Consider the following 144,179-nt stretch of genomic DNA (forward strand, 5'->3'; position numbering starts at 1 on the left):
GTGCGAGAAAGAAATGAATTTTCTTCTTACTATCTTTGAGCATTACATCAGATTATATACAGCATATTTAGAATGTAATTATGACAGAAATGTATATACAGGTAACAGATACATTGCCAGTAGAATGCAGCTGGAGACAGTTATGTTACAGCTGTCTTCTAACTAATTTTCAAGCCTTCTAGAGTGAATTCCTAACAACATGCAGTATGGCGAAGTTGAGTTCTTCATTCCTTCAAACGAGCGGCTTTCATGTCCAAAGGCTGTTAATTTAGCTTATTCATTTTCAAACTACAGGTTGATGGTCCATCATACGAGTTGCTACTGAAGAAAGAGAAGGCCCAGAACATGGATATAAATTCAGTTCAGTGGCAACCGAAGGTAGAGTTATTGTCTTTTTTCTTAGTCCTCTATCCTTATTCCAGTTGCATTATCAATTTTAAAAAAATGCTACATGCTTCTCAAAAAGAAAAATTTGCAGATCTCTCACCTTCTAGCGTCTACGAGTGATGATGGAACAATAAAGATTTGGGAGTTGACAACTGATCCATGACATTCCCCCAGCTTCCAGAGCTTATTTTTCATGCTGGTTCTGAAACTAGATGCAAGTCATGTGTTTCACTTATGTCATGATAAGGACAAACAGAACTATCTCTTTGTGTGTTCCTATTTATAAAGTTGATAGTCTTTATTTGGCATATTAATAAAGTTGATAGCCTTTATAAAGATGAAATACAATGTAAATTCTTTGGCCGCAAATCGTTTCAATGTAATTTGGGAACAAAAAAACATAGAATGCTCAAACATTGCGCTACTGATACTGAATCAATTAGTAGCAGAAATCTTTCTTCAGTGTTTAACTGGTTACGTGTGGTTCCCATGACCACTTCAGTGGCAAAATTATGATCTTTCACAGTGCAAAACAATGCGGCTGAAAGCTTTTCAGTGGTGAAACTAGTGCACTACAAAAAGTATTCAACAGTGCAAACTTATCGTCACTAACTACTACAAATGATGCATAGACCGTTTGTCACTTTTTGTTTTAGTGATGGGATCTGCAGTGACGCAAGTAGTGGCGCAGCAATTTTGTCGTTGAAAAGTTTTAGTAGCTCACTTTCTGCGCCAGTAAATGTCATCCTTGATGTAGTGTGGGATCATAGTGCAAAGGTCCACATGCTGAATAGTGGTCTTGTAAAAAATTGATGCTCTTATGTTTCCTGTTCTTGAGTAAGCAACCTCAAAAAAGTTTCGAGGGTTTGCTCCTATATCTTTTTGTTGTATTTAGTTCTTTTTCTTTTGTACCATTCTTTAGTCTTTCATTAATAAAAGAGGTGGGTATCCTCTGGGCTGATTTGCATCTTTAAATACTTTACCCAAAAATTGTGTCCACCATTTTATTAAAAGGTGCCAACATAATTGGATTCTGCTAATTCAGGACTAAAATTTAACCAGTCATTGAATAGCTAGCACTCAAGTAGTTTCAGCAAAAATCGGTACAATGCCTACGAATGATTAATCCATATGCCGAATGCACCAATATTGACAAGACAGAATAAAATATATGTGGAACTCATTTGCATAAAATATATGTGTGTGTGTGTGTGTGTGTGTGTGTGTCCATAGAGAGAGAGAGAGAGAGAGAGAGAGAGAGAGAGAGAGAAAGAGATAGAGTGAAAGAAGGGAGAAGCCGAAATCCTCCAGCAATTTTGGGTAAACACACTAGCTGATGCATTGCATGGGGCATGTGTCGTGAGAGGGTAGAGGATTTTTCTATGTAAACTCCAAGGAAAAAAGAGAAAGAGAAGGGATCAGCTGAAATTCTCTAGCAATTTTTGTAAACACACTACCCGATGCATTGCGTAGAGTACTATGTTGTGAGAGGGTAGAGGATTTTTCTATCTAAACTCAAATGAAAAAAACCATATATATGTGTGTGTGTGTGTGTTTGTAAAATCGAGCATTGTGAAGACAGTGTCACTAAGGAAAAGGTGTCTTCCCCTTGATGAGAGAGATACAGAGGCGAGGGGGTTCTCACCCACTGAAAAGAGCGGGGGGTCCCCATAAAATGGGAGGTTGAGAGAGACAGCAAATAAATGTTCATTTAAAAAAAAAAAAAAAAAAGAAAACGAAGGCAACGACCATGTAGTCAGTCTAGTCTTTATGGGCAGTCTAAGGGTAGATGGATCGCCACAAAAATTATATAACAGCATCATATGATTGACTCTCTCTCTAAAAAAACTCGTTTGTGTTTGTTTATTCTATGTTTTACAATATTATATGTATCGATTAGATAATTTGTGAAAGTAAATATGTACAAGGTTTGACATTTCGTATGAAATTGACTTAGATTCATGCCAATTTACTATTGGGCTCGAATTTGGATTCAATTATGAAATTACATAGTGAATTTGAACCTGGTCAGTAATCGCATCAAAAATTTTTCACCAAATTAAGAGTTGTGCAAATTCCATTCATTTACGCATGATCTGAAGCTGAATCAGCCACCCAATGACTTGATCTTGGATCTGACCGCGCCCGAAGTACTGGGTTCTTGATGCGTTTCTTACAATCGGGACCATACCCATGATGTTAATTTACTTTCAGGCCTCATATAATCGGGTTGCGTGGGTAGAACTGGATCTGGTTCTGGAAGCTCATGGAAAAGGTCCACCTTGGATATGAATATTGCATAATTCCACCATTTTATTTTTTGTTCGAAAAATTCTTTTAGGTGGTTAGCTTAGGGTCATTTCGTAACAAGGACCCTCTATACATGAATAATGAATATGCCTTGAAATATGATGGAGATTCATGTGCCAGTAGAACAAGTGTCTCATGAAATTGCCTCAAAAAATAAGTAGATTTATGGAACACTTACAAAGTGTTCATCCTGCCAAACAATCTCTTAATGGAATAGGTTATATGTTATGGCCCTAACAAGGGACTATATAGGGGCGGAGCAAGAAATTTTTCATGAAGGGGGCCAAATTAAAGTTTCTAAATTTTGATACAGTCCAAAATATAATTTTTTAAAATTTTTATTTAAAATAAGTAATTTTTTCTAAAATTTACATGTAAGTTTAAAAGAGAAAGAAATGAATTGATGTGGGGCTAGGGCCTATGCAGGCCCCACTTTGCCTCCGCCCCTGGAACAATTTGTCATGGACTGAAAATAACCAAAATTCCTTGATGATTAATGAAATACCCTCCCCTTATCAGGGCAAAAGTGGAACTCTAAAAGGTTCTAATACAAATTACCAGGATACCCTCTGATGAAAGGTGAGAATATGTCTCTCCCATGTTAGCTCCATAACAAACAAAGCACTCTCCTTAGCTTATAGATATGCACAAACCTTCTGCTTAGTATATTTGACTAATTGCTATTATCTGTAAATGTATTTAGAAGCAATAGGATGCGACTGAAAGGTATTATGAAATGGCATTTTCCAGGCACACTGTTACACGTGTTTGCATGGATATCAAATCTGGATTTGTGAAAAACCGGCCAGTTATGGAACATGATTCATAAAATTAAGTGATTCAACACGATAATGAAAAACGCTATGTGGCTAAATGGGATAATGAAAATGCTAAGTGGCGTTCATAAATAGCCAGTAAAATTGGAACATTTATGTAAGTTCTTATTTTAAAACAAAAAGATCACAAGACATGCAAATTTTATTGAAAAGAGCTATACTTTGCCCCAACCCAGGGAATTGAAAAAAAAAATTACATTAAAATAACTAAAATTCTTTTGTTTGGCCCCTGTAGTATTTGGACTCGGGTTTAGTTAGTTCCATGTAGATCTGGACTGGATCCAACCCACAAAACCCACCCCTCAGCCCTATTTCGAAAACTGAAGGAGGACTTTCAATTTTGATTTTGAAAAATGCAGCCCACAACCTTTCAGCCACCTGAGTCCCTGACTGCTACCCACTGCCATGGTGCTGCCGGACCGCCACCCGCCGGCCGCCTGACTTCTGGTCTCCCTGACTCACTACTACCATCCGTTAATGGCTGTTGTTAGACCCAAGTGGGCAAACGCTGAATGGATATATGAGCTAGCCTTGGAGTTTACTTTTTCTTAGTTGTAAATGTTCTTCGTAAAAGTGCTCTATTCTAATATATCTGGATTGAATTCTCTTTTGGCATTGCTTGTTGTGCATTCCAAAATTTCTCTAGAAGAATGGTCTTTGTTCCACGGTTTTTCTTTTTTCTTTTTTGATTGTTATGCTCGAGTTATAACCAGCTGAAATAGTTTGAGTTTGATTGCTTTGAAACGCTTAAATCTTATTGTCTATATTAAATTTCAGATTTTTAAAGTTAGCTTATTGAGAAGATGATGAAAAATATTTAAGATTATTTCAAAAAAGAAAGTTATTAATCAAGAGGGAGAAAACTAAAATGCTGGTTGTTTTAGTCTGAAAGCCCTTCTTGACTCGGATTCTCCACCTTTTAAGTATTCAAAAATTTCAAACTGCAGAAAGCATCGTGCGTGATCCAGGTTTCCACCTCCTATATGGGACATATCAGTAAATGAGAGAGATAAAGTTAGGTGAGCATATATTAAACATGGGTCATATTAATACAAGCTTCATAGTTATCGAGTGTGAGGTCCTTCAAATCATCCTTATAAATTTCAAACTTCATGGTTTTAAAGATTTTCATGGTTAGAATATTCTCCCAAGACAGATAGTACATATTATTTATCGTGTTATCTTTTTAGTACTGCAGCTTTAAATGACAATTCATTTATTATTGAAGGATTTAGAGCTTTGAAGATAGTCGGTGGTAGTGAAAAAACATGTGCATTTTGTAGTTATGAGAGGTCAAGTCAAAATTCACCCTATAATATGAGCGTGTGAGCATTTAATGCCTTAAGTTGTCAAAGCAAACACATAGATAAAATTATTGAAAAACAAAGTTCAGAGCTTGTTCACAATAACTGGTTGAGATTGAAGGCATCTATAGACGCAGTTCGTTGATTAGCATTTCAAGCTTGTACTTTTAGAGGTCATAATGAAAGTTCAAGTTCATTGAATCAATGTAACTTTATTGAGTTCACTAAAACTTTAGCTAGTTATAATGACAGAATTGCATAAGTTGTTTTGGATAATGCTCGAAAGAATGTTGAATATATATCACCAACAGTTCAAAAAAAAATTTTACATATTTTTGCAAGTAAAGTGAAAGCTAAAATTATAGAAAAAAATGATGATGCTAAATATTGTATTATGATTGATGAATCTCGAGATGAGTCCAAGAGAGAGCAAATGGCTGTTGTTCTTAGATTTGTTAATAAGCAAGGTCAAGTTCAAGAGTGATGTTTAGATGTTGTGCGTGTGAGGGATACTACAGTAATTACTTTGAAGAATGTAATTTCTACTTTGTTATCTCAACATAATCTTAGTATTTAAGATACACGGGGTCAAGGATCTGATGGTGCTAGTAATATGTGAGGTGAATGGATTGCAAGTGTTAACTTTGAATGAATGTCTTTATGCATATTATGTTCATTGTTTTGCTCATATATTACAACTTGCAGTTGTTGCAACTTTAAAAGAAGTTGTCAATGTTCATAATATTTTTGAACGGTTAACATATGTAATTAATGTTGTTAGTACAAGCAGTAAATGAAATGATGAATTGCATGAAGCTCAAGCATATGAAATTACATTTAGAATTGTTATAGATAAACTTGAAACAGAAAGAGGACTTAATCAAATTGGGATCATTACAGTGGCTTGATGATACTAGATGGGGATCTCATTTTTCATTTGTGTGTAATTTGATAAAAAAAAAGTTCGATGCAACATATATAGTTTAGAAAATTTAAGAGACAATGGATCGACATATCAAATACGGGGTGAAAGTAATTCAGCTTACAATATGATCACATCATTTAACGTTGCATTTATTTTGCACTTGGTACAAAAAAATTTGTAACAGTGATACTATTTGTCAGACATTACAGAGGCAAAGACGAGACATTTTAAATGCAATGGCTATTGTTTATAATTCAAAAAAGTTCATACAAGAACTTAGAGAGACTAGTTGAGATTCATTTATAGATATTGGGATAGCATTTTGTATGGCACATGACATCCCTATTCCAGATATGGATGGCCAATATTTTGTCAAATGATCACGTTCTCATCGTGAACATAATTTTATTACAGTGAGGTATTATTATCGTGTCGATATTTTTATTTATGCCATTGATTCTCAGCGAGTATAGTTGAACAGTAGATTTAACGAGAATTTAATAAAAATACTTCATTTGATGTCGACATTCAACCCTAAAGATTAATATGAGTCATTTAATACACGAGATGTATACACTCTTACACAAAAGTTTTATCCTAAAGATTTTCTAAACTCAGATTTTATGGGTTTAAATTATCAGTTAAGACATTATAAAAATGATATTTGTCATCATCCAAGTTTTCAAAATTATGGTACACTATCATATGTATGTAAAACATTGACATGCAGTAGAAAAAGTGAAGGATATCCTTTTGTATACATGTTGCTTAGTCACATTCTAATGCTTCATGTTTTCACTTTAACCACAGAAAGGGCATTCTCTGCTATGAAACTTACTAAAATAAAGTTGTGTAACAAGATGGATGATGAATTCTTTACAGATTATCTAGTTTTGTATATTGAAAAAGAATTTGCTCAAATGTTTGATTTGGATGGTATTATTGACGTTGTTTACAAAATGAAACTACATAGAGCATAACTGCAATAAGTGAAGTATTTTATTGCATCCTTTTTGTGTTAATATTTATTTGAGTCATTATTTAGTTTCAATAATAAATGAGGTAGTTTTTATTTACATTTTATTGTGTAGGTAAATGAATAATGATATGTAACTATTTTCAATAAAAATAGAGGCAAAAATTGATTGTGTTACATGGAAAGAATACAAAACTGCTTGTTTTAGGTAAGTAACATTATTTTTTTGGTTTTGAAGTTTATAGATGCATTGGTTTGCTACATTTTGGGTTGTTATATTTGTATGTCCACTTTGTGCTCATACCTACGTCACTGTAATAGAAATAAAACACCCTACCTATTTAGGACAGACTACGTTTTGTGCTAATGACATAAGTAATTATTAAAATGTGTCGTAGAACCTGTCACGCTTTACGTTCATGATGTGGGCAATTGTATACGACGTATGTTCAACTGTAGCTGGTCGGGCCGATGCCCAAGCCTAGCCTCAATCCTCTTTCCCTAACCTCTCTCTTCTTTCTCTAACCTCCAATGGTTTGTGTCAATGGTTTTCCAATACAGCCCATCAACACAAAGTGGGATGTCGAGGAAAACCCTGACGATGGCCTTTGTGATGTACAGGGAAACTGTTACGTCTGCCTTTGTAGAAGCCCAAAATAGCGACCGTAACCTTTCAAGATCTCATGATGACTATTCAAAGTGGCCCAATAATGACCTTACAAAATTTCCTACCCTACTGGACACAACCCCAGCTGAAATCCCAAGGGTAAGGATACAAGATAGAGCTTCCCATAGCATACAGAAATTATCTCATGCTCACTCAACATACATCATCCATGCATCTACAAACCAGTTGTCCATTCATTCATAGGATGCACAAATCATCACCAGCCCTAGGTGGTCTCGTAGAGTGGGTTCGTGTCCTTAGCTCTCTAGCTTTGGAGGTAACCCGACATCTACCCGCCCTTAGGTAAGGCTGAAGCAAAGGAGCACCCACCCTCGCATCTATAGGGTGATAAGGGTGCTTACCTTGCTGGAGCAAGTCAGCATACACCATGGCTGAAGGCCGAACGTTGGCAATCAGCACTTCATCTTCATCAAGGGCAGGAACTCGACGTCTCCTTGCTGATTTGAGTCTTCCTTGATAACATATTAGCAACAAGTCACTGCAATGAATTTCAGCGACTATTAGGGAGAAGGGAAGGCACTTAGCTGGATATGTGTTAACCCCTAGTGCGCTTGTTGTGTTAGGGGGAAGCAATCGCTGACAAGGTGACAGGGAACACCCTTCTTCTCCCTCGGGTCAGCCTAGCTCACAGCTGCTATGATTGTTTCTTCCTCTCGACGATGGCTAGCTACATACAGAAAACTGAGAGTTACTGCTCAGTATAGATGAAAACAGTTTATTTCCAATGAGTTAGAGTTCGGCACTGTGAAATATGTAATCCCCTGTTGATAGACAAATCCGAGAGGGAGGCAAGCACCGACCAGCCCAGCGTAAGCTATGCCTTCTAACTCAGATGAGCAAGCACGAACAGGGATAGTTCAGGCTCCGCACTCACGAACCAGTTCTTCACCTCTGTCATGTACAGTCCTCCAACCAAAGCACAGCAGTTACCGAAACTTATAAGGAATAAATGCAGGTAATCTCAAGAGGAGAAGCATCACCAGAAGATGAATGAAACCCCCGAAGTAGACGGAAATGGGGTGGAGCAAGCTTCGAATAACACCAAAGCGGGCGTGCTGCTGGGCAGCTTTACGCTCCTAGCTCCTCCTTCGTCTCGTCACACTCAGATCAAGAACCAACAAGAACAGAGCATAAAAGACATGTAATAGAACATGAATCAACTTGAGAGGGCAGAGATTGTCACCAGATTTGGGTGAGAACCCAAACTAATCAACAGCCTTGGGAAGCATGCGAGAATCCCTCCCGCTGGACTATTTTGTCCTCACAAGCTTGGTCCGCACTCTAAAATTCACCAAAAATCAATCGTTGCTCAGAATGGGCTGAAAATTTGTCTATATCACCTTGGAATAGTATGAATGGACGTCCCAAGTTTCACAGCAATCTGAGATGTCTACAAGAAGGTCATTCGTCTGGAAGGTGCAAAACTGTTACAGGCGTTGGCACAAAATTGGGTTCTGTTGAAGACAGGGCTGCCGGCTACACTTCTCAGGACTTATCCACCTTTCGAAAATCGCCAAAAATCAACCGCTGCTCAGAATGGACTGAAAATTGGTCTGTAGCACCTTGGAATAGTTATGAATGGATGTTCCAAAGATGAGCTTCAGCTGAGCTCCCTGTGTGAGACTCGTTGAGCATGAAGGTGCCAAACTGTCGCAGGCTCCAGTTCTGTTTAGGGATAGGCAAAAAACAAGGGAGTTGTCTGCGATTCACAGGACCAGGCGATCTTCCAAAAATCACCACGGATCACTCCGATCTCCAAAAATCCTAAAAATCGGTCTGCAAGCTGCTGAGACACCAAGGTAGACACCAAAAGACCAGGTCGAAATATGATTTCCACAAGTGACTCGCACAATCGTCGGGTTCAACAATGCAGTGGAGGATCTCGTAGATGAACGTCCAGCAATGGCCACCAGTGCCATTCCTCTGGTTGTTCGACTGTAGAACTCATGAAGGCACCAAATCCGGCCAACGGCTCACGGAGATGATGATTCCGGCAAGTTGTTCAAGAGGAGTCAATGAAGCTGCCAATTGGTAACCAGACTCCTCACGGGAGAAATGAACTCAAAGTTTCATTGATCAAAAAGCTTAGGGTTACTGTACATCATTTAGCTTATATAGCATAAGTGTCTCGAGACGTTTCTGAATCGTCCTGGTACAACTACTAAAGCAAAACTGAGACAAACAAAAACAACTGTACAAAGTATTGGTTTGACCGAATCGGTCAACCTAGAAGACCCCGAACTGAGTCTGCAAGTTAGTCTGAGTCACCGCGGGGCAGTCCTGCCTGGGTCCAAACCCACTTCGCCTAGACTCGATCTAGACGACCTTCAACTCTGCTTGTCTTGGTTCCCTCGTCTGTCTCAGTCCTAAACTCTTGAATATCTTCTATTCTCGTCCTACGTTTGTCTGTACCGCCTGTCTGTCCTAATCCTGTCCTGAACGCCTGGACATCCTCTGTTCCTGTCCAATCTGTGGAAGTGTTGTTTGTTCTTCCGAGTCTGGACTGTTCTTGTCCAGAACAAAGTTCCATGGCCTCTTGTGTTGTGTCCTCAGAATCTCCAGCGTGCTGAGTCAAGTGTGTCAAGGCTGCATGGCTCGGTTGGAGTGCACCTATCTCGACCTGAGTGAGGGCGATAACCTCACCTCGCTCAAAGTCTCCTATGCCCGCAACACCATCTGCCGCTGCTTGTGCATTCAGCTGTCGTCGGCCGTGCATTGTCTCGCTCGGCCTTGGACGCCCCTTGCACTCGACGCTTGCTGCCATTGCTGTCACGCCTCGCTGGACAGCCTCCCTTGCGCTCGGTTGTCCTTCCTCGCGCGTCTCGTCCAATCTGCAAGAAACATTAGCCTCACAATAAAAGTATAGGGTTCGTCAGCGGGCTCTTTCCCCGAGCAACATTGGCACCCAACACTCTCGGCATCACTCTCGGCCGCGGCTAGGGTGATCTCAGTATTCGTCGGCAGTCTCGAAGGTTGGCCCGTAACAAAAACCCTCTCCGAGGATGAGCGTTTGCCCTCTATTGGATGTGTTTAGAGGTTCATGGTAAATATTTTTTTTTAAACAAGTGGTGCAAACCATGAAGCCAGCCATCGAAGCAGGCTAGCAACCCGTTGAGACTCCAATGAGCAATTTTCATTCCGGAATTCTTGTTACACCCCTCGGTGTGGGACAAGAATTTCAGAATGAAATTTCTGGAATCAGTCTCCAACAGGCAGATTTTCCATCCCAAGTTTGTTGGAAGTGAGATGAAATCTAAAATTTCAATCTTCTTTCCACTTAAATAGTTCATTTCCTGTGGAGCAAATGCCCCTTAATGAGTTACCAAGGAGAGAAAAATGAGCAAAATGGCATCACCTTCCAAGTGGACCTTAGTCCAAGCGGTGTAAAACGGGGTTAGGACTTAGGATTCAAGGAGTAGGTCACATAATAAATAATGAATCCGATGGGCGCCGCCAGAAAGTTCTGCCTAAGTGACACTAATTATAAAATTGTAAACTTTTAAGGACACCAATATGTAAACCAAAAATCCTGAAATATCAATATGAAAATCAGCATTTTATGTTGGTTTGTATATACAATTGCCCATGCATCCATGCCTGCATCCACCCTTGGTGATTCCTCCAATACCTGCTGGAAACCTGGAGAGAATAGGTGTGGTATAGGATTTCCACCCCAGCGGAAGATTGCTTCTTTGCATATTTATTAGTTAAAGGCTCCTCACTTTGGATCCATGAAGAAAAATCGAGTGGATATGGATAATAGATGTTTTGTACTTTGTATGAAGCAGGAAAAGAATGCATTCCACTTCCTATTTACATGTGCATTGGAGATTTATTGTTAATAAGTTGAACTGAAGGCACATCCCTAACTCTAGATTGTTGGTAGGGAGCTAGGTGTAATGTGTGGTTCAGTTGCAGCTTTAGATGCGGCTGGCAAGAATGAAATAAACTTTTAATAACTTCACGTTCAAGAATGAAGGAAACTTTCAAATGTTTACAATGCAGGCCTCAAGCTACACTCAACCAGTCTTTGAGCCATAAACATCTATTTACAATAGTAAAACTACAATACAACAAAAATCATAATTGTACATGAATATATGGGCCACAGATCTAGACTGCATTGCCAAGTCTCAGCTACATTTATGATGTATTGAGACCACCTGAAAAGTAAGAAATTTGAAGTCCTGATTATACAACTATACAGAGTAGGTAGTCCCCTGGTTTGGTTATGTTAAATGAGTTCGTATATGTCTAGGACTAACTGAAAATAGTCATCATGTCTTAGGTACAACAAACAAGCTTAAGCTAACTCGACATGAACATGATTCACATAAGCATATTAAATTCATTTAGTTTTTAACCTTGATATTCTGCAAGTCACAGTCATAGGACGTTCCTACTAATTGTTTATTCATGTCACTTCATTAGTTTAGATATTATCTTGCTATAGTAGTAACTCCCATGGAATATCAAATCATCAGTGTTACCAGTTCCTACCATCCCAGGTATAGGTGGCACATTTAAACTAAGCTCTCAGGGTGGGACGTTGGAACCTATTGTGCTGTAAGCCTCAACTAGACCAACACCGAACATCCCGTGCATTTAACTCTGGCCTTTCGACCTTACATTGAACTCTGACTGTACAACCACACAGTAAGTCTGATCTTACGACCATACATTACCTCAGAGTTGTGCCTTCCACAGGGGTAACAAGTGTATTTTTAAAAAATGTATGTAGTTAGTACAAAATATATCATCTTCAATAACTTAAATCAAATTAATAAATTTAAGCAACTTTGACTCTCGCCATACATTTAATAAATGTTAATTTTACCCATTGTCGTTACAATTCAACATTCCTTTGCTGCCCACTCAGCTGAATGTTTGAACTCCATGTAGCAGATTTCATTATCATCCATAGCTTGTGACATATGAGATTCATTATAATAATGGCACTCAATAGTTCCCAAATGCTGATGGAGAATACTAACGTTTACCAAATGCACAAGCTGAAATAAATATATAAGGTAACATATCCTCATACTATGGTAACATGAAGTTTTTCTTTACAATTTCTAATGTAGCACTAAATATTCACTAATTCCAAAAATGAATAAATATGACAATTGATGCCAAGTTGCCTAAGAGCAACGATTTAAGAAATCTAAAGAGTGTTCTGGAATGTGGATGCATACACATAAATCAACCATAAAAATACAAACTATATCACACATGTTCAATTAAGTACCTGAAATAAAGTCTATGTAACACCTCATTAGGTAAAAGCCCACCACACAAGACTTGAATGACCCAGTAGATTCTTCCAAACTATGAAGTTGGAAGTAGGGCAACTAAGTTGAACTCATCAATTAATGGATGGTCTGTAAAATCTGCCCATTTAATTGCTGAATTTTAGTTCATATTAGCCTAATCTAACCCATATGAAACTTAATGAGCTATGTTAATCTAAACCCTAAGTGTCTAACCTAATTATACAGAGTTCTTTAAATTAAGTAAAATCCCCCAAGTTAATGAATGCAAAGACTGAAACTAGATGTTTGGAAGGCATGCAACATTCCCAACCCATTCTCGTAATAGAAATCAGAAACTTGGCGCCTCACTTTCGGCTATTTGGAAATGCTGGAAGTGCCTTTCATATTATTGAGAAACAAAAAAATATACTTACAGTAGTGACTTAATCAAAGACAAAATAAACAAATGATAAGAAGACTAAAAACCACACTCGACTATTCACTACCATGAGAGGAAACATTAACAGCCTCTAACCACCACGTCTATTCAAGTTTAGGGTAGCAAAGGAGTGACATATGGGCTGATGTAGGCAGTCGCATGCATCAGCCCCTCAATGTTTATTTATTTTCACGAAATATTTGTTCTATCATATATATGAGTGCCCCTTCAGATATGAAAATCTATAAATGAGTGCTTTCCTAGAAAAATTTTCTGGCTCCGCTACTGGGATGAGGCAGACCACAGCGGTGAAAAACAATAAACCCACTTCAAGGGGAACATCAAAATTTTTTAAAGGGCAAAAATCCTCCTGGTCGGTCCTGTCCTCTTAATCCTCCTTTCCCATCTCCTCTTTCTACTCGCCTCCCTTTCTCTCTCTCACTCACTCACGCAAATACTCTCTCTCTCTCTCTCTCTCTCTCTCTCTCTCTCTCTCTCTTTCTTTCACTGATTGTAAATAAAACAAAGATTGGTTGTCTCTACGTGATATTTGGGAATTGAGCTTTCAAACAGATGATTCTGCCTTCTTCTAGACATGTTATGGTCATCTCGTTAAACTCCCAAGTTAATTACTTGATCTAGAGGGTCATAGGATAGTGCATTCCAAGAACGTATTGGCTCCTTTAATTGGTGAAACATATGAATCTATTTCAAATTAGTTTTGAAATAGATAATTTAAAGAATGAATACCAGACATCGTATCAATAGAATAAAAGATTATTGGTGGCTAGCACACTGTCTATAATCCAAGTGTCGAATTGCAAGAAGGCATCCTACAAAGTTGACAAATGAGGTGGAAGACGAATGGTCTTTCAACAATTGTTTGAGTTACGGATATTCTTTTGCAATGAAGTTGGGAATAGCTTCTTTACCAAAATCCTTAGCTTGTGTATTTGAAACAGCATTCACAGAAGTAGCTTTGCTCGTCTCTATGCTGTTGGCACTTGCAAACCTTGTCAATTTTTACTTTTCTCCCTTTGAAATTGGCAAGATACCCATTTAATTTGAAGCACCATTCTCATGAATGTCCAAAAATATTGCAGTGAGTGCATAAGTACATTTGCTTCCTATTGTAATTAATTATTTTTATGTATTATTTTATATTTAAAAATATTTTTTTAATGTAATCGGGCCGGGCTCAGGCTTGGGTTTTCCGAGTCGGGCTGGGCCCGGGCCTGAGTTTTAGATGTTGGGCCGGGCCAGCCCGATGCCCAGACTTTTATTCTTAATTTGATAATTGCATGGAGTACTGTTTTGCATGAATTATTCTTTCAGATCATTCCACACTTTGCTTGTAGAAGTAACATATATGATGCTGGCATCAAGTTCTTTAGAAATTAAGTTTAGAATCCAAGAGAGTACCATGTGGTTACACTCCTCCAAAATATAAACTCAGCAGAAAAAATGTCAGGTTGAGGCAAAGTACCATCTTTAAATGTGATATTGTTCTTTGCAAATAATGTTATAGTCATTATTCTAGTCTAGGTTGCTTAGTTGTCAACTGTAAGTGGCTAAGGAACTAGCACAACACCTGAATTGTTTGAGTGGAGCAAAAAAATGACATCTCATCGAATTCAAATTTAAATAAGTATATGATCGGGTTAGGATTCGGACACGGATTTAGTTTTGAATAAATATCGTATATCTAGTACTCATCTACTTTGAAAGTCAGTTGTTAACATATATTTATATAATAATTCCAAAATCCATATCAGATTCGGTTTGCAAACATGAAAATCAGTTTCGAATATAGCATAAGACTTTTCTTCATTCATATTTGAATCGGAATACGTAAACATCTAATAAAGCCAGTGCAGTAAAAAGTACACTCAATTTGGGTTCTGGCATGACCTCTACCCACCATTCACTTCCTCGTCGTTGACCGGTGGAAAGTTTTTATTCTAGTGCGCTCATAGAAGAAGGTTGTGAAAAGAAAAAGGTAAAAGACCTTTTACTTGGAACAAACTCGCTCTCCATAGCCACATGTACTTTGTGTGATCATGTTCCTTAGTGATGCCCATGAAATTGAACCATCGATTTATTTCAAAACAGCGACATTCTGACCCATCGTGCCATTCAATTCCTTTGCGTCCATCACTTAAAAGTAGTTATTCAATTAAAAGCAGCACAGCTAACTTTTTTGGTTATTATATTGGTTCATCACTTTGTTCAACTACCTTTTGATGATGCTATAGACATGCTATTTAATTATACTATTTAATGTACATTTAAACGATGTACAAACAAGTTGGTTGCTTCTTTAACAATACAAGAATTAGTCAAGTGTGTTTCTTTGGGTGATGGGAACTTGTTTTCCGTCAATGAATCTCTTCCGAAGATGGAGACAGGTTTATGGGCCACAATGCCACGTGAACCTGTCCTAATATTTGATGTAGAATTATGGAACAGTAATAAAATGTTAGTATTGCCAAACGACCTCTTAATTTTCACACTCGAAACCAATTGGGCATGAGAATTTTCTGGAAGTCACCATGCAGGTTAATTAATGTTCACTTGCTCACATAGGATTTGCTTTGGAAGGGCTTGGTGAAGTTCATGACCTGGCCGTTAATGAAGCTTTGTTACTAAAAAAAGAAAGAAAATGGACATGAATTTGACAAATAAATTAAGTACACTATTAAATGTTGCAAAAAAATGTAATGAATTGTTGCATCTGTCACACACAACTCAAAAAGAAAACATGGAATATATATATATATAGTTGATTACCTATACCAAAAGAAATGAAGGCTGCTTCACGTGCGATTACTATTTGGATTCAGATATGATGGGCAGTTCCATAACTTAACCCCAATCCAAGCATGATATGTATCCAACTAGGATCCGATCAAGGTCCAACTCAATTTTGTATAAAATTTTATGCTAGTCAGATCCAAAATCAGCTTTAAAATTAATAGTGCCCAAATTGAAACTCAAATGTGAATCCAAATATTATTAAGTCAAATTCAATAATCGCTTGACCTCTAAGATCTGAATAGGGATGTCATCATCTCAGATTTGAATCGGATATTCAACCGATCCATTTTGGAAAAAAATTGGGTATGGTAAAAAAATTAAATATCTGAATATGAAAACAGATTGGGTTCAGATGTACATAAATATCTGATCAAATTTAGATTCGAATCAGATTTAATTTTGAATAAATATCCTATATCCATTGCTTTTACAATTTGAAAATCGGCCAATTTGGTTCCAAATTCGAACTCGGATTTGGATATGAATGTACAAATCGGATTCACATTGTGGAATCAGATTTCTGGTTCAGATTTGGATATGACTTTTCTGTATTCATGTTCGAACCGAATCCAAATTCAAATATGTGAATATTTGAAAAAGCATATACAATTAAGAGATTCAAATTTGAATCTGATTCATTGACACCCCTAGATCTGAATGCTTTGAATCCCTACTAATATCCAACCAAAAATGTCATCTGCCAAGAAGAGCTTTCTCCACCAACTTGGGAAATGGACATAAGAAGTGCAGGGTGAAAGATGGCACATGTGAAATGCGTAGACCTTCAAGCGTGTGTCCTTTTTATTTGGATAATTTCTTAAATATTATTTTAATTAGTTTTAAATAAATGATTTTCTTAAATATTTTTTTAATTAGTTTTAAATAACTTACTCTTGAAATAGAAAAGTAGATAGAACCTAGGGCCATATGGCCTTCTATGCTTCTTGGCTTCCATATCACCAATTATAGAATTTAGAGTTCAAACCCAATGCTGACATCCCTGTAATAAGTACAAAACTGAACCATTCAAAGTTAGATCGTTGGAACTCTTAAGAGGTGTTTGGTAACAGGAATACTATTCTTGTACCAATGTTTCATAAATCTGTCTAAAAAATTGAAACGGATTTATGGTCCATTTACTTATTAGCGTATCTTGTTTAATTAATTAACTAATTAAAAAAAAAAATTTACATATCAAAAACCTTACTTGAAGTTCCCTAATTAATGTTGTTTGGATAATTCAGAACCAGTAACTGGCTTGCGAAGGGTTTTGGTATGCTTTGCTCGGATTTTTGCCATGTTAATTGTGTTCTCGATATTAAGTTTATATTTCTATTAATTAGTTTTGTTTCCAAGATATTAGTTTTTTTTTTCGTAGTAATGTTATTTTGATATAATTAGTTCTCTCCTACAATATTTTTTTATTTTGAGATGCTTTATATAATTTTTAATTATTTGGTAAACCAAACATTTTCTATTTATTTTGAATAATTAACTGGATTAATTAATCTTATTTTAGTTTACTTAATCTAATAATCCAACTACTTATTGGAGTATGCTTGTTTAATTAATTTAATTCACTAATTGAAAACTTTGTTTACATAACAAAAAACTTTTTTGAAATTTATTAACTAAACTTGTTGTGCACAACACAATGCCCACAATCTGCTTACAAAGGGTTCTGGTACATTCTATCTTGTGGTTTATTGAGTTTTATCTGGGCAAACACTTTCATGTATATTTTATGTTCACTACGTATCAGAGCATTAAAGTTGTCACTTTGGCTGTCGGTTTGATGTTCAATTACCAAAACTAATTGAAACGTATTAAGATCGGATATTATTTCTTAGGATACCATACGGAGCTATTACTTCTAACGATGCTACTCTTCATATTCGGATATCAAAACTCCAGTTATCCACATTTGGATTCGGATCTAGATATTAGGTTCGGATACTCATATAATGTGTTAATCATTATCTGATTCAAATTTAGATAAGTATCTGATGGGGTTAGGATTCAGACTCACATTAAGTTTTAAATAAATATCCTATACCTAATATAAGTCCACTTTGAATGTAGGAGTCTGAATTCAGCTTAAAGGCCACATTCGGCAAATTTGAAAATTGGATTCAGATCATGAATTTGGATTCAATTATGGTGTAAGGTCTTTCTTCATTTGTATTTGAATCCTAATATATGAACATCCGATACTTGAATCCGAATATATGAACATTCGCTAAAGTGGACATAATAAAGAGTACATATTGAATTTGACTCTGACATCTCTACCCACCATTCACTTTCTCTTTACTGGGTAGAAAATTTTTATTCTGTAAAGAAAAGGTAAAAAGCGGTAAAGATCTTTTACCTTGAACAAATTTGCACTCCATAGCCGCAAGTACATTAAATTGAAAATGCATGAGATCATGTTTCTAAGTATGCACATGAAACTGAACCATCGATTTATTTCAAAACAGCGACATTCACAAATTGGATCTACAATTAAAAGCTGTATAGCTAACTTTTTTTTGTTATTATATTGGCTTTTTTACTTTGCCCAACAACCTTTTGATGATGCTCTATGTACATATTACTTAATGTACATTGAAACGATGAACAAACAAGTTGGTTGCTTCTTTAACTGAATGCAAATTAATCAAGTGTGTTTCTTAGGAACTGTTTGGCGATGGGAACAAGTTATTATTCAATGAATATGTCCCAAAGATTGGGACAGGTTTATGGACTTACCATGTACTATTAATTTGTTTTAATCTTTGATCTGGATTCATGGAACAGTAACAAAATGTTACTATTGCCAAATGACCTCCTAAGTTTCACAGATTCAGAACCAATTGGACATGCGAATTTTCTGAAAGCCAGTATGCAAGTTAATTAATGTTCATTTGCTCACATAAGATTTACTTTGGAAGGGCTTGGTGATGTGCATGGTCTGGGCTGTTAATGAAGCTTTCTTTTGCTAAAAGAAAATTTGACATCAATTTGACCAATGAATTGAACTTCCAACAAGCACATAATTAAATGTTCATGAAGATGCAAGGAATTGTGACATTTGTCATATACAACACAAGTTTGGAGTTCCCACGAGAATCTTCATGTGTGTGAACTCCCAAATCAAAGAAAACATGGAACATTTAAATGGGTCAAATATATATGATACCTATACCAAAAGAAATTTAGGCTTCCTCTGATCTATACTTTATAGTCTTCCCTAATTTCTGCATGGTTTCCTTTTGCCTTTTGTGGGTTTCCTCTAATCCCCATGTTTAAGAATGGGGGTGGCTTCTTGTACTCTTTTATTCTTAGGTGGTAGTGAAAACTCTGTGTGGCCGTGGACATAGGAGAACTTGTCTCTAAACCATGTCAAATTCTTGTGTCTTCTTCTTCATTTTCTTCTTTTGGTGTCATAAGAGAGAGAGAGAGAACATCGTTCCTAGCTGCAGCCGCATGCATGATTACTATTTGGATTCAGATCTGATAAGTCTGATATGTATCCAACTAGGATCCGATAAAAATCCAACTCAGTTTCGTCAAAGTTTTTATGGTTGTCAGATTCAAATTCAGCTTTAAAGTTAATAGTGTGCAAATTCAAACTCAAATGTGACTCCAATTGCTAGCTCAAATCCAATAATGGCTGGATCTCCCAGATCCGAACGCTTTGAATCCCCACAAGTATCCAACCGAAAATGCCATCTACCAAGAAGAGCTTTGTCCACCAACTTGGGAGATGGACTTTGCAGGGTGAAAGAGGGCACCCATGACTGCAACTACTTTGTCTCTTAGCATAATCTCATATGTGAAACACATAGACCTTCAAGCGTGTTCCCCTTTTGTTTGAACAACTTCTTAAATATTATTCTTAATTAGTTTTTGAATAAAATGCTTTTAAAATGGAAAAGTAGAAGCTAGGGCCATATGGCTTTCTATGTTTATTGGTTTCCATATTAAGATGGTCAAAATTCACTTTAACAAAAAATAAAGACGTTCAAGTTTGTTAACCAAGGAATGAGTGAGGGTCATATGGCTTTCTATGTTTATTGGCTTCCATATTACCAAGGAATAAGTGAGAATCCAAAACCAATGCTGACATCATTGTTATAAAAACAAAACTGGCTAATTTAAAGTCAGATTGTCGGACATGGTTTATGAATCTGCCTCAATCTTCAAGATTGAAAAAAAAAAAAAAACACAATATTCAACCACTTCATACAATATTATAAGATGGTCGAAATTCACTTTAACAAGAAAATAAAGACGTCAAGTTTGTTAATAAAGTGGAGTTCATAAATAATGAGTGCAAAAACTTCTTTAAGCTACATGGAATTCCACTGCAACTGACCCGTTCAAATACCCCTCAGCAGAATGGCAACTGTGGACATAAGAACAGGCACCTGCTAAATGTCACATGAGCATTAATCTTTCGCAGTGGCAACTTCATGCTACCTAACCAATATAACAGTGAGGCACTTACTTGGTCAATAATAAGTTCATGCAAAACATATATTAGGTTAATCATTTTTTTTAATTTCATCATATTTTTATATTAAGTAAAACCGAACAGCTCATATAGTATCAAAACTTTAACCATGGACGGATCCTTATTTTTCAAAGAAACAGCTTAAACGAAAGTGCGTTTCATATCAAATTAATTTTTATAAACATATTACAATGTTTTTATCTTGTTTAAAATATTTAATGGTTCTGGCTATATATATATATATATATATAGCCATAGAGAGAGAGAGATCCCACAATGAGTCGCCAAGGTGTTGTTTAGCATGTCTAATTTCTCCTTCACAAATCTAATTTTCAAAAATAGACGTGGAATATGCAGTTTGTAGAACATCTGAATGGCTTTTACGCACAAGACATGAAACTCTACAACGTGTCGCCAAGGTGTTGCTAACTTGCTTAGCATGCCTAATTTCTCTTCCACGAATTTAATTTTCAAAAATAGACTTGGAATGTTTTGTAGAACATCTGAACGGCTTTTTGCGCATATGACGTGACAGCTGCGCGCACTGAAATTTGTGTATTTAACAGTTTTATCAAATCTAACACCGTCAACATGTTCTTCACGGTTGTTTGGTAGGCAACTGAACCCTCCTTATTTTTATACGACTTTTGAGGGAAAAATGTTTATGAAAATTTTAATCCACTGATGTCCAGATCCTTCTAAAAGCTTAAGCAATGTAATTAAGCGATCTATGGTACATAAGATCTTCACCATCACCTTCGGAAAAAGTAGATAGAATCACCAGGTATTTCGATATGCATGTCTATACAGATTGTGTGTGCGTGTATATACAAATAAAAATTTTGTTCATAGATTTTGTACATACATATATAATATGACATTATATATATGTAATGTCATATTATATATGTATGTACAAAATCTTTTATATGTATATACCAATAGGCAGCACACTTCGCCTATGGCAAGGAACTATAGCATTGTCTGAGTTTAAAATAGGTAGAAATTGACAACTCACAAATGTTTAGCAAAATTGGACAGTTTTTTGGCTGATAAAATTTTTCAATCAGTGCCCATGGAAAGAACAACTCATCAACAGCGTTCCTAGAGTTTCGATTACTGACAAGCTCCATGGAACTGTGATTCAAAAACATACAGATGCATCTGCTGCTGATGAAGCATTACCTGAACCTCACCAAGGACCCCTGCAATGCTCCTCATCAAGAGCACCTATGACGTTGGTTGGTCTGTATGGACCAATAACCCTTGACTTTGACTGCCTAGCATCATCATGATGTTGGTAGCCAAGTTTCAACGTATGAAAAGAAAACTGATACTTCACATTTAATTGGGCAGCAAGATTATGACAGCTTGTGTTCCAATCAAGCACTCGATCCATGCTAAGGAAAACGCCCAATATTCTCAGGGCATCACTGAACACAGAATGTATGGCGTTAATCTTGAGTCATGCAACTAAGGAAATGCTAAACCTGATCATTATATATAATAGTGCTGCAGAAAGGAGAAAAGGAAGATCCGAAACAGACAGAACTTTTGTATTTGTACGAGACTAAAAGGCAAAGAAAGCTCTCATAGCGCCAGATCCATCACATACCGAGACAAAACTATATACGATCACAACCTGATAAGGTTTGAATTGGACAGAGAACATGGTAGCAGCCAACTTTAGATAAAGCATCTAGTTGAATCAATCTATAGTTCAAACTCCCGTTAGGTAACAAATGTCACTGTACACAAGAAGCAGAAATTGCATATTATTAGTGAAACTCAAATTTGTATGTAGATGTCAGACTGACTTCTTGCATCAGAATAATCCAAAACCAACTTGAACATTTGGAGTCCAAGACTGTATCATTTAGTGAACGATTCTCGTCATGTAGAAACAATGACCAAATTTGCTGGTCTAAGCTATTCACTAGAGTTATAAATTGCATCACCTCTCATAAGGTTGCATAGAATCACTATGGCCATGGTAGGACCGTAGTCAATGTGTCACGAAGAGGCCTACAGCCATTCAAGTCCTAGCTGTCAAAAGAGCCAGACTGTAAAGGAATTGACTATGAAGGTACAAGCAAAACACATCAAGATGTAAAGGTACAAGACTTGTAAAACAATATGATAAAACCAGACTCAATGTGGAACAAAGAGGCCAACAGGCAACAGCAATGCATGCCCTAGCTTTCATCGGAAATTCTGGATTCCAGTACAAGGAAATTGACCATCAAAAATGCTTCAAACATAATGCCTCAAGACATAGAGTATATAATTCATAAAACACTATAATGACCAGCTGAATTTGCTCTATAGATCTGGCCAACAATCAAAATTTAGTAGTTTTCAAAAGAATGTGCCTCCTAGTAGAACATTTTAAGGTCAAGCCACTTGTGTATCAGCATAATTAGATCCCAGATGTAGTCACGTACTCAGCATTAGAAAACAAATCCTAAGCATCTAAGTACCCAAATTTACACTGCCCAGAGTTTGCAGAATCCATGCCGACAAACCATTGGTTTGTGAGTCACATGCATGTAGCAAAAAACACTATGTACTTGGTACAAGTGTAATGTACGCATCTAACCAACTTCTTCTTGTATTTTGCTGCATTAAAAGTAATGGTGATATTCAACTAAGAGATCATTTGTACGGTCACTAGTTACTCAAATGCAATCTCTCTCTCTCTCTCTCTTCATGCTGACATACATACAGATGCATACATACATACATACATACATACATACATATATATATATATATATATATAATATTATTTATTTTCAAAGAGAAATGGATCAGTATGTCTATGTGACCTCTCAAGATTATTAAAACATGAATGCTCTTCATCTTCCCACTCAGTTCACAAAAATACTTCCAGAACATTGCACTAAGACAACCAAATGCACGAGCTGCTGAAGAACTGTATGGTCAGCAATTGCCACAAATATTGACATTACAGATCAGGCATATGACACAACAAAGGCAGCAGGACCTTCATCCTGGGGTAGAGACAATATGAAGCTGCAGTAAGCAAAGGAACAGTTAAAGGGTATAGGCCATGAACTAGGTTCTGTTTCCATGCTATAGGGTCGCAAAAGCTTTATATTTCCTTGATCATTACCTTGCCTTTTTTTATGGGATTAAGACAAACTAAAACACAGTACCTGCAGGTTCTGCATATAAAACATTTGCTACACCCTAAGCTAAATCAAGAAAAGGATAGATCATAGAAGCCAATGCTAACTGCTACTGCTTAAATCAAAAACAAATTTTGCTTGCACTTGCTCAATAGGTTAAGAATATAAAATGTCAATTAGAAGCTTAAATTAATGAACTGAAGCTGTCAGGCATATGCTGAATAGGAATGTGCGCAAGACTCCACCTACAAATGCCTAGCCTTTTCCAACCTTTTCAAGGCATGCTTTGCTGTGGGCATGATCCACTGTATATATAAATATATATGTATATATTTATATATATATAAAGTACCCTAACAGAGATCAACCAATTCTCCCCTTTCTCCCCAGTCCCCACTTTAATGGATGGGGGGCCACCAGGTGTGAAGGGCAGGTGACCGAATGATGGGGAATTCAGTAAACTGAAAGTGCACTTGCACTGAGTGCAGATGACAAGTTCGTGAACTTGAAAGTTGAAACTGTGGGTAACACAAGGATTGGAAACACAGACTTTTAATTATGAAGGAAGTGGCAATATATATGGATCAGATAACCTCAATAATCAGACTGTCAGCCCAGCAGGCAAAGTTTCAAGATGACATAGCAGCAACCAAGGCCTTGACATCACCATCTGTGTCGAAGTTGTAGAGTAGGACAGAGCTGGATAGATGGTTGTATTATAGAGATCAGTGATGTTGGTGGAAGGATGAAATGAATCTAATCTACCAAAAAGGTTACCTTCTGCATCTAAATAATGCATATTCTAAAATCTTTTCCATTGGTGGATTAATGTTTTCATCTCTGCCAGTTTATATATAGATATATATATATAATCATGAATTTTCTATAAATCTTCTCACAGAAACATTGATAGATCTTCAAAATAGCTTTGGCAAGATTATCTTTGGGAACTTCTTTTTAGATGATGATTTTCTCCAAAACAAAAATTCAAAATAAGAAAGATGCAACAACAAAGAAAAAAAGAAAGCAAAAAATTATGAGCAGTGTTGCATATACAGTACAATACAGAGGCATATCTTATGATACATATCGTATCTATTAGGAAATAAGATATGGTACACCATCCATATCTTCAAAGCATAGCCACAAATATCATTCTCGGGTTTGTATCAGCAAGGCCTTTATCATGCTCCTTTTGGGAAAAATTGTCTTTTATGGGAAAATGTCAGAGATTTTTAAACAAAATAAAAAAAGCAAAATGTTAGAAAAAAGTACAATTAAATGAGAAACTAATAAGAAGACATAAAAAACGCCTAGTTAAAATGATACAAATGTCAAAGTAATAAGCATTCTACCTAAAACAAGAGGAAATAAAACAATGAAAACGTTGAAAAAAATGAACACAGAAATTGAAATGAAAAATAAATGAACAAATTGCAAAAAAATATAAATTGTTTTTTAACACTTCTTTCAAAAGATCACGATTTTTTCCTCTTTTCATTTTTTCCATTAATATTGCGATATTTTCACATGTATCACAATATTTGTGGCTATGCTTACAAGATGGTACGTCACATGTGTATCTTATGTATCATATGATACATACCACTGTATTATACGATTCAGGGTGATACACCCCATATCTTACAATATGGGATCAACACACGAAAATGGTGGTCCCAGCCCCACTTTTCTGAATTGGGATTTAAAACCTTTCTTCCCCTCATTTGCAAACATTTAGGAGTTGAAGGGGAATGAGTTCTTAGCAGTTTCAAGGAGAAATGATCCATTTGAAAGACAGTCTGAATATGTCGGTGAGGATATTCAAATTTTAAAAAGATGATGTAAATGACAATTAGAATAAAAATGAAGATAAAGGTGATGAATGATTGTGATGACATTTCATTCGTTATTTGCACTAAAGAATTTCATCTTATGATGTAGTACACTTTAAGTTATTTTTTGATGTGTTTGGTTTATGACATTAGATTATGCTATATTAAATACTTAAATTGAGAATGTTCATAGCTACAAATGAGCTTATATTTATGTATGACATGTTTTTCATAGAGAACATATTTTTCTTGATTTTTCCTGATTTTTTTACTGCATTTTCTTTTTCTTTGTTTGATTTTTTTAATTAAAATGATAAATTTACGATATGTTACAATACATTACGATATGGTGTGTTTATTATTCCAACTGATACGGCTATGATGTGCACTTTATGACATCGGTTATGAGATTACAAGCTTTTCCAAGAAATAAGTAGAAAGGCTACTTGGAAACATAAAAGAAACAAAACAAAAAAGGACAGGGCTTTAAAGTATGAAAAAGCAGATTTTTTGAAAGACTTCAAAAATAAATATCTCCAGACAATATAACAATATTTTTAGTTTTTCTGTGATGTTCTGAAGATATTATATGTGTGTGTGTATGCATGTGTGTGAATGTTATATTGAAGAAATCTCAGGCAGTTTCTGAAAAGAAACTGAACTACATAAAAACATAATGATCTCCATTTCCCATAGTTTCACATGGTTTAGCTGTAAGCTGTAGTAGCCCTATAACTGTAAAAGGAAACACCCACTCTAAAAATTGAAAGACCGCAAATACGAAAACTATCATGAAGAAGCAAAGGTTGACATTCCAGTAGACCAGCAAGGGAACCAACTCAGTAGGGGAGATTGCCAATACAATTATCTAAAGATGATCATATTAATTGCTTTTTAAACAACCAAGTGAAACCATTAATGCCACAGATATTTGAATCTGCATTAATTTACATGCTATGCTTGTTAGAATATAGGCACAAATGAAAATTAAACGCAATCCTCACAGTTTTATATGGTTTAGCACTAAGTAAGCCTGTAACCATAACGAAGTGACACGCAATCTGCAAATCAGAAAGACCACACTCAGACAAATTATCATGAAGTAAAGGTTGATGTTCCAGTAGACTGCATTTGCATTTTATGACCAATCTGTACAAACTTTTTTTTTTAACTCCAAGAATAAGGACAATGACAATCAGAGAAGCAGTAATATTCGCAAAAAAAACACAAAAACCCAGAAGCAAGAAAATTGTCATCGAGTAAAGGCACTGTACTGCCTCATAAGAAAGCGACTAACTAAGAAGGTTAATTTCTTTTTTCCAAATGAGCTTGTAAATTGCAGGCTTCATCTGTACTCCTGACAACAATCACGAGGACATACACTTGTTGGGGTTCAAATGCAGTAGTAGACTGAATAAACTAATGTTTAGTGTACAAACTGATTAAGTCAATGTTCAGGATTATTAGAACGCATCATTATACATATCAATGAACTTATGCACGGAATCCATGAAGATACACTAGCTGGTTTAGGTGATCACGCTGGTTTAGGTGATCACACAATGCACAGGCAAAGAAGCAGAAATGCAGGAACTGTTAAATACACCAGCTTATGAGTCTCTGCAGATCGATGCAGTGATTCCCTGCTGCATATGAAGAAATATATCCTTGAGTGCAATGGAGCAGGTTGCCAAATATGAAGTGATGGAAAGAACTAAACGAACAAGAGAAAGAAAAAGAATTATGGTTTATATCTCGCATCAAATATATATTGGGACAAAAACAAGGATTCATTTCTGACTTCATAAAAAATCAAAACAGTACATTCTCTGCAAATTCAAGATGAAGCCTCTAAAGCCAGCAAAAATAGAAATCAAACAAAAGAAAGGAAATATGAAAACAAAACGAAAATGTAATACGAGACTAGGAAACAGCGGACTCAAGCAAAAATTAGGTGGAGCAAAAGGAGCAGTCAATCCGTATAAGAGCACCACCAACCATCAGTTGCACTCAACAACGGCCTCAGCTGCACGGCGTGGCTTGCTCTTCCGCCTGCTCCCGTTAAGACGAAAACCATTTGGCTTCACGACGTCGTCCTTGCCCGATCTTGCGTCGCCGTTTTCCTCAGTATTCGGATCCCCGTTATCTTTGATCTGAGGGAATTTCTTCCTCTTCTTCCCACTCTCTGTAACTGACGGCACCTTCGTCTCTTTGCTCTTACCCAGCGTCTCAGGCTCCTCATCCTCGACCTTCTCAACTTCGTCTTCTTCAATTTCATCCTTCAGTGGCTTCTGTGGTCTCCCCCTCCTCTTATAAGCAGGGATTGAATCTTCTCCGCCACTCCCTGGATCTTCATGACTGCTCACAGTAGTTAGTTTCTTCCCTTTTCCTCTTCCTCTACCCATAGTCCCGACTAACCAACCACCCAAAAACACAGAAGGAAAGGACTAAGGATGACAGACGTGAGATATTAATGGTCGCCGAAGTCTACCATTCACCATCCAAAAACAAAATGAAATGACCGAGAAATCGAAGATGGCTATGCTAGACGTAAGATTTTAATAACTTCTGGATCGTTCTGTCCGGTACCAAGGAGACCAACTCCCGAAAAAACAACAAAAACCGAAAAAAAATTGGGTAGAGAATGAGAATACAGCCACAAACAGAGGGAAGAAAACAAGGTGAAAGGGCTAACAGCCCATCTTCCTACTGTGAAAAGGAAACAGAGAAAAGAAGAAGGACTCTATAGAAGACTCGCCACAAATAGAACGCTCCCTTCGCTGGATCATGATAGCACAGGAGACATCAGTATTGAGAGAAGCTACTGAACAAAGGAGATCAAAATGGGCACACAATTGGCATGGTTTTAAGAAGGTGAGAAATCGAGAGTAGAATTTTCATTGCTGAAGCAAACCAAGAAAGGCATCCAGGGAGAGAGAGAGAGAGAGTGGTTGAGATTGGTTGGATTAAAAGAGCTGAACGGCTTTTCTTCCTTTTACCATTTTCTGTTCTTTATGCCTATATGGCTTATGGTTTCGCATTTTTTTTTTCTTTTTCCAAAAGAAACATCTTTCGATTATAGAATACCCATTTGCTCTTAATCACTGAAAGGTTCTAAAAATTTTATATTTTCTAATATATGCTTATGCCTTTTTATATTACCAATCAGAAGCGTTTAGACAACCTTAACTAGGGCCGGTCCGAGGCTCAGACTCGGGCAGGCTTGACTGTGTTGTTGGCAGCCTAAGCCCGCCCATTGACTTATGGGCTCAAGTTTGATCATCACCTTCATGTCCATGGAAGATTTGATTTGATGTTTATTTTTATTTAAAACTTTTAATATTTCTTTTACATCAAAAGTTTTTAACCCACTCGTATTAGGGTTAGCCTGACATAGCGAAACTTTTTTATCGGGCCAATTCAAAGGTCAATTTATCAGTTCAAACCTGACCGATTGCATGTTAAGTACCCAACTTACCTATAGAATACCAGGTCTCAGGTGCACCCTTAATCTTATTAACATCTAGTTTTTTCTAAAAGTAGATGCACAAGATCTTCAACTTTGGAAGAAGAATCTGCGCCCAGCATTCCATCCGTGTCTCCATGTGGAAGGTTCATTGCAGAAAGGTGCCTTTGGGTTATAGTTATCGGGTATAAACAGTTCATCAAAAAATTCAAAAAAGTGAAACCACGTCGTGGAATTATGAAATTAATAGTGCACCTAAATGAAAACTTTCCTCGCGTTGCCGGAGGTAAACTAAAGTTAGTAAATTTAGCTGAAGTAAAGCGGGGGCAGGTTTGTTCTCTAAACTCCAAATCCCTGGAATAGACCATTCCACCTAAAGACAAAGCAGGTGGGGCCACGGAAGCGTGTGACCGACCACCCCGCACCCACTATCAGGTGAAGTTGAAGAAACCAGGCCCACCTGGCCTAGTCAGCGTCTCATGCCAGGTTCGAGCCCACTCTCAAAGCCAAGCCTAGCGCTTTGACCGAGTCCGAGTTGATCCGCTTGGCGCGGTACGCAATCCCACGGCGGCAGCTGCAGCAACGGCCAGGCGAAGCGAGCGACTTGACCGAGTTTAGGTGGACTAGCAGGGGAAGGAATTAGTTGCGGCTTGACCGAGTTTAGCGGGGGAAGAGGCTTTGAACGCAGCCAGCTAGCAGCAGCACATGTTGCAGTTTGGGCGTTGACCTCGTAAACCCTTGAGGGGCGTGGGCCCCACGATGAACTTAAAATTGGTGCTACATCTCCAATCCCGATACCTAAGTTTATCTTTGTGCATCGTTCTAACCAAATCTAATTGCACAGAAGTCTTTTCTTTTTAAAAATTTTTGTCCTTTTGTGTACCAATATGCATTCGTACGAAGTGAATTGAATTCGATTGAAAAATATTTATGTGAATATGAGATATTGAATGAGGTGGGAAACTTGAGGTGTGACGATATATATATATATATTTTTGAAATCTTTCATGCATCGTTCAATCATCACTACTACTTGATGTATTGCATCAAACAGACATGATTAAACATGCAAACCAAATGGTTGGAGGATTTCTTCATCCAAACCTGAACAAAGAACTCCACAAATTTTATATAATTTGTTCGTATAAGCATATGAACGTGATCTTCGTCCTCAAAGTTTTAGAAATCAAATCCTACGCTTCATAAGTAACGTGGGAGTGGTTGGGCTGGCAGGGGCTTTACTTAGGGCCTGGCGTCAATAGTTTGGATTTACTTGTGATATTTGATTTGTTGCATGCTCATGAATTTGGATTTGAATATAAACCACAAAAAAGGGGTTTTTACCATATCCGGATCCGAATTTAAATGTACAATCTCAATCTGGTCCGAATTTAACTTTTATGTATACAACGGTATTGGAACTCCATTATGATATGGTAAGAGCCGACTTTCAAAATGCATAGGTATTAAATATAGGATGTTTATTTGAAGCTCAATCAAGTTCGCATCGGATCGGCTTCACCCAAGTCTTATCAATTGTGATTTCTTAAATTTGACGGTTTGGTGGCAGCTGATTACTAGTACTAGCTCGAATGACATGGGCAGCTCATCCCTTACATTTGATATAAGGACAGACACTTTGAGGAGACCGAATCCCTCCTCATTTCTCCTATCGAGGTTTAGGATTACTTTAGAACCCAAATAAGTTTACGGTTAATGGGTTACTTTAGAACCCAAATAAGTTTACGGTTAATCTTTTCAACTCCAAAGTAGTGTCTGTCAATATTTGCAATTAATTAAAAGAATATTGCTCATAGAAATCAAACTAATGACCAAACTTTCATCAGCTACCTGCTTGACGCTATGTCGTTTATGCAAGGATCAACTCCTGAATACATAGTTAGTGGGATCAGTTTCCATAATTATTGTTGGGAACAAGAGATATAGAGCATTGCGCAGTTCAGATTAGATCTAGCGGTTCACTTTTCTTCAATTTCCCCATTTTTGTCCTTTTCACGTTTCTTTTTGCATAGTGATAGACATTCTCATGAACCGGTCGATTTTATACTTGCACTTAGGGATGTCACCGATCCGATTAGATTTATCATATGTTCAAATATTTGGGTTCAAATTTGGATTTGAATACAAATTATATCTTATACCATATCTGAATGTGATTTTTAAGTTCACAATCTGAATCCGACTTTTTCTTTCTAATCCAAATGATTTGAAACGAGTTTAAATATACAAACCGAATTCAAACAGCGTTAACACGTGTTAAGTACTGCCTTTCAAAATGAACATAAATTGAATATAGAATATTGATTTGAAATTGAATATAAATCCTAATCCGATTCTGATGGATATTGGCTTAAACCGAATCCAAATTAAATCACATATCTTTTTCTAAGTTTATATCTATTTCAATATTTTAATCGAATAAACAAATTTTTTTATACCCGGCATTTGTCTAAGCATTTGGGTTAAGATATCAGATCCATTGACATCCTTATACTTGTACTTGATTCAATGGGGTTGGTGAGCTCCAACCAAACCTCCAGACGAGGAGGTGTAAAATTTTTAGCGCTTAATTCTTTCAGATTTTATCAAAAGGGCGCGTTTGAATGGTACACCCCATTTTTGATACCCATCAACAGAAAAGGAGCATAATTTTCACCAAAAAATAATCTCAGTTTTTGTTGGTTTATCTTAAAATGAGAGGGCAAGTTGACCCTAGCTCCATATGTGGAGACACTTTTATTACCCTCAAATAAATAAATAAAAAGTTACCCAAATGAAACTTCTCTTGGACAAGTTTTCCGATGCAAACATGAGACCAGAATGAGACGATAGACTCTTTCGATCACCCGAGAGGTTTTCCCTTGAGGGACAAGCGGGATGGGGGAGTATTTGATAAACTTGCACCTCCTAAATCGACAATTCATTGACTGCATCATGACATTTGCAAATGGGTTCTGACATTTGCAAATGGGTTCACAGCTATATTCGAGGCCATTTTTGACATCCCAGGCCCCGCTTTGGCCCAATCCGGGCTGGGTACTCGAAAGCCCGTACTTGGTCCGACGCTCACTCTTATTAATAGCATATATATATATATATATATTAGGCTCTAACTCTTAATCATTTTTTTTTCATATTTTTAATTAATTCTGAACATTATTTCAATTTTTTTAGAAAAACATTATCGCTCTCTTCCTAATGTTGCTGCCGCTCTTTGTTTATAACCTCTTCATGTATCTAAGTCCCGATACTGCATTTTTTATGAAGATATGAGAATGAGATGACTTAATTTTATGAAGTTTCCAACATGACTTCTATATAAAACACATAATATAGAAAATAAATCAAATTTGTGTATCTTTGCAACACATGCTAAAGTTTTCTCACCAATATTTAGTAAAATGCATATCAGTCAAGCCACAGAATTGAGAGAGACAGTAGTGAACTTCACCATCTATCCTGCATTCCGCACGTGAGTTGTTACAATCATGCATCCTTAGATGATAGATACTTAGATGGTAGATGAATAACGAACAATCTCAATTTTGGGTCTTTTTCATATTGGTGGTTGAAAGAAAAATAATGAGAAAAAGGTGGCATGGCATTTTAGTCATCTATTATTAATTCACAATTTTTCTCCTTGTTTTTCTTGTAACCAGATATTAAAAAAAAAAAAAAAAAACATCAAGGGCCTGACAATATTTTTTATTTGTCTATCATCTATTAGTTTCTTATGTATATATATGTGTGTGTGTACGAGAATGAAAAATCAGGAGGAAAAAACACAAGACACATAAATTTTAATGTGGTTCGGCTAGAGGTCTACGTCCACAATATCTCTCAATCTTTATGATTATCTCACCCACTAGAGATTGGACAGTGCCACTATGTAAGCTCTTTAGGTAACATCCATGGCTACGGTCTCCAGGATTTTAATAGACAATCTCTTGGCTGTTACATTTGATTTGTTTATAGATTTATCACAATCATTTCCTTCAATATTGTTGTTCTTGCCGTTATCTCGGTTGGAGAGCGTTACGTTGTAATCACAATCCTTGCCTTCAATATTGTTATTCTTGCCATTATCTCTGGTGCCTTCATCCTTATCCTTAACATCCAGATCGCCAGTTTTGAATGTGATCACAAACAAAGTGAATGTCTATTTGAATGTGTTTAGTTTGCTGATGATGTTTAACTGTGTTCTCAGCAAGGTACATGGCACTAATATTATCACAAAAGAGCTGAGGTAGTCGGCAAGTAGGCAAACACAATTCGTGTAAGAAATGTGTGGCAGAAAGAATTTCAGCAGTAGCAACAGCTAGAAACTCGGCTTTAGTGTTAGAGCGAGGCGATAGTTTATTTTCAAAATCATAGATATTTTTGAAAATAGTAGAAATGAGATAAGTTGAAATTAGCACATTGTGTTTGATTTTTTCCATTTTAAGATGGATCATATTCATGGGTTGAGTAGATCCAATCCTTGGTGGAACCATTTTGACAAGGTTGTGAGATCCAATCCATCATACGTTCAAAAGAACATCCATGCTTCATTCCTCTCTCTCTTCGAATTCATTCATTCAATCAAGTAGATGAAACGAGGACATTCACACACAAACCATGGTAGTATTCTTTCAATATTGCAAGAATGGGACCTTTTTAAATTAGATTTTGAAAGTATCATCTTTTTTATTTTTGAAAAAAACAGAATTTTAGTTCAAATGGGTTAAGATGATATTGGGTATGCATTAGATGATATTGGGTATGCATTAACATGTATATTTTCTTCATATCATCCCACCTGGACATCATTCCCAGCTGTTTAAAATTAAAAAAAAAAAAAAAAAAATCCTGGCCCAAACCCACGATTCGTTTGTCATTTCCATCCATCATTCACATGGAGAGGCACTCATGGAAAATAATGCTTAGGAAAATGCCAAAATCATGAAGATTAGAATGAGAAAAATCATGCATGACAGTCACTGTTTTAGAATAGTTAGATGGATGCTATTTTGAGTTAAATAGCTTGGCGAAAAACTTCAAACTGTGGGACTGATTAGGGTCTAGATCATGGTGACGAATCACCACGATTCGGCAAGCTAGAAATCAACTTGTTGAATTTAATTGAAAGCAGAAATGAAACCCATTGATTTAGCTGTTAGGGAGTTAAAAACCATGGGTATTCGACTCCGGCCTGGAATTTTTTTGGAAATTTGCAAATTTTCCATTGCAAAAAATTTGGAAAATTTTGGGTGTAAATAAGTTGGGCCCTAAACATCAGAAAAAATTAAATCTAGAAGTTCTTTAATATCAATCACTACAAAATCAAACGGTTGAGCATGAGCTTTTCCAACCTCTAGAAGATGAGCAACGTAATGCAAACCAAATTTTTTCATCACATGCTGAACGATTTTTGAAGGATGGGTGTCCCATCCACTGGTATACATACCTTGCTGTTCATCCTTGACTCCTTGGTCGGCTTCACATTTGTAGAGACCCCTTTCATTTTTGCCAGTGAGAATAACTTGTCATGTGTTGACATCCTTCATTTTGTTAGGATAAAATTCAAAATTGACATCATTACCTTTGGAAAATTTGTGCCCAGACATTACATTTAGTAATAGAAGGAACAACCAACACATTCTTCGTAAACAAATCAGATTTGGGAGAATAATTACATTCAGTAATAGAAGGAACAACCAACACATTCTTCATAAACAAATCAGATTTGGGAGAAGAAAGAGTCATATTTCCAGTACCCTTTGATGCACAAAAAATTGTGCACTACCTTGCTTAATGACCAAATGCCCTTGGTAAAAAAAAAAGGAAAGTTTGTCTATAAAGAGAAAACAAAAGGTAAACCTAACGAAAAGTTAAAAGTAAAAAAAAAAAAACGTTTATTTTTTTTTTAAAATTCTAAAATTACCCTAACTACCACCTTTTCTTTGAGAGTGCATATATGTCCCATGCACCACCCTGGTGCTCTCGTTTCTGGTGGTCTGTAAGATTCTATTTGGTAAAAAAAGACAAAAGATGCTCTTTATAAAGAACAAATAGAGAAAAAAGAAAAGTTACCTTTTTACAAAAGATGACGCTACGTTTAACAAAAAATTACCCTGAAATGAAAAGGAAAATGCCCCGAAAGATTGACTTTAGTCCATCAAACATTTTATCCACTATGCACTAGAAAGAATTATGTATTTGATTCGCACCAATTTCAATTTTGCATGTGGAATGTGAACTTGTTTGAGCTTAGTGACATAGATGACAACTAATAATCTGACATGATGTTGTGAAATAATATACTGATTGCAGCCAATTTTGAGTTCAAATAACTACTTGGATAATTAAAAGGGTGCAAACTGTATGTTGACAAATGGCTTAAATAGTTAAAACTACAGACAAGCAAAAGCAAGTCAAGGAAAAACGGGAAATATCCCAAAGTAACATGAAATTTTAGTAAGTGAAGAAAGAAACTCATGAGATGAGATGTCTTTTTTTTATTATATTACTAATTTTAGTGCATACGTGCACCAAGTATGATGTTTGTGTGCCTTTTCTAACAGTTTTGGAGTTGTGGAGGTACGAGTACTTGTGCGTTCAATCCACTCAATGAAGTCAGTTTTTAATAAATTAATCTAACGGTCTAAATCTATGTCATATAGGTATGAAGTGCAGTTGCAGGTGTAGTTGTGGCACATTTAGAAAAAACTTTAAGTGCAAGTGTGTGACCATATGTATGCACATGTGTGAAAGTCAAACATGAAAATAAATATTTTTAGAAACTTTCTTTTGTAATAAATGGGAAATATAAAAGTAAAAAGGTAAAATAATTAAAGGAAAATTATGAAAAATAGTATAATAAAGGAAATTAAAAAATTTAACCCTTTACTTTTAAATGAATATAATGATCTTTAACCCCTTTTCTCTTCCTTTTGTAATACGTGTAAAGCAATTTATCTTCTCTCTAATCTTCCTCTTTCACTTCTCTTTCTTCCTCCTTTTCTTCCCTCCTCTGTAACGCTTGGCACGGAAGGTTGGGTCAGATCAAAATCCAAACCCGGAACCGATCTCCACTAAAGGGAGGCCCGACGCGGCTCCTTCTTCCACGGCTTCCTCTTCGTCCCTGGCTCTACTACGACCGCAACATAGAGAAGGAACAGGAGGCGAAGGGTGTGGCAGCGAAGACGGAGGTGAAAACCGCGGTGGCGACGGCGCTCAGGTGAGCCGTCGGTCTCTCCCTTTGTCTTTTCTTTTTTCTGTTAGGATTTCTCTCCTTCATGCATACACAAACGATATGCCCTAAAACAGGATCATGCTCATGCTAAATCATTGAATTAAACAAAATAAACTTAACTGTAGTGGAAGCGTACCTGAATCCATTTGAGGAACTGGACGGTAGATCGCGGTAGGATCTTTCAGGGTCTTTGCGGCGCGCTTGAGGTCTCTCTCAGAGGGGAAAAGGAAAACCCTAGAAACCAACGTTTCAGGCAACCATTGCACGACCTCAGGGACCACTACCATTTTATATTAAGAGCAATTACGGATTCCACCCATCAAAGAGTCCATAATTGCGTACTGGTATCTATACATTTCAAAATTACCCTATACCATCTAAAATGACGTAATATCTCAAAATGCAATCACTTAAACGGATATTTACCTTAAGACAACCATAATGTCTGAAATTCCTCATAGACATATGCCGGCCCACCAAATTATCTTACAATCTCCCACTTGAGTTAAATATGTCTTTATACATTCAGACATTACATAAAACTTTAGGAGCTCATAACTGTTATCTTATTAAACGTCATTTTCACCAATCTCGTCCATGATCATATCAACATAGAACCAAAGCGGCTTTCGCTATATCAAAATTAGCTAAACATTCAATGATCACAAATGTTAACACAACCTATGACATAGATCTAATATGGATGTATAGTATGAGAATTACATGTAATGTGATTACAACATGTCTATTCTCAACTGGTCCAACTTTAAAACCTTATGGAGATCAAAAACACATAAATACATAATGGAACCAAAGAACTTTAAACTTTATTCTACAGAAAACTGAATATGTGTCCATACATAAGAGCAAACAAAATACAAACTCTCACTAAACCAGCACATCATCCATGGATAACACTCTCATACGAACAACATGTTCGTGAAAGACCTTATGTGTTAAATCCTTGGTAAGCGGATCTGCAATCATAGAGTTTGTCCCAATATGCTCTAAAAACACCTGACCATTGTGTATCATCTCTTTAACAACCAAAAACTTTATGTCGATGTGCTTCGACTTTGACAAACTATAGCTGTTATAAGGGTACATGACTGCTGAATTATTGTCACACAACAACCTTAGTGACATTTCTATACCACTCACAATGCGCAGCCCCGTGACAAAATTTCACAATCACAAAGCATGATTGGATGCCTCGTAACATGCTATGCTACTATCTTGACACCCAGCAAAGTCAGAATCTGAATACCCAAGGATCTTCAACTGGTCTGACTTCCTGTATGTGAACATAAAATCTTTTGTTATTTGTAAGTACCTCAAAACTCTTTTGGCTGCTTTACAATGATCCATACCAGGATCATTTAAGTGTCTGCTTAACATTCCAATGATAAATGCAATATCCGGACGAGTACAAACCTGAGCATATATAAGGCTTCTCACAACAGACGAATAGGGAATCCTTTTCATTTCCTTAGATTCGATTTCACTTTTAGGGCACTGTTTGAGACTAAACTTGTTACCAACTGGAGTATCTCTTGGTTTATAATCTTTCATGCTATATTGCTAAAGCACCTTATCAATGTAGGCCTTTTGTGGTAATCCAAGAATACTCCGAGAACGGTCTCGAAATATTTGGAAATTCAATACAAGAGATGCATCACCAAGATCCTTCATGTCAAACTTTATTGATAAAATTTCTTAGTTTCATGCAATATGCCCACATCATTACTTGCCAACAATATATCATCGACATATAAAACCAGAAAGATAAATTTGCCCCACTGAAGTTTTGTAACTTGATAAAATTTGTAATACCATTGACGGGAAGCTTGTTTTATCCCATAGATGGATTTCTTAAGTTTGCAGACCATTTTCTTTGCATCTCCTGAAACAAAGTTGTCTGGTTGCACCATATATATCGTTTCATCAATGTATCCATTTAGAAACGTTATCTTTACATCCATCTGATACAGCTCTAAGTCAAAATGAGTCACAAGTGCCATTATGGTCCTGAAAGAGTCTTTCGATGAAACTGGAGAGAAACTCTCTGTATAATCAATGTCTTCCTTTTGAGTAAAGCCCTTTGCAACAAGACATGCCTTATACCTTTCGATGTTTCCTAATGAATCCCTCTTTGTTTTAAATATCCATTTACAACCAATGGGTTTCACACTTTCAGGCAAGGAAACAACTTCCTATACGTTATTATTCATCATAGACTTTATTTTCTCATTCATGGCATATATCCACTTATGAGATTTAGAACTCTTTATTGATTGCTGGAAGTTAATAGGATCATCTTCCATTAAGCCCATATCAACATCATGTTTTTGGAGATAGAAAAATTCATTTGAAATTGTATTTCTCCTCTCTCTAGTGGATCTCCTCAGTGGCACCTCTACTTGATTTTTTTGAGGTTGTTGAGTTTGTTCTTCAGTAGAAAAATCGACATCATTGCCTTCTCCTGAATATGTTGATGGAACAATGACAGGAACAAAGACCTGACTATTGCTTACAACATCTGTATGAGTGGACTCAGACCCCTCTTCAAAGGCAATGCTCCTAACCTGATCACCTCCCCAAACTCAATACCCTCAAAACTTAAATCGCAAGGATACGGGTCGGGTCCAACAGGAACCGACCCGATCCGAAAAATTTTAACGCAAGTGGAGCAGCAACGATTTTTTTTTTATAACTGATGGATCCGGATCGGGTCTGTCAAGACCCGACCCGGTCCGACCCGCGATCACTCGACCGCTCCACCGGCAGGCCACCCAACGCCGTGGGTGGCCGCCAGCGGGTGCCGCCAGGACGACCGACCGACGCCACAGCGATGGCCTGCCATCGCCCCCCAGAAACCGGCCGATTCTGGCCGGTTTCCCTTCTTTTACAATCTGCCCCTTTTGCCTGGATTTGGGCGGTTGCAATGGTGGCCAGAAAGCCGTCGGTAGGCTGTGGGTGGGCACCGGTGGGTCACACGGTGCCGTCTGGCGACGGTGAACCCGCCGGTGGCCTCCCTTCCCTGCCGTCGCCCTTCAATTGGAAGGCCAATGCCTTCCATCGCCTTCCCCTTTCCCTCTCCCTGTCCTTCTGTTCTGGCTGCGACGAAAGCCCAATGGCTTCCATCGCTCACAACGGAGGTCCGACGGCCGGTGGGTCGCACACGGTCCCTTCCGGCGACAGCGACCTCACCCACCGTCGCCCCTCCCTTTGCCTCTATCTGCTGCTGCGATGGAAGCCGTCGGGCTTCCATCGCCCACTCCTTCGATTGCGGCCTGTCCACGTTCCTCATCATGTGGCTTCAATGGAAGCCCCACGACTTCCATCTCCCTTCGCCCACAGCAAGGGACAGGCGTGGAAAATCTGAAAAGGGAAGAACGCACGAAAATTTCACCCAAAAATCCAACGATTTAACAAAGAACATGAGCTCTGATACCAATTGTTGGGATTTCTCCCCTTCATGCGTACACAAACGATATGCCCTAAAACAGGATCATGCTCATGCTAAATCATTGAATTAAACAAAATAAACTTAACTGTAGCGGAAGCGTACCTGAATCCATCTGAGGAACTGGACGGTAGATCGCGGTAGGATCTTTCAGGGTCTTTGCGACGCGCTTAAGGTCTCTCTCAGATGGGGAAGAGAAAAACCCTAGAAACTAACGTTTCAGGCAACCATTGCACGACCTCAGGGACCACTACCTTTTTATATTAAGGGCAATTACGGATTTCACCAATCAAACAGTTTGTAATTGCGTACTGGTATCTATACATTTCAAAATTACTCCATACCATCTAAAATGACGTAATATCCCAAAATGCAATCACTGAAGTGGATATTTACCTTATGACAGTCATAATGTCTGAAATTCTTCATAGACATATGCCGGCCCACCAAATGATCTTACATCTTCTTCTTCTTCCTAACCCTTCACCGCACCTTTCTCTCTCTCTCTCTAGACTCTACCCGTCTCTCTCTGCCAGCGCCCTCTCTCTACCAGTGCCCTCCCTCTACCCACGCTGCTCGACCTCCCTCTCTGTCTATGCTCCTCACTCCCTCTCCCCATTTCCTGTTCTTTTCTTCTTCGACCCGAGTCTTCTCCCCCTCTCCCGAACGTTCTCTCTCTCTGCATTCCCTCTTGCTCTCTCTATCCGTCGCTTCTCCCTTTGTCTGCACTCTCTCACTCTCTCTTTGCCCATGCTCTCTCTCTGCTCGAGCCTGTCCCACTCTTTCCTTATCGCCAGCCTCCTCCCACTCACATCTCTCGTGTTTTCTCTCTCATCTTCAACCTCCCTCTCTCTTGTTGTTCCCCGCCTCCCCCAACCAAACCAATCCCTCTGAGCCAAACTCCTCCTCTTGAACTCATTTTCACTTTTTCTCACTAGTTAGTGGCTGTTGGATTGGAATTGCAGCTTGGGAACACATCTTTCTCTTCCTAACAACAAATAGAAGGTATTGGTCGTGGCGCCATTGCATGATTTTTGCCGCTTGGGAATCAATAGAACATTTGAGGTGGCTGTCGGGAACATTGCAGGAGTTTGGACATTAAGATTGGGGTGAGCGAGACTTAATCGAGCTTAAATTATCTAAAATTTACTGTTAGTGCATGTATAATTATTATTTGAGCATGCTAGACTTATGATTCAATGATTTGAAATGTATATTAACGATGTTGCTATTTTGAGAAAAGCTTATGACTATTTTGAGAAGACGAGGATCTACGTGTATAATTTGTTTTTTAATATGATGAGTTGATTTTCGAAGCGATTTGGACACATGATAGAGATTTTGATGATGTTGAGAAGGTTTAGAACCGTTTTAGCGAGCTCGAGAAATATACTTCTATTGATGTGCATATATGTCATATATTGAGAATCTTAATTGCGGGATAGACGTCTTAACTAAGAAAGCAAGGGAAAAACGGATTGGTGATTGGTTCGAACCGAAAGCGCGGAACTTAAATCATTTGGTGACAACCTCAAAGAGTTGGGAAGAGGCCTATTCAAGGGCTTTGTGGGTCAACACTACCCATCAACACCCTCTTGAGGTGATGACCTATGCCTCAATGATGATATTTTATACTTGTATAGGTTCTCCCTTCAGGACCGACTAAAACAAGCTCGTGACTCTAATAGAAACAAACAGTCGATTGTAAAACCGAACGAGTAGAGAACTTATTTCTTGCTTATGTTTGCAGGTACACCGGGCACATCGAATAGACCTTGAGCAACAAGACTTGAAGCTCGGGGCATTTTGGGTGTTTTGTTGATGGGCGACAAATATGGCAACATTCCAGGCAAATCCCTGCCTGAGGCCAAATTTTGAATGTATGTTTTTAAGATCGTTGGATCCTATGATTGTGATGTGATTGAATGAATGTATGAATGAGAATTGAATGCTTATGTGATTAGTTTTGTTTTTAAAATTTCTATGCAATTGTATTTGCATGCTAGAATTGATAACTGCTTAAGACAGATGAGGTGGGGTATTGAGTCGAGTATCTCGTCGACCTCGATTGTGCATTAGAAAGCATTTTAAAATGATAACTGCATAGGACATCTACAAGCCAATCACTGATCGAGACTACTCTCTGTGGTCTCGCTAAGTTTTGAAAGATGTGATTGATGTGTGTAACTAATGGGAATGTTTTGTGATATGTTGCACATGCATTGTTATGGACATGAATGCAAACGAATGAAATTGAAGGGTAATTGTATCCGTAATGTTATGACGGCTAGTTAAGAATGTTAACTATATGTGTAACTTTTTTGTGGAGGCAATAGGAGGTATGAGTGCACTCGTGAAGTGAACCAACCTCATGAGCCAACTAGTCATTTTGTAAATGTGCTTTCATAATGATACGTAAGAAAAAATAAAAAATGAGAGGTCAGTGGGTTGTGGCAATGTGTTTGGGAGTTATCCCGCCTTCGCCACTGGTTTCACCTGCTCGGAGCGCAGGCAGTGCAAGGCCCCACTGGTTAGCTCTGACAAGACTTGGTGAATAGTTATACATTTTTCATTAGTTGTTAGTAGGGGTGATGCAAGTCATATCAGTCAATACCATTAGCGAGTTAGAAATTTTGGCTGGTGAGAGCACTAGTTCAATAACCTTAATGTTTTGAGGGGCACCTATATATATAAACAACCAAATATATGAAATTATTAACATAAAAATAAGTAAAGTTTGTTAGGTTGGTGTGGGCAACTGCCACACTAGCCACCATGTGGCTTGGTCAATACCTTGATACTCCACAACTAAGCACATATTAATCTGAAAAATACACTACAAATGATGCCCTCATATAAATTCCTTGATTGATCAAGGAAGAGCTACATAACTCCATTCTCGTCAAATTTTCACATATAGTGGCCAGCCTTTTGAAACTCAGTGCTTGGCCATGTGTGATCAACGGTGGTGGTATATCTTCAAGTTCAAGGGGTGAACACGAGTCAAGCTGCTGATCAGCTCTATGAGTTGGCTAAATGAGTTAAGTTCGAGTCAAAAGCTAAACTGGTATGCTTCTCAATGAGTTCGAATTTGACTCCCAAATATGTGGACATCCTATAAATAAAATATAATAAAAGACCTTTTAACAAGTTAATTCGAAACGTTATCTATAGTCGTCAAAAGGCGGGCCTAGGCGCTGGGTGCCGTGTGTGTCAACCAGCACCTAGTCCCACGCCTAAACCCGTCCGACTAGGCGCCAGGGTTTTGATTCGAGGGCAATATCGTAAAAGGGAAAAGCTGCTGAACGCGCGTTCTCTCTCATCTTCTCTCCCGCTCTCTGCCGTTTTCTTCCTCGATCTCACTTGTTTGCCCTGCCTTCCGTTCCCTTTCTTTCTCCCGCCGTCGCTGCCCCTACCGCCTCGATTTCGGCAGCCTTCGTTTCTCGAACCCTCAAAAGGTACCTCTCTGTGCATGTTTATTTCCCTGCACCAGTTCAAATGAGAACCAATTTAATTCTCTGGCCTTAAGTGCATGCTTGCATCGCAGCACATGAGAAGCAGATTACTTGAGCATCTCCAATCTTCTCGTTTTTAATATCACTTTTGTGGAAAAGCTGTCTTAGTTCTCCGACGAGAGACAGATGTTAATTAATTATTAGGGACCTGAGGATTTTTTACTTCTGCGGTGTTTTATTTTTGTTAGTTCTTTTCCTATAGAAGCGTTATAAAGAGTGATGCGCTAAGCTGTAACATTCAAATCAGTGCTACATAAGTTCTTTCGTATTGGTTTGAGTTTTTTGATATGAACTCAAGTTAGGTTGGCATGATGTTGGGTATATGAGTATGAATGTGAGGGGACTGCTGGCTTTTCTTTGAGTGTTGCCATTCCTTTTCATTGGAACTTTTTGTGAACGGAGAGGTATAGTCATCCTTTTGATTAGTTGCCAGAACCTAACAACATTTCACATGGTCCCATGATACACTCAGTTGCCTATCGAATTTTTTCTGCAGCCGATGCATTTGCTTTTACTGTTGAATTGTGCATTTGTTAACTGATCCTCCACATTGATTCCATTGTTCAATCTAGAAAATGGATCCACCGCTGACATTTGACAAGAGCAAATTTGATGTGAAACTTCAACTGTTTGCACTGAGAATTCCTCGTGAGCAATGCGTCAATGTTGGTCGGGCTTTAAAAGGGTAGGTGATCATTCCTTTTTTTTGTTTTTGTAAAAATGCTCTTTATAGTAAACTCTAGCATTGGGGAGTGGGGACTGGTGTGGTGCCTTTGTATTGGTTTGACACTCCATGGTTCTCATACTGCAGACTTGAAATCTCAGTTTTACTTTGTTGGAAAAGTGTTCCATCAAATGGTTCAGCAGACATTTTTTTTCTAACTGGTTCTCTGTTGAAAGTTCTATTGTTGCCTGTGCAATTTAAGATAATATTCTTTTGAAGTGGTTGTTTCCAAGTAAAACTGGAAACTGTCATTAGTGATCTTTTTGCATTCAGTTTTGCAGATTTAATTTTGCTTTTCATGGGAAACAATTTGGCCAGAATATATTTTACCACTTTTTATTTCCGGTAAAAATTCTCACAAAACAATTACAAAATGGAGAGATGGTTATTCAAAGTGCATTTAACTTTTTCTGGTAGGATTTTCGCGCACTTTGGTCTTAGAAATAAACTAGAAATTAAAAGGACAGAATGAGATGGAAAGAAATACATGTCATCTGTGTACAAAGCCTCAAAATCTGAGCTTTTTTTGTTTATTCTATCTGCCGTATTTTTTTCTTAGTCCTGTTCATTGGCATATTTATTGTTGAAAATAGTAGAAGTGTTGCAAGCGTCAATATCTTCTTGATGTCCCATCCTCTTTATTCAACACCAGTCAACAATAATCAATAGAGTTTGCTATAGTTCTTTATTTAGTGATTGCTAAGATGTTGGTCCTCACTAAACAGGTATCTGATAGAGAAGGATCGGATAAAACCTATAGCACAAGATCCATCATGTGAAAAAAACCGCTTGATGATCTTGTCAGAAGAGGTTCAGGATTCTGGTAAGATAAGTTTCACAATATTTGAACTTCAAGATAAATTTTCTGCTTTTCCCTCTGACTATATTTGTATTAGTTGGAAAAGTAATATCTATGTCATAATATTGACTTCCCATCTGACTTTCTGTTGCTTAGGCTTTTGTCTTGTTAAACCAAGTTTTAAATTCGAAAGTCCCTTTCTAGGTAGGTATAGGTCCTATGATATATGATAGGACCCCATGGTTATATAAATGTTTATGCTTATGCATAAAAAATGTTTTTTGTGTATTTTATCAATTCCATCTGTTTGAACATCATGGAATTGTGCTAGATATCAATAGCGAATCTTTTACAAAATACAAGTTTTTCCAAGGCCATGCTCCTGTGTGCACTGACAAATTCTTTATGTAGTTGAAACTGTTATGATTTTGTCCCCCGATGTTATCCAAACCTGAACCTATCTTATTGAACTTTCATGGGTGTTAGACAGCTTTTGTTCATATTTCGAATTTGAAGCCTAGACATCAGCTTGAAGAAGTGCATCATTGCCTTAAAGCACAGAGAGTCAGTTGGGCTGCACTATATTTTGAGTTGCTGGGTTTTAGTTCTCGGAAGAAGTTGTGGAGTGGCATCTGTACATGGACCAACCTTACAAATCAGTCATTTGGAAACCACTTGATTGTGGTGCTTGAATAGTCTGATGCAGGAGACTCCTGCTTTCTTTTCTGCCTACTTCACATTCATAAACCAATAAACAAGCAAAGTAGTAGACATGTACAACTAGCTATAAGCCTATTACCAGGGGTGGTGTAAACTGTAAAGAGTTTTTCTTATGGCGACCAAACTATATTTTTCAAGACTTTTATAGGAGCTGAATGCTATTGGTCATAAATTTTTATGGGGGCTAAGTTACAATGAAAAAAAATGTATTAACAAATTTTTTCCCCCAAAATGTCATGTGCTGCCGTGGCCTCTGCCAGCACCCCCTGGCTCTATGGCCTTGCCTATCACAGTAACACAAATACATAAAATGAGCATACATTCACAGCATCAATAGTCAGACTACAGTAATACACAGTCTTAAAAGGATGGCTGTCCAACTGAAATTTATGAAATTACTGGCATGTACTGTCCAGGACTCTGGGAAAAAGAAAAAATGACTGTGGGCTGCAATGCAAATTTCAACTTGCGACTTGGTTTCAGGGTAAACACTGCGGAAAAAGAAAATGCAGGAGGGAAGAAGAAAGAATGAAGGAAAATAAATGGAGATTGGAGATCTGGTTGCATCCAGGTCTGCATTTCTCCGCGAGAGAGAAAGAGAGAGAGAGAGAAATTCATGTAGGCTAAAAAATGCAGACTTAGTCTGCATTGTGTTTTATCTATATATATATATATATATATATATATATAGAGAGAGAGAGAGAGAGAGAGAGAGAGAGAGAGAGAGGTTCCAAATCCTTAGGTGCTAGACCTATAAGAAATCATTTTGGCTGTTCATATTTGTAAGTAGTGTCACAAAAAATGCGTTTTTTTGTGAAAAAGCGACGAATGAAATTGCCGTTTAAAACTTTTAAAAAACGTTTTTTTTAAGTTAAAAACATTTTTTCTTTGTTTCATTTTTTTCATGTTTTTTTTAATGCCAAACAGTTTTTTTTTTCATTTTCTATTTTTTATTTGTTGCAAGTCTACTTATTTTTTGATGTTTGTGTAATTATTTTCTCACTTATTTTATTTTTCCCTCATTTTTAGCTTTTTAAAATTTGTAAAAGTTTACCATATTTTTCCTGCATTCCCCCCTTTTTTTCAAGCTTGCCCTATTATACCCGAGGAAAACCTCGCCTTTTAAAATTCCAAAACGTTATTTGTAACTATGTTTCTAAGATGGAGGGTTAAGAGAAAAATGAGATAGCTCTATCTTGGAAAGATTAGCAACCAAGATGATTCTTTATAGGTCTAGCTATCTGGTAAGAAATTTAATGTAGTAAATTCACATTTACGTGGTGTCCAATGTCCATCTAATTCTTTTAATGATACTTTTAGGAATATAATTTTTCAATGTTATCAATATTATAATCTCTTTTGTGGTTTTAAGGCCGTAAATTTCTAACTGCAATTAGCTTCTTGGTTCTAATATGTAAAACAGAGCTGCTTGAAATCCCTGGGGAAAAGCTGGATGCTGTGAGGAAGATATGCAAATTTGAAGTCATTCCGTACTCAATGACACTTGGATATTCTTACTGGGGTGCTGGTTGGTCTTACACCTTTGAAAGCTGTTCCTTTATGCTTATCTTTCAAATCTATATGATTGAAATTTTATGTGCAACTGATGGTAGATAAGTGATGTTGATGTTGTTCCCTTTCTTTGCAGTGGTGCTAGGTAAGTGATGCTTGAATTATTTTTAGTTTTATTTACTTGTTTATTATCTTTTTGGGGTAGGCAAGCTGTGACAGGCTTCTATCAGACCACACTGAAACATCCCAGGTGCTGAACTCTTGACCTTCTTCAACTTGAAGGTCTTCAGTTCAACTCCTTAGCTAGGTGAATGGAGCTGCTGTTGGCGCTGCTTGATGAATAATACATATAAATTCTTATGTTTAAAATGGAAAATAAACTCTTGAACTCTTGAAGTTATCAGTTATCACTTACCACTGTATCTGCTTCAGATTAGACAAACTATTTCCACATGCATCGGCACACAACAAGTGTGTTTTTTTGGGGGAGAGGGAGGTGTTTCTTTTGGTGTGGGATAGGGGTTGTGGGGGTTGGTGGTGGAGGGAGATTTCGTATGGTGTACTTGTGGAGGTATGTATAACCTGCACCCTAGCAGGAGGGTGTGTAGTTGGTGCATGTGTGAGTATGCCTTGATGCACATATGTTTCACCTGTATGTGTGCACATACAGTTGTGCATACAGTGGATTCAAGTTCTCTCTGAAGCTTCATCTCTTTTTGAAAACCCTCTAATCAATGATTTTTGTCTTTGATGCTAGATCAAATACTAAAACAGATATTACCTCCTGGAGTAGAAGTTCCTTCTTCTTTTGAAACAATAGGTAATATCTTGATCTATTATTAGTACTTTATTCTTCTTTTGAATCCATTTTTGAGAGTAGAAGATGTTACATTCTGGACATGTACTTGACTTGTTTCTATGAACAATTTATTATTCGTTTCAGGCCATATTGCACATCTAAACATTCCTGGTGAACTTCTTCCTTTCAAAGAGATCATTGCAAAAGTTATCTATGATGTACGTGAAGAGCCTTCATGATAATGCATGAACTTTTTGTGTTCCTGGGAAGGTCTGTGGTTGCTTCATTTCAACAATAAATAATCTCATGCATGCACATTGGCACGTAATGATAAATTACCTGCTGGATATAACCTTTGCATTTATTTTTATGCTTTGGCTTAAACATCTATTTTTTCTTATCAGAGATAATAGATTTCAATACTCCATGCAGTTACATTGTACATCCAGACACTCTAAAAGGACCTTAGGATGTATAATTAACTAAGTTGTCAAAATTGGAGAAATGGTATGCCCCAAGTTTTATTGTGCCTTAGTGTTCCTGGCCTTAAAACCATCTGATTGAATGATTGGATGTTCGAAGGACACGTGATCTACGTAGTTTATATAACAAATAACAAGTTTTGAGTTACTTCATTTCAATGCATAACAAGGAAAATCATGTGCATAAAAAATTCAATAGATTACAATGAATGAAAACCTATGTCACACGGATACGGGTACGGGTATCCTATGGATACGGGTACGGGTACGGGGACACGACATTTTCAAAATTTTAGGATACGCGGATACGGCGAATATTATATTCAAAAAAATTAAAAATGATAATAAAGAAAGTCTCAAACAAAACATTGTTCATCACCAATCTCAAAAGTGATAACTACTAAGACATAAGCAAGAAAGTCTCAAAGAAAGTTACAAAACATTATTCATCAATCATCACAAAACATTGTTCATCATCATTCTAGTCATCATGAACAACAGCTAAGGCAAAATCCCCAAATCGGTTATACACCCAAAACGGCAAAATCCCCAAATCCCAAAATCAAACAAAAACAAGAAAACATCGCACATAGCATTGAAGAATATGATTCTAAACCGTCCAATCTTCAAACCAAAACATCCCCAAATCAGATTTTAATACCCAATGTAAAAAATCCCCAAATAAAAGTTGAAACCCTAACTTCTATTATCGAAAATAATCGACAAAACACCTACCTGCCTGTCGCTGGCTGCCGCCGGACGCCACCGGAAGTCGCCGTCGATCGCCGGAGCTCGCCGTCGCCCGCCATTGGCTTACTGTGCTGCCAGCCTGCTGCGTTAGCCGTGGAGGGTAAACGAAGGTCGAGCGTCGAGGGTAGATGTTAGTGCGTAAAACAAAACGCGGGTTAAAAAATCAGTTATACAAGTGGTTTGGATCGGGTCTGACCCAGACCCGATCCAAAACGTATCCAGCCGTATCGCCGTGTCGGGATCCCCGTGTCCGCGTGTCGACACCGGTACTCGACCCAGTCTGCCGTATCCGTGTGACATAGATGAAAACTTTAAGGGTCAGAAATTCATGATTTAATTTCTTAAAAATATGATCTAAAACATGATCTTAATACAAAGTTCTGTTCAATGGTTCAGTCTATCCATATGTGTAAAATGATTGTGCTTTAGGCTGGGGCAAACAAAGCATGCCAATTGCCAACATTTCAGGGACATCATTCAGTTCTCTTATACAAGTATTCGTACACACACAAAATACAACCACTCACATACGCATGTTAGGGCCGGGGCCAAAAATTGGGGTTCTTGATAAATCTTAAACTCAAGAAAGGAAAAACAATTTACAAAGATAGGGAGGAAAATAAGACAGAGATGAAAGAGAAGGATTTGGACTTTTATTCATTGGATGCCCTTTTGAATACAGTTCTACCTATAGGACTTTAAGAATGTTTAAATAATGGCCTAATGGGTTATCTAGTAAACGTTGCTTCATAGGTGGTGTTCTGACCCAATCCAGTTGTCTGACCTTTCAGTTTCCTCTACAGAGTTGTATCAGATTCCTCCTTCCTTCAAATGGCATCTTGTCTACATGGTGCAAACTGCAGAAATGCTGCTCTAAACTCTGAACCTCTTCCCATGTGGCCGACTGTTCATCATCATCACTCCAAAGTCCAAACTACTAGCCACCTTGTTTCCCATGTGCCATTTGGTTTCCTGCAGTGTTCATGGATAGGATTGAGAACCAAGAACTGGTCATGGATGCTGTAAAGATGACACTGGATTACTTGAAAGGATCTAGGAAGATTTTTTTTGCTTTTGTTTTTTTTTTTACAAGAAAAGAAGTCAAAATCATGATATACTTCTTCTTGTGGGATATTCAGATGAGGATTGGGTTGAAGATCCTGATGAATGAAGTATTAGGGAATGGTTATTGCACCATCAAGTACATAAGCAGAATATCATACTACGGCTTCTGTTATGTCTGAATAGTCATGGATCAAATACCTCTAGGATGAACTGGAAGATGTTTCGTGAAAACTTATTCTTTTTTTGTGACTGAAATTAAAATTTTCCTGAATTCTATACAATGGAAAAATAAAGCATATTGTGATAAATCAACATATTACCAGGAAAAAGATTGAAGATACTAAAAAGGCATGTTGGGCTGAAAATAGAATTGCAAATCCTTTCATCAAAGGATTGATATTGAGGAAGTCTTTGTTTCTTAAGGTCAGGTTAAGCATAATTCAGAAGTATTTGCAACTTGAAGGAGGCTTTTCAAAGGTGTTATTTGGTGTTTTAATGTACCAGGTCTGGATCTGATATGAACTCAGATCCAGTCATTTTATAAAGAGCCTTTTAGACATTTGGAGTCCCAACGAGTTAATAAGCCTCATTAAGTTAGAGGATTCACTCATGGAGAAGAGGCTGCTAGTGCTGCATGACAGAGAATACCCTGGTTTTCCCAATGTTTTTGAAGTTACCATGGTTCTCTTGATCTCTTTCTTTCAATTAAGATGTTTGCATATTGCATAGGATATTAACAGTTATCCAATAATGTTTGCTACTAGCAGCTTGTAGTGTGGATTTGTCTGGCTATATCCGATGTCATTGTGTGTCAATGATTTCTTTTTTCTCTTCATTCTGTTTCAGTCTCTTGTAGACACACATGCAAGATGTGTTTATATATATAGCGACTTATTGCTTTATTCTCTTTGAATGAGGACAATAGGCATAATTCTCTCTGATATATGACTCATGACATGCTTCTCCTCAAATAGAGACAATAGGGGTTTCTCTCTTTCCCTCACGCACATGTATAGTTCCTGTCTGTCTGTTCTATGTTCTTCTATACTCTATGATGTTTATTTATTCTGGATTCATTTTATCTGTTATTGTAAGCAGAAAAACCAGCCGAGAATCAGAACTGTTGTGAATAAAGTTGGAACCATTACAAATGAGTTCAGAGTGCCAAAGTTTGAAATCTTAGCAGGAACAGATGACTTGGTTACAGAAATAAAGCAGTATGGGGCCCGATTCAAGCTGGATTATGGCTCTGTTTATTGGAACTCAAGGCTGGAGCATGAACATGTACGCCTCATTTCAAAATTTTCCCCTGGAGAAACCATCTGTGATATGTTTGCTGGAGTTGGGCCCTTTGCTATCCCTGCTGCACAAAAAGGGTGTATTGTATATGCTAATGACTTAAACCCTACCAGTGTAGATTACCTGCAAATGAATGCTGTTCTGAATCAAGTGGGTTCACATATTCATGTGTATAACATGGATGCGAGAATTTTCATCCGCCATTTAGTGTCTCCTGCTTACAAAGAAAATGCAGACAAGGATGCTGTTGCTGGTAGTGCTGATGGAGCAAGTGCCCAGGAAACCATTGGAGAATATTCTGACCGTCAAGGTGCACATTTTTTATTCAAAATTTAGATGCTCTGTTCTATGGCAGTTCTTTAGTTCCTTAAATTTTTGTTGGCAGGAGCTGTGAAAGGAGCATCATCAAATGGTAATTGTAGAGATGACAAGAATGAGGTGGAAACGAATCTCCATAGATCAGGTAACTTTAACGGCTGCAAGCTGTTAGGTCTTAACAGTCGACCATATTGCAGAAATTGTTCTTTTCAATTTGATTTGAATAAATATGCTTTCCAAATAATGTTAGCTAAATTTTCTGATATCATAATTAGAAACAGTGTTAAGCTTGCAAGTACAAGATCTTTAAAGATCCAAATACCTCTAAACAAACTTTCCCAGTCGATTTAACACATCATTATTGCTTAAATTCTCTTTGGCAGAAGATTCAGATGTGAGAACTGCTTTTGGGTCTGGAAAGAGAAGAAGGAAGGAAGCTCCTAAGAAAAAGATGGAAGGATTTAAAGTTCCTAGTTCTAAACCCTGGGAACATATTGATCATATCGTAATGAATTTACCAGCCTCTGCTCTGCAGTTTCTAGGTGGGGTCCAGTTTGCTTAGTTGGTATGCATCTAGTTTATGTTTAGTCAACTTATGATTTAACAGTCTTCCATATGAATTTCTTTAATCTGGTAGTCGTCATATTTACAACATGATTCATGATCATCTTTTTCCTAACTCACTGCATTCATGATTAAATCAATTTGAATTCAAAAACTTTTCTTTTGCAACTTTTGACTTCAATTATGTGCTTCTATTTTTTTGCCATTTTATAAAGATCTGGATTTGGGTCCTTAATGCTTTGTATGGCTCACAGGGATTAGAGTTCTTTTTTTGCCAAACAATACTGTAGTGATTATGTCTTTTCACAAAATTGTTACACACACACACACATATCTTCATGTTAACTTCCTACACAACTCTGATGCTCTAGAACTTTGACCCTATGATTTCCACATTTTGGCGCTTTTCCTATGTGTACAGGCTGAGCCAGAGAATTTTCTTCTAGAAGGCCATTAGTACTTTTTACAAATTCTAGGGGAGACTGTGGGCCTATTTTCAAAAAATTTATATGACGAGATTTAATTTTAGAAATCCAGGGAGAGCCAGGTACCCTCTGGCTCTGCCCCTTATTGCCCTTTATTGCATATGCTCAAGTCAAATTGAAATTCATTGTTGTGATGCACTGCATACTTGTAATTTTGCCTTTGATGTCTCTTAAATAGATGTCTTCAACGGGCTCTTTCAAAGGAGGTACTGGACTGGATTATTGCCATGGGTTCATTGTTACTGTTTCTTGCGCTCAAGTCAAACTGAAGAATCAATTTTATCTGTAAGTAGAAACCTACTTTTTGGCTCAATCACATTTTGGCAATGCCTCTGCCTAATTTTCAGATATTCATAATATGTTTTATGTAGCTATATGTAATATTGAACCATCTTCTCTCGTACTTTTTTTCAAAAAGACAACATTGGTGTATGAACACGACCGATATTGGTTACATCACACATTTTACAGCATTGGTTGAACCTACTCGAATTTTACTCTTCATTCCAGAAGCTACTTACAAAAGATTTTGGGCCAAGGAAGCTCTTGCCTCCATTTCTCCTACAAGTTCACTAACTTTGTAAGCCCTAGACAATATACCACCTTTTCTGGAAGTTCTACAAAATAGTTAGTTACTAGTTACGAAAGATTTAGAATTTTTAGATATAAATGTTTTGTTTTCATTTATAGACATGGTAGACTTTCACTTAAAACTATAACTTGCGCTATTTTTTATTATTCTAAAAGTCCAAATGTGTTTAGATGTTACGATATTCTAAATGGTAAATTGTATGCATTTAATCTTTCTAAAGAATGAACTTGAAGAATGTAAACCTCATTATTGTGTGGATTATTCTTGATGGAAAATATGATGAAGACAAGGAAATAGAAATAGTATTAATTCTCAAAGCATAGAACCTATGTCACATAGGTACGGGTACGGGTGCCGGTGCTGGTATGGGTACAGACCATTTTTAAAAAACTTGGGTACGGGGGTGCGGCCGTACACACACATGCACATATACATATATATGTAAAAAATTTCAAACAAAATAACCTATTCGCACATATGTATATCAAAAATTACAAACAGAACAACATATTCATAAGGATATGCAATATTCTTGAAGTTTATGCCTTCAAGAGCATACAAGAAATCCACACACAAAAATTGTATCAAAAGATTCAAAACATTCAAAATTTAAAGAACTAGCATTATTCTGCTGTATTTTGCATAATGACATCTTCAAGCTCAAGAAGAAATTCAAATACAAAAATGTGTATTCTTAAAAATGAGACAACAAAGATAATAAAAGAAGGAAGCACGCAATGACAGAGACAAAAGAGTAGGCTCTGGTTGAGCTTTACAATTCTAAAATTGGCAGGAGAAAACAAAAGAGGCATGACACGTATTGCATAAGGAAACAGGGAGACACAGAGACAGAGAAGGTCGATCGAAAGGTGAGAGAGGCGACTTCAGTGTGAGGGTTTCGAGCAGTAGGAGAGGGAGACGGCGAGTGTGCAGGAGAGTGAGGCAGCGAGAGAGACGACTTCCGTGTGAGAGTTTCGAGCAGCAGGAGAGGAAGACTGGCTGGAGACAGAAAAACAAATGTTATTGAAAACAACAAAAGGAAAGAAACAAGAAGAACACCGTGAACACAGAAAATAGAACAGGGGTGGCCGTCGTCGCTATCGGCGGTCGTCGCCGACGGCGAAGGCAGGGGTGGAGCCGATGAAAATGAAAAGAAAAATGAAAAAAGGAATAAAAAAAACCATGACAGTCGCCTCCTACCGTCTGCAGTCGCCGCTGCCGTCGCTCAGTGAGAGGTAAGAACAGACGAACGAAAACTTTAAGTTTTAAGGGTTTCGTTTCTTTTTGTTTAACGTTAAAATGGTTTTAAAAGTTAAAATCAAATAATCGTTAAAAATAAAAACAGACGGATTTGGACTCGGTCAAATTTGACCGTGTCTAAAAATGGATGGATACGACCTCCAGTGCGTTGACCGTACCCGGTACTGTCAACGCCGCACCATCAGCATACCCAAGCCCGTACCCGTACCCGTACCGGTACCGGTGTCGTACCGGTACTGGACGGGTACTTCACCTTTACAGGCATACCCGTGTATCATAGCATAGAACATTATGTCAAATAGGAAAAATCAACGGAATCCATTACCTACACCTAGAGAACTAGAAATACTCTTAATCTATGGCACATAGGTACTCCTTTAATGGAGCAGTACCTGTACCTATGTTGGGAGTGTTGGGTTACTTGGGTATGGGTATGCCCCGGGTACGGTCAACATACACAGGTCTGTGCCTGTCCTTTTTTGGACTCGGTCAATGTTGACCAAGTCCATTTCTGTCTAAACATTAGGTTTTCTTTGTTGTGTGTTTTTTTTTTAATTTTTAGTATGTTTGTTATTTTCATACTTTGTTCATTAGTTTCTTCTTCATAATATATACATTTTGAATCATGAATGTATTGTTTTGTTTGTCAGAATTCTTACTTTTGTTATATATATATATATATATATATATATATATATATATATATATATATATATATCCCATACGCAAGTTTTTTAAAAATGGTCCGTACCCATACTGGCACCCGCACCCGTACCTATGTGACATAACTCTTAATAGAGGTTTTCAACAAAGTGAATCTTGCCATGGACGTACCCAGATGTCTCAGGCAAGTCACTCGAATTTTCAGAGGTCGGATAGAATTAGGACCCCACAATAGGTTTTCCCGTTTGAAATGTTTTTGCTGAAGCTATAAAAGTTAATTAAATGTTATTCTTGGTTATTCTGAATCAATAAACTATGAATTCTAGAATATTTGTGAACAAAATGATGCCATAGGCGAGGAACCTGAAGCCCTAAATATAGCTACAGTGTGGGAAATACAAAACATACCTATTATAGAGAAACACAATTGAATGCAAGTAGGTCTATGAGGTTAAAAGCATAGGTGATGGTTTTCTTGAGATAGAAAGCCTCATTAGCTGCAAAAAGATATTCTTAAGAATATGATTATGGTGAGACCTTTGCACCCATAGGTAGGATGGCCATTGTCTATCTCTTATATAGTTGCTTCAAGCCTTCAATAAAGAAGGGGAGTATTTTTCCATATGGATGTTTAGAATAATGCTGGGCATCAGCCTGGGTACCTGACCAGGCCAGTTGGGTATTGGGCCCGAATGGGCTGGTTTCGGGCATTGAAATCAGCCTTGATGGGCTGAGATTTGTTTGGCTGCGCCTGGCCCAACAAGTTAACGGGCTGGGCCCGATAAGTTTTTTTTCCTTTTTTTAATTTTTTTATTTTTTTTTAACTTTGTTGTTCAATATTCAAGTGTTTACCAGCTGCCCCCTTTTTATAACAATTTTTTTGGTTGGCGCTCATAAATTTTCGGTACATGACTATTCTTTTACACCCTTTTCAAAAAGTTTCTGCTTTCAACAACAGTACATTGTTCAAGAAATCAAGGTTGGCAACTTTGGAAACTTTACTCCTGTATCGATGGTGTTGAGAAAGGCTTCCCATGGAGAATGATTATAAAAGGGGCTTGGGTTGGGTGCGGTCCAGTGCTCAAGCCCAAAAATGTCCTTGTTTACGTTTTTTTTCTAGAACTCCTGATGATTCTTAGGGTATTAGTCGAAGCTAAAATCCTACGTGTCACACCTGCGTCTTCTCTCCATCCCTGCGGTTTCTCTTCTAACAGCGAACGCTGATCTCTTTGACGATGACAAATGGCGGTAGCTCCCACGATGACCAGTGATATCTCCGACGACCTCCAATGGCAAGGTTTCCACTTTCCAGAAACAACATCATTATTTGTCAGGCGGCAAGGTGTCCAGCAATTGCAGCTCACCGTTCGGCAACTTCTCCTATTGGGTGGCTTCTCCCGTCCAGCGACACATGTCCATCGACACGTCCGGCAAGGCCATCTTAACCATTAAATTTAGACAAAAGTTTGGGCGTTTTTCATGATTCACTGTTTTTTCATTATTATTAACTTATTTATGCTTTATGATGAAATTGTGTTTGCTTAATCTAGTTTCTTATCGATCTTTCTCAGAAATTTATTTATGCTTCATTTTTTCGTAGTATGCATTTTCATTTTCTGAATGTTCAGACTTCAGAATGTTTTCGGCTGTCCCGTTAAGATATTTTGTTTTTCACTTCTTCGAATTTTCATTTTTGTTATTTGTTTTTGTTCATTTTTGTTATTTGTTTCTGTTCGAGCCATGCTTTTTCTGTTGAGTTATTCTATCCGAGCATGTTTTTTCTGTTGAGGAATGCTGCTCTTAGTTATATATTAGTTATTAGTTATAGAGTAGTTATTAGCTTTCATGTTTGTGCTTGGTGGAGTTTTAATTTTTAAATCTAGCAACCGTGCAGCTACGAAAGTCATGCCAGATGCTGTCTTTTAGTTATATATAACATGATTATATTATTTTCTTCAATTTTTTGGTTTTTAAGGAATGTTTTCATTGATTAGTTATGCTTAGATAACTTATATTATAACGTTGTCAAATTTGAAATTTGAAGGCCAAGGAAAAAGGATAGCTAACAAAGGAAAAGGAATGACTGTTGTTTCAAAATGTTCACCAATAGGATTAGGATCTTCTTCATCTAGTGTGAATAATGTTTCAGATACACCATCAAGTACAAAGTTTGGTTCACATCCAGGTGCAGTTTTTGTAAGTGAGATTCAACCATTATGAAAAGGAACTGAAGTGGTCACAAATGATGCAAGCATTGGTGGCAGAATGTACGTTTTGTGTATGCATTTTGTAGGGGTTCATTTGTTGGATCTTATAACATCTACTGAACATATCAGGATGTGGAATTCGAGCATGCCAAAAAATTCATGCTGACAAACATAAAGAGTTCAAGAAGTTACAAGACTGTGCTGACGCAATTCAAAGAAAGAAATTGAGTGCTACTACAAGTGAAAGATCTACTTCCATGTCTATTAAGGGCATTGATAAGAAAAGAAAGTCATGTGAGAATATTTTAGAGGCATGTTTCAAGTCACATCAAGGCAAATTTAGATAAATTGGCTTTTAAGTTTTTCTATTCTAACTGTATTCCTTTTAATGTAGCTAGAAATCCCTATTGGAAGAAGTTTGTGCTTGCAGTTGTAAATGAACCCCTACAAAATGCATACACAGAATGTACATTTCCGCCACCATTGCTTGCGTCTTTTGTGACCACTTCAATTCCTTCCATAATGGTTGAATCTCACTTAAAAAAACTGCATCTAGATGTGAACCAAACTTTGTACTTGATGGTGTATTTGAAGTATCATTCACACTAGATAAAGAAAATCCTAATCCTATTGGTGGACATTTTGAAACAACAGTTCACTTTTCCTTTGTCAGCCATCCTTTTTCCTTGGCCTTCAAATTTCAAAATTGACAATGTTATAATGTAAGTTATATAAGCATAATTAATCAGTGAAAACATTCGTAAGAAACCAAAAAATTGAAAAAAATAATATAATCATGTTATATATAATTTAAAAAAAGCATCTTGCATGACTTTCTTAGCTGCTCGGTTGCTAGATTTAAAAATTAAAACTCCTAGAAGCACAAACAAGAAAGCCAATAACTAATATATAACTAATATGTAGCTAATATTTGCATTCCTTAACAGAACAAGCATTCTCGGACAGCATAACTCAACTGAAAAGGCATGGCTCAAGCATAAACAAATGACAAAAATGAACGGAAAGAAATAACAAAAATAAGATTCGAAGAAATGAAACAAAATATCTTAACGTGACAGCCGAAAACATTCTAAAATCTGAACATTCAGAAAATGAAAATACATACTGCAAAAAAATGAAGCATAAATAAATTTCTGAGAAAGATCGATAAGAAACTAGAATAAGCAAACGTAATTTCATCATAAAGCATAATAAGTTAATAACAACGAAAAAACAGTAAATCGTGAAAAAGCCCCAAAATTTTGTCTAAATTTAATGGTTAAGATGGCCTTACCGGAGGTGTTGATGGACGTGAGCTGGTGCCAGAAATGAGCTGTTGTTGCTGGATGGGAGCAGTCGCCGGGACAGAAGTCGTTGGATGGTGAGCTACAAATTGCTGGACACCTTGCTGCCTCACAAATAATGATGCAGTTTTTGGAAAGTGGAAACCTTGCAGCCAGAGGTCGTTGGAGATATCGCCGGTCGTTGTTGGAACTATCATTCTTTATTCCTTGTCTAAAAGATCATGTTGTTGTCGGAAGGTAAACCACAGGGGCAGAGAGAAGGCACAAGTGTGAGACGCAGGTTTTAGTTTCGACTCCCTAAGAATCATTGGGAGTTTTAGAAAAAAAAAAAAGGAAGGACATTAACAAGAACATTTTCGGGCTTGATGCACCGTGACCGCACCCAACTCGCCTTTGACCTGAGTTGGGTATGTCGCGAAAAGTGGAAAAAAATAGGCCAGTGCAGTCAGCCGCACCAGACTCGTCTCTTGCCACGTTGCTGTCGAGTCGGCAGCGCACCTGCACACGCATGACAGGGGTGCGGGCACTATTTACACGAGTCTGGGTGACTTAGCCAAATAAGGACCTTGGTGCATGGACTGCACCTGACATGGGGTTGCTGTGTCCTCTGCCAGTCCAAATTGCCCCCACCTTGGCCATGTAAACATGAGTGTGGTGCTGTCTTAGGCTAGTCACTGTGGCATAGCATGCATATTCTCTTTTGTATGTATTTTTCTATTGGCTTCTCTTCTATGCTTGTTTGATGATTTTCTGTGTGACCTCTAAGTACCTTATGTGGCTTATATTGGACACTGTTTTCATTAAAACTCAAAAACTGAATCTGTTTTGATGGGTTTGTTTTAAGCTTATGTTGATTAATGTTGGATCTAATTCACCATGCATCATCTCCAGCTAAGTCTTTTTGAAATGTGCATACACATTACCACCACAGCCCACCACGCACAGTGCCGCACCACCCCACCTCCCTCCCCCCCCCCACCTTTGAAATGTGCATACACATTACCACCATAGCCCACCACGCACAGTGCCGCACCACCCAAAAAAAAAAGAAGCTGCCTCTAACGAGGGATCCCACTCAACTGCTTGCTTATAAAAAGTGACCACACAACGTACATCTTGAAAATGCAACTTTCTGACATCTAACCTATGTGAAACCGTGAACTGTTCTTTTGTCATCAACACATGCTTATCAACTGCTTTACGGTGGTAACTTTTGGATGTTTTTAGGTTCTTTCATAAAATTGGTGCATTGGCTTAATATTTTGTGGCTTGTATTCTCAGTGCATAATTGTCATGAATATCATTCTCTGATGTTTATCAGCAAGGTTTTCTCTGGCATTAATCAGGAAGTTTGTTTTTCTCAGGAAAGTATTGGGAGTGAAAATGATTGGGAAAATTTGACATTCCTATTAATTTTCTTGCAGAAACATTGCCGAAAATTCAAAAATGTTACGACAATATTAAATGAAACATAAAAAAGTACATTGAAGAACATTTTTCTGAAGAAAGGGAAAAAACATGATAGAATGCAATATTTTCATTTTGAAATTCTTTTCCAATTATCATAATTTTTCAATTCTTTTCTTGTCTTTGCTTCCCTCTTTGTATTTTTTTGAAGAAAATGGTTCTGCATACAGGCATTGTGACATTATGTTTTTTATGGTCATCTGCTCATGTCTGTTCAAGTTTATTCAATTTAAGTGACAAGGTGAGCACTATAAAACGCAGTAGGCTTTGCTGGCATTGGAGTCAGAAAATTTGTAAAGGAAGTACTCACTGTCGAATGCCCTAAAAACTTGTATCAGAACTTGAAATTTGAGAGGGAGCCAGGCCGATGCCTTTGCTGTTTTTTAATGTTATGGTTGTAGGTCATGTTTATCCAAAAATGAGTGATCATGCAGTAACAATATGGCTATTCTGACTTCTAAGACTAATTTGGTCTAAATTATGGTTTGTCTAAGTGGGTCAAAGATTTATCATGTTACAGGCTTGTTTTATTTGTTCACAGTATTCTTGGGAGTGATCAATATTTCGCTGGTTGTTGACTAGTTCATTCTTTTGGGATCATACCAATGTCTTTTGAATTAATCACGTGGAGATACTTAACTCTTTATTTTGCAAGTACCTCATTGCATTTTGTTTATGTTGCACGTAGGATGCTGAAACTGCTTTGGGAGGTCGAATACAAGATCCAATCATCCATAGGGTTAGGGATGTGGCCCCAAATAAGGTATAACTAGCATTCCCTGACATTTACATATATCATTGCCTCAAATTTCCTCCTATGTATAAACTTGAGCTTGAAAATTTTGCTCTTGTTTGCTGTCAAACATTAAGAACTATCAAGAGCTGCAGTGATAACTGTTGTTGGTTATGTTAAGAACTTCATGTTTTGTACTCCCCTTATTCGTTCTTTGTTTTTCTTCAAGTCAGATTATCAATATTCAAATCGAATGGGCCCTTCCTGGATGTGTTTTATTTATTGTCTTAACAAATATAAATGGGAAGATTGGAGAAGGATCTCGCTTTCTTTGAGTTTATTTTTTCCTGTTACTTACAAAAATAGATGAAGTTGTAGTCTTTTGTTCACAAACTTGAAAGTAGTATTTGAAAAGAAAGGATGATAACAGGTAGTGATTGTGGTTGTGGTGGTGAAAATTCTGATGATGATGGCGAACATTGAGTGATGATATTGATAAAGTTAATGTTTGAATATGTAATGTGATGGTAATGCTGAAGGGTGGTGGTGATGGTGATGGTGAACAAAAAATAATGATGTTGATGATGATATCATGAAAACGACCTGAACTTATGTGGACCAGAGAGCAACCATATTTTTGTGCTTTCCATGGCAATGTGGAAAGCAAGACTTATGCTGGTCATAGTTTGTTATTGCATGAGCAAAACGATGCTGGCTAGAAGTGCTTCTAAAGTAGCATTGAGAGTTACTTTAATCTCAGGAACATCGAGAATAGCTCATCTTTTCTTTCATTTGTTTCTATTGACAAGTGGGTGAGAACTTGCTTTACTCTCGGTTTGTAATAAATAAATTACAGATATATGGAAAGCCAATCAGAAGCAAAACCATAACAAATGGGAAAACAGGTTGAGTAGGTTTCTGTCAATTTTGGTTTGGTAAATTATATAAGCTTGTGTAATTTGAGTGTTTTTTTTTTTTTTTTTACAGTACCATGTTCACAATTGGATTACTCTTCTGAAATTTTTTGTACCAGATGTGCAATCTGAAGAAGTTTGGGTTAGGATACTTTGTCAAATCCATCTATGTTATATGGCCCCAATCATGCTTAAGCATTCTTTGTTTGTATGCTCAAGAACTAGAAAGCTCTTTTGCATTGCTCTTTCATACTTTTTTTTCCCCTTGGTGGTTGCAGGAGATGATATGTCTAAGCTTTAGGTTACAGGGAGAAACGTGCTTCCAAGAGGATGAGACTGACCAGCGTGCCTGAATTGTAGTGAAGTGGCTATTTAATCAATTTTCTATTGCTTGTAAATCTAACTTACTAAGTCTCAGTAAACACCTTGGTTCCGTGTTCCATTTACGGATATTTTAACTTAGTTGCTTTCAGATTAAGAAATCAGAAATATGTTATATGTATATTTTTTGTATGATACTGATTTATGCCAAATTGATCGGCTAACTTTTATTACATAATACATAGTAGACAGAAGAGCTTTGAACGCCCTTTAGAGAACCAAAGAGTCAATTGTGCAACCTGATGTTCTAACATCCCCTAGGGGATCTCATTGCCCCTAAAATTTCTTAAATTGGTGGGCGATTGGGGTTATTGTGGTTAACAAATATTATCAAATTTCTTTTTTGGGATGGTGATTTAGGGTTGGACTTTGAAAGGGATTTTGAAACAACTGTTTGAATTTTGAAGGTTTGTTATGACATCAAAGGTTGATTTGGTTTGATAGAAGGGGTGGTGACCTTAAATCCATGGATCTATGACCCTAAGATTTTAGATCATTGCAGATTTGAGATCTACGGTGAAACAAATATAACCTTCAACCCTAAATCTATACATATAAAATTTTGATTTGCTTTGAGGTTTGGATGAGATTATGGTACACCTTTCAACTCGAGTGTCGAACTAAGCAATGTTTGCAACACAAAAAAAATAAAACATTAGAACATGATATGTTTGAATTTGGGTCAGTTCAAACGTCATTCTCATTTGTATGATTTTGAAGCTCTTTATAGGCAAACTAGAACCACAAGTGGGTCAACTTGGTTACCAGTCCTAGCCTGAGAAGGGTTACCTTGAGAAGCTTAACAAGGCCATGCTAAAAATAGTGTTGGAGCCAATCAGACTCTTGTGGATCCATATCCAAATGATTGACATTTTCCCTTTGGAATTATTGAACTTAGGACTGCATGAGTCGAGCTAGCTTGAGTTTGACTTGAACTCGCTTGTTAAAACTTGATTAAAAAAAACTTGACTCAAATTGTACTCGTTTATAAATAAGTCGAGCTTGAGTTCCAATGTATGCTTGAATTGTTAAACTAGTCAGTTGAGCTGTAAAAATTTGACTTGTTTAAACTTAACTGTAAGAACTCGACTTGTTTAAACTTGACTCTGCTTGACTACATAATAAATGCGGAAATGCAATGAGAGAATAGTTAAACATGTAGCAACTAAACGAGTTAAGAGAAATGAAACATGCTTAATAAAAACAAGTTATATGAGTTGAGGTCGAGCTGGCCCAACTTGTGAGGCCTAATTGAACTTGCCAGAGAAATCTGTCATAGTTGATACCTCAACTCCTTCTAATTTCCCTTTTAGTGCACTTTTTGCAGCCCATACTGAAATGTAGGATCTCTTTTCAGTGAATGACTCAATCATAACAACCAAAAAGGCAGCCCAACCATTAAAATTTCAGTTTGGTTTTTGTTTTTTAAGTTAATTGGGAACGAAGATTTGGTGCTGCTTAAATTGCACAAAAATTGTTGGGCGAGTTGGCAGACTATTTCATCCTACCCTCCCTCCTTCTAATCAGCGTATCGGCATGCTTTCAATGGCTTGCCCCTGGTTATGCTACAACTGACATATTGATGTTCTCCCTTTTACAACCTAAACAGTTGATATCTCCGGAGTTCGAAATACAAACTAGCAATCTACCAGCCCTGCCCCAGCCATTGTGTCAACCTTTTCGGGAATGTAAAATGCACAAAGATGAAGTAATTACACTTTACAAGTCATTTTTCTTGATTGACTAATCAAGCTTCTAACTGCAAAAAAAAAAAAAAAACGAGCACAGGTTTAAAACTTGCAAATGTAATCAGTTTGGTAGGTAAGAGCTTGTTATCTATGAATGTGTCAAAATCTTTAGATGGGTTGAAAATTTTGGCAGAGCCTACAAAAACAGATCCAAACAAACCGTCTTGACTAGATTCCTGGTTTTGACTATCCATGACGTCAGAAATATGAAAGGAAATTAAATGTTTGATCCTCGAACACCCCATGTGGGACATGTGTCATGGTTCCATTCTCTATCATTTCCAGACATTTCAACCTGTTCAGTTGTGAATGTATGCCTTATTCATGGTTAATGTACTGTTTACACTTTGCATTGAAATAATATTTAACATTGTTAGTAAAGATTAGCTTCCATTTTGAGAGGGTTGGCCATGGGAGGACTCACAATGTTCTCAAACTCTCCATAGATTTTTTTGCTCCAAGGGGCATAATGTACTGATACGCTTGGGAGATCTGTAAAGTCTAGTCGTTAGTTCGATTTCCACGGGTGCTATTCTTTTAGATTGTAAATGGTTGATGTATGATACTCTAGTCAACAGGTATACCACTTCCGACCCAAGTTTCGAAGCAACCCTGAACCTCAAGGGTTGGGGGGAAAGAGGAAGGGGTTTCGGCTGTCACACCCCAAACTTTTGACCATCAAAATTTTTTTTTTTTTCTAAACATATTTGTATATAGATTGTAAATGGTTGATGTATGATACTCTAGTCAATAGGTGTACCACTTCCCACCCAAGTTTCGAAGCAACCCTGAACCTCAAGGGTTGGGGGGAAAGAGGAAGGGGCTTCGGCTGTCACACCTCAAACTTTTGACCCTCAAACATTTTTTTTTTCTAAACATATTTGTATTATTATTTTCTCACTTATTTTATTTTTCCTCCATTTTTAGTTTTTTTTAAAAATTTTAAAAATTTACTGTATTTTCTCCATATTTTCCAAGCTCGTCATATTATACCCAAGAAAAACCTCACCATTTAAAACTCTGAAACGTTATTTGTGACTATGATGTGTAGATACTTGTATGTAATTTTAGATTTTATGATGGCTTGATTCTGAAATTAGTCTTAATATAAAAGGTAGTGGTCTCCTTAAGTCATGTGGAGAAAAAAGAATTTTCCAGGGTTTTCTCTTTCTTACTTATGTGAGAGCGACAATGCAATACATGGAGGCACCAGAAGACTCTACCACCAGATTCTATTGCCGCTTTTTTGAAGATGGATTTATGTACACTTCCAATTGAACTCATATTGTGATTCGATGATTCAGTGTAAACATATGCTGTTTTTGGGAATATTCGGTTCCTTCATTGTATACATAGTTTGGTCGACAGATGTACGCTAAACAGTCATCCTTATACATGTTAATTTGTTGTTGAAAGGACACCTAAGTAAAATTGCTACATGTTCATGTCGTTAAGTTGCTTTATTTGTCCTCATGAACATATTACACAAACATATTAATCAATAATCATATGACTAATTACACAAAAATATTAATGAATAACCATATAACAAAGATGACATGATATGGTGAATTAGGTGCAAACACAGGGTAGAATTTACATAGCAAAGTATGACACCAACAATTGTTGGGTGAACTAATTTCATACCTACGTTGTAGCATTGAATTTTAACGTAATAGCAAAAAAACTGACGTGCACAACAACAATTACATAGTAAAATACATATTGCTCAGTAGCCCCACACTGAATAAAAAAATGATCTATGGAGCTAAGGAATTAAAGCAACAATTACATGCAACAAGAAAGTGAATCACATGGTGAGGCATATAAAGATATAGCAGTAGTTGCATGACATTTAGTTTACTGAATTTCGTATTTAGTTTCATGAATTCTATATCTAAGATGAATTAAAGGTGACTTATGTAAGATTGTACTACATGAGACAAATGAACATGTGATACTAGTGTATTATGTTAAGGATACAACAAACTATCACATTGCACAAATATCAACTTAATTTTTTTTCCAAACTTATTGCATCAATAACACATTAACCTTCAATGTGTTAAGGCATGGATGTTTGATAAGATGAGCCAACCTAGACCTGACTAAATCTTGTGCCCACATGAGGTTGACTCATTTAATAAACAAGTCGAGCTCGAGCTTGTATTAAAACTCTATGTATCAATGAGTCGAGCTCAAGTTACATGAGAGCTCATTTAAACTCAACTTGGCTTGTGTCTTCCCTGTTTATTTATAAAGTTTCACACACAGAGAAAGAAAAACAGAATGCAAGACTTGATTTAACATGGTTCAACTTTTAGAAGAGTCAATGTCCATGGTGGGAAACATACTCTCAATCTCTCAACCATATTCATGTGATTGAGAGGTTTCTTTTAAATATTCTTCTTGCTTTACATTTGGATCAGATACTATCTTTATCAATTTTTTACAGTTGCCAAACTTGTAGGGATTGACTTTCCTTATTCTGATCCATTTGAAATTGTTTCAATTATCAATAGATTGTTGTCATCATCAAGCTGACACCCTTGATCTTCTTGTATGGTGGTTGTATCCTTAACATCCCCCCTCAAATTGAGGGGAAGAGGGCAAATGCTCGAATTACTTCTAAGAGTTTCAACTCGTGGAAAGAGGCTCAGTGAACATCAATTTCTATGTGCTTAGATCTTCAATGAAACATTGGATTTGCTGAAAGGTAGACTCTGCTGATATTATCTCAAAGAAGAGTGTGCACACATTGAGAAGGAATGCACAATTCTTGAAGTAAATATGTTAAGGAGATAACTTTGGTGGCTGCAAAAGTGAGAGCTCAATACTCAACCTCACTGTTAGAATAAGCAACAACGGTTTGCTTTTGAGCATACCATAAGACAAGCAAACAACTAAACAAAACCTCTAGTAGATTTACAATCATCAACACTGCCAGCCCAATCAACATCGGTATAAGCTGTCAAGGTAGTAGACGAAAAACATGGAAGCCTTTGCCCAAGAATGTGCTTGATATACCGAAAAATTCTTTCAACTGCAACCCAATGCAAATTGCAAAAAGAATGCATGAATTGACAAACTTTATTCACCACATAAGAGAGATCAAAATGAGTGAACATGAGGTACTAAAGTGCACTGGCTACTTGCCAGTAGGGAGTAGGATCAGCTAGAGGCTTCCATTAAGAGCAAAGAGGCAAGCACTAGAGGCCATCAGCTTGGATACAGGCTTGACACCAAGCATGTTCTGGTGTGAAAGGAGATCAAGCATGTACTTCCTTGACAAACAATTACTTGAGAAGTTCGATGCACCTCAATGCCCAAGAAATAATGTAAAGAACCAAGATCCTTGACAGGAAAACAAGGCCAGCTTAGAAACAAAAGCATCCACCATAGTAATTGGACAAGGAGATAAACAAGGATATCTAGCCAATCATAGACAAAGAGTGAAGTATCAATTTTCAAACTAGTGAACTCAAGAGCCTCAAGGAACATAGTGAGTTTATTAAACCACACCAATGGAGCTTGTTTGAGGCTATAGATGGTTTTGTGAAGGCGGCACACATAGTCAGGGCATTGGAGATCAACATAGTCTTTTCGGTTGTGACATATAAACAGCTTCAAACAAATCCCCATGTAGGAAAGCATTGTTGATGTCTACCTGTTGAGTAGGTATGTTGCAACTAAGATCAATCGTGAGCACAAGATGAATGGAGATATGCTTAACCACAAGACTAAATGTTTCAAAGTCGTCAATACCTGCCTCCTAAATGAAACTCCAGGCAGCTAAGGTTTTGTAGTATCCAATCGATCCATCAGGTTTCTGTTTAAGTTTATGAATCCATTTGGTGTCAACAAGATTATAATCATGAGAAGGGGGAACCAACATCTAGGTTTGGCTTTTAAGGAGAGCATGAAACTCATGGTCCATAACTTGACGCCAAGAGTTGTACTTCACGACTTGAGAAAAACAGGTAGGCTCAATTTCTTGATCCATTTGAGAAAGAATAGCGGTGGGAATTGGGTGCAAGGACAAAGTATATGTTCTGGGTTCAAGAGAGCTGGTTTGAGACTGGGTGAACATAGGATGAGTTCAAGAGATTGAGGAAGGCGGTGGTGGGGACTGGGAGAGGGAGGAATAGTAGGTTTGGGTGACATTGAAGGTGGGGAGTCAATTGGCAGAGGAATACTAGTGGAAGATGGAGGGTTTTATAGAGGAGCTTTAGGGGGTAACATAGTAGTAGGAGTAGGTAGGGGAGTGTGAACCTGTAGGGTGGGGTTAGACGAGTATGGAGCTGAACTGGGAGAGGTTGGAGCCGCCTTAAAGGAAAAATCTCCTTTACCAAAAATGACGTTCCTATTCACCATGAGTTTTTGAGTTTGCCTGTCATAACACAACATTTGTGCTGATTGTTGCAACCCAAGAAAACACATTTAATGGAGCGAAACTACAGTTTGTGATAAGGTGGCCGTTTAGATAAGTTATAATATAATGAGTGCATCTTGGCGTTTGGACATGATATTCTATTGATAAAATAAACAGCTATAGAGAACGAAAAATCCCAAAATCATTGTGGTACACCAGCATCAGCAAGAACTGTGAGCTCACTTTCAACCACATGACAATGTTTCGGTTCCACACATCCATTTTGTTCATGAGTATGTGGATACAAAACCCTACGTCCAATCCCTTGAGTTTTAAGGTAAGAGTTCAAGGGTCGGTATTCCCTATTCCAATCACTTTAGGAAGACTTAATCTTGGCATCAAACTTGTTTTCAACTTGCTTCTTGAAAGACTAAAAAGCTGACAGCACATCAGATTTATTTCTTAAAATAAAAATCCAAATATAGAGAGGAAAAACATCCACAAAGGTAACATAATATGTATAGAATCAACTGGGGCAGGTCCCCAAACATAAAAAAATATCAAATCAAGAGGTTTTTCCATAGTATTCTGAGACAAAACAAAAGGAACAACATGACTCTTTCCTAACTAGCATGCTTCACAAAGCTTATTGGAATGTAGATGATGTACCGACAATCCAAACTTAGACAAAACATGTCTAACTATTTTTATTGAGGCATGTCCCAAACGACTGTACCGAGTATCTATGGTAGTTCTCTCTCCAACTAGGGATGTAGTATGCATGACGTCATGTGTTGCTAGGTGCGATAAAGCCTGTATTCAATTTTTCCATGAAAGAGAGTTCGCCCGGTCTTGTGATCCTTAAGAACACATTTTTCATAGTGAAACTCAAATATGGCATCATTATCTTTAATAATAAGTGGAGCCAAAAGTAAATTCTATGAAATAGATGACACAAATAAATTTTAGTTTTTATGGAAATCTGAATTGGAAGCTTTAAAACAGGAATTTCCAATAGATGAGATGAACAAACCTGTGTCGTTACCTATCTTTAGTTGTTCCTTGCCCTTGTAATGTGAACTCATGGATAAGTTGTTAAAATCAGTAGTGACATGGTGAGTTGCTCTCGAGTCCGAGTACCATGCATTGTCAAGTTCTTCGAAATTGACCATTGCTGTATGGGCTTATGGTGTCTCTTACTTAAGAAATTGATATTCCTTACAATAGACTGCACTGTGTCTTTAGTGTCAGCAATTTTGACATGTGGTGCGGCTGTTTGCAACAATATGACCTGAATTACCACAACCATGGCACACAAATTGACGACTTGCTCCAGCTCATCCTTGAGTGTAGTTCCTATTGTTGCGGCCCTTTTGATATTTGAGTTGGACTTATTTGGCTACTGGTGGTAATATGCAGTATTAGCAGTGTATTTTGTTTTCATTAGCTTCCAATTCACTTTTATGAATAAAAAGAAGACTAAACAGCTCGACAAGTTTGATTTGTTCAAGTCTGGCGTTCAACAATGTTCTCACGGCTTCATACTCATGGGCTGGTAAACCAGCAAGAATATATTATATGAGGTCATCTTCCTCCACCGGTTTAGATGCCAACATCTACTGATGAGCGATATTTTTTGTTTTGTGGAAGTATGCAACAATAGAGTCTGCTCCTTTCTTCATATTTTGAAGTCGGGAACGAAGGTGTCGGATCCAAGGTCGAGAGTGGGCAGCATACATGCGTCTCAACGCACTCCAACTCCAGACTTCATAAGATATCTTTAAACCAATGATTTGACTATGCACCACATAGGTCAAGGAAGAGATGAGCCACCCAACAGCAACAAATCGATCTTTTCCCATTCTATATATGCTGGATTCAATTTTGCATCCTTGTCGACAAGAAGAAATTTTCAGGACACATGTTAGTGCCATCAGCATATCCCACCATACCTATCAAGGAGGGTAATGAATTGAGATTCCCATAATAAGTAGTTGTCTGTAGACAACTTCACAACAAAAAAATGTTGAAGGCTCGTTGGGGGGCTAGAAGAATAGAGAGAGAACTAAAGATCGACTGTGTCGAGTGAGAACCAGTACCATTTCTGTTGGCCATGGAAAACAAAAGCAACAACCGAACTTTTCCTCAAGGATCAACTGGATGCTTTGATACAATATAAAGTTTCACACATAGAGAAAGAGGAACAAAATGCAAGACTTGATTTAACGTGGTTTGGCTCTTAGAAGACTCTACGTCCACAGTGGGCAAAATACTCTCAATCTCTCAACCACATTCATGAGATGGAAAAGTTCATTTTAAATATTTTTCTTGCTTTACATTTAGATCAGATTATATCTTTATCAGTTTACAGTTGCCAAACTTGTTGGGATTGAATTTCCTTTATTATGATCCATTTGAAATGGATTTCCCTTATAAATAGATTTGTTGTCATCTTCACGTTGGATCTTTGGTGTGGTGGCCGTATCATTAATATTATTAATCTATAGTTGGCATGTCAGTATTTTTTGGTGACTTTTAACAGCTTTTTTGTAGTTTTTATTTTCATTTAGAGAAAAAAAAAAGATGTGAATCAAGTGACACGAGCTTAACCGAGTCAAGCTCGGACTCAGTTTTTTCAGTCGAGCTCAAGCTTTGTCTCATAGAGCTTGACTCAAGCTTGAGCCGAGCAATATGTGACTAGCTTGACTCAAGCTTGAGCCGAGCAATATGTGACTTGAACTGAGCTCGAGCTGGCCAACCTCTAGCTCAGCTCGTTCATTGTACATTCCTAACAGGGGGCGTCATGGCTCCCCTAGGATTTAAAAAAAAAGAAGATAATTGTTATAATTAAAAAAAAAGATAATTTGGCTCCTATAAAAATTTTCAAAAATATCATTCAGCTCCTATAAAATTTTTGAAAAAGATAATTCGATCCACACCCCTCCCCCTTACCTCTCTTAGAAGAGTGATGAATATGCAGATTCCTATTGGTGGAAAGATGTTGGTGAGGCTTATGTGAGCTTCTTAAGCATCAATATATGGCTGATTCACAACCTTCTATGTTTTTGTTTTCAAATCCATATCAATTCTGTTGTCATTTTTCTAACATTACGAGGGCATTTCGTTATTCAGTCATGACAACGTGTACAACTTTAAAGAAAATTATAATATTGGAGTTCTTCTCTTCTTTAGGAAGATGGACGAGAGTGACCCAAGCTTGAAAACATTCTACTCTCTCTCTAAGATGCAAGTTAGTTTAACTAGACGTACATCCATTGCTTCCGGCCAGCCAAAATCATCCTTTTCCGGACTCAACCGCAAACCAAGAAATCTCTCTTCCCTCCTCTCTCTTTCTCGATCGATGGTAGACTTAGAGAAACTCCACTCTGTGAGAATTCGGTTCGTATTCATGACCCTCATTGTAGGCGAGGCAACGCTGGCTGCAAATATTGTTGGCGTCAACTGGGGAAGGATGGCAACCCATCAACTCCCTCCATCTCTCGTGGTTCAGATGCTGCGGGATAACGGCTTCAAGAAGGTGAAGCTGTTCGATGCAGACGAGAAGACCATGAGGGCACTCATGGGCTCCGGCATAGAGGTGATGCTCGCCATCCCCAACTACATGCTTCAGTCCCTCGGCGAGGACTATGGAGTTGCAGAGGATTGGGTCGCACAAAATGTCACCCGCTTCATCCGCAATGCTGGTGTTAACATCAAGTATGGTAACTCATTACTACCGTGATCGCAGTCGATCTTTAGTGGCTTTCAAGTTATTTGTTCCCCACTGTTTCTCTTCTTTAGTTTCTTTTTCTTTTTCTTGATCTCTCTTCTTTTCTTTGGAAACTTTTCCACGGTTGGAAAAAAATGTATCCGTAGATTGGTTTTCTTAAGTTTCTGAATTTTGGAATCAGAGATACGGTCCAATTCTTGTGGGTGTTGGAGGATCAAATTTATATATAAAAAAAACACGCTAAGTTTTAATGGCACGAATGAAGAAACGTTTAAAGCTTGATTCTTTCAGTTAACAATTTTGTTTTTATTTGGTAAGAAACGAGTTAAGTGAAAGAAATCAATAATCAAAATTTGAGTGTCTTTTTGTAAAGTTCTTTAAAAAGATTTAAAAAAAAATCTTCTTCTATTTTTTACTTTTTCTTGATCAAAAGGGATGAAATTATTTGGACCCGGGATCATAAGCATATATTGACCAGACATTCATAGTATAAAACCATATTTATTCTTGTTTTAATGCAATCGGATTTGGACAACCGTTGAATTTGGTTAGAAAATCCAATATCGAATTTGATATTGGTCGGATTCACATCTCTTTATTCAATCCGATCAATGCAATTCAGATTAGGAAATCTCCAGATCATTGAGAATCCTTTCAGAATGTCGCCCTTAGACATTTTGTTGAATCTAAATGAGTTTCATAAGATAATCAAAGCTGAAGCATGAAACGTTACCTTGCCCCAAACTAAATTTTGTTCCTTTCATCTCCTTAATTGGATATTTCTTGCTTGCTTGTTTCCTGGTGATATAACTTAATTCTAGTTAGTTTGGGACGTTGAAAAATTCAATCAAAATTCTGTTTCAAATAAACAGGAAAGTAAAACTAATATGGGAATGCCTGCGACTAGTGACTCTTGGACAAATCATATCAGAATGTGTCAACTGATAGAAATGATATTGTGCAGTCGCGGTTGTGCATAGAATACATAAAATTCCAAAAATTATGTGCACCAAACATAAGTTATGGAGAGATTCAAGTCCAGTTTCTTTATGAGCACCATTAGCTAGGCATTCTTACCATTTTCACACGAACACGCGCACGCACTTTTTAAGATTTTCGACAGAGTTGCTTATAACGACAAATGGACTAATTTCTCAAGGACCACACTTTGTATTCACAATTGAAACTGCTGCAAAGAAATGCTGCCAAACTTACGGCGATGCAATTTACAGGTATGTCGCAGTAGGCAATGAACCATTCCTGAAAGCATATAACGGTACCTTTGCCAGTGCAACTCTTCCGGCGCTCCAGAACATACAAGAAGCTCTCAACAAGGCCAATCTAGGGAACCGTATCAAGGCCACTGTTCCCATCAATGCTGATATCTACAACTCTCCAGCTTCTAATCCCGTACCCTCTGCCGGTGAGTTCCGGCAGGAAGACCGTGGCACTGTTCTCCAAATCGTTCGTTCCTTATCAGAGAATAATGCACCTTTCACCGTGAATATATACCCTTTTCTGAGTCTATATGTCAATCCCTATTTCCCCGTGGAGTTTGCCTTCTTTGATGGTCGTGCAGAGCCCATACAGGACGGTACTGCACTGTATACCAACGTCTTTGATGCAAATCTTGACACTCTTGTATGGTCGTTGAAGAAAGCTGGATATCCAGACATGCCAATTTTGGTTGGAGAAGTAGGCTGGCCAACTGATGGTGACAAGAACGCAAATGTCAAGTATGCACAGAGGTTTAACCAGGGATTGCTCCGCCATGCCATGAGTGGAGAAGGGACACCTCTTAGGCCTGGCAAAATTGAAGTTTACCTGTTCAGCCTTATAGATGAGAATGCCAAAAGCACTGCACCAGGAGCATTCGAACGGCATTGGGGCCTCTTTGAGTATGATGGAAAACCAAAATATGAGTTGGATTTGTCTGGTCACCAGGAGAACAAGGCTCTAGTGAGTGCAGTGGATGTGGAGTACCTGCCTAGGAAGTGGTGCGTCCTGGATCCAGACCAAAAGGACTTGATAAGCAGTAGGGAGGCAGTAGAATATGCATGCAGTCATGCTGACTGCACTGCCCTTGGATATGGGTCATCATGCAACCACTTGAGCCTGCAGGGAAATGCTTCTTATGCATTCAACATGTATTATCAGATGCGGGGTCAGCATAGTGATGATTGTGATTTCTCTGAAGTTGCAGTGGTGACTGATCAGGACCCATCTGATGCGACTTGCAGGTTTCCAATTATGATAGCATATGGATCAGCAACAGCACAAGATAGTAACCTGATTAGGACACTACTGAATTTGTTGGGAGTCTTCATGGTTCATGGCATGTATCTGTAATCACATGTGGATTGAAAGCAATGACAATTTCAACAACATAATTCTAGAATTACATGAAGACCAAAATTTGCAAGATAAATAGAATGCATTAAAAAAGTTAACAGTGAAATTATTATCTTTGGCACAAACTCCTCTTCCAATCTGAGAAATAGCCCTACAAAAAGAAAAACGGGACACGTTTGCTGTCAATCTTGCAGCTCTCTCACATTGGCATGTAAAAGCAGTGTTTAAAGGGGGGATGTTGAGTATTGCCGTGGCTTTCACAACAGTTCATAACTCAAAGTTTTGTATAAAAAGTAAATAACTGCAAAAAAAGGAAAAAAGTTATAAAGGTTTCACAAAATTGTAGAATAAAGACCACTCATATTCAAGGAAGGGCGTCATGAGAATATTGAGTCCCCATATAATCATTTTTCTCTTTCTTCCAAGGGAGGTCTCAGAATTTTAAAAAGTGGAAAATGGACTAAATGAAAAACTATCAAAAAACGTATGTAACCATATACCCTGTTCAATAAGTGGTAACCAAAAAAAGATAAATCACATACTAAAAGATATAAACGAGAATATGTTAAAAATCTCAGGCATATCTTAAGATAGTACTCTCAATGAGCAATATTTTGAAAATAATTGACAGTGGTTGGCTTCAGAATGACAATAATATTGTGGTACTTTCAAAGAATCAGCAGCATTGGTGACTGTCTAAAATATTGATTTCTGTTTCAACATAATAAATGTTTCTCATAGCTCTCCATGTTTCTTGTCTTCTTTTTGTTGTACCTAGAATACAATGTCTTAACAAAAAAAATCACTCTGAAATATCAGTGGAAAATAATTTAAGGAAACAAGAAAAAGACAGTAATTTCCTATTTTGAAATAACTCCCAGCCCAAGGTAGTTTGTCCATAACATAGCATATCACAAGATATGTTAGATTACGAGAAAAATAATATGATACACCCTGAAACTAGTTCAAGGAGATTTAACCATATTGTCCAGGTGCAACTTATGATAAGTCTCTGAAGCATAGACTACAGTAATGTGTATCTTATGTTACACATTCAAAACATTAATAAGCGAAAAGAAAAACCTTATTTTTAACTTAAGACTACACGAATTTCTTTAGGTTGAATATTAAGTTCGTCATGGAATAACACTTTTACATATTTAAATAAAATACAAAAAGAAAAGAAAAGCTAATTTATGCAACAAAATAATAGCTTTAAAGGTCTTTCATGTAAGAGCATGCATCTAAGACTCTAACCTCTAAAATAATAGATATTAAGTTTTATAACCATTACGTCATCTCAAGACTCCAAGGAGTAAGCCATAAAGAATAAAAGCATATCCATTTTGATGGTTTCCAAGTATTGAGAGTAATTTAAGCATTCAAATTTAATATAATGAACTTGAGCATGTTATAGGTAGGATATGTTTGTCACTTTGTTATGTTAATGCAATTCATGTTTCCCACAGAGAATTTTTTGCATGATGGGCAACTACATCATACCTGTTTTTCCATCAACTTTAAGCTACAAAATCTATGAAAGGGTATGATCAACTAAATAAACTTTTAAGTTAGGGAAATGCAAGATCATTAACATCCTTAAAACTGTTGTATTTGAATATACCATCCTATCCATTCTAAATATGTCACTGCTTCTGTTCTATCAGCTATCCTCATGAGTTCATAATACGCACTACCAATTAGTTGCCATACAAAAATTGTGGGAACTGGGTACAGAAGTTCCAGGAATTGTTGAAAGCTTTATATGCTATGAACCAAAATCCAGGCCTGCTGCAGATAGAATGCAATAACCAATCCAATGCTTACTAGATCTAGGACAGAACATGATGGAAAAATTAGAACTGAAAATGAGTAGCTCATCATCTGGATAATCCATCGAACATTCAAGGAATTAAGATCAGTAAACAAGAACTCGAGAGTCAACAGATCGGATTTGAATCAGACATACCCTTAACTGTGACAGCTTTTTCGAATATTCACCAAATACAAACAAAAAAAAGGTCATATCCAAATCTGAATCCAAAATCTGGTTTCACAATCTGCATCCAATTTTTACATTCATACCCAAATCCAAATCCGAATTTTGAACCAAATCTGGCTGATTTTTAAAATGTAAGAGAAGTGGATATAGGATATTTATTTAAAACTAAATCTCATCCGAATCCAACTCTGATCAGATATTTACGTATGCCTGAATCATAATCTGATCAGATGTCATTTCTCAAATCTGAATCCAATCCAATTTCTTAATCGGATATTAAGTTTTTTTCCATACCCAATTTTTTCAGAACGATTCAGTTGGATATCCAATCCAAATCGGATAGATTGACATCCTTAACAAGAACTAACGATTTGATATAAGAAGCAACTTATAAAGGATGGCTGTCTTCCTCAATCAATTATTAGTTTTAGAATAATTTCATATCCTCATCTGATCATAACAAGGAAAACTGTATTTCAGTCACAGAAATACTGTTTTCCCTTCTCAGTGTTTCAAAATCCATTTGTGAATATGATGTCAAAGGTTCAAACATACTTGTAGACAAGTTCTAGAACCTGTCAAAATAAGCTATTTCAAGAAATGGTTTATAGCAACGTTCTACATATCATACAATACATGTATCATAACTTCTGTCATGGCCAATGTATTAGTTACAGGGGGTCATGTACCCATACCACATCCATTTGTGTAATTCAGTGCAATGCATAGGGGTGGTAGCACAAGGGGCAGTCAAGATCCAATTTTAGGTTTTGACTTTTGAAGACCCCCTTACACCTGACTCTTAGACACCCTTAGGAGTTGAGTTTGAGAGAAACTGCTAATTTTGAAGGCAGATTTGCGTGTGGAAGATCTATGTGCTGGGGAAGATGTTAAATTTGAAGAAGATGATGCGAATGCCACTGAGAATGATGAATGATTATATTTTCATTTGTTATGTGCATTGAACAAGTTTAAATTGAGAATGATGAATGTTGAATTTATTTCCTGTTGCATTATGACATTATTGTATGTTAAATTGATGAATGTTCATCGCTATATTTAGGTGTGACATGTTTTTGTTAGAAAAATATTTTTCTCGATTTTTTTAAATTTTCCTGGCTATTTCTCTGTTCTTTCTTATTTTATAAACTTTTTAGTATTAAAAGAATTATGAGTTTTTATGGTACGTTATGATGCACATCTAACCATTGCCCAACCAATACACGTCACTTTACAACGTTGGTTCATACACAATCTTTTACCTATACTTCCATCTTCCTATGGCAGCTCCTCCATATGCCACACCATCTAATTTCATTGTCAAACATAGTGTTATCCATACTGTACAATGCAGACATGTATCGTGTGATATCATACAGGTCAGCATGACCTATATGGTACGCCTACCATACACAATTTCCTTGTGTATTGTAGGTGTATCGGTCATATCATACGATGTGGTTGTCGTGCCAAAGAGTATGGTCAATGCTCCTCATAACGTATAATATGGGAAAATTTAAAAAAAGTAGCCCCATGCCTCTTTATGTCAATTTTCTTTAGAAATCATCTCCCCTCTATTTCTGAAACTTTTGTGCTTTGGAAAGGAGAATTTGTTCCCGTTAGTTCGCGAGAGAATGAAAATGATGATGAATAAGATGATTATCGTATTATTGATGATAATCCTGATATTAATCACAAACATATTATCACTTCAAATTTGGCAGTGAACCATTATATATTCTGATTTGATGTAAAAGAATTTAAACTTTATATTTATTAAGTTATTACTATGTGTTATTAACATATTATGGATTGTGAATGATGAATCATTAATGTTCATTATGTGTGATCATTTTTTTTATATACAACACAAGTTTCATGATTTTCCTGTTTTTTCTGAATTTTCTCTATTTTTTATTTTTTATGAATTAAAAAATAATTTTGCAATGTGTTTACGATTTGTTACAGTATGTCATGATACAACATATAGATCAGCCTAACCGATACATGATATGATAACACTTCCAAGCATAATTTTGAAACCAAAAAGAAAAGTGGCAATTTTATTAACTTCTGACCTTGAGACGAAACATTGCCCAAAAAATAATTACATGAAGAAGCCAAGGTAACAAAACTCTAGCATGATATTAAGAGCTATAGAACTGACAGCAATTTGCCTGCACGTGATCTTCCAGAATTTTAGAGCAACTCATTCAGTTCTGTCAATCCTTCTATGTTAAGGTAAGAATTTGGCTCCTTCCCCAGCAAAGAGACAGGAGCATGATAACATCCTATGTAGACCATCCACCCCTTAATTTTCCCAAACCGAAATCTCAAATCCAGAGATGACTAAGAAAGTGATGGAGAAAGCAAGAAGCCACAAAGAAGCAATGACCTCATGAGAAAAAGGAAAAGATAAAACAGAAAAAGAATCAGTTTTTCAATTGAAATGCAGCACAGACCTCAAGAATATAACTTACTTGGGCAAGCAAGAAGCACTTCAAGAATCAACATGGACACACCTGAGACTAAATGAATCCTACGGTAATAAACAATGGCACCCTTAGATAGAAGATGTATTACCTTTTAACCTTTCCCACACTTGTAGGCCTTCTGGATGAACGTTTACAAAATGCTTCACAAATCGTGCATCTGAACAAGCAAGAATTGTGCTTAAAGACAACATGGGTCTGACAAAACCTCTTTCTGTGAGCCAGTTATACATTGAAACCCTGAGTTTAATCCTTTCAGGATCATAGCAAAGAAGTGATGGAAATGTGACTATTGTCTGCAATGGATAATTTAAACTATTTACAAGAATGTCAATTTTCTTCATAATGACATCAGAAGATTGATTAAGCACTGGAGGAGATACTTTGATCATTTTAACAACGTCTTGGCAATCCATTCCCGCTTTCACAAGGCAATCAAATCTTTCCTGCAGCTCATCTCCCCTTCCACGGAATCGCCTGAAGGCTACTGCCATTTCATCTGAATTCTCTGGAAACCCAAGTCTCAGCAAGAACTCCGTCTTTTGATATCGAGCTTTATCCTCCTCACCAGTCCCAGGGAGGGGTCTCACCTTTCTCCCCTTAACCCATTGACTCAATTGATTAGGATCCTCGAGAATAATTGTGCATAGCCTCTTTCTTCCCACGTTCAACTCTGACAGCAGCACACAAGCTTTCTTGAAACAACATGAACCCAGAAGCTGTGGATGGCTGCGAACAATTTTAGCAATGTCCTCTCTTTTCATCTCAATTTCATTAAGGAAGTGAATACCCTGCCAGAAATTCTTTACAAAATTTCCAACTGCAACTTCAGGGAACTCGAAGAGAATGCTCATTATCTCGTTCATCCTAAGGCCTGATTTCAGAAACAGAGTAATGAGTGTATAAGTCTTACTTCCAGAAGCGTCAAATAAAAATTCACAGTGCTTCCTAAGAAGTTCACCCAGATCCTTCTTGCTGCAACCAAATTCTTTAAGATGCTTCATCAGCCGAAGAATGTTACTCCAATCATATGAGCTCTTCTCAGAAACACACCCACCAAGCCAGTCATATTCTATCCCCATATCTTTGAATTCTTCAAGAACCTTTGCAAAGCTCGAGTTTACATCACCGACCAAAAGTAAAGGGCATGAGACAATAAGCTTAATTATAGTACTGGAGTTCAATCCTAGCATTTCATAAGATCTTATCTTGGACTGTAAGATTCCATAATCATACCTAAATACCTCCCTTGCTTCCAAATATACCCTTCCCAATTTAATGCGAGGGACACCATAGTTGCACAGAACATGATAATTTTCAAGCAATAGCCGATCATCACAGAGGAACAACAGACCTTTTGGAAGAAATGGAGCAAATTCCGAGGGCCTCAAGCCTATACTTTCAAAGAAAGGTTCAAATTCATTGATGGGATGGTAGCGAAAGAACCTAATCAAGGCATGTTTTATTTCCTGTTCATCTCCAACAACAGAAAGGAGTTTCCGAATGAAATCCGGTGAGTTCTTGCTCATGTGATCTGCATCAGTAAAATGCAAACCTCTGGTGCAGTGTAGATAGTCCAGAACCGCATCTTGAGCAGCATCCCGTCCTTTCCGAGAGATGCGGCCAGGGTTTTGTTCCACAGAAATGGTGATTTCACGTGGAATATTCATCTGGGCGGCGTCAAAAGTGTTGGTTCGACGAAACAAAAAAGCGTTTCTACTAAAACTCAAAGCTTTCCCAGGAAACAGCATGCTGCCCGAAGCATAAACTTGTGACCTAATGCCCTCTACATCATAGACAGCGAAGCCAAGCAAGCAGGCAGGCCTAAGATTATTGAAAAGGCTCAGTGTGAGGGCCCTTCCAGGAAATAATGTGTTCCTGGAGAAACTGTGAAATCGTCTCGGAGAGTTTCTGCCTTCAAAGACAACCCTTTCAACAACACGATCAGTCCTAGTATCATTAATAACAAAAGGGGTTGGCTTCAAGATTCGTTCGCTATTAGAAAGCACGGCCGTTCTAGTTGCCTTCTCGAGCTCTGCCGAGTAATTTCTCTCACAGGAAAGTGACTTCTCAGCAATATAGGCGGCTCCGACATTGTGGTAAGAACGTGACCAGCCCATCGAACGAGAGAACACAAAGCCCATCGAAGGAGAGAGCAGAAGGAAAAAGAGAAAGGCATGAGCAGGCGGTTTACCAATCAAGAGCTTGAAAAGCAGAACGCCCAGACTGTAAGCATCTGCTTTCTGTGAAAACCACTTGGGGTCAGTTACCTCTGGCTCGTGCTCGGCAGCCGATTACAAGGTTGGCAGATGGTGCAGCAATCGTGGGTGCGATCATTCAGGTCTCTGCGACAGGGAGAGAGAGGGAGAGGGGCACTCAGAGAGTGTGCAGAGAGAGGCGAAACGGGGAGGGAGGGGCTCGGAGGTAAGGTTCGGGGAAGGGAGGGCGGGAAGAGAGAGCGGGCGAGAGGACGGACCCGACAAAATCAAAGCCCGGTCTTGCCGCTGATTTCAGCTTCTTTGGTGAGCCCCAGAATTACAGAGCAAATTTATGTGTTTTGTTTTCTAACCACTTGTATGGTACCCTCGAGAGTCTGGTTAAAATGGACGTACTTATTCTGATTTGGCATGGCAACGGCATAGCTTTTGATCCTAAAACTAAAGGAAAGGAAGAGGCCACCATATATATGGTAGATATTTCATTTAAGACGAGGGTGGTATGTATATATACATATGTATGACTTTATGCATTTTTCGTGTAAGTTATGGAGTATATCATTATCTAGAACTATTTTGCATGTCAGTGGAAGGATATGATGATGTGATATTCTTATGAAGGTATGCACACGCACGATGAGTCCTAAATGTATGGTTCACCGGAAAAGTCTAATGTATGGATCATCGTATTTGATTTAGATAATTAACTTATGTATTCCCATTGCAATGTTCAAAGGAACTGGGCAAGTAATTCCGTCTCCTCGAGTCAGTCTGACTGGTCATTAGAGAGTGAAGCCAAAGTATTGTTTATGCACAACTAGGTTAACATATATGTGAAAACTACATGTTTCAATTTGGGTTTAGCTATATCTGCAATGCAAAAGCTTTTAGTATAAGGATACTTTCTTGACTTTGAATAGAAAATGTAATCTCATTAATCGAAACATTGTATTCATCATTATTAACTTAATTGACTATTGTAAATACTAAGTACTTTCTATCTTATGCAAGTTAGAGAGGGCAAACCGGAGCCTTTATGTGCTGAATTTTATTATGACAAACAAGTTATAAAAAAACAACTATCATAATATGGTAACAAGTGGTTGATATCCCTTGATTCATAATCTAGTTTCCAATGTTTTTTCAACATTTTTAGTCTCGAAATGCCAAATTCCTAACCCTTGAGCAAAATTGGAATCTCTAAATTTTTTCCTAGACTCGAGATCCAAATCTCAACCATGATTCTCTCTATTTCAGATCCATTCTAGACCCATATTTTATTTTCAGATCCACATTAACCCAATTCTATCTTGGCATTTCATATCCAAACTATGTCTTCTTATCAATTCTGGATATGTATTCTATTTTCAGATGTATTTTCAGCTCCATATCATGTATTCATACACATTTTGGATCTAAATCATACTTCTATATTCATTTCTGATCCACATCATGTTTTCAGATTCATTTTTCAGCTAAATCCATCCATCAAGTTTGGTTCTAGCTGATTTCTCTAGATTAGGTCCACATCTGGGCTCTTCCATTCTTTTGATCCAATCCCAACCTAAATCCCAGATTCTTTGACCTATATCTAGCCTTGATTCCCAAGTCAAATCAAATCCTAGCCTTTTTGTCCATGTCTAGTACCTCTAGGATCCAAAACTGAGCCTTAGATCCAAAAGTTCGACCACATATTCAAAACTGAGCCTTAGATCCAAACTCTCTGTCCAAAATCCAAACACATATCCAAAATAGAGTTCAAGGTCCAAATTCAAATTCCATAGTTCTATCTAAATCCAGATTTAAATACAAGATTCAAATCCAAATCCTTATTAAAAAAAACAAACAAGTTATTAAAAAATAATTCCATGAAAATTGCAAGATGTGCATAAACCTACTCTAGTCTTTCCTTTTGAGTTTTGATTTGAGTTTCTATAGATTAAATAGGAAGTCAACGAGCTTATGGAGAATACAAAAGATTCTGAAACTTAACATAATCATGGAAATATTTAACAAGATGTGCCTTGAATCCCTCAATCCTTGGAACTCTCACCTTAAAAATCAATATAAACCCATGTTTCTTCTCTTTGACACACATGCTAAGTGTTAGAGCTCTCCCACTACACTTTAACTCCTTGAGCTGTTGAACTCTTTCCTCCTTCAACCTCTCTCTCTCTCTTACTCTTCCCTCTTTTCATCTCTTCTATTTTGATATTCTTTATCTTCAATTTCAAGCATCTGTTTCCAATAGGAACAACCTTGAAGGAGTTTGTGGTGGACTCGTTGAGATCGTCTTTAACCCATCAGAGCCACTCTCAAGAAGTCTCTTTGCGTGGAAGAGCAAAGGAGTCATCTCCTCTTCAAATCCATTGTCACAAGGTATGTAGACGTTATTTTTTTGTCTCTCCCTACTTAATAGCAAGTTGATGAATGTCTTAGCAATTTTCAGATTTCTCTGGGGCTAAAGACCCTCCTTGGAGTATCGGGAGCATGACCATCATTCTTTAACTAGGCATCCACAGTAATATAGGTCAATTTATTATCTTCAATATGCTAGTTATGGAACATCCATCATATAAGAAAAGAAGAAGAAATTTTATCCATCATATAAGAAAAGGGGAAGAAAAACATAGGCATGGAGTTCCCTACAGGACTACACAATGGCAACTCAGATAGGCATGCTACACTGCAATCTAACCAGTGAGCTCAATCAAAATTACAAGCTAAATCTGATGAACAAGGAACTTTGGCAGGAGTACCTTCCTCTAAGTAAAGCTAATCAACAAGGAATCAGTAACAACCCCTTTTCCGGTATATAGACAAATGAAAATCAGTGCGCCTCATTACATATGGTTCACTAACAAATCTGAGTAACCCCCTATGTCTGCCAAGATTCTGTAGGAGTTGACCCGTACCATTTCAGCCCCAATTACTATCGGGTACATTGGTTATCAGTTATAGTAAAGCAGATAAGCAAATATTTTGCAAGAAAAATGCGGAGACCAAGAAGTTTAAAGAAAATAACCATGCATCCTAAAAGGAAATTTCAAGTGAAATAAGCATCTCACAAGTACTATGTCCAGTTGCATATGCTGAATCTAGAAACCAACTTGCCCCAAAAGGTGCCTTCTTCATTCTAGCAAACCACCAGAAACAAGCTGAACTGGACATAAATGACACAGTTTTCATAAGTGAAAATGGTACTTTCAGAAATTTGCAACTGTAAAAGCAACTTATCAGAAGCACTTGATTTAACATGCCTTGAGATGTCATTACAGAATGAACATATCTAATTTCTATGATGAATGCAAGCATTTACTTCCTCAACAGAAAAAGCCTCAAGCTATTGACACCTTTAACTCTTCTTTTTCTTTCAAGAAAAAGAAAAAGAAACATAGGTGACCATTATCAAAGAAAAGCTATTGTAACCATTTTTTTCCATAATCAATTAAAGATTGATGATCAGCGGCAGAATTTCTTGTAAAATTTGCAAGGCCTTTGGGGGTTAAAGAGTCCAAGAGAAAATTCTTAATTCAGACACAATTAAAATACTCATTAGACAAAAGTGCCATGCCTGTGTGTGCATGTGTGTGGGTGCACGCATGCACCTGTGACCTAGTAGGAGGGCCAACATTATGGGTGGAAGTGCACCAAATAAAACTGGTTTATAAGAGACACATGGTCCCCAAAAACAAAAAACATGCCAAAGAATAAACAGTAAATTGAAACACACAAAATACAAAAGGTTTGCCACAATGAAATTGAATCATGCATTGAATTATCATTTGTCACCAAAAGATTCCTCCTTGCTTTCAAAACTACAAAAAATACATAATCACAAACAAACTACAATGCTAATATGTTATGAAAAACAAAATGAATGATTAAACTTTAGCATTAAACAATGAACATCTTGCATTTCGCATGAATTGTCTTCATCATGAATTCAACTCTTTGTACAAACTAGTGCTTCAATAGTTTAAGAGTGGTTGAACATGGATAGTCATTAATGATTCTTCCAGTTATACTGAATGTAGACTTAGATGCAACTGTGGATATAGGAATTGCTAATATATTTTGAGTCGTTTTGGATAAAGCTCTACATTTACTTTCATTTGCCTTCTACCAAGCAATATATTGAAGTCTTCATTAGGCCGATGTCATTCTATTGAATCAATTAAATATGGTTCCAGATATGTGCAAGGTACTTGAGGAGATGTAGAACTCATGTGATATGTGAAAAAGACATCTTTTAAAAAATCTCTATCTTCTTCACTTTCTAATATGGTGTTGTCTGCATTTTCATTTTCTTCATCATTTGTACCATACATATTTTTAGGGGTGCACAACGAGTCGAGGTACATGAGCTCGACTCGTAAGCGAGTTCGAGTTGGATCATTAGTTAAACAAGTCTAGTTCCGGCGGGAAACTTCTTTTTCAGCTTTAACTTTTGTTTTAGGGTTTTCTTTTTTGTTCTCCCTCTCTCCGACTCCGACTCTCCCTCTCTGGCTCTCTCCTACTTCTCCTTCTCTTCTTTGTCTACTCTGCTGCAGCCTCGCATTTCACCATTTTCTCCTCTGGCTGCCTCCTGTTTCGCGGGCGATATTTTGTTTCTTCGTCGGCATTCTGTTTCTCCAGTGACATCCAACTCAAAGGCCGTGCATCCTGCTCCGACGGTGTCCCATTTCTCTGGCGTCGTCCTGCTTCTGCGACGTCCTTCTCCTCCTTCGACCACCTTCTCTGTTGTGGTTGTTTCAGGTATGGCTCTGCCGTCCATCTCTCTCGCTCTCTCTCTCTCTGTGTGTGTGTCTCCGTCTCTCTCTCTTTCTTTGTTGCTCTTTCTATGTCTAAACCTGTGTTTGATGGGTGATTTTGGTTTCTCTGGTGTCATGTAGCTGTTCCGGAGATCTGTCGCCATTCTGGTGACCTGCTGCTTTGATCAACGTTGAGCGTCTTTCAGGTACCTTCCTTTGAGCTCCTACCTTTGAGCGTCTCTCATATATTACCCTGGTTTTTCTTTTACTATGCTTTTATTGTCTTTTCTTCTTCTTCTTCTGTTTGTGCTTCTCTCTATTTTTTTACATTTGTTTCCTATTTCATTTCCCTAATCTGTCTAACAGATGCGCTTTTCCCTCTATTATGTTCATTTCCCCCTTTTTATATTCAAATTGCACATCAATGAACTACGACTGGTTGATTACCATCATCCCCCTATTGTGTTCATTCTCCCCCTTTCCCCCTTTTTATATCATCATAGCATATTTTCTTTTATTTTCTTTTATACTCTGTTTTCAAGCAAATCGGTTGTATACATATTAGTTTTAAAGGGTATTATTTATAATTAAGTTTGATATGCTATGATTAGTCTTGATTCACCAAATAATATCTTTGTCACAAGATGTAAGTATATGCCGAAGGCTCAATGAAATAAATAGAGTGTGTTTCTCATTCTCTACACATGGCAGGACTTTCTTTCCCTCTTCCCATTTTATTACTTGCAACATTTTTGCTCTGTTTTATTCTACTGCAACTCTATTCTTTCAGAACGAAACTAAGATAAAATTGAGACTATCATTTGTTCTCGTATCAATTGAACACAAACCAGAATTTTGCTGGTCAATTGATAATAGTGAAACTTAGTTTGATGATGCATGAATTGGCTCACATGATTAACAATAAGGCACCTTCTTGGTTTTATGGAAACCAAGTTTTACGGAATCCTAGTTAAAGACTCAGTTTTAAAAACTTAGTTTAAATGTATGAATAACAAGGTACATGGGGGAGGGGCAAAAGTTAGTTTTCTTTAAAAACATTGGAGAGTTTGGTGTATAAGACCCTTTGCGATCTCATCCAAATGTGCCTCAAATGCATATTTTCTTTTAATTGACTATATGTATTTCTTTCAGGTTGATGATGAATCAAGTGAATATATATTATTAGAATGATTCAAGTTGCCTCTTGATAATGCTCGTTTTTTCTCGTTCTTTTGTTTTCTTCTTTTTCTTGATCTAATGTGATTCTAGTGATTGTTTTTGTTGCCTCTTGCAGTTTTCAGCTTTGATTTATGATTCTAATATATCTGATATGTTGCAGCTGCCTTCTCGTATTGCTCTAACTGGCGACATTGTATCAATTGGCAATCATAAGGTATTCCTCTAGTCTTGTTCTAAGCTACTCAAAAATTGTTCAATCTATACATGTGTCTGATGCTGACAACAATTGTTGCATGGTTGGCTTGGACACAAGTGTGCTGACTTCTGAGCTATATGATATGGTTATGAGCATTCGTGTGGGTATATGGTCATGAGTATCACTGGAGCTGCTGACAAAAAAACATTGAAGAGAAATAAATGCACAAGAATATAGTGTACATGAACTTAAAAGTGGATGGGAATGGTGATAGTTATTGGAGACAAATAGGTTTCATTCTTCTGTGCAAAACTTTTCTTGTTGAACTTGTTACACGGTTTTGTGAATTGCATATTTTCAGTTCGAGTGGTTGATTCCCACGTTACATTAGTTTGTGTGCAACTAGTCTCTTGTGCCTATATTCATGAGCAAATTTTCTGGTAAAACAGTTTTATTGTGGGATTATTGGTGTTCGCATCTTGTAGTAAGAAACAACTGCATTGCTTAGACTTATCTTCTTCTAACAGTGTCAAATGATGACTAAACAGGTCCAACTTGTCAGGGATTCTCTTCAGGAGGCTATATGTTTGGAGCAGAAAGTCCTTAACCAATGCAACTATGCGGTGTCTGACATTTTCAATTCTTCTAGAATTAAATGTAAAACAAGAAGTAGCAATCTCTAGGAAATTTTAGATGGAAGTGATAATTAAAAAATCTGTAGATTCAATTTGAGTTATGGTTGTGACCAATGTACTTGTAGGTGGTGCGTATAAGCATAGTTTTGAGCTTAAGCATAGTTTTGAGCTCCATTGAATTTTCAATGGTTGATTATTTTTATTTGACCAACCACACGTGGTATGAAAATAATTAAGTTAACTTTTTTCCATAGTTTTAGTATGGAAGATTCTGCAATACGCTTACTGTATGTTGTACTTGAAATTTTCAGTATTTCAGGTTCACCTTCTGATTGTGTTGTCAGTTGAAGCTTGAGGAGTGTCTGCTTCTTAACCCTCTTGAAGTGAAAATTATAGAACGTTCAATAATCGTAGCTAGGAAAATGAGCATTGAAATTTGAATTTATTGGATAAATGATCTAAATATTTTGGCTGCTGATAGGTTATATTTACACTTAAGTAAACGAGTTTATTAAGCTCAACAAGTAAACGAGTTTATCGAGCTTAATCGAGCTCGAGCTCGAGCTCGACAAGTGACTATCGAGTCGAGTTCGAGCCAGTATAGTTGAGCCATATTCGAGCTTGAGCCGAGTCGAGCTCGTGGTCTTACTTAGTCGAGCCGAGTTCGAGCTGACTGAGCTCGGGCTCGACTCGGCTCGTGTTCAGCCCTACATATTTTTGTACTCAACATACAATTCATGAGGACTGCTCTCTATTTTTTCATATTATACCATTGTATCAACTTCATTCAAAGTCCCAATCGCATACTTCAAATATCTCAATTTGAACCTAGGATCTAAGACAAATGCAATTGCAATGAGGACATTGTAGTCATTTTTTCAATATTTGTCAAATTTTTCTTGCATTTTCTATGTTAATGACCTTATATAATCATTGTCTTCCACACGATGTCTACGCAAATGTTTGTGTACCTTCTGTATTTATTCAAAAACTACATTAACTGTTACACATCTAATGGCAGAAAAGATATTTTTAACATTACAAAATAACTTCAAAAACTAGCACAATGAAGTTGCATAAGGCCATTCATCATTAGAAAGTAAATTTATACAATTGAGATCCATAGAAGCCAAATGTTAAAAGGCGTCTTTATAGAACATGCATCTCTCAACATAACATATGTAGAGTTCCATTGAGTTGGAACATCATAGGTTAATTTCTTTGTGCCATTCAAGTCCAGTGTTCTTATACAATTCTTAAAGTATATAATCGCTTTGGTGGTCCCTTTACATATTTAACACTTTCACGAATTTTTAAAATTGTATCATGCAGATCGAATATGCACACCACAACGAATATGCAAATGTTGCCCTTTTACTGGAATAAGATTTCTTCTTCCTAAGTTCTTTTTCAGTGTAGTTAATGCACAATTATCCTTCGAACAATTGTCAGCAGTAATAAAAAATAACTTTGACTGAATGTTTCATTTAGAGATGCATTTTGATAAAACTTCACACAAGCTATTTGCATTATATGGTGGAGGTACATGCATAAAATTGAACATATGAAAATGCAACTTCCAATATCTATCAATATATTATCCCATCACACATAAATAACCCAATGTTTGCTATGAAGTCCACATATCAAATATCAATAAAACTATTGCATAATTATTTATAAATCCTTCAAATCACATTTTCTTAACATTGGCATAATATCTGTTTTCAATGTTCTTCTAGAAAATGGAACAAACCTTGTATAACAAGCTTAAAGAAGTTTGTTATGATATTTATATTATACCAAATTGCACGAAAGCTCATGTACTATTACACACTTTGACATTAGCTTTCTTAATAGAGTCAATGTCAAATTTTTGTATATATAGAAAAGTTGCACTAGAGTCACAGTTCTTTGTTTTTTTCATTGATTTTTCTATTTAAACATGATTTTAGATGCCGACTTAAATGACTAGTTCCAATAGCATTGCATCATTTCAGTTGTTTTCTACAATGTTTATTTTGGCAAATTATTTTCTTTTATATTTAACCAATGTAAAATCAATCTATACTTTTGAAGTCATTTTTCTCTTGGAGACAACTTCTCTCTTAGTAGATGAGTATGATTCGATTGATTCCATAATAGGAGTTGGACAATATTCTTTATCAAAAAAACTAGAAGACATAACTAACATAAGTTGAGGTGACCCATGTAAATAACCAAGACAATAAAAAGAACCATAAGATGCACGATAAATAAAATTAAGATAAAAGAGAAACAATATGGTTGTAGTAAGATAGAAATTATTCAAAAAAAGAAGCAATGTGCAAAAATGCTCCAATATTTGTCCTAGTAAAGAATATGTTGAAGAATTATGATAATGCTCCAATATCTAGTTGGGTGCCAAATCTGATAAAAACAACATATGATCAGAATTCAAAATCATATTATAGGTGCCAAATTAGTTCATAACTTCAATTCGTGATGAAACAACACTAAAGAGAGTTCTGATATGGTGCAACACTAAAAACAGCTAGCTAGCAAACACATTTCTATGACAAAGACTTGTCCTATAGGCAGAGAAGAAAATTATTTATCAACGATCCCCATGACAAAACTTCTATGTTGTTCTTATAAACAAGTAAATTTCGTTTCCATGATCTTTAACAGCCACCACCCATGAAAAAACACAAGGCAGCAATAGAAAAAATCGATACAATGTTCGCCTCAAAGGTCATTATATTTTTTAAAAGAGTTGAAGAAACACAAGAAGACAAAATAAATAAATATTTAATAATACATTAACATAACGACAAATCCTTCAAAGGCACCTACTTAGTACTGAAGCTCCAAATCTGTATAACATGACCCATAATTATGCAAAACTTGCAAATATATACAACATTGTTGCCATTAAATAAAAGAGTGAAACATCCAATGTCCTCTTCTTACTGCATACACATTGCATGGCAAAATAAACTAGCAGACACAACAAGAGTTTCTTGTCGGGAGCACAAGGAATGGTGTTCAAGTATAAGCTATATTCTTCAATCACGATGAAAGCTGTGACTTCTTTCTGAAGAGAACATTTCTCCTTCCTTTCAAAGGGAATAGAAATGAGCAACTTTGAGTAAGCCGATGTAAATATAAACTTGTACATTGGTACGGGCAATGACCAGCTAAAGAAGTGGGCAATTTTTAACCAAATACCTCCTTCCTGAATACCACAGGAAACAACCTAAAGGATTAGAATTAGGACAGTTCGTGTTTGTAACTATATGTACGCCAATGCTAAGAGGGTATACATCTTCAACATTTTGATCTTCATTGGAGCTTAAACTGAGCATTATAATTAATAAAACTCAAGGAACAAACCTCAAATCATTCTTATAACCAATAAAAAAAGATGGCCTCTGGTTGGTTTCAAGTCCTCGGGATCTTGCAAAGACAACAATAATCTATAATTACATAAATCCCCAGCAGTCTTAACATTATCATCTAATAAAAAAGGCATACAAGAGGGAAAAACCATCTAACCTTTTGCCTCATGATTTTGAGCAAGCCGACATAGCATCTGCATGCAAAAAAGGAAAAAAAGTACATGAAAACAAAAGGTTACTCACATATATTAACCATTCACCGGACCACCAGAGCGTTCGGGGTCTGGCTACCAGAGGTTGGGCGATAGCGAGGTGGTCTGCGTTTTAGGTGTTTTTGCAATGGTTTGGGCAGCATGCAGTCCGGCGACAACGATGGCGATTGGAGAAGCAGCGACAGCGGTTAGCGAGGCGGTGACAGTGATGGAGACTAGCGAGGCGGTGACAGCGAGTCAGTGACTGAGCAAGGCAAGAGGTCTAGAATGATGGCCGATGGTGAGGAGGCAGAGCTATAGAGGAGCTTCGACACTCCATTCGTTCAATCAAAAATGAAAAGTTGGAACACTTACACAACACAAGACCTAACCTAAAAATCTGTTTTTGGTAGTGTCCGTCGAGCTTCTCAGGCCCTTGACTGGCAGAGTTCCAAGCCTGAGCCCCGCCTATTAGAGTATCGGGCCAAGTTGGGCCTGATATGATAAGCCCATTAAGTCCTTTTATGGTACCCGGGCCCGGGGCCGAGTCGGACCGGGCATAAGGTACTTGCGGGCTGCTCAGCCCAGTGCCTAGGCTTAGTCATCATGAGGGTAGGGGATGAAGGTTCAAAACTAATCCATAAATTGAAAAACATTCATTTCGAGAGAGGCCTAAGTAGTTTCCCAATAAGCTAATTACATTTGCTAGGGGATAATTAAAGATCTTCATGCTCCATTGTTTGTAACTTTCTTGGGCTAGCCAATATATATATTCAGCTTAGCCTGATTATGTGGGTGGTCTAGGCTATAGCTGGCATATATTCTTCACTTTTAAATGGTGTTTAGGACTAGTAGATAGAGTCTCAAATGCATACTTTGAAAAATGACTTTACTCAGTGGGGGCATCCATGTGTTTTGTTTGGAGGAGGCAATGGGGAGGGAGATTGGTGTTTCACTAGTGGTCTCTTACTCAACAACCTTGATTGATTCCTAATCTAAGTTACCATTAGAGTTACCTTGATATCCTTATACTTTTTAATCAATCTAGGGTGGTGAGAATGCTATATTCTCCAATCATTTTGTTGATCCTTGAGGTCTTACTTTCGTCAAAACTCATGCCACAACATTTTAGTTGATCCCTAGCTCTGCCACATTACAAGTGATAGGACATTTTGTCATCTCTTCCCTTTGAGGTTTTCATCCTCTTGGGATGACATCCTAACAATAAAATTTTTTGGGCACCTAGCAACAATTGATTGGTGTTTGAAGAAGTTAGAATCTAAAGAGTCATAAAAATGAAGAAGGGTTGGATAAATTAATTTACCAACCTCTTCATGACATTGAGAATATTAGAGACCATTTGATGAAGCAGAAAATTAAATATTGCTTTTTGTTCGTAGTTTATCATTAAATTTTTTAATGATCATGTTGTAGACAACATTAGTTAAAGAAGAAGATAGTTATATGGTTCATTGAAAAGAGGGTTCCAAATTTTCTTCGGAAATTCATTTAAGCATTGTTGTCATATGGAAGGTATGAGACATGAATTCAACTCATTCTGTTCAGTTCTACAAAATAAGCTCTAGTTATTATTTCTTGAGCCATTATCCATTTATGTGCTATGCCTTAAAGTACTAATAGGAAGCTGGTTCTACCATTGAGTGGACACTCTATGACATGGTAACTATGATATATGTTGAACAATTTTGAGTAAAAACTTTTATGCAACACATGTATGAGTTATTATGAAACAATAGAGCCTAAGATAGTGATTAAAATAAAAGATGGAACATACACTTGCATTGATTGTTTTCATGCAAAGTAGTCAAAGAAGGTAGCATTTTGTTAATTCTAAATGATCATATTTCCACTCTTCCTTATTGAACTATGTTGCGATAATGTTTTGCATTACAACTTAAATTTGAGGGGTTGTTTTTTTGTGGTCAGTTATTTGTCATGCTTAAACTCCTATAAATTTTATTTGATATGCACTTTGTTGGCTATGTTCCTTTCCTAAGCTAACATGGGCTTTATAGAATACATACAACCAACATTACTTTGAAGCAAAAAAAAAGGGAATCATTCCTTATAGAGAATAGGCCAACATTATGCCTTAAACAAGTTTAAAAGACGAGTACCATCATGGTTGCCATGTGCAGATATGTGAGTTCAAAATTTTCTTTGGTGAATTAAAAGATAGATCAATTTACAATTATTTTGAAAGCATTACTTGAAAAGGATGTGAAAAGAAGTTTTATAACTCACCTTGATTTTGAAAATTCAGGATTTAGAGGAGAGACTCCTCTCATCAGTGTATGAGGTTCAAACATTTTTTGTGTGTTTCCTGTTAATTACCAAATCAAGCTTTGATGCTAATATTGACATACTTAATGTGCTATGATCATCATTTTCTCAAAAAGAGTTTTGACATGTGATTAATTTGCTATAATATGATGACACAACACATAAAATATGACTATAACATGTGTGCTGGCATTTGAAACATTGGCTTTATAGCAATTCTTCAAAAGAAATGTGTGTGTGTGTGCGTGGGGGGGGGGGGGGGTGGGAGGGGTCTATTCTCATATCAAATCATGTCATGCTAAGCAAATAGACTAGTGTATATTTATCTATATGGGGACTGTTTGATTAAGAACACAACATTTTCTTGTCATGAGCTTCTAGATCTAGATCTTAGGTGAGCTTCAAAGAAGGGTGTAATCCTAGGTTTTGGGAGAAGGGATAGTTGAGAAATTCTGTATGGGCAATTGGACTTCCTCTTGAAGAAATGGAAGATATCTAGTAGATTATAGGCTAATATTAATGAAAATGAGACTTTCAATGTGCATTTTGATAAGATACAACCTACTTGAAATTTTTTTAAAACCAAGTTTGATACGTAGGTCTATGGGTGCCACATATATGTGGGTTAAGAGGATACATTATAATAGGCTATATGGTGTCTGTAAACAATCCTATGTTGTCATATATGTTGAGAATCTTTGAGGAGGGGTTACAAGTATTGCTTTCAAAATAGTGATTGTTTTTTATTCGTCTTTTTATATTACCAAAGTGCCAGCTAAGGTGAGATGAGATCTACATCTAAGCCAGGTCAATGCCATCGATAAACCCCTTGTAAGAGAGAACAAAAAGCAATTGTATCATTAATGATATTAAGAACCCTTGAAGGGTTTATCCATGATTACCCCATACTATAAGCTGTCCTAGTTTTCAGTATTTCAGATAATATAAACAAAATGTAAGGAGGTGGGTTGGGATTTGTTAGACTAGACATTTAAGTTAGTTTTGAAATAAGTCATCTATTATTGCACCGTGCATGAGATGGACTAAAAGTAGTCATATATTGGTGATATTGAGAACCTCAAAGGAGTTGATGAGGTGTCTCATAGTATAACTTATCCTAATTCTCAACCTTTTTATGGCATGAACCAAAGCCAAGTGGTGGGCATGTCAGCTTATGTGAAAAACATATATTTGAGTCAATATTTTAAGAATATTGTCTCACTACGCTATATACTCATATAATCTTAGTTTACAACCTTCTTAAGTGTGAACCTAAGATAACTACAAGTTGGGATATTGAGTTTTACTATATTGAGTACTCGTGTTAGTTGCTTTGAGCATAATAGTTGGTCGGCTTGGGTGCCATGCTAATCATGTATACTTTGTTCAATTTCTTATGGATGGTGTTCTTCTGGACTGCAAACAGTGTAATATGTGACACTCAAGTTCAAAGGTGCATCGTAAGACTACACAAGTCCCAAAGTAGCCTTGGACCCTAGAAGTAGGGGAAACGGGGGTGGCTTCGCCTCTCGCAAACCACCAAGTAATCACGCCCATTTTGGATTTAGGTTCAACATTCAAATTTGAGGCCTAAGATTCATGTTCTTTAAGAGCTTGCTCGAATCCATAGATCAAGATGTTCAACAAAATGTAGTGTCTCATGAATTTGTAGGGCCCATGGATGAAGCATTTTCATCTTATGCATTCAAAAAAAAAAAGAAAAAGAAAAAGAAAAAGAAAAAGAGAATTAAACATGCTCTAAGGTAGCGTTTGATGGCAGGGTATATCTTTGGATGGTAAACTTTCCATGGAATAAATTCCAGGAAAAGTCCATACAGGGTAAAATTTTGCGTTTTCCAAGTATAGGCCATGTTTGATGGCTTGGAAGTTTTTTTTCTAGAAAAACAACTTTGTGTTTGTTGCAGAAGAAAAGGTTACCACTGATAAATTTTGTAACAGTTGTGTTTCTAACGGTTACAAAGCAACAAGAATGCGTAGATCAAGTACACCAAAACAACAACCAAAAACTAAACATTAGAATAATCACTATCAAAAATCAATGAAGAAACAAAATTTTAAACAAAGTGGCACAAGAGGAAAATGGATAAAGCCTGCGATCGATGCTCTAACAATCAAGTTGAAACCAATTGCATACAACTAAAAAATGCTGTTGTTGAGGTCAAGAAAAACCTATCAGATTATAACAAAAAATAGACAGGATTTTTGACTTTCAAACTTGTCTCCTTTTGAACTTGCAGATATTATGAAGTAGAAAGAATAGACAATAGATCACCCGAGAAGCACAAAAAAAGTAGACACAAGTTATCCCACCATAAGACAGTGCATATGTTAAATTAGATGCACAAAATAGAAACTAAAACACCAATCCTTAAAAAATCTAAACAAAAGAAAAGGGAGAGGAAATAATACCTAAGAAACAATACAAAACAGCCAATACAAAAAAAGATACCGTGGAAATGTTTGCATTAATAGGTTTAATGCCGCCTATGAACATGTGTGAATGGTGAAGACACTTGGAAGGAAAAAGGTTGCGCGTGACATATGGCCCTTGGGGATTGTGCAAGCAAACATTCTCACCATGGCAAGGTTTGACGCATCACCCAAAGCCCATTTCATGACAAAAAAACAAGCAAAACATATCAAATTGCCGATGCCAAGGGGCACAATTTCATGAAATGAAAAAAAATCCCCCAAAACCAACCATAATCTTGATTACACCAACTAGCTCATCATCTACGACCTGCAAAATGGAATGAAAGAATGAAGGGGCCAACAAAAATGAAACAGAAGATGGCAAGATGTAAATAGAGGCATGAAGAAGCAGTACCTAAACTGGATGGCACTGTGAGTGTTCAGCTCCACAGCAGGCACTGCAAGAAGATGAGGAAGAGAAGAGACGCAAAGAGAGAGAAAGCATCTGAACCAAGCCCCAACGGGCAGAAAAATTGTCGATAAACAGTAGTTTTCCTACACATCAAACGGGGCCTAAGAGAGCATTTGATAGCCTCAGACTTTACTATAGACTATAGAGGGCAGCTAAATGTCTGTATTTTGAAGAATTGATCCCTCCCCATCACACACAAGTAAAATATCCACGCTGCCGACACCCATCCCTCAGACTTTTATCTGCAGACTTTTGTCCATGGATTTTTTTTTTTTTTTTTTTTTGTCCGTTAGACCATGTGGTGAGAAGCGCAACTTCCGGCTTCTCCCTCCACAATGGATGCTGTCTTTATGTTCAGCGCAGCAGCATGACACCACCATCAACTGTATTGTATCACATGCCCCCCTTCTCCCTCTCGCTTGATATCCCCTCTCTCCATCTCAACCTGCTGACCCCCTTCTTTCTACCCCGACACAAATGAGATGAAGAGGGCGTTCTGTTCCGGTATGTTCGCTTTACTGCTCAACCCTGTGTCTCCTATCGTTAGGTGTTTCATTCCATGAGAAATGGCTACATGTTGCAGTTACCTACCTGATTCCCTCATATCCCTATCTTGTCTCAATAGATGGATGTTGTATGTTGCTGAAAATGGGAACGATGGTGCTGTGTGAATTGATGAAGATGGGAGTAGGTGTGTTGCTAAGAACGGGAATGGTGGCCCGCAGGTTTATGTGACTTGAACCTCTATATGATGTTCTGATAAGTTATTAGATATACACACCCCGATAGTTTAATACATTGATACATGGATGTCATAAGAATGAACTCAAAATGTAGCCCTTCATGAAACAAAAAAAAAAGAGTGATTCATTTGCATCGCTATATTTTATTGAGATGTCTTCGGTTGTTTTACAAATTTGTTTTTGTTTTCACCAACAAAGAGAGAATTTGTGATCTTTGTGGCCGCTAGGGGAACCAGAAATTTTGACTGGTGTACGAACTAATTCAATAAGTTTTATGTTTTTAAGGGCACCTATCTATATAAACATTAAAATATATCAAATTGTTAATGTAAAAACAAATAAACTTTGTGAAGCTGGTGTGGGCAGTTGCCCACACCAGTCACCATGTAAAAACAAATAAACTTTGTGAGGTTGGTGTGGGCAGTTGCCCACACCAGTTACCATGTGGATCCGCCACTGTTTGTGGCTAAATAAGGTTCTGCTTTTGTTATGATCTTTTATCAATTTTGTAAATGTTAAGTTGTCTCCAGGTTTTAAGAAATGATGGTGTTATATTTTTGCTGTGTAATGTTTTATTAAGCTGTCTTCAGGTTCCCTTATAACAACACTGCAGAATGCAACGGTTATTTTTTCTGCCTGAGGATTTTTGCCCCCGTCCATCATACTATAGACATAATTTCATGGATTTTAACACATACCCATCATGCACAATACAAAAATTTTATCCGTGGACTTTTGTATCATGCTCATCTATGGAAAACATTTTGAGAAGTCTCGAGAGATGTATATGCCTGCTTACTATACCACTTAGTGTTTTGGTCCATTGCTTTTTCAAGTGCAACATGAGACTGACCTTGGACAAGTTGGGACCAATTACAATGAATGCTCAAATCAGTTTTGAGCATGGACAAAGTTAGAAATTTTAAAGTTCCTAGATTTTGATTAGGGCCAAAATATCATTTTTTTAAATTTTTATATAGAACAAGAGAAGTTTTCTAAAATTTAAATGTAGTAGTTTTTAATTTCTTTTTTTTTTGAGGTGGGCCAGGCCTTACCTTGGCTCTACCCTACCCCTGGTTTTAGTGTAGGTCATTACTAGGGTAAAGTCAGGATTTCATCTTTAGGGTAGCCAGGTGATACGAGCCTTAGTCTGAGTAGGCCTAACCAAGGCCAAAGGCACGGCCACAGTGAGAGATTACGGCTTAGTGGAATTAAACTTCGAGCCTAGAGCAAATGCAGTGGGAGGTGCGGGAGGATATGCAACGGCTCTAGAACATGAATGAACTAGGTGAAGACCAGCAATTGGGGGAATCCACGAGTTAGGATACTAGATCCATAGGACTTCTCCGGTATAGGCCATGGTCCATTCTTGAGTCGTGTCGAAACCCAAGTCTTTAGAGTCGGTCTAGGACGAGTCTAGGGAGGTCTCTTGGCAGAATTGAGCTCAGCTCAATGAGGTTAAGGGATGTGTCAAGTCCGAAGTTTGGGCGGCAACCCGGACGAGGTCCCCACCTTGAGCTCACAAGACTCAAGGGGCGTCTAGCTAGGACTTAGCCGTTTTTCACTTCTTGATTTGCTTTATTTGAGTTTGCGCCAATTCGGTTTTGGATTCAAACTTACCAAGGCGGGTTGTGCCTTGGATCCGTTTTGCTTTAGCATATTCTGGATTTGGATTTGGGCTGGTTCCATGCAAGGGAACCAGATTTATGTACTCATGTATATAAGGTTTTGATTCATGTGTAAACGCATGGAATTTTGGGAATTTTAGATCATTTGATTTTTGCCTCTCTCTCTCCTCACGTTTCTCCTCTCTTCACGTCAATCCCTCTCTCCCTTGTCTTTCTTCTCCCCTCCACTCTCCTAAGACCAGCGTGCTGGCCCCTCTTCCCCCTCTTGTCTCCCTCTCCTCTCTTCTTCTTCCATCATCTCTCTCGTCATTCCCTCTTAGTCACATTTATCTCCAACATTGAAGAAGAAGGAGCGGCAATTCCTCTAGGCGAGCCACGGCCCTAGGGGGATTTTCAACACTTCGACTTCACCTCGGATCTGCATGCCTTGGGTGCAATTCCTCTGCCATATCAGAGGAGTTAGAGGCTCTAGACGCACAAAGGAGGCTGCGGTTTCATCTCTAGTAGCGCAGCAACCCATCGTGAATCAAGAAAGAAAGGTTAGTTCGTTCCCGTTTTGGAATTGTCTAAGTAACGTGTTGGCTTAGTTTAGTTTTGGATCCCTCGAGGGAGGGGTTGGAACTCTTGAGTCACAGCCAAGATTCCATCATCTTCTTTGCGAGGAAGTCACTTCTAAACCAGGTTTTACAAGTCTTAGAAGGATTCCAAAGGAGACGCGCTTGCCAACGTTGAAAGAAAGTTCAAATTTGGTCTAGTAAGGGCCAAGCTTCTTCAAAGAGAAACACAGAACTTGCTGGAGTTTTCACTAGAAAATCAGTATTCCATCAACACGTTCCACGGTGAAATACCATCAAAGCCAACAAGGAAACATATTTGAAAAATCAGCGCGAGAAAAGAAGAAGAACGCTGGTGGTTTCGCGTGGAACGGCCTAGGCGATTGCAAGCTCCAAGCCCCGAGAACTTCTGGTTTTCCGGCGACCTCTGCCATAATTCCGGCCACATTTTGGGGATTCTGGTCATCATCACCCAAGGACCAAAGTGCCCTTACTTGCCACGAAGTGGGATCATCCTTGTCAAGGGTAATTCCGTCCAAAGTTACTCCAAGGGGATATCGCATGAAGAGGAGATTTTCTAGGCGAGAATTAAGGGGAAACTCCTACATTCTAGCTTCAAAAAGTGGTACGAGCTTCATCCTTACCCATCTAAGTCTCTCCTAGCCCTTCATCCAGATCCTTAGGAGAAGATCTGACCCTTGATTTGCACGTGATTTGGAAGAGAATCCCCACATTTGGAATCATCATTCCACAAGGCGCCACCTCGCCACATTTGACTACATTGGAGGAGCCGGCGCCACTAGTGCCCACATTTGGAGGGATTTGCTCTTTAGTTTAGGTGATTCAATCATTAACCATCCCTAGATCCCAGCCACATCACATCCCACTTACCACCTTTGAATTTTCAGCCTTAGATCTAGAGGATTATCCTAGGTTCAAGTGTAGGAGTCCACCTTTTGATCCCACGTCAAACTCACTCACGTGATCCCTAACCCTCCTTAGTTCCTCATTAGCTCTCTCATTTAAACCCAAGCCACTCGTTCAATCATCCTTGAACCTAACCACCAGTTCCTAATCATCATCCCACATTCCCTTGTCTTAAGCCACCTCATTCCAGACCTCACACCCTTAGATCATCTTCCCTTACACCGTAGCCGAAGCCGTCCAAGCCCCTATCGCTCCTAACCGGCCCTAAGCCAGCCACACTTAGGATCATTACCAAGCTCTACGGCCGAGCTTTCCTCTATTGACTGTAGTTAGGTAATTCCTCAGCTAAGACCAAGCTGAATCCACCCATCCCCAGCCATGACTACAGCATTTGGTGTGCACCCTTGGGCATTTCATCCACTCGCCCAAGCGAATTGAGGTTGCTATCACCAAGCAACCGGATCCCGTGTGCTACCACGGCACTCAGCCAGGTGGGCTGAGCTAGGAGGCTCTCTCTCAGCTATATCTAGAGCCTACTGCCACACCCGGAGCAGCAGCATTTGTATCAGCTCCGTCAAAACCAGCAGCAGCAACCGAGTTGAAGAGAAGACATCAAAGACTTTACCAGCGATCTTCTCCAACTTGGCGTCTTACTTGGCGTTGCAGCACCTTCCACCTTGGTGTCCCGATTTTCTCAGCTGCAACCTGACGTCTGGAATTCATCCTCAACAGCACCTACAGCAGATCATCAAAGAATTCCAGAAGATTCATCAAATGAACCCCGAGCAAGCCTTGGGGAGGTACTTCATTTAGACTAGTTAGATTTGCTATTTTCCTTGCATAGTTTTGAATCGCTTCCGCATTTGTCTAGTATTCCTGTAGTTTTTCGGTGGCCTAGAGCCTAAGATCCGGCTACAAGGAGTGTGTTTGGTCTGAGTCTAGCCTTAGTTTCCTCTTTGAGTTGTGTTGGTTCAATCTTTAGGCGTCTTTAGACCCGTGTGGACCCTCTACGAGGATCTTGGGTGTAGGATCGACTCTAGGACTGGGCTGTCACCTATACTGGGGTTAGGTCCTACCAATTTGGTATCAGAGCCAACGTGGAGGATTCCGTTGCTTGTTTACATCTTGTGAATTCAAATTCTAGAGTTTATGTTGCTCATAGGTGCAAGAAAGATCGATTTTGGTAAAAGCGGGTGAAAGTTGGAAAGGAGAGTTCCAAACTTATCCGGCTGATACCAAACCTATCAGTTTGGTATCAGAGCCATCTTGAGAGGCCGCCGCACTCAGTTTTCAGATTCCAGCAGTGTTAGTTTGGTTTGATGGTAGCATAGCAGAAACTCATCCTCTTCAGCCTGCATTTTTTTCAGTTTCTGAAAAACCAGAAACTACGCCGGATTCCGGTGGCCGGTGCTGTCAGCTCCGGCGTCAGAATTGGTCAAGGTTAGGCTCGTTGGAAGCGCCTACGTCTCAGGAATCTCCAGTCCAAATTTCAGATTTTTTTGAGTTACGGGTGAAAAGTTATGATTTTTTGAGTGGACCCCTATCACTGGGGGAGTCCTGCGCGGTTGAAGAGCAAGCCCAGGCGTGACTTTCAGAAGAACGAGTGCTTTCCTGGAGCAGAGTTAGAGCTTGATCTTGGTGGCGTTGGATTCCTTATCGTGTCTAGTATTTTGCTACCAAGTTTCGTGATTTTTGGACATCGAGTTAGAGAGTTACAGAATTTACAAGTGTCGTGGTTTTCAGCTTTTAGTAGTTCAGTTTGGTGTTTGAAATAGATAGCTTAGAAAGTTTTTAAGCATTTGTTTTGATTTAAGAGAAGGCAAGAATGATGGAAGAAGGTGCGTATCCCAGAAGTTTAGATGTTGATTTAGTGTTTAGCACCTATTCTTACGGAAAACTCGTGGAAGAGAAGATTTTAGTTCACAGAGAAGATTGGAGTTACGGCCCACAGTTCATCAGTTTCTTGATTGGGCAAAACCCGAGATGCGACATCATCCTACGAGATGTCAGTGTAATGGGTTATCATTGTGTGATTGAAGTGGACAAGGGGACCTGTAACATTAGGATCACCAATAGGACCTTAGTGGGTCGACTTAGGGTTGCAGGAAGAGTAGTCAACCTGGGTGAGCTTTTACAAGTTTATCTAGGAGAAGTGATACAAATAGGAGACATGAGTCATAAGTTTGTGTTGGAAGAAATCCCAGCACCCAAACCCGTCCAACAAATAGGGAAACCTGGAAATAGTAACCCAGGAAAGTCATCTCCTAACATTGAAGGGATGATACGACAAGCGCTCTCAAAGATGGATGAGATATTGGACAACGTGAAACAAGAGAAGCCTCACGTGGAGTTAAGGAGCAACACGTCCAAGGGCATGGTTCCGACCAACATGAAGAGCAAAGAGCTACTCGGACCAGCTACTCCGCCACCTCGCACGGAGCACATGAGCAAAGACAACGGAAGCAAGAACCAAGGCATCATGAGTGCGGTGTCACAACCACCTCCAAAGAAAACTGACAACACTAAAGCCTACCGCAAGGCCTACTCAACTAAAGGCCTTACTCAAAAATCCGAGGTCCCTTAGACCAATTATCAACCTAAGAAAAGGGACGAAGTAAGCAGGAACAAGAGAGATGAAATGCACCAAGCGGTAGAGACAATCAAATGTGAAGTGCCGAACAATAGCCTCAAGGGCAAGGGTGTTCATGATCAAGCTACAGTTGATGAGCCATCCAACAACTCAAGTGATGGCGAATCATTGAAGACATGGACTACCAATGAGTTATTGGCTGAAATAGAAAGCAAGTGTCAAGAGTGCGAATCTATTGAAGAGACACTTCCAAGTGAAGATTCTTTAGGATCACATGAAGAAAGAGCTTCAATCTCTACAAACTCAATGCACGCGACTAGTCCCAACCAAGCATTAGATACGTACAAAGAAGAATCTTTAGTGTGTACAGCTCTAGCTTCACCCAACATGATGGAAGTGGAAGAATCAAGCGAGCTTCAACCTCTTGAGATCATACAGCCAGAAGACAAGGTGGAGCTAATCCGTTGTCAAATGCCAGAAGATCTTAACCTTGAAGATCAAAGGAATGATGTAGAAAAGGCAAGCAGCATGGACTCTAATGATCCCATGGAAATAGAAGGAGATGAAGAGTCCAGCCAGCGAAGCGAGGATCATCCATCATATCCCTCCACAATAGAAGGTAAGGCAGATCATAAGGAGGGTGGAGCGGATTCAACTGACTGCTCACAGATTGTGGAAGAGTTACAACTACAAGCAACCCAAGAGTTAGCATGACGTGCTCACACCAAGACCAAGGTATCGGACCACGGGTGGAGCAACTTGAAGGAATACCCTCTTGTCAGAATCATCCACAGAGCGAGGATACGTGGTTAGCCCCTATTGAGATGAGTGAAAGTGATCAACATGCTAAGCTTCGTTGCATCCAAAAGTGGCAAGAGGAAGTGCAAGAGGAATTAGCAGGATTCTTCTCTGAGTTTGAAGATGATTTCTTGTGCAGTTCTGATGATGATCACACTATTACTTTGGAGCCAAGACCATCATTCAACCAATATAAGGCTCCTCAAGAAGATCCACGAGTGAATCGTGAAGGCCCAATGGCTAAGAGCGGGCACATTGAATCGTATGAGAACAAGGAAAGATCTTTGTCCACCCATTCTCTATTACAACAACAGATGATACATCCTAAGGAGGGTGGACAACAACAAAATGAAGAGGTGATTCACAGAGATAAGAATGAAAAACTCTACCCAAAAAGATGGAGAGCATTCCAGTACTCAGAGTCACCAAATTGCAATGAAGAGATGTGGAACCCCTCGAGTTCATTTGAGGATTACAAGTCAGAGCCACCAACATCAATTGACTCCAACAACATGAGCACAACTGAGGCGCAATGGGCAGTAAAGAGTAATTGTAAGCAGAAAGACTACATCATCAACCAACAAGTACTACAAGCAGGTGGGCGCCTATGGCAAGCCCACGACAGAGGGAAAGCCCTCGCACATCAGGAGGGCACTACTGAGCAGCTACAAGGGCTGCAAAAGAGGGCTATAGGGCAACTCCCAAGGGATTATGGCCCTAAACAAGTGCAAAAACCACTACAACATGGTGGTAGAAAGTGGCAACCACACGACCGTGGTAAAGCCATGTCAAGGAATGAGATCCAGAATGATGAAATGTTGCTTAGGCAACCAATGAAGCGAATTGGACAGCTACCTCGAGACTATGGTCCAGACACATTGGCCATAGCTAAACTCAGAGTTAAAAGGGCCACGTTCAAGGTTTATTCAAGAGGGCCAAGAAGATGTTTCCTCCATCTTAGGAACTCATTGAAGGTGTTACCCAAAGACTATGGACCAGAGAAGAAACACAAGATGAAAGCTGACTGCGTGGGTCAGAGCCACCAAGAAACTAGTTCACAACGAGCTTGGGGACAAGCTCGATTTAAGAAGGGTGGATCTGATACGAGCCTTAGTCTGAGTAGGCCTAACCAAGGCCAAAGGCACGGCCACAGTGAGAGATTACGGCTTAGTGGAATTAAACTTCGAGCCTAGAGCAAATGCAGTGAGAGGTGCGAGAGGATATGCAACGGCTCTAGGACATGAATGAACTAGGTGAAGACCAGCAATTGGGGGAATCCACGAGTTAGGATACTAGATCCATAGGACTTCTCCGGTATAGGCCATGGTCCATTCTTGAGTCGTGTCGAAACCCAAGTCTCTAGAGTCGGTCTAGGACGAGTCTAGGGAGGTCTCTTGGCAGAATTGAGCTCAGCTCAATGAGGTTAAGGGATGTGTCAAGTCCGAAGTTTGGGCGGCAACCCGGACGAGGTCCCCACCTTGAGCTCACAAGACTCAAGGGGCGTCTAGCTAGGACTTAGCCGTTTTTCACTTCTTGATTTGCTTTATTTGAGTTTGCGCCAATTCGGTTTTGGATTCAAACTTACCAAGGCGGGTTGTGCCTTGGATCCGTTTTGCTTTAGCATATTCTGGATTTGGATTTGGGCTGGTTCCATGCAAGGGAACCAGATTTATATACTCATGTATATAAGGTTTTGATTCATGTGTAAACGCATGGAATTTTGGGAATTTTAGATCATTTGATTTTTGCCTCTCTCTCTCCTCACGTTTCTCCTCTCTTCACGTCAATCCCTCTCTCCCTTGTCTTTCTTCTCCCCTCCACTCTCCTAAGACCAGCGTGCTGGCCCCTCTTCCCCCTCTTGTCTCCCTCTCCTCTCTTCTTCTTCCATCATCTCTCTCGTCATTCCCTCTTAGTCACATTTATCTCTAACATTGAAGAAGAAGGAGCGGCAATTCCTCTAGGCGAGCCACGGCCCTAGGGGGATTTTCAACATTTCGACTTCACCTCGGATCTGCATGCCTTGGGTGCAATTCCTCTGCCATATCAGAGGAGTTAGAGGCTCTAGACGCACAAAGGAGGCTGCGGTTTCATCTCTAGTAGCGCAGCAACCCATCGTGAATCAAGAAAGAAAGGTTAGTTCGTTCCCGTTTTGGAATTGTCTAAGTAACGTGTTGGCTTAGTTTAGTTTTGGATCCCTCGAGGGAGGGGTTGGAACTCTTGAGTCACAGCCAAGATTCCATCATCTTCTTTGCGAGGAAGTCACTTCTAAACCAGGTTTTACAAGTCTTAGAAGGATTCCAAAGGAGACGCGCTTGCCAACGTTGAAAGAAAGTTCAAATTTGGTCTAGTAAGGGCCAAGCTTCTTCAAAGAGAAACACAGAACTTGCTGGAGTTTTCACTAGAAAATCAGTATTCCATCAACACGTTCCACGGTGAAATACCATCAAAGCCAACAAGGAAACATATTTGAAAAATCAGCGCGAGAAAAGAAGAAGAACGCTGGTGGTTTCGCGTGGAACGGCCTAGGCGATTGCAAGCTCCAAGCCCCGAGAACTTCTGGTTTTCCGGCGACCTCTGCCATAATTCCGGCCACATTTTGGGGATTCTGGTCATCATCACCCAAGGACCAAAGTGCCCTTACTTGCCACGAAGTGGGATCATCCTTGTCAAGGGTAATTCCGTCCAAAGTTACTCCAAGGGGATATCGCATGAAGAGGAGATTTTCTAGGCGAGAATTAAGGGGAAACTCCTACATTCTAGCTTCAAAAAGTGGTACGAGCTTCATCCTTACCCATCTAAGTCTCTCCTAGCCCTTCATCCAGATCCTTAGGAGAAGATCTGACCCTTGATTTGCACGTGATTTGGAAGAGAATCCCCACATTTGGAATCATCATTCCACAAGGCGCCACCTCGCCACATTTGACTACATTGGAGGAGCCGGCGCCACTAGTGCCCACATTTGGAGGGATTTGCTCTTTAGTTTAGGTGATTCAATCATTAACCATCCCTAGATCCCAGCCACATCACATCCCACTTACCACCTTTGAATTTTCAGCCTTAGATCTAGAGGATTATCCTAGGTTCAAGTGTAGGAGTCCACCTTTTGATCCCACGTCAAACTCACTCACGTGATCCCTAACCCTCCTTAGTTCCTCATTAGCTCTCTCATTTAAACCCAAGCCACTCGTTCAATCATCCTTGAACCTAACCACCAGTTCCTAATCATCATCCCACATTCCCTTGTCTTAAGCCACCTCATTCCAGACCTCACACCCTTAGATCATCTTCCCTTACACCGTAGCCGAAGCCGTCCAAGCCCCTATCGCTCCTAACCGGCCCTAAGCCAGCCACACTTAGGATCATTACCAAGCTCTACGGCCGAGCTTTCCTCTATTGACTGTAGTTAGGTAATTCCTCAGCTAAGACCAAGCTGAATCCACCCATCCCCAGCCACGACTACAGCATTTGGTGTGCACCCTTGGGCATTTCATCCACTCGCCCAAGCGAATTGAGGTTGCTATCACCAAGCAACCGGATCCCGTGTGCTACCACGGCACTCAGCCAGGTGGGCTGAGCTAGGAGGCTCTCTCTCAGCTATATCTAGAGCCTACTGCCACACCCGGAGCAGCAGCATTTGTATCAGCTCCGTCAAAACCAGCAGCAGCAACCGAGTTGAAGAGAAGACATCAAAGACTTTACCAGCGATCTTCTCCAACTTGGCGTCTTACTTGGCGTTGCAGCACCTTCCACCTTGGTGTCCCGATTTTCTCAGCTGCAACCTGACGTCTGGAATTCATCCTCAACAGCACCTACAGCAGATCATCAAAGAATTCCAGAAGATTCATCAAATGAACCCCGAGCAAGCCTTGGGGAGGTACTTCATTTAGACTAGTTAGATTTGCTATTTTCCTTGCATAGTTTTGAATCGCTTCCGCATTTGTCTAGTATTCCTGTAGTTTTTCGGTGGCCTAGAGCCTAAGATCCGGCTACAAGGAGTGTGTTTGGTCTGAGTCTAGCCTTAGTTTCCTCTTTGAGTTGTGTTGGTTCAATCTTTAGGCGTCTTTAGACCCGTGTGGACCCTCTACGAGGATCTTGGGTGTAGGATCGACTCTAGGACTGGGCTGTCGCCTATACTGGGGTTAGGTCCTACCACCAGGCGACTAAATAAAAGTTTTTGAAAAATTTTAACTGTAGCTAACCCTATTTTTTCAAAAGTTTTACAAAAGCTGAACTAAAATTTAAAAAAATTTAACAGCTAAAATTTAAATTACCAAAACTTAAGGGTGCCCCGCGCCCTTAGGCATTGCGCGCGTGTGTACTTTTTTTTTTTTAAATAAAAATCTTAATGAAAAAGGAAGAAGAACGTCTGTTTCATTCTTATTTTCGATGGTTTCATCCAAAACATTAACTACGAGCCAGTAATAGTATTACCAAGTAATGGAACAAGCTGGTGAAAGGGCATGTGATACGCGTACTATTACAAAATGATACACACAGTCAATTCAGAAAATTCGAGCTCTAAATCAATTCAAATTTGAGTCGAGCTTGACAGAACAAGTCAAATCTCAAGTCAACAATCGAACTCAACTTACTTAACTCCTTGATGTTAAGCATGTTTTGTTTCTTTTAACTGGTTTAACTCAAACTCAACTTATTTAACTCGTTGATGTTAAGCATGTTTTGTTTCTTTTAACTTGTTTAACTCGATTATAACTTGCTTAACTCGGTTAACTCAATTAACTTATTTAGTTGCTACTCGCTTAATTACTCTCATTCTAATTCAATATTCATTGTGTCGTTGGGCCAAACTCTTTTAGTTGCTACTCGCTTAACTATTTTCTCATCATAATTCAATATTCATCATGTAGTTGAGCTGAGTTGAGTTTAAACGAGTCGAGTTCTTATAACTGGAAGTCAACTCAATTAACATTTCAAGCATACATTTGAATTTAAGCTTGACTTGTTTATAAACAAGTTGAGTTTGAGTTGCGTTTTAACGAGTGAGTTAGAGCTATGCTGGAGCTGGCTTGACTCTGCAGTCTTAAATATCGAGCATGATATGGCTTAATAGGAGTGCAGATGAGTAAAAACTTTGTTAATCAAACAAATGCTAGCTCATAGGTGTTGTTCTAGCAAGGGATAGTGGTTGAGGGGCTACCGTTGTGGAGGATTGTGATAGACACAAAGCTGGAAGCCTTTAAGGCTGTCGAGCATTCAAATTCGGAATTTGGAATAATTGTTTTTCACAAATAGACATAAAAATATATTTTATAATGAGAAGAAAATGGACGGAAAAAAGTAAATAGGCAAGGCAAGTGGGGGGGGGGGGCACCTCTTTAAAAAAAAAAAAAACGTGTGCGGGGCACGTTGCCAAGACAGGAAGAACGCACGAGAAAAGGCGTTGTTTGGTCAGGCCGGGCAGCCTCGTGCCGGCCTAAATTCGAAGCAGCTAGGCGTTGGCCAAAGGGAATGGACGATCTGAAGAAGCGCAAGATCGAAGGGGAGGCGGTGGTGGACATGTATCCCGTTGGCAGTGCAGACTCCCCCGAGGAGCTGCGGCTCCTCCTTGAACCCCTCAAGAAGGAGCAGCTCGTTGATCTGTTAATCAAGTTGTGAGTGGCAGCGGCTTCACTTGTTCCCTGCTTCTTCTTTCTTTCTTTCTTTCTTTCTTTCTTCTTCTTTCCTTCCTTTAGTTTCGTGGGGTTTAGTGAAATTAATTGGTTGGTTTTCTTTGTTTTGATGAATATTGTGCGTTCTTCACTTTGAGGAAGGCGTCTTGTTTGTTGGTTTTTCTTCTTCGCGAAGTGTGTCGTTATGGTTCATACCCGCGTCCTGTTTTCTTTTTGCCTCTCTGTTCATGTGTATTTTGGTTGGTTTCTTAGATAACCCTCCTCATTTTGGTCTGTTGGACTGTCTATCTTTTTGCTGATTCTTTTTTTCTTGCTTTATAACTATTCATTTGCTCAATTTCATGTCCTTGCCTTTGTTTGTCTTGATGCATTATGGGGTGCTTTGTTGGTATGCATTTTTTTTTTCTCTTTGCTGATAATGATCAGTTTTTTGGTTCTTTCTTCATACTCCACGACCACGCGCTCTTCTTTTCAGTGGTTGCAGTTTTTTTCCCCTAATTCTTTTGGGGTCAAAAGGGGTTCAAGTAGAAACGGCGAATTTCTTGAACAAATATCCTGAATGCAAATAAGGTAGATAACCAGTAAAGTATGGAACGGGAATGAGCATTATTGTGGACTCCAGCAACAACCAGACGCAAGTTATTGCTGTACAGACTCTGCAGATGAAATGCCTGAAGCCTTTTTTCTCCCTCTTTTGGACTGAGCTTGAAACACCGTAGAAAAGTAATGTAATAAAAAAATAGTTGGTTAACCGCAACAGTTGCTCTTTATTTATTTATTAGTTTATTTGATTTGTATTTTTAGCCCATCCTCTGTTTATCAGCTTCCGTGGCCTAACTGGATCCTTCAATAGAGATGACAATATAACAGTCATAGAATGTATAACTGTCATAGAATGCCCCTGCTTAAAACGCTGAAATTGATGGATTATTATTGCAAAATAACGAGGAAAACACAAAGGTCTTCAGTAGATTTGGTTAGCCATAAGGAACTCTCGCTTTAGTTATCTAATTTATATTTTACTATAATTGATGAAGATTCCATCTTTTGCTATAAGCATCTACTCGGGGGGAAGTTGAAACACCCATAAGCATCTCTCCTTAGAAAACAACAACTTTAGGTCTCTTTGGTTACACGTGTATGAGTTTATTGCTGTAACATGGTAGTATCATTTTACCTTTATATAGTTATTCACATGGGGGTATGTTTAAATTTCTGATTTTGCTTTTTATGGAATATTGCATCGAAGTATTGCAGAAGCTTGTAACAAGATGCTCAGTATATTTGTGATTTTATATTCTGTAATTTTATAGTTTCAAAAAGTTGTTTTTAGTGAAAAATTTGCTGAAGTTCGTAACGTGATTCTGGATATTTGTGTGATTTTATACTCTGATATCATAGTCACAAAATAGGTGGCATCTGAAGCCTACAGGTGTATGTGTTCCCTCCCTTGTCTATAAAATTACGGTCACATATAGGTATGTATGTCTGGAAAGCACATGAAAGTTCCATTACATCAAAAATATGAATTAATGCTGAGTACCTAAGGACATGACAGTGCATTGGTGTGACAAAGTTACAAACAACAGACTGAAGCTTCGTTGATGGTGATGAGACTATCTGCTGTAACCCTGGGTATGGTCGAAACCAATGAGAAGCCCACCATGTGATGGGGTTCTTTTGTGATGCTGTAGACCACATAAAGGGAAAAATGAAAATGTCCTATAATGGCCAGAATGAATGTGCACTATATTGGGAGACGATTTACAAGGGGTCGACGATGCAGTTTAATGATCCAGTGACAAAACTGGGGAGGGCTGAAATCCTTTAATGCATGAGACTTGTCATTTCAATATGAAACAATGTTGGAAACTTGGAAATAAACTGCAAGCTGGGTATTATAAGCGAAAAAATGTGAGCATGCCAACTATATATTAGGTTTTCTGTTCTTATAGTCTTCACCCTTCGAAGTGGGTCTTGCGTCCCAGAGAGGGACAAGGAAAGACACTCCAAAACCCTTTTTTTGTTTGTCTTTATCTGTGACAAAAGAACAGATCTTCCCTTTGTACCCAAAAAGTACTTGATACTCTGCTATATATGTCAATTGGGTGGTCCTTTGTTGGGAATGGCTGTTTCATTTGGCAAAGGCTTGCATGTGATTCTCTCTAATATAAAGTTACATGGAAGTCTATTTTCCTGGTTATGGCACTTGCTGATTTATGGAAAGGTAAATGGAAAAGAACTCAGCTACGGATAGGATTTTTATTCTTAGTTATATTCTATATTTTGCTATATAATACAGCGTATTAAGTGGCAAGTTGTATTTGTGGTCAATCTTTACATTTGGCAAATTCATGCATGTTATTTCTCTACACTGTTAAGTTATGCAGGTAAAAACTGTTTTATTCGATGTGGCACTTTTGTGTTTTTTGTTATTGAATTTACTGGGATATTCTATCAATAGATAATGAGAGGTAGGAATAATCATTTCTTGACCTGCGGTCAGGGTATTTGCTTCAGCAGGTTTCTTTTGGTTCTTCTGCTAGAGGCAAGACAGAAACATGCCCTTTTTGATGCTGGAACTTTGTTTGTTTTGATGCTGGGACTTTGGCTTTGCATTATAACACTTCTCTTTGTCAGTGCTATTTGATATGGTAATTACCAGGAGGGAATTGTTTGTACATTGTCCAACCTTACCCATCCAATTTCCATGAACGTTGTTTTCTTAAAAATTAAAATCAACAGGTTGAATGCGTTTAACAGTTTTTTTTCCATTTTTTGGTCTTGATTGGTGCATGAATGTTTGTCCTGATGACTGCTGTGTGCATTTGCATGTGTGCATGTTGAACCATACAGTGGGTCCCAAAATCCTTCAGTTGCAGAGGGCATTAGAAGTGCTGCAAGTGCAGATCCTGTTCACAGAAAGCTTTTTGTGCGTGGATTGGCATGGGAAACTACTTCGGAAACCTTGTGTGCTGTGAGTGTGTTGCTTGATTGTTGGGTGTGTTATGGCACTTACCTAAATATTTTTGAACCCATTTCTAAATTCTAACCGTAGGTAGAGAGAGGTAATATTTGACAATTTTTAAGTTCACTATTGATGAAATTTCTCATAGAATGTGTGTAGAATAATGTTTCTAAACATTCTGAAAGTCACTGGCAGTTCAAGCATGCTAAAATTGGATGCTATGTAATCCAGGCTTTTGGAGTACATGGGGAAATCGAAGAAGGAGCTGTTATCATAGACAAGGCTACTGGAAAATCGCGAGGATATGGATTTATTACGTATCGTGATATGGAATCAGCTCAGAGGGCATTGAGAGAGCCTAGCAAATTGATAGATGTAAGGAAAAAAGGTTGTCAGAACCTTTTCAGTGACCTTTCACCTTGCTGCAACTTTCAATTCATCATATCCTTCTTTTCAACAGCCTCTTTGCTCAACCAGCAGGCCTTACTTCTTCAAAAGTTCTTTCTAATTGTTGGTCGATCCAAGTGATGCTTTCTGTTTCTCATAAGATTGGAACTTGCAGATAGCTTTCATTTGTTGTTCCTCGTGATTGACAATGGTTCTTTAGTTCCTTTATTATCTTACCTTTTCTTCCCAAGCACCTTATTGCGACTGTTGTCAAGTGGGTTTTAACTGCTTGGCTGCCTTTTTCATGGGAATTTCAGGGCCGCATGGCGGTTTGCAACCTAGCATGTGAAGGTTTAAATAGTGGCTCTGCACCAGTTGATCAAGCACAAAGAAAGCTGTACATTGGAGGCTTATCTCTGGAAACCACAAGTGAAACATTACTAAATTTTTTTGCCAGGCATGGGGACATAGAAGAAGGTTCCGTTGCCTATGATAAAGAGACCAATAAATCACGGTAGATCGTGACCTCTTCCAAGTTGCAATGATTTGACCATGAAAATTTACATTTTTTATTCTAGTATAATAAGTTTTTTTTTTGTTTTTAGTGGGTTTGGTTTCATTACATACAAGACAGCAGAAGCTGCTAAAAAGGCCATTGATGACCCAAATAAGATTCTCGATGTAAGGCAGTTTGTCCAGTTTCTGTTTGTGCAGTTTTCTGTCCTTATGGTTTCCTTCTTGAACATGAACCTTTCATATGGCTGTTGGATATCTGTTTCCAGGGGAAACTCATCACTGTGAAGTTTGCAGACAGTCAGAAGAACAAGTTCGGCCCCACACAACTACCCGCAGCTATGGTTCCAGTTGCTATTTCATTCCCTGCTGGGTACACAAAACCTGGGACAACTCATGTTATTGGCACTGCACCCATTGGATATGCTGCGTACCAACAGCCTCAGCCTGTAGCTTCCTTTCCCACAAATTATGCTAATACTGCAACGGATTACTCGCAAGTATCACAAGTTGCATATGCGTCAATGGCTGGAAAAGGCACACAATTCACGTTGCCTGCTGTAACGTCACCAGGAGTTGGTTCTTATCACTTCTATGCAGGAAAGCACTGACGACAAATTGTTTTCTTACCATCATCTTGCAGACCGTGCCAAGGAGGTAACGTTCTTTCAACTGCATTTATTTTTCGACTTGTTTGTTACAGTTGGAAAACTGGTAATCTTCTCATATGGTATCTTTTCGGCAGTTCTGGTTAATTCTGGGACCAAATTCAGGGAAAGGCGGTCAGCAACCCTGATACCAGGAAGCAGAAGCTGTAAATCATGAGTTAAATTTTTTCTTGCACGACGGTTGATTCTGAAGCTGAGTTGTGAACGTGCATGATAAAGTGTTCTTTTGTGGGGGGTGCCATGGGAGGCTTTTGTGAAACTTTGATTGCCTATGGGTAGACTAGAAAGTTGCCTTGTTATAAGGGTTCGATATTCCATCCAACCCTTTATTCAATGATGTAAGGAAATGCCGATGATTGAGGTGATTATCATGTTTGTTTTGTTTTGCTTCGGAATTCAACAGTGAATCTGAATTTTTATTTGTTTCTAAAAGGAATTTTCTTCCATGGAGTTATTATGTCACAGATAAGCGGTTATATACGTGAATCGTGAGCATTATTTGTTTCAGTAGGCATCTAGAATGTGCATGTGTGAAACTTGTACTCTTTTAACATTTACTGGGCGAACTTCCTCTTCTCACTGAAAGCAAGGAAGAAGAGCCTGATAAGAAGAAAGTGCCGCCACGCAGTGGAAGCCTATTAAATGCATTTCCGATTTTCCACCGTGAGGGGAATAGTGGTTAGTGGGTCTACATCTCGTTCGAGTTCCTGGATGAGCGGATACAACCCGACACCTCCCTGCATGCAATTAAGATGCGCCATGGCGGAAGGCTTTCTGTAGGATCGCCGCTTGGGCTCAGGCGTTGCACAGATTATCTTTCATTTCAATTGGAGGAGTGCACGAGATCGAAGGCTCTTCGCCAAGGGAAACAGATCCATGCCCAAATACTCACGACGCGACTTACCACGGATGTTGGAGTTCTGGCTTCCAAGCTTGTGGGAATGTACGCTTGTTGTGGTTGTGTTCAGCACGCAGAGCTCGTCTTCGAGCGGATAAGAAGTCCAAGTGTCTTCGCTTGGAATTGGATGATATTGGGCTGTGCGTTCCATGGGGAGTGCAGGGATGCGCTTGGGTGGTTTTCCATGATGCAGAAGGCTGATGTATTCCCAAATAAGTACACATTCCCTTCAGTTCTGAAGGCCGTAATTGGCGTCATGGATGTTGAGAAAGGCAAACAACTCCATTGTAGCATCATGACTAGAGGTTTTGAGTGTATAGTGTCTGTAGCAAATGCGTTGGTTGACATGTATGCTAAATGTAGGGACCTCTACTCTGCACGTCGAGTATTTGATGAAATGCCTCAAAGAGATGTCGCCACTTGGACCATCATTGTCTGTGGGTATGCCCAAGCCGGCCTGCTTCATGAATCAGGGCAACTGTTTGATAGGATGAAAAGGGAAGGAGCGGAGCCTAACGAGTTCACATGGAATGCTATGGTTGCTGCTCATGCTGAGAATGGTGACTGTGGAGAAGCACTTGACTTCTTCAACCGTATGAAGAAGGAAGGTGTTGCGCCGGATGTGGTTACATGGAACGCCATGATTGTTGGTTTCAACAGGAATGGAATGGGAGCTCTGGCACTGAAACTGCTGCGCGAAATGGTGTCCTTGGGATTGAAACTGAATGCTATCACGGCTGCAAGTGTGCTTCCTGCATGTGGAGCCATGGGGATGTTGTGCAGTGGCAAGCAGCTTCATTGCGTCATATACAGGCAAGGGTTGGATAGGAACATCCATGTAGGCACAGCACTCATTGACATGTATGCGAAATGTGGACGACTTTCCGAGGCACGGAAAGTGTTTGATCAACTGCCCGCAAAAACTGTTGCTTGCTGGAACGCCATGATCGGGTGCTACGGCAAGCATGGCAGGGTAGAGGATTCATTGATGTTGTTTGAACAGATGTTGAAAGCGGGGTTAGAGCCAAGCCAGGTGACATTTACTAATCTCCTTTCTTCCTGCAGCCATTGTGGGTTGGTTGATGAAGGACTGAAAGTATTCAGGCTTATGAGAGATAATTGTGATATCGAAATCAACCCGGAGCATTATGCTTGCATCGTCGACCTCTTATGCCGGGCTGGGAAGCTCACTGAGGCATGCGAGCTGGTCATGAGTATGCCTATGCAAGTTACTGAGTCTGTTATGGGTGCATTCCTGGGAGGTTGCAGGATTCATGGAAGAAATGACTTGGCAGAGAAGTTGGTGAAGGAAGTGGTGGGGGAGATGGGGACTGGCAAGGCTGCTGCAGGCTTTGTGACCATGTCTAATATGCATGCAGCTGCTGGCAAGTGGGAGGAGGTAGAGGATGTGAGGAAAGTCATGAAGGAAAAGGGAATTCGCAAGAAGCCTGGTTGCAGCTGGGTAGAGACAGCGAGTCTTGGGCAAGCTGGTTTCGGGGATCCATTTAGGATCCTGGAAGGTTTTACTTAAAAGACTATGTTGAACCGTTTCTCTTCAAATGTCAATGTCTTAAGTTGCTAAATTGATTTGATAAGAACCGGCCTGTGATTTGCCGGAATCCGGTGCCGGAATCCAGCACCAACGCACATAAGGGAAATCTAGGTTTTCATGGTTTCTATGTCATGTTTGGCATGTATAGTTTGCTGGATCTATTGGCATCTAATGCATTGAGTGCTGTGGCTTTGAGCAGAGTTACCCAGGATGACCAAGTTGGACGCATCATTTCTTGACAAACAGAAACAAATATAATGGGAAGTTTAGCAAGATCTGAAATTTGCGCCTCAAATATCTTTGTGATGACAGTGCCTAGAAAAAAATATAGGTGTGAGGACATATGGTTTGAGTTTATCTGACAACCAACCTAAATTGGATTAGTTGGCTTAAATGGCAGCAAAAATAAGTACGACGACTGATCGGGTTTGGCTCTTAATTCGGAGGAAAAGGATATATCTTACGGCCATTTTTTTGTTTCTAATTTGCTCGTTAGTTTTTCCTTTTCATTCTCTCTTCGGCCGCTCCGTAGAAGACGTCCCTGACCGCTATGCACTATAACACAAACCAAGACCCAAGCGCGCTAGTCTCAGCACAGTCTGTCATTACTGATTATGACCTAGGGACTGTGATCAGATTCAGACCCGAATGGGATTAATCACAACCGAATCTAGGTCCAACTATGATCTAATTTATCCTGAAGGCAGGTTCAAATACAATAGATATGGATCCATTTTTAACTTGGATTCAGATTTAGATGCAAAAGGGAGGTACAAAATCCATTGTATCGAATCCAAACCTTAATTTTTAATGAATTAGGGCTTTTAATTATAATCTTCCATATTCGAATTGGATATATCCTTAACTACATTCACTATTCGGATATTCATGTATTTGGATTCAAATGCGAATAAAGTAAAGTCATATCCAAATCCAAACCCAAAATCCGATTTTTACATTCATATCTGAATCCGAATTCGGATTTTGAACTAAATCTATATATATACAAATATACACATCCATTAAATTTCATTGTGAAAATATTTTTTTTCACAATCTAACCTTATCGACATAATCTTAAGAATGTTTTGGTGAGAAACATGTATCAAGTGAATCATTTTCTTTAAAAAATAAACGGCTCTTATAACATAAAAACTTCCATAGTATAAAGATCAAATTTTCTTACAAGAATGACTTAAACTAAAACATGAATTACATTAAATTACTGTTTATAAATACACTAGAAGGTTCACATTTTGGTTTAAACACTTTTTAACACAAATTTAAGAGGTCTTAAGTGGTCTGATATTTACCGATCACACAAGGGTAGCCACAACGCACAAGTCGCATGCAAATAGTCTGGAACGGATCGGGTGAAACTTCGACTTAAGGAAAAAAAGAAAAAAATTGAAGATAAAAGGAGAGATTCTAGAGATGATAGAGAACTAAGTTGGGAGCGTGATAGTTTTTCTCATCCCTCAACCTCTTTTTCTCTCTCTCCCTTCTCCTCCTCGCTTGCCCTCCCAAGAGCATATTGATCCAACAAATTATATATCAAAGGAGGGTAGGGGCATTTCTGAAATTTTTTATAAAGGAAGTGAACATTTTAGGCATTTTTTACTTTTTAAAATCCGTTTTTATCCTTTTTTTTTTTAAGATTTTTTATTATTTCAATAAATCAGAATTATAGTTTCAAACTTTTAAGTTTTAACAAGGCTGAAATATAATTTTTTAAAATTTTATACAAAATAAACAATTTTTTTTTTTAATTTGCATGCAAATTATTATTTTTTGATGGGGTAGGGGACCAAGGCCCTTGCCGGTGCCCCCTTTGGTTCGGCCCCTGGACATGATGCCACCCAAAAAGTCTGGATCCCAAGATCTGATTGAAGAGATGACGATCGCCACATTGATGCAGGCCATTTGGTGACGCACCAACTCCAAATCAGCATGCCACCAAGATTATGACCAGATGGAGTTTAAGGCAAGCGCAACGATGGACTTTTCGAAATTTGATAACAGCAAGGTGCAGCAGTATCTCAGCAATTCTTCTTTCTTGTGTCAACATGTGCTGAAACGTACCAGTTGCTTATGCCATGGTGATCCTGAATGTATGATTGTAGAGGACTACATTGTTTGGTGGTTCTTGTTTGGAAGAATATGATGTTGATTTAAAGAATCTTAGGCAAAAAAAAGTGGAACACGGGATACTCAAGAGAAGATAGAAGTGGAGACTAAAAGTCCTACACTTGTGGGGAAAAAGTTTTAAGCAACAAGCGCCAACTTGAGTGTGCCTCCTTCACCTCTCGATATTGGAGAACCTAATGGAGAGAGATGTGTTGGATTTGGTACAAAAGTGGAGGTGGTGCTTTTAAGAGCTAAATTAAATCTAACAAATATGAGAGTCAATGGGTTTGGGACGTTGGGTGGTGCATAAGGCTGGGCATTGGGTCGGGTACTCATCCGGTACTCAACCCGACTCGGGCCTCAAAAAAAAGGCACAAGGCCGGCCCGGATGGATGGGCCCAACTAAGCCTGGTTCGGTCCAATAAGACTTTTTAATATTATTTTTATTGATTTTTAATATAATTATAAGATTTTATCATGATTAATTGTATTTATATATTATTTTATATTAAAACATATATTTCTTAATACCAAATCGGGCCAGGGCTTCGAGTGTCGGGTCAAACCTGGGCTCTGTTACAGGTGTCAGCCCGGCCCGATGGCCAACCCTATTGGTGCAGTATGCAATTTGATGCATAACAAAAGGAGAGTTTCTTGACCAGTCTTGAGGCCAAGACATTGCAGAAGCAAAAATTGAGCTGATACAGTCTTGACAAAGGCCATGGCAAATGGCAAATCCAGATAGTTTGGATTATGACAAGTCGTTTGGCCTTTTTTGGGGTAAGTCATTTGTGAGGGGTGGTCTATGAAGGGTCTCTTGTAATGAAGGGAGGGACTCATTATTTTGTATACTTTTACAATTTCTTATGAATAAGAAATCTTTCTCTTTCTCTCTCTCTGTGGACCTACTTTTTCTACTTATTGGAATCTCTCTCTCTCTCTCTCTCTCCACCTTATATATATATATATATATATATATACCTCTCATTTTACTCCATCCCTTAACCACCCTCTCTTTCTCCTTGTTTTTCTTTCTTTATATTCTCTCTCTCTCTTTGGCAAAGCAGGCAAAAGTCTCCATCAATGGCACGCGCTATCAAATTTTTGGGGGTTAACACCATGAGAACCCACTATTCTTTTCTCCTTTGATTGGGCAAGATCCAGTTTTTTGGGCAGGCTTGTATCAAGTTCTCACTCTTCATCAGCTGAGATGATAGATCAGGAACTAGGATGACAACAACGGTCACTATTGCGCACGAACAGTATCAAAATTATTTCTCCATATCTATAACCTATACCAAAATCCTTGCTGGAGTATAAGTCGAACTATGTAAAAAAATATGACATAGAAATGGAAATTTGTTCTCAGAATTAGAACAAGTAACAAAAAGTTTATTTATTCTTTCCGTCAAGTGGTGAGTAAGACTGCATGCATGTCTACAAATATACAAAAAATACTGAGTTACTATGGTAGGTTGTTGAACACCCAGCACAATCAGCATCAAGAAATGTGAACAAATCGAGATTATTTAGGCAAGAATATGCGGGCTGCCGTGATCAAGAAGGCCTTTAAAGTAGGGAATAATACACTTCCTAATTGAAAATGGCCAGTGGTGGGCGCATGCATGAATTGGGCCGTAGAAAAATTCAGCATTGAGAATGACTGGTGCTCTAATGCCATAAAGAAATGAGACAAAAATGGAAACTTGTTCTTAGGTAATTTTTACTCTTTCAATGAAGTAGAGAACACAAGCACACATGTCTACAAATGCAAACTACAACAATTGTGCTGCAGTTGCTGTTCCCTTCAACAATTATTGCTGTTGCACTGTTACTTGATTTTACTTGATTTGGAAGACTGATCTGGTCATTATGCTCAATATAATGTATCTCTTCAACAACAACGAATCAGAGCTCAATGGAGTGCCAGGGTACGAGCTTGACACAATGTGTGTGTCTATACACACACACACACACACACACACACACACACACACTAACTACAAAAAACCTATTTATACTGACGCAAAAAAATGTTAGTATAAATGAAAACATCATCAGTAAAAGTTTTTCTGACGTAACACCTGACTTGAAACTATGCATCATAGAAGATGTCGCCACTGAAACGTTTTCTGTTGTTCCCACACACGCCAGTAAATGTCTGACCGTTGCTGACTCAAAACTTGTCAGTAATTCCTGCCATATGTTATGAAAAACAAGTTATACTGATGAACATTTCATCATTAAATTCTTCGTTTTCGATGTTTTCAGTTTGACACTCTGCCTGCATCATTAACATATGTTATACTAACAAAATATTAACGTCAATAAATGATGTTTTTTTATGCTTCAAGACATCAGTAAATGTTCATGTTAATTTTTTAATAACATATTATGTATTACAACTTTCCAAATTTGGATACATATAAAACAACATATAAAGATGAGAACTATTGACATATGCACAAGTTCTTCTCCGCCTGCATCCTTTGCTTCCACCTACATCCTTTGATTGGATTGAACATGTTTTCCAATATGCCTACATGATTTGATTGGATTGAACTTGTTCATCTCGATGTTAATATTTCTCTTCAGCTAGCATTAAGAGCCTGTATATGAAGAAGAGATTTACATAAGTAACATGACTAATAAGTTAATTCACAAAAGTTCATAATATATAAATTACTACATACAGTCTCACCATCAACTTCTGTTGCACCATCAAATGCCATCATAGAAGCCACATGTCATGAAAACTACAATTTGCAAAGCAAAATAGAGTCCAACTTAAAGGAAAAGAATAATACACAACATGCAAGAGTTAATTCCTAATCAAGTAGTGTTCAACACGATCAACAATATTAAAACTGTAAAATAGTTAAAGACACTACTAAAGTGCACACATCAAATTTACAATATACTTGATAGTTTAGTTTCACATTTAAGTTTTCATAATAAAATACACAAAAAAAAGATCTAGTGCACATTAATCGAATCGAGGGCTGGTCAAACCTGCATAGAAATGAACAATATGTCACAAAGCTGAAACTATTTAATAGAATAACAAATTAAATCATGCAAATTGTGTATGACTTAACTGAATGGACCTGATGCTGCAACATTCAAGATTTGATGTAGTTGAGACTCAAAGTTGTCATCTCTTCACCAATCTCCAAGATTTTCCATTTTAGAATAAATACTTTGTTCGTCAGTTGTTTATTTCATTGGAGAAGCTCAGTTTTGCTTGGACCATCATAAAAAAATTGTGAGGCACTAACACCAACCACCATTGTGTAGACTCTACCATATTTATCCTCTCCAATTACTTGAGAAAGCACATCCCCAAACATGTCAGACGAAATATACTATAGCAAATTTTTCACTAACATATGCACACGACATCAATATATGTTGATTAATGTGACACTCCCATTTTCATCGTAGAATATACCAAACATTTATTGACATACACGTCAATAAAAATTGTACTAAAATTTTGACATATGTCAGTATATGTCAATTACATCTGATGTTGCGCTTTGCGTCACCATATGTTAAACTTTTACTGATGATTTGCTATCTTAACATCATTGAAAATGTGTTTTTTTTAGTGATATTATGCTATTAGGGAGGAAGTGGTGCACTAGTTGTGATGCAACCCTGAATCTTGGGGATAGGAGAAGGCAAGCAACTTCAAGTGGTGAAATTTTAGCCTGACACCATGAATAAGAAGTTCTACGTGTTTACCATCAGCTTGCACAAGGAATGGCAACCACAACATATATTTTGAATTATGAGATCTGCATGATAGTGACAACTTCTCCACTGTTCCAATGAACCTTTGGGTCTCACAAAAGGCTTTGGTTGAAAATAATATATGTGAATCCGATCTAATTACTTAATGTCCAAAAACTATGATCACAAGAATGCTTGGCATGAAAGGCGAAACATATTTGTAACAAAAAAATAAATGAAGAGAAATAAGGGAGAGAGACACCAATGTAAGGGCTATAGTGGTCAATTAACTTTACTTATTTTTGTTACAACGTCTTTACCTTCTTGATTTAAGGAGTAACTGTTATAATGATTTTTGTAACCAGCACATCTTTAGGGTGTCCATTATCCTCAATGGTAGTCTTTGCCAACTCCAGATAATCACCACGATCATGTGTTGCCAGCTCCAGCTTAACTTTAATAAATTCACTACATGCCAGCTTGCTCTTCATGTGTTTTTTATTATCACTCCTCCAACTAGATGGTGGTAGGCCGAAAGTCTTAATTTGCCTCTGAGATTCTCAAACATGCTATGAGAGCATTGAAAATATCTACAAGTTGCGCCAATGAAACAAACTGAGTTGTTAATTGTGCCAAGGCAACTTTTTCTCTAGGAAAATGATAATCCAGCTAGACATGTTGCATCCATGAGTTAAAAACTAGTTTGACAGAAACTTGAAGCATAGACATATTGTTGCAATATAAACTTGGTGGTCGATCTAGGTGCCACTTGTGGAACAACTTAACATCTGTGGTGACATTGTCACTATGAAGTTGAGAATTTTCAAGATCAGTGTAATCTCTTCCATGAATTTGAGTGATGGGTAGCAAGTCATCATTTTTTTGAACAGTATTTTGAGCTCCATTATGATTTATGCAATCATCATTGTAGACATTGGAAGGAGGTTCATGCAATCCTAGATAGTGACCACCTTTTGAGTCATTTATATAGGAAAGACTAATGTTCTTGGCTTTAAAAATGGGACACATATCTAATCAAAGACCACATGTCGGGAAATATAAACTCTTCCTATAGGATGATAAAGACACCAATAGACCTTACGAATGGATCTATATCCAAGAAATACATATGGGAGAGAGCGTGGCTCAAACTTGTGATGAGTTTAGTCTCTTTAGTATTGGAAGCACCAGCTTTTAAAAATCGGGAGGCCACAAATATAATTTGGTCTTTTAGCAAATACATTCTCAAATGGAGATTTCATTTTTATTAGGAAGTCGATTGATTAACTATGCAGTAATGGGAAAGACATCCACCTAATATTTTAAGGAAATATGGGCATGGAAAAGCATGGTAAGCTCCTATTCAACAATAGTTCAAGGATGCAGTTTGGTCATACCATTCTAGGCAGCAATATTGGCACATGATTTTTAATATGTCAAATTGATTATTTCTAAAATAATTTTTTAACAGCTGACTAGAAAATTCTTCTCCTCAATCTAATTGAAAGATTTTAAGTTTTCTTGTCAAATTGTCTTTCAACAAATTTATGAAATCCACAGACTTGATAGAAAATAAATGTATAGCGACGTGGATATAATCAAACAAATCTTGTAGCTTCATCAACAAATATGGCATAATACAAATTTTTTTGCATAGAAAGAACAGCTGTTGGTCCCCATAAATCACAATCGCTTGTTTCAAAAAAATTTCACAATGTTCTTTAATTGATAAATATAGCAAGTAACACATCATAGCTAGTTTGCAACTGGAACAAACAGATATTTTTTTTCTTTATTCACCATAATACTATTTCTACTTGCTAGATAATCCACCATCTGAACGTGAGGATGGCTTAGGCATTGATGCCATGCCTTACTTTATGACCAAAACTTACTAGAAAATAAAGCTGCATGCTGGTTGACATATGAAATGAAGCCACAAACTTTAGTATCAAAAGAATAAAGTCCATCATTTCTACTGCCTGCTACCACTATCTTCCTATTCATCTTGTCATCCACCATAAACTCTAAAATCTAAGGCAAATATATTGTTAATTGACTAATGGATATCAAGTTCTTATTGATCTTTGGCGCAACCAAAACATTATCAAGAGTAAGAGATGTATCATGTACATGCTATCCTAATACAAGTAATTTCTAGTTTTTCACCATTTCTGACCAAGATCTTATTAGTTCCACAGTGATTTAAGAGAGTCTGTTGGTTACCTGGAATGGAAGTAACATAGGCTGATGCTCTGGTTTCTAGGAACTAGTGTTGGTTCTGCCCATTAGCGATGTTAAGTGATGCCAGCGTGAAAGGCTTGATTAAAATGATGCCAACAATTGCAGGTGATGTGATTCATTTTCTCACAAATTTGTCATGTTACTCCCTTTTCTTTATACTAATTGGAATTTCCTTGCTCAGAATTTTTTCCTTTGTTCTGATTACTAGACTGAGTAGCTTGGATGAAAGCTTGGTCTCTGGAGTTAAATTTCTACTAAATTCTGTGAAATTGTTGTCGGTATTATATTGATTAACAAATGGGGCCTACTGATTTAAGGTCTCATGCAACAGGTTTTTCATAGTGGTGTGACTTTGTAAAAGGCAACAACCTCAACATATGATGGAAATGGTGGTCAGCATAGCTGTCTTTAATGATTCATACTCCAGTCCTAACTCATTCAACATGCAAAAGACCTTTGTGAGGTCTGTGACTAGCTTGCCCACGGCTGCAAGCTCATCACAAATTGATTTAAAGGATCTAATATGTTTGGCCATAGATGAATCTCTTTTCCATGAATTTTCAATGTTGCATGAGAACCATTTCCCTTTCCCAAGATGTATGAGAAAATTGAGTAAGAAGGGCATCCCATTCCTCCTTAGAAGGTTCTATGACAACAGCCATTGTTAGCACCTCCTCAATGAGCATACCAGATGATTAGATTTCTTCTATGTCATGAACTTTGGATTTTTTTTTTCCATAGTTTCATCATCTTTGGTGATCTGAATTTTATCCATAAGGGATGGTTATTCTCCCCTAATGAATCTGGACATGTCTTGACTTGCAATATGTTTAAGGACTTGATTTTTCGTAACAAAAAATTCGCCTCATTCAATTTGATAGAGACAAAGTGTACAACATTTAAATTATAGGGATATGAATAGGTGCTCTTAGCTTACACTGCATAGTTATGAGGTAGGATCTTAGTGCTTTGATACCATAACAAGAAAAGAAATGAAGAGAAAATAAGGGTGAGAGATGCCAAGTTACATGTTCGGTGATTGTTCATCTTTGTGCATGAGAAGATCATCTACAATGTAAAGTTTATGGTGGTTGATTTTTTTTTTGGTTACAACATATTTATCTCATTGATTTAAGAAGTGACTTATGATATTGATTTTCGGTAACTAGCAAATCTTTAGCATCTTCCTTATCCTCAACTGTAGCCTTATTTTTAGCAACTTTGTCACTTTTCAGCTCTAATTTATCACCAAGATCATGTGTTGCCCATTCCAACTTATCTTTAACAAAATCACCCGCACGCCAGCTTGCTCTTTCTATATTGTTTATCAATTCTAATCTCCAAGTCCTTCAATTTGTAACAATTACTTCTTAAATTGTTTGCTTGACCAACAAAAGTTTCATTCCAAGTCTCCACCAACTTGTTCAATCAACAAATGTTCGATTTTTGTGCTTGCTGAATGTTAATAATAAGGGAAAAATAAAAAATGAGGAAATAATCAATATTCACGAAGCCACCGAAACCACCATCATGCAAGCTAGAGGTACATAACACACGTTAAAATTGAGTTTCTCTTTTTGTTTCTAAGGTATCAGAGTAATGATCTTAAGGACATGCATGCTATCTTCTATGGTGACTTGGAGCAGACGTCTACCTTCTAAGGAAGCATCTCGATCAACCACTAGAACATACAAGCTAACTAGAAAGATAAGTATCCTTACCCCTATAATCTTAATGTGACAAATTTTGTTTCATTAAAGCTGAATCAATTGAACTTCCTATTATGGAAGATTGAACTCCTTGGCCTGATGGAAAGTTAGAATATGTGTGGTTTTATTAATGGGAACCATACCAAACCTGTTGAATAAAAAAAAAGGAATAATGATTTAGTTGAGAATGATGATTTTGTTGAATGGAAGACATCAGTTTGTCTATTGAGGGGCTGGATCACTAGAACTCTATCGGAAGAGGTTCTTGGTTTAGTTGTTAGCCTAGAGACTTCAAAAGAGGTCGTGGATGCTCTTATTACTGCCTTTGCACATGAATCAAGAGAACACGAATTCTTGTGTGCCAACAATTATAACTTCATAAAAAACAAGACCTATCTATAACCCAATACATAAGAAAGGTCAATACTATATGTGAAAAGTTGGCTGCCATAGAGAAGTCATTTTATGTTCAAAACAAAGTTTTTTGTTATTAAATGGCCTGGGTAGTGGTTATGTGGCATTTGACACCTCCATGTTCACAAGGTCTCCATCATGTAGTATATAGAAGTTGTTGCTTTATTGCAGGCACATGTGACCATGTGCTGAAGAGGCTCAACCACCACTCAGACTTTGCTTTACAATGAAATAATGATCAGCAATACTACACCTACTGTAATGCCCCAAATGTTTAGTCCCGTATCGAAGATTGTGAGGAATCTTCAAGGGTTTATAAGGGGGTCATTGATGAGAAGATTGTCCTGGTTCCTAGCCTTTTTAGGATTGGAACCGAAACTTCTAGGGGGCGGGTTGGGATCCGTCGAACTAGGGGCCCGAGCTCAGGAGTGGGTCGGGTTATTACAGTGGTATCAGAGCAGTTTCAACACTCGGACCTGGGGTCCCACACACGCGAACGCGTGTGCCTTAAGGGAGGTGGATTGTAACACCCCAAAAGTTTAGTCCTGTATTGAAGAATGTGAGGGATCTTCAAGGACCTATAAAGGAAGGTCATTAATGAGATGATTATCCTGGTTCCTAACCTTTTTAGGATTGGAACCGAGACCGCTAGGGGGCGGGTTGTGATCCATCAAACCAGGGGTCCGAGCTCAGGAGTGGGTCGGGTTGTTACAGTGGTATCAGAGCAGTTTCAACACTCGGACCTGGGGTCTCACATGCGTGGACGCGTGTGCCTTAAGGGGGGTGGATTGTAATGCCCCAAATGTTTAGTCCCGTATCAAAGATTGTGAGGAATCTTCAATGGTTTATAAAGGGGGTCATTAATGAGAAGATTGTCCTGGTTCCTAGCCTTTTTAGGTTTGGAGCCGAAACTGCTAGGGGGCGGGTTGGGATCCGTCGGACCAGGGGCCCGAGCTCAGGAGTGGGTCAGTTGTTACACCTACAATAATCACAATAAGCAAAATGGTGTGCTGAATTTGCAACAAGCCAAATCTTGTGACTTTGAATTGTTAACACAGATTCAATCAAGAATTTCAAGCTAAAGATGTTCCAAAGGCCCTTGCCGCTTTAAAGACTGTGATGGTCAAGACCAAACTTAGTTCCCGGGCACAGAACCATCAAAGCATATCATAGACAATCCATGTAATCTCTATTATATGTAGAAATTTCATGGAAATGAAAAAGTGATGGTTGGAAATGGTGAAAAGCTTGCCATTACTCATGCTGGAATGACCAAGATCTCTACTGGTCATCAAACTCTCAGTCTAAACAATGTTCTGGTTGTCCTAGATAAAAAAGAACCTCCTCTCTATTAGTCAGTTAACATCAGATATGTCATATTGTGTTAGGTTTGATGCTAATGGCTTTGTCATAAAGGATCAAGTAAGCAACAATGTGAAGGACATCATGCTCTCTTTCTGAGCCGAATCAAGTATGTAGATTGGAGTATGTGGCATGAGAGGTTAGGCCATACTCACTCTCAAGTAATAAGTTTCTTATAGAAGCAAAATAAGATTGATATTTCTTCTAAAAATTCTCTCATGCATATCTGTGAGAGTTGTCAATGGAAAGATGAGTTGACTCCCTTTCCTTCATATTAAAGAAAATTATCTAGTTCTTTTTGAAAGAATTTACTATGATCTATGGGGGGGCCAACACCAATTATTTCTGATAAAAAGTTCCAGTATCATGCTGTTTTTTGTGGATGAATGTAGGAGATTTATGTGGTTCTATCCGTTAAAAAACAAATCAGACTTATTGAAGATATTTTGTGAACTCCATGCTATGATTAAAAATTAGTTTGATGCAGATGGAAGGGAATTTAATGGTGAAAATGTAGCATCATATTTAAAGGCCAATGACATTATTCATTATAATGTGTGCCCTAAAATGCTTGAGCAATAGTAACAAATTTGTATTATTAATGATGGTGATAGTGCGTCCCTCATATAGCATGTGAGAAATATTGTGGATGGATGTAGGTATAGAGTACTGAACCACAATAAAATTGAGCTTTTTCTTTTGTTTTTACTGAAAACTCATTACTCAAACTGAATTTCTCTTTATGCATTTTTCGGCGATATGCCTTCATTTAAAAACATTCTCCAACTTTCTCTAGTTAACTGAAGTTATGATCACAATTAAGGTTTTTTCCAGAATTAGCACAGTGGAAAAACCTTGCAGGAAATAGAAAGTTAAGAAATGACGACAACTTAATCATTACAGAAATGGATGACAAGGGCCATGTCGTTTAAAGCATAAGTTTCTCCTGCTAGAAATGAAGAAAGCCATATGAAATAGTGCTGAATAAAATGACTTGGACCAACAGATATTATGGAAACAATGGTCTCATGAAATATGAGAAATTGAGTCTACAGATCTTCGCTTGTACTTTCTCCATGCATGCTGCTCTTTAGATTGCTGATTGTTTCTATAGACTGAAAATGTAGCGGACCATCTTTTCTTGATTCCCCGGCATCCACAATGACATCTGACTGTTCATCTGAACCAGCAACATCCTTCTCTGGGCTTCCAAATAGCCTCCTACTGCACTTCTGGTGCTCCTCAAATAATTTCTCAAGCCACTTCCCGTGATCCTCAATTTGGAGTTGTAGTTTTGCCTGCACCTGAATGTACAAAACAAGACGAAGATTGGAGAGTGTGTTGCTGGTTGGAAGTTGGAACAAGCAGTAGAAGAAATGCAAGGTTTGGAAAGAAAATAAAAATAAAAGAACCTCTAGCTGTTCCTGCAGTAGCCTCTGAAGATCCATTTGAAGTTGCAATGCTTTGGCAATCTGCTTGACACTATATATTGACCATGATATAGGTCGGAATGGATTAGATGGGACTTACTAAAAATATGCAGGCATTTCTAACAAAGAAGACAGGAGATTTCCATTGTTCCAAGAAGTAGATGATTACATTTTCACGTTCATTTGTAGCATGCCATCACTCGCAGTACTAGTAGCAGGTGTATCTGCAGAAAATGAGTGCATTAATTATGTCAGAAGGTTTTGTAATCTGAAAAGCTAAAATAGTATGTTTTATTCATAGAAGAAACAAAGGTAAAACATATTGATGAAAACTAAAGATCTTAGATCAGTCAGGGAAGATACCCACATAGGCTGCTATCCGCATTTGGACTTTATGGAGCTTGGACTGAATAAATAATTTAGAAGGCGTGCCTTCCTAACTGAAGTGCACTAAATTGTCGCATAAGAGAGGGCAATTAGTTAAAAATTGATGTTACATATGATAAATGATGCTTAAAGTGGAAAACAAGGATAGCTTCTTCGGATGAACAAATAAAGTTGCCACCTTGGTTTGACTGTTCACTAGGGATGGATCTTGACTAACAGTCTAGCTCTTTTTTCTTCAAACAAGAAAAATAATAATCAAATGAACATTCAAACTGGTTTTGATTCAAACACTAACAACAATATAGACCTCCATGATGGGCATCGTAGTTTTAGGAACAAGAGTCTTGATTTAGAAGCAGAAGTTAGATGGTGTTGGTGCCTCCTAAAAGAGTTGATGTGCTTGATCACTGATTTCAGCAGAATAAAACAATGCAGTGGCAAACAAATTAATGGTGTAATCATACATAACGCTTTCACCAAATCACGACAAAGAAACAGGTCCAGAAAAATGATTGTTCAATTGGGCAAATCTGGAAAAGTAGAAGAAACATTCAAAAAAGGAAATACCTGATCTTGAGAAGTTATATAGGCAGTACATGTACAGTAACCTTTCCGGAGAAAGTGGTGACTGAAACTATTCTCATCATTCTATATATAATATCAAGGTAGATACGTCTAAGAGGTCTATATATGTTGATATACGCAAGCTCTTATGTTCTTACTGAGGCAAAATGTCTACGAGAATATGTACTTCCGCTAAACCAAATCATACGGACATTGCATAAGTATAGCAGTTAATTCACAAGATCGTAAACACTATTTTTGTCACCAAAGGAAAGAAGTCACGGCAGTGAGTATACACATCCATTAAATATTAATTAAAGACATGCCATGATCTGGCCTGAATTATGTGGTTCTGAGGAAAGCATTTTTAGCCTGGCAGTCCCTCTTCTAGTCTTACTATTTGTCTAGGGGAACAAATATTTTGAGAAGATACACCTTAAATTTGCAACAATAATGAATTAATAATGCATAGAATTAGTAATGCATAATCTGTCACTGCATTTCCAGATGGCCATTTTTTGTGTTCTCCAAAGAGCTACCAATGTCGTATGTCATGACCAACTGTGCAAACTGAGACACAAGTCTGCAATTTCAATAGAGAAACCCAGGAACACTAGAGCAGTAGATATTCAGAAAATAGCATGAAAAGTTTACCAATTGCAGAACCTGGGTGACCCTTAGCCATTCGATATTTCTGCATTGTACAGATGAGAAAAAGTTGCTTGGATTCTTAAATAAAGTTGCTCACGTTATTCAAGAACTGCAGAAACCACAACATAAAATCAATCCAAACCTGTAAGTGGCTTTTCACTTGGAAAAGTGTCAACTTGTCTGAGTTCATCAACTTCAAAATTCCTTTTGGGGTTGCTTCTGCATTCAAGCGGTATATACACAATGAGAATTGTGTTGATCACTAATGCATGTAACTGTTTCTACATAAGACACTGATGATTGTTACTTACTGTCAGCGCCACCGAGGCGATTTACGAACTCGACAAAGCGTTCATGAAGTTCATGAGTCCAACTCATTCGTGTTTTGCTTCCAGCAGATACTAACCCAGACAATTTCATGCTAGAGGAGTCGTGAACAACTCGTGACTTGTTCTCACTCCTCTCTAACAGTTCTCCACGTCCCTCCTGCTTCGTGTTTGCTTGAGAACGCATGTTGACAAAGTTTCTCTCCAATCGGCCGCGGTCGTGTCTCCGCAGGTTCAGATGTAAGTCATTCCATTTGGAACAGTTGCTGTGGCATTCCTCACAAAGAGGGCCTACTGATGGATGATGGTTACAGTAGCATGAACTCAAGAGCAACATGGGTTTCAAAGAGACAGTACATTTGGAATCATCAACATTTCCTATATCAGAAGACACTTTCGGTTGCAGCAGTTGAGAGCAATGCATCTGCAATGAACTTCCTGACAATTCACCGGATCGATGATTGTATCCATGTTGAGGGCTGCAATGGCTGAAGTCCAAAAAGTCATCAATGGATTCACTAACGAACTGTGGCGATGCAAATTGATTAGAATTGAGCGGATAAGGTGAATGCAGATGCAACATTGAATTGGAAACGGCACTTCTAATTGGCAAATGGTCTTCCAAGAATTCAATTGATTCGTGAGAACGAGTACTACTCTGTTTTGGATCAATGAGACTCATGAGATCGTCTGGAGATGAGGCTGGGAAGCTAGCACCCACATTGCACACCAGCCTGGTTTCAACACCTGGATACTGGTGAAGGTCAATATTTTGAGAAGGAATATCACTTAATGCTCCATTTCTCGCCTTGAAGCACTCCATCTTTTTGGCATTAGGTTCAAACTTCAGACCTGTGGTACAGAAAAACAGAACGTATCAAGCAGCACATGAAACAACTCGCAACAACCAAGCCAGACTCTACTAGATCACTCCCACCAAACAACTTCATACATTATTGACCGGTATTCAATGACACACATGGTCAAAACTGGTAGTGCAGAGGAGAACTGATAAGAAGCAAATACAGAGAAAGCCAATCAGAAAACAGGGAGGACTTTCTATGTATCATCATACAATTAAGCTTCTACTGTGGGGGATGACAAGTAAAGCAACTACCTGGAGATGGCATATCGACTCTTACGGTGCATAAACTTTCTGAAACGCTAGAGAGTGGGAGCGGCAGAAGCAGAAGCAGAAGAAGAAGAAAAAGAAAGAAACACGTCCCACCTGGTACTTGGAAGATGTGCAAAGATGTGGGTAGTCAACTTATCTTATATCAGAGTTCAGTACTCTTCTTGGGTGGGTGCTTTCCAGATTTGAACTTTCAACACGGACAAGGCAAGTCCTTTCGCTTTCCTGTACTCGTGTTGACGGCCTCAATGATTACCATCAACCTGGTGGCTGAGTATCCCATTTCCGTCCCTTTCCATCCTAGCTCTTTTCTTGCAAAAACAGATGGAGGAAGACAGCTTCGGTGGAACTCCATGCCATGAAAACGATCAGTTCAAAATCTAGTTTCTGACTTCTACTGAAGAAATAAAAAAGACTGGGGATTCTTTCTTTCCAATGTCGACTGTGCCATCTTGAGGGAAAATGATCAGGGCCGAACTCGTCTTATGGCGTTTCACATAACCATGACTTCTCAGTTGTTCAGTCTTATACCCATGAATATTTCAGCCAATCGCAGTACCATTCTTCTCAGACGGGAAAGCGAATCTTCCATGAACTCTCAGTCATCGCTGAAACTGTTTTGGGCATAAGCTGTTATAATGTATAACATCTATCCAAAATGGAATCATGCATGAGAGATTAAAGAAGGAAGGAAGAGCGGAGAGTTGGACGCACAACGTTGCTGCAATTCACATCATGTTTCATGCCAACGACGAAGGTCGTCTGTCCACAGCCATGCACAGGCCATATGTTGTCACATGATTAAAAAAAAAAAAAGCGCAGGGCCATATTTAACGATACGGAATTAGTCGATTAAATGCTGGAGGGATTCTTTTCGAAAGATTTATGAAGGAGCACCTAAGCTTTTGGGCCAACAACAAATAAGTCCTTACCTTTTGCACTATGTCCTCATCCTTTTCAAAAAACTCGCAAACAATTCTTTTCATATAAAAATAACTATTAAAATATTAAAGTAATGAGCTATTTTGTATCATATTTTGTATTAAAATATAAAAGTATTAAAATATAAAACATTTATGAAGCCAACCATTTTTGAAATTTTAAATGTGTTTTTGTATCATAAAAAAATTAAACGGCTTCTAGATCAAATACTTTTAATGAAAATAACTTAAGCCAAAGCATGTTTTTCACTGAATTAGTAACCATAAACAGGTTAGCATGTCCATTTTTTTGTTTAAAATAATTTTGACATAAATTTCAATTGTCAAACTCTCTTATTCAAGAGAGAAAAAAAGAAATATGCGCGCCATATGCTTTTAAGAAGAAACGAAGAAAGTGCGCGACATACTGACATGGCAGGATAGTGACATAGCGTGTGGAATTTATGAGATTATAATATGCATGTTTGGTTGACTCTACAAAATAAGAAAAAGACGAATCTACGTTGCTCGACTGTTCCACGGTAACCTTTTGTGAAAGAAAGAGAATACGTGATATGTTGCCATATTTCGTCAAATGTCGTCATGAGAGAACTCTGTCAGAAAAAGTAATATATATATATATATATATATATATATATATATATATATATATATATATATATATATATATATATATATATATATATATACTGGCTCTTCAACAGCCATGGGTATGAATTTTCCTCTTTCCTTAAATGCGGTTTAAGGTAACCATTGAAGGTTTTGCCTCCTGAACGTTATTACTGACAAAAGAACGTTAATGAGAGAAAAGAATGAAAAACGCTGAAAGAAAGAACTGGAGGCCCCCATGAGCGAGTAAGTATACTTGGGAAGCCAAACAGGATTGTCTATACATATCTGCTCAGCAACAAACATCCATTGGGCGGACGATCCCTTCCTTCAATCATTCTGTTCAAATGCATCAGCCAGTTTAACTCTAATAGGAGTCGGCGGGAACCTGCTCTTACTTCCTCCAGAAGGTCGTCTTCCGGGAAGATCCTATCCATACTAAAATTTTATGGGACGAGATTTCAGAATGTTCTCCTTCCGCACTCTTCACTACATAAACAATACCCTGATTATCTTTCATCTCCTGAGAGACTATCTGGATGCATGCTTCTCCCAAGTTGCATGAGAGCCAACCATCTGGAACAAAACCAAACTTCACCCAGATTCTGCATTCTTCCAACACCACAACCCACACTGTTTGACAGAGGCAGAGATACGTTGCTCTCTGTGCGCTCCTAGGAGCTTATCTTAAAACATTATTTTTAGTGATTGGATTTGGGTGGCTTTATATGGATCAGCACCACGAGACCCAGGGCACTGTCCCAAGGCTAACTGAAAATTTGTTAACTATATAGATAGTACCTCTTAAAAAAGATTGAAAATTTGATAACTATATAGTTAGTACCTCTTAAAAAAGAATTTCTGGCTCCACCCCTGCTGGTTGAGTTATTTTGTTCCAGATTAATATTAGCCTCAGTCATTAAGCATCGGTTCCTTAAGCCCCGTATGCTCCAAACAACTTCATGGAAAGCCACATTCGAACACCTATTTTGCCAGCATCTTTTGCAACCTACTGGGAACCATGTTTTGAGCTCATTAGCAATCTCTTGGTGAGGAAGACGATGTTTTTCAATTTCTTAGCGATCAAATTCGAGGTGTTTCTTGCCAACCTGCGGAAAAGAAAAGGTGTTGGCGGCTTTCTTCCTGTTTCAAACAACTAAAACACTTGTTCTCTGTAGCAACTCATTTCTTCTTTAACCTGCTAAATGTGTGGACAACATGTTCCAGATGGCGATATAAAGAAACCATCACACGTGTGGGTGGAACTGTTTATGCCATATCAACTCTGGCCACCATGCCTGGTCAATTTGGCACCTACAAACAATTTCACAGACATCTTTGGCTTTTAAGTTTGGAAAATGTTTACCTCCTAACAACAAAAACCTTTGGACTGTAGTTCACCAGAGGGCACTAAACATCACACCAATAGAAAATTCTTGAATTGAAGCCGTAGAATATGTTCAAATTGAGTAAATTTGCAATAGATGTAAAGAAGCACTCGTTGTTGGTATGTTGAGTTGAAGTGAATTTTCAAAAGGAAGAGATGACTAGCTATACAATGTTAAAAACACATGAACTCAAACACAAGAAGCTATTATTTCATTTCTCTCCATAGCTCATATGACAAATATGTCACATATTTATAGGCCACCAAGTGTGTTCTTCTACCTATGAGTTGCACAATTCATTTATGCTTATTTAAACATGAAAACTCCTTATTATAATAACTATTAGTAATTTTATAAGTTTTTTTTGTGAAATTACTAAACTAATTCACCCCAAATCAAGAATAACCTTCTCACTAACTCACACCATAACTCATACGTTCAATACGTGGATCATTAACAACTTTGCTCCCCTTTAAGACAACAACCCATATGCTCTTAAACTTTCTCTAAATTTGACAAATTTTCACAATGACAATGACTTAGCAAAGCCATCAGCAAGTTGTTCATCAAATTGCAACAAATCCTCTTGACACAATATTTCTAGTGGAATGATATTTGATCTTTGTATGCTTTATTCTTCCATGGAAAACATGATTTTTTTACCATAAAGTTTGTTGAATTTTTGTTCTCTATAGGTTCATTTTGACTTAGCTTGACATCTTTTAAAAGTATTCTCATCCCAATGGCTTGATATGCTATTGCAGAAACAATTGCATATTTATCTTCTTCAGGTGATAAAGCCATTGAATCTTGCTTCTTTGAACTCCAGACAACTATTTTGAACCCAAATATGAAAATGTATCCACTTGTGTTTTTACGATTATCTGTTGAACATGTGCAATCACTATAAAAAAACCACATAAAGTGATATTACTAGATGACTTGGACCATATTCCAAAATCAATAGTTGCATGAGTATGGTGCATAATGTGTTTAGTTGCTTCCAAGTGATGAAATAATAGACAATGCATAAATCTTGAGATCAAACACATTGGAGATGCAATATCTAGCAAGTACATCAGTCCTTTAACCATGCTTCTGTAATACATCTCATCTACTTTTTAAGTTTCATTATCTACACTTCACTTCCCAAATGTATTTGTAAGTGTAGGGCATGTCTTACACTTATCCATATTGAACTTTTTCAACAAAGCTAGAACAGATCTCACTTGTGAGATGAAAATCACTTCATGTAATTGATAAATTTGTAATCCAAAAAATAATTGTAACAAGCCTAAATTTGCCATCTCAAATTCATTTATCATGTAGACTTTGAATTAATTATTAAGCTCAGATGAATTGTCTGTATAGATAATGTTGTCAACATATATACTTATAATAATGTCATCACAATTCACTTTCACTTCTATGAAACTCATTTTTTGACAAGTATGAGTCCAACTGACTATACCGTGCATGTGGTATTTGCTTAAATCCATACAATACTTTGTTCAACTTATATATTTTTTGTTCCTACTATGAGACAACAAATGTTATGGTTACTCTACATGAATTTTTTGTTTAATAGCCATTGAGAAATGTAGATTTCACGTCATACTAGAAAACTGTCCATTTTATTTGAGCTGCAATTGCAAGAACATTATGATTATCTCAAATCTAGCAACATAAGAAAAAGTTTCAAGAAAATCTTTACCATTATTTTTTAATATAGCTTTTTGCTACAAGTAATCTTTACCATTATTTTTTAATATAGTTTTTTGCTACAAGTCTTGATTTATTTATTTATTTTTTATTTTACCATCAACATTGTGTTTAACTTTATAAACTCATGTTATCCTTATCGGAACTTTCGGTGAAGTCTAATAGTTCCAAGTTTTGTTGTTCCCTATCAATGAAATTTCATTTTTCATTGAATTTATCAATTTCATACTTTTACATGATTCATGATAACTTGATGGTTAGAATACAAGTTTAAGCAAATGAACATTTTTTTGTACAAATCTTCAACATACTGTACCTTACTTAAGGTGAGTCTAAATTAAATGTACTTTCAAAAGTTTTCCTTGATCATGGACTGCCTGTAGAAGGCACATCCATTAATGTTTCTCCTCCAATTCATCAAGCGGCACAAACTTAACTTCATCGTTCTCCCATATCCAACAACTTTCTTCATTAAAAAGCACATTCCTCCTAATAATTAGTATCTTGATTACTAGATTACAAAGTCTACTTCCTTTAACTTTACAACTCTATCCAATAATATACACTTCTCATTCCTTTTTTTCTAACTTGAAAGGGTCAGAAGCATCAATCAAGGCATAAACAACACATCCAAATATGTGTACATGACTTACACTAGGCCTGTGGTTTTACCATGTTTAATATGACACCTTATTTGAAGCTCCTTTTGTATGAGATAAATTCAATAGATTATACACATATTATGCTACTATTTCTGCCCAAAAAATCATATGGTAAAGTCTTTCTCAAGAAGCATACTGTGTGCCATTTCCACCACTATTTTGTTTTTTCGTTTCAGCCACCCTATTTTATTGTGGTGTTTTTCTCACAAAGAATCACGTGTATTCTCTTTTCTTTGCAAAATAATTCAAATTCATTATAAACAAATTCACACTCTCTATTAGTACATAGTGTTTTTATCGGTAGACCACTTTCTTTCTCAATTAACACCTTAATTTTTTTTTTTTGAATTTGTCAAAGGCACCTAATTTTTATACTAAAAAATGGACCCAATTTGTACGTGTATAATCATCAGTGGACAAGAAATATTTGCTCTTATTTAATAAAAGTGTGTTCATTGGACCACAAATGTCAGGCTGAACAAGATGATGTGGTCTCCTAGCTCTTGATGTTTTTCTATTGGAAAGAAAGTTCAATGTTATTTTCTAAAGACACAACCTTCACAAACTTTATATGTTATAAAAATAAATGGTAAACTATGGAACAAATTTTGTTGATTTAATAACTTCAAACAACTGTAATGCAAGTGCCTGTATCATAGATGCTTCAAATTCAATTGATGATCATGTACCCATGGTTGAAACCTCAATTGGAAACAATTGATTGCATAGCATGAGAGTTTTTTCTATTAACATGCTAGTTTTCTTCATCATTTTTTTAGAATTTCATCATGAAAATGGACTTAATAATATTTTTGGATTAGCATATCTACACTAAATATGTCTTGAGACAAACCAAGTACGAAATATATATGAAGCAACAGTACGTTTTCCTTCTACTTTTACCTTGTTACCCAACCTGACCTCTAGCTTTGCTGATTCATGAAGCTTTTTGAATAACTCTCTCTTCCATGTCATGTGACTGCTACAATATCATCTAAAAATCAAGCCTCGCCTCCTTTTTATAATTGTCAACACTTGAAACAAATAAATTAGTATTATCCTCTATAATATTTGCATATTGCTTATTTTTCTTAATGTACTTTGCTATAATATACCAAATTTCTTGCAATAAAAATCTTTGTAGTTTGGTATGTAGGTATTACCTTCCTTAGAGAATTCTGCACCATGACTTTCATGTTCTCTTTCTCTACCACAAAAGTTGCCTCCATAACCTCCTTTGTGTCACCTCTAAAACCACCTTTTATATTATTGGTCCCTTCAGTCATTTTCTCCTTCAAACATTCTGCTTTACCTTGAAAATCATGATCAATAGTTTTTTCTTCAACTATACCCATAGACTCTTGTGTACTAACAAGAAACTAGTCAACTCATTAAGACTGTATAATGAAAAATTCTTAGATTCTACAATTGCATTACAATATGATCAAACTTATGAGGAAAACTTCTTAAGACTTTTTTCATAACATTTTGGTCAGAAATAATTTTTGTAAAAGCCATCATTTGGTTTATAATAACCATAAGCCTAGGGAATGAGGTCTTGCACATATTCACCATTTTCCAGAAAAATGTTTCAAAATATTGATACAAGGATCATAATTTAAGAAAGGTGACCTTCTTGTCTCTATAAAAATGATATCTTAAAATTTTCCACGTTTGATTGGTTGTGGTTGCATTTGCAATTCTTGAAAAAATGTTGTTTGTAATAGCTTGTTGTAACCAATAATGCTTTTGCGTCATTTCTTCGATTTTATGATTTGTCACCTAATTTTCTAGAGAACTTTTAATTCTCACCAGCAATACCATTATCTACTAAATTTCATAAACCTTGGGCAAAAAAGTGTTTTCATCTTGATGCTCTAAAATTCATAATTCTACTTCAAAATCATGGTTTACTAATATCGTTTCATGTGTTCGACTCGGCCTTCACTTTCTAACAATTCTGCTTCAGCAGTAGTATCTGTAACTTCAAGCCACACATTGAACGTGGCTTTGAGACAAGAATAACATTCTAAAATCAAAGCAGGAGAGGCTTAGCTATACAATGCTAAAATCACATAACTCAAACAAAATAGGTAGTTATTCCATTTCTTTCCGTAGCTCATATGACAAATACATGACATATTTATAGGCCACCAAGTACCTTCTTCTAGCTATGAGTTACAAAATTCATTTATTTTTATAAAAATTGAAAACTCCTTATTCTAATAACTAACTATAACTTCATTATCAAGAATAACATTCTCACTAACTCACACCATAACTCATATTAACTGAACATTCAATACATGGAGCATTGACAACACTCTGACCATAGTAAAAAATATAACTCAATATATAAGTAGTTGGCCAACCATTTGTTGTGCATGTAATGCATTGTTTCCCTACCAACCTGCCACAAAGACCTTTGTCTCAATTGTTTTTCAGCTCTATTTGATGCCTTTGAAGAAACTGGAGCATCTATTGTGTCTCTTAATTGTCAACAACTTGTGGTAGCTAAGATGTTTCAAATGAATCAACTTTGTTCATATATTCTTGTTATAACATATTTTAGAGCCAAAAAGTCAAGATGAGCCATGCTGATATCATTTTTGTCCTTCCACTATGGGTCTACAAATAATATCCCACACAATATATCTAGTCTTTCTTTTTTTTGGTTCCCCTCTTCATGGGAACCTAGCCATCACTGAATTGAGTTTTGAAACCATTGGTGAAGGTAGGCGAAAGACAATACCCCAATATCTAGTCACCTGCATGAGAACATTCTTCAAGCGACAAAGTCTTCCTACATATGATAGAAGAAGGATCTTTCATTCATCTAACTTCTTGTTGTCATTATTCAAATTCCCTCCACACTAGTCAACCAGTAAATTCCCTTGATAAAGAGGGAGTCCCAAGTACCTAAACAGAACTTCCAACTCTTTCCATCCTAGAATGTCCCGAAACTCTTTGTTCCTCATCATGGTTTATATGAAACCTAATAACTAATGATTTAGACTGGCTCACTTCCATTCCTGCTGGTCTTTTAAGATCTTCAATAGAAACTTTAAACTCTCTAACTAATAGAGGATCTTCCTCGCAAAAAAATAATACATCATTGGTGAAGGCAAGCACAAGAGGGAATTTACCAATTCTAACAACCTTGGGCCCTTTGATGGCCTTCTTTCCAATGAATAGATTGATCTTTCTTGTCACTATCTCCAATACAACAAGAAAAGGATAAGGAGATATAAGATCCCCCTGCCTTAGACCCTTTCTCAAGGGAAAACAAGGAGAGTTCTTCAAGAAATCCCAATTGACACTGTCATATGCCTTGACAATGCCAATTTTAAGGCATAAACCACCATTCTTACCCGTACTAAAAGCATAGAGACCTCATGTGCTGTAATCACATTGTCATCATATTCCTACCTTGACCTATGGGCATAGTGAAAGTATGGACTTCCTTTAATTTTTTCACCTATGGAAACCTTGCAATCTCTAGAAGTCTACTTGGGCATCCTGTATGCTTTGCTTTTGGTACTAATGGACAATAAAAGCAATATCATAAATCTACATATAAGATTCGAAACAAATCTAACATATAATTATATTATAACAAAAAATACTAGTAGAAGAAATTGTATGCTGACTATTTGTTTGACCTTGACCTATTAGCATAGATTGTGATTGATTGGTACACCTAGGAATAGAAAGAAGCCGCTTACATATTTTTCTTTTAGTTGGCATCTACAAAAATAAAAATACAACATTCAAATAACACTGAAATAAGAAGTCGTTACTTTCTTTGCAAGCTTTTGCATTTTTTTAATTCAATATACCAAATATCACAAGACTAGTTTGAAACTATGTTCCTAATTATAAGTTAGTTATGTAATCAATAGGAGCAGAAGGAAGTCAAAGCTAAAAAAGATATACTTCTATAGTGGAAATGCAAATGATAGTGAAGATGAGAATGAATATATAAAAAATTCTTTTACAATTGATAATGAATTGTTGGAAAGTTTGATCATGTATTGGGAATCTGATAAGGCAAAGATAAGAATAGTGTTCATCCTTCACAACCATTCTTATATTTATGTTTGAATCGATCCTATGACCATTTATTTTCTTGTTTATATTTATTATTTATAAAATTGCCTGCCATTGACATTTCATACTTATAAATTTATAGTGTCAAAGTGAAACAAATGAGGTCAATCATGGAAAACAAGTCAGTTACAATAGCATGAGAACAAAGAGTCTTGCTCAATACCATGCAAAGGATGTAAAAATACTTGTCTGTCTTATAAGTTATAATTGCACACATTGATGGGTTTGAGATATTTCATGATTAGTTATATATTTATTGGTTTATTTATTTTTCTTTGATGCAGAGAGAAAAACAAAGTGACCATGAACAACCTAGTAGAGCTATGATGTATATTATAACTCATCAGATAATCTCAAGGCTCCTGAAAAAATTGTAAGGTTGGTCAATTTTAAGAATACTTCCAATCATATATCTTTTCCTTTAGAACAAAATTTATACATGGTCATTACATATACAGGCTGCGATACAAGTTCTGTTCCAAATGCTAGAGAGTTTACGTCATGCTATTAATAGATGTGGCGTTTATATTAAAGTCATGATACTAGAAGGATGTGGACATGTTTGCACTTATGAACCAGGCCTTTCTTCCAATGATGTTTTCAATCCTTATGTTACACATGTTGAATATGCAAGAGTAGCAACTAAGGCCTCAAAAAGAGCAGCTACTATAGAAGAAAGTATAAGTTCTTGCAAGCAAAATATAATGAATTGGAACTTGCATTTATAACATTCAAAAATGAAGATTCATTGAGAAATGCATACTGCAACCAGTTAAAGCCTAGAATTGCAAAATTGATTCTTGAAGTCAATTCATTAAAAACTGCAATTTCTAAGACTCATGTAGTCATTCCTAACAATTAGGTAACATTAAGTGGTACTATACATATCAAGTTGTTAGTTTTCTTATAATGAACTTCTTTTAACCTTGGTTTTAAATAAAATTTTATAGGTCATGGAGGTTGATGACCATTGAAATGAAAACAATCACACAATATTCAGATTTTTTTGTTTGATTTGACATTTTTGTAGAAATTGTGTCTTTCACGTATAGTGTTTATTTGTGATAAAGAAAGTAACAACCTTGTTTGACAAATGGACAAGAACTTGTTTGTCTTCAAATCTATGTTGAAAATAAAAAAATTTAGAAAATTGAAACTACAATTTCAAAAATTGTATTTTTTTTCCTACAATTATAAAGGTTGTGACAACGACAAAGAGAAAACATGTCAATAGCATTCAAGAGATGCTCATTGCAAACCTTTGTGTAATTGAACCAAAAGTTGTTCAAAGGTATGCCTTCATTGCCATTTATGTAGTTTAAACAATACTTTGGAGTTTATCATGTTTCTAGTTTTTCAGCATGTTTATTTAAGGGCATGAAATTATTAGATTATTTGTTCTTATCAGGTAGAGATTCAGTTGTGGTGTTGTTTATTGCTTTCTTTTTTCTCCTGTTTTTCCATTTGGTTGTAGGTGAAGGGAAGAAACTTACATCCACTCACTCCATGTTTATACTTGACAATCACCAAGGCAGAGAACAGCCTCGGAGTTCATGAATAATAAAAGGTTAGGATCTATCTGTAATCAATAATAGAAGCATCAATAGACTTGAACTTTAATAAGGTAGTCCCACTTTATCTAGTAATATGCTCATTTGCTGCAGGTTACTTATTTAGATTAGAGGATTAGCCTATATGATAAAGATGGGGGGTTGCTTTTTACACCACATTGTCACTACATTGGTTACATGTAGAGCAAGCTGTTTCTCATAAAATTCCATCTTACAGAATCTTGCTTGAGAAAAATATATTTTGTAAACAAGAGACTTGCATCTTAGGCTTCATTTGTGAGGGGGAAGTGATCAACTAAATACACGGTAAATTTAGTACTATAAACAGCCTTTAATTTCAAATTTTAAGTACATCATATTTGATGTATTATTCAATAGTAGCATGTGTGACTCGTCATTTCTAGAAGTGATGTATTAACCTCCTTTCTTTTGTGACTTTATCATGTAATCACTGGATGTGATAGGCATCAATAAAGCACAATTCTTTTAAGACTTGTTTGATTTCTACCAGATTGTTGCTGACCATGATGGGCAGATTGTGATATTGTAGGTTTTGATGATGATTACCTAAGGTAATATATAGTGTGTTGTTGAGGTTTTTATAGTTTCGGAAGTAGGTGT

At 37.6% G+C, this 144,179-nt stretch overlaps 6 protein-coding genes across 7 annotated transcripts; 4 read left to right on the forward strand and 2 right to left on the reverse strand.

Moving 5' to 3' along the window:
• Nucleotides 1-27,154: 27,154 nt before the first annotated feature.
• LOC116256219 (uncharacterized) lies at nt 27,155-28,404 on the reverse strand. The gene has a single exon (XM_031632512.2). It carries the CDS (start codon nt 27,825-27,827, stop codon nt 27,423-27,425), a length of 405 nt encoding a protein of 134 aa, XP_031488372.1. The 5' UTR covers nt 27,828-28,404; the 3' UTR covers nt 27,155-27,422.
• A 14,499-nt stretch (nt 28,405-42,903) lies between these two features.
• Nucleotides 42,904-62,283, forward strand: LOC116255417 (tRNA (guanine(37)-N1)-methyltransferase 2). Of its 2 annotated transcripts, XM_031631217.2 has the most exons (12): nt 42,907-43,067; nt 43,697-43,809; nt 44,574-44,671; nt 46,791-46,895; nt 47,637-47,699; nt 47,823-47,896; nt 51,074-51,584; nt 51,660-51,737; nt 51,976-52,134; nt 52,820-52,926; nt 60,823-60,897; nt 62,060-62,283. In XM_031631217.2, exons 2-12 carry the CDS (start codon nt 43,700-43,702, stop codon nt 62,132-62,134), a joined length of 1,455 nt encoding a protein of 484 aa, XP_031487077.1. In that variant the 5' UTR covers nt 42,907-43,067; nt 43,697-43,699; the 3' UTR covers nt 62,135-62,283. The 2 variants fall into 2 exon arrangements, with proteins under 2 accessions (XP_031487078.1, XP_031487077.1); XM_031631218.2 differs by lacking the exons at nt 60,823-60,897; nt 62,060-62,283 and having other exon boundaries at nt 42,904-43,067; nt 51,976-52,157.
• A 9,364-nt stretch (nt 62,284-71,647) lies between these two features.
• LOC116256611 (glucan endo-1,3-beta-glucosidase 8-like) lies at nt 71,648-74,305 on the forward strand. Its single transcript, XM_050078465.1, has 3 exons — nt 71,648-72,004; nt 73,172-74,217; nt 74,282-74,305. Exons 1-3 carry the CDS (start codon nt 71,692-71,694, stop codon nt 74,303-74,305), a joined length of 1,383 nt encoding a protein of 460 aa, XP_049934422.1. The 5' UTR covers nt 71,648-71,691.
• LOC116256703 (transcription termination factor MTEF18, mitochondrial-like) lies at nt 74,201-81,317 on the reverse strand. Its single transcript, XM_031633121.2, has 2 exons — nt 78,950-81,317; nt 74,201-74,355 (listed from the first exon to the last, which is right to left on the reverse strand). The coding sequence occupies exons 1-2, from the start codon at nt 81,000-81,002 to the stop codon at nt 74,336-74,338; spliced, it is 2,073 nt and encodes a 690-aa protein (XP_031488981.2). The 5' UTR covers nt 81,003-81,317; the 3' UTR covers nt 74,201-74,335.
• A 27,899-nt stretch (nt 81,318-109,216) lies between these two features.
• On the forward strand, nt 109,217-114,468 carry LOC116256732 (UBP1-associated protein 2C-like). The gene is made up of 7 exons (XM_031633192.2): nt 109,217-109,470; nt 112,345-112,465; nt 112,688-112,831; nt 113,161-113,357; nt 113,449-113,524; nt 113,626-114,013; nt 114,102-114,468. The coding sequence occupies exons 1-6, from the start codon at nt 109,328-109,330 to the stop codon at nt 113,965-113,967; spliced, it is 1,023 nt and encodes a 340-aa protein (XP_031489052.1). The 5' UTR covers nt 109,217-109,327; the 3' UTR covers nt 113,968-114,013; nt 114,102-114,468.
• A 308-nt stretch (nt 114,469-114,776) lies between these two features.
• On the forward strand, nt 114,777-116,453 carry LOC116256731 (pentatricopeptide repeat-containing protein At5g59600-like). The gene has a single exon (XM_031633190.2). The coding sequence runs from the start codon at nt 114,777-114,779 to the stop codon at nt 116,451-116,453; it is 1,677 nt and encodes a 558-aa protein (XP_031489050.1).
• Nucleotides 116,454-144,179: the final 27,726 nt, after the last annotated feature.

The sequence above is a fragment of the Nymphaea colorata genome, chromosome 6 (assembly GCF_008831285.2).
Source record: "Nymphaea colorata isolate Beijing-Zhang1983 chromosome 6, ASM883128v2, whole genome shotgun sequence".
Taxonomy (NCBI): Eukaryota; Viridiplantae; Streptophyta; class Magnoliopsida; order Nymphaeales; family Nymphaeaceae; genus Nymphaea; species Nymphaea colorata.

Bases quoted from the DNA above. Each gene is read 5' to 3' on its own strand.
- LOC116256219 (XM_031632512.2), bottom strand. From the start codon at position 27,827: ATGGGTAGAGGAAGAGGAAAAGGGAAGAAACTAACTACTGTGAGCAGT.
- LOC116256732 (XM_031633192.2), top strand. From the start codon at position 109,328: ATGGACGATCTGAAGAAGCGCAAGATCGAAGGGGAGGCGGTGGTGGAC. The intron at 112,466-112,687 runs GTGAGTGTGTTG...TATGTAATCCAG, and splicing joins CTTCGGAAACCTTGTGTGCT to GCTTTTGGAGTACATGGGGA. The intron at 112,832-113,160 runs GTAAGGAAAAAA...TGGGAATTTCAG, and splicing joins AGCCTAGCAAATTGATAGAT to GGCCGCATGGCGGTTTGCAA.
- LOC116256703 (XM_031633121.2), bottom strand. From the start codon at position 81,002: ATGGGCTTTGTGTTCTCTCGTTCGATGGGCTGGTCACGTTCTTACCAC. The intron at 74,356-78,949 runs GTAATACATCTT...ATGTGATTACAG, and splicing joins AGTGTGGGAAAGGTTAAAAG to ATACATGCCATGAACCATGA.
- LOC116256611 (XM_050078465.1), top strand. From the start codon at position 71,692: ATGACCCTCATTGTAGGCGAGGCAACGCTGGCTGCAAATATTGTTGGC. The intron at 72,005-73,171 runs GTAACTCATTAC...TAATTTCTCAAG, and splicing joins TGGTGTTAACATCAAGTATG to GACCACACTTTGTATTCACA. The intron at 74,218-74,281 runs GTGACTGATCAG...CATATGGATCAG, and splicing joins ATTTCTCTGAAGTTGCAGTG to CAACAGCACAAGATAGTAAC.
- LOC116256731 (XM_031633190.2), top strand. From the start codon at position 114,777: ATGCGCCATGGCGGAAGGCTTTCTGTAGGATCGCCGCTTGGGCTCAGG.
- LOC116255417 (XM_031631217.2), top strand. From the start codon at position 43,700: ATGGATCCACCGCTGACATTTGACAAGAGCAAATTTGATGTGAAACTT. The intron at 47,700-47,822 runs GTAATATCTTGA...TATTCGTTTCAG, and splicing joins TTCTTCTTTTGAAACAATAG to GCCATATTGCACATCTAAAC. The intron at 60,898-62,059 runs GTATAACTAGCA...TGGTGGTTGCAG, and splicing joins GGGATGTGGCCCCAAATAAG to GAGATGATATGTCTAAGCTT.